Below are 144,179 nucleotides of genomic sequence, written 5' to 3' on the forward strand. Positions count from 1 at the left end.
TTAGATGTAACATTTAGATTTAACGTTTAGATTTAACATTTAGATTTAGCATTTAGATTTAGATTTAACATTTAGATTTAGATTTAGATTTAACATTTAGATTTAGATTTAACATTTAGATTTAGATTTAGCATTTAGATTTAGATTTAACATTTAGATTTAACATTTAGATTTAGATTTAACATTTAGATTTAGATTTAACATTTAGATATAACATTTAGATTTAGATTTAACATTTAGATTTAGATTTAACATTTAGATTTAACAATTAACATTTAGATTTAACATTTAGATTTAACTATTTAAAATATCTCTAAGTTGACAAATATTGTTGTAAATGTGCTAAAAAAGTGACCGGCAAAAATTCATACCAGTTTTTTAAACATTGTTTGAAGCTAAATGTGTCAAAATGTTGCTGTTATTTTCAGCGTGAGCCGCTTTACAAACGGCGCCCCATACTAGACTATGTTATGAACTGAAGATGTGAATAGTACTTTACATGGGGAGTGAGTGATAGGCAACAAATGCATATAGAGTAAAGTGATGTTCTGTAATGCATGTTGGGCGCTTGTTGAATTCAGAATGTTACCTGTGTGTTGCGTGCCTCTTTACAAAGTGTTAGAGTAATGATGAAATTGACTCTTTTATTCCCAATGTGCAACCAGGGATAAGGCCTGATATAAGGAGACCTTACTCCCAATATGTAACCAAGAAAAATGCCAAGTATAAAGAGGCTGGTGTTAACCACACAAATATGTTATGCATGGTTTTATAGTGTTGAAATGATATAGAAAAGGTAGTGGAGGTTTTATGGAGAAACTTTATGTTTGACTTTATAAGAGTCTTATAGAAAATGTAGTGGAGGTTTTATAGAGAACCTTTATGTCTGACTTTATAAGAGCCACAAGTAAGATAGGAATAGCAAAGTGAAATATAGAGTTGTTTATGTGGCCGAGAAACTTTTATAAGAAGTTTTTATTTTCACAAGCTTTTATGTATAAGCTGTTTATAAGGCCGAAAAACCTGAAGGAGGTTTTTCTTATACAACTTTCATAAATGACTTTGTAAGCATGGAAAAACATGACAACATGATATTGTAAAAATGTTTTACTTTGGTTCATAGCAAGAATACAGACACATGGTTTTGTAGAAATGTTTTATTTGGTTTTATAGTAATGACACGGAAGCAAAGACTTTTGTAAAGATGTTTTATTTGGTTTTATAGTAATGACACGGAAGCAAAGACTTTTGTAAAAATGTTTTATTTGGTTTTATAGTAAAGAGACAGAGACAAATACTTTGTAAAAATGTTTTATTGAATAATTGAAATGAACACGCTGAGACATGTTTTAGGTAATCTGTTTTATTAAGAAGATGAAGAAAGACACTGAGCCATATGTACGAAAAATCATTTATTCATGTAAAAGACAAACATATGAAATGTACTTTGTATTAGCATGCATGCATGAAGAAAAGTATTGAACGAAGCAAGTTTTACCTCGAGCTGATGGCTTGCAGACGAGACGAATAAGGAGGTCAAGGATCCAAGCAAAAAGAAGAAGGAGGAGAAAATATTGGGCATTATATACTAAAATGTTGAAGGAATTTGGGGAGTTGACGATGGTCCAAAATCCTGGATTGGATGACCTATGCCTATGTAATTGAATATGTAATGAAGAGGTGTGATGATGAAATGATATATAAGGTATTGATCTCTGTATGGAATTCAGAAGCTGAGACGACATGCTGCTTCTCCATTGCTTGATGATCCGAGCCTGACATCTGCTGGTGACTTCTGTGAACTGCCGCTTTTTGTTACTTAAGACTTTTTCTTTTTATAAACTTTTATTTGGTTGTATGTAAGACTTTTTGTTAATAGAAAAATAAATCTACTTATAATTGATTTATAAAAGAAACCGTTTGCCACGCCTCTGCTTTCTAAACGAGTTGAACTGAACCAGACACGGAGGGGGTCTGTTCTTCTAGAAAGTGAGTATAAATATATATTTATGATCTAGTTAAGGATTCGACCTGCTTTACCTAGCCTGAGGTTGTAAACTAAAAATAGGTAGAAGGTGTGTGGGATCTAGGTAGATTGTACACCGAATAACATGGCGCCCAACTAGCGGGGCACGATTGCTTATTGATTTCTGGCCAAAATCAATAAACAAAGTGCTGACGAAAAACGTGATTATTGTATAGGAAGTACAATAGAAAGAAAGCTTAAAAATAGGATTAAAGAGAAATCCTAAAAAGACGTGTAAAGTCAAATGAAAATATAATTTAGAAACGAATTATATTAAACCTAAAGAAAGGTTGAACTAACAGTAGTTTTGAAATCTCGAGGGATGAGATAAAAGTCTATAAAGGAAGGTATCCTGTAGACGAAAAATAATTCAGGGAAGAATTATTATTATAACCTGGGAATGGGTTATTAAAAAGCCTAAAAATAGGATTAAAAAGAAAAATCCTAAATAGCTTTACGAAGCAAAATGAAAATATAATCCAGAAACGAATTATATTAAACCTAATCAAAGGTTAAACAACAGTAGTGTTGAAATCTCAAAGAGTGAGATTAAAGTCTAAAAGTAAGGAGGGTATCCTGTAGACGAAAAATAATTCAGGGAAGAATTATTATTATAACCTGGGTAGGGTTATTAAGTGCATGCACGACACTACTAGAATCTCTATTATACTGAGTAGGAATGCGGAAGAAACGCTAAGCTCAATAAAAGAAAGCGCGCTCTGTGAAGGAGGTAATACGCCGATATAATAGGAGATTGACTGAAATCTTGAGTGAAAAAAAGATTCAGTGTAGACTGTGTGAACTGTTCAACGACGTGCACATTGTTGAACAAGAATCATAGTGAAAAGAAGATCCATATTAGAGTGAATAATTGAAAATTCAATAAGTAATGATATGGACAGTAAGTTATTTGTGATTTAACTGATTAAAAATAGGGAGTAAATCGCAACACTAACTTTGACTTCCATCCAGAAAACAACCAAGCAGAAGTATATGAAATCAATTAAGAAATTGATAAAGAAAATATCCGAAGAACAAAGAATGGATGAAAGAAGTGATACTCCGGAGAGGCAAGGAGCGGTAAATAGAGATATGGAAGAAGTTAGGGAAGATAATGAGAGAAGTGAACAAAGAAACTTAGTCTCTGAAAACAAAACTCCGATCGGAGGGACAGAAAAAAGAACTACGAGAGAAAACAATTCGAGTTCTGAGGAGAGTCAGAGAAATGATAGTGAAGATGAGGAATTAAATTCCACAAGGATTAGCACAGAGGATGACGTTAGTGAAGAAGAACCAGAGCTCAGGAAAGAGACTAGGCTGAAACACAAGAAAGGTGTGAAAATAACGTTACAAAGAGTGACTAAACAAATAGAGAATGATTGGCCAGAAGTAGAATTTAGGGGAACTAAATACAGAAATCCCAGTGGGAAGAAAAGAGATCAGGAATTATTGAGTAGATGGAATAAGAAAGTAATACCTGAGAGAGACTTAACTTATGGTCAAATGAAAACTGCCAGCATGTCCCCGTCCGCAACACAGATAGCCGAACAGGAGGGATGGTCAAAGGCAGGCAAACAGACTTTTCCAAGAGGGATACGAGTATAATAGAAAGATTGTGAAGGAATTGGACAATGTAATAAAAATACAGAAGAACTACATTAAGAACCTGAAGAGGAACTTAGAAACAACGAGAGGATTTAGGGAAATTGAGAATCTAAACAGAGCAGCAGAAGAAATCTGGGAGGAAGAAAGTGAAGAAGCCTTATATCAAGAAGAGTTAGAGAGACAGGTGACCCCTAGGGTGAGTGAAACTCCAGTGAGGCAGCTGCAGTTCAGCACTCCACGGAGAACCGAGGGGGAGAGAAGTAAGGAGCGAAATATCCAAGAAAAATTACTAGAGTTAAAATTAACTGACGTTGTGAGAAACCAAATAGGTTCAAGGAAATCAAATGAAGATTACTGCAGTTATATGGATAGAATCATCAAAGCGGCAACGCAAGCGGGCCTAGGTTGTGAGGCAACAACAAGATTAGTGCACACTTGCACAGGACATGCCATCACGACAAAGGCCTTAGAAATGGTTAGAGACCTTACGGGAGTCGAAGACAAATACAAACAGTGGAAAGACATGCTAATAAATGCAAGTAAAGAGCAAATGCCCTTACTAAGTGTGTGGGTATCAATAGAGGAGGAAATCCCAATGTCAGATAAAGTGAGACTGCTGCGAGACGTAGGACGTAAAATACCAGGAGGTCAAAAATTAGTAACCATCCTGAATAGCACGACTAAAAAACAAATAGAGGAGAGACTAGCTGAATATGATTTAAATACTCAGTTTGTGAAAAGAAAAGAACCACAAGAAGCGAGGATTCAAAAACAACGAAAAAACCAGGTAATAAATAAACAGAGAGCCTCAGTGGAAAACCCCAAACCATATAACACGAGATTCCAAGCTAGGCAGGGTGAGAGAGGTCAATCTAATAGGCCCAAGACCTGGAATACAAAGAAGCCAGAGTGGCAGAAGAATAATAGCGCCAGAAAACCGTTTAAAGACAGCAGAAATGGTACTTCACAAAAAACAAGTTATGTTCCATCAGGAGAATGGGAGAAGTTAACCCCAGCACAGAGAGATCAAGTGATACAAAAACGCAAAAACACTGATTCCAGTGTGAAAAGATTTGGCAGAAACAAAGTGACTCAAGGTACAGAAGTACAAAAAGCCACTGAAAAAGGACAAGATGTCCGGGATGGAGATAACACAGGAAGTAGTGAACAATGAAACAAAGTTGGCCTGTTGAAGGAGCATATCTGTGACGAGAGAGTTTTGGAGAGAGATGAAGATTTGTTTGTAAATGTAAAAGGTGTAGAATTCCTGTTGGATACAGGAGCTCAGATATCCTCCACAACAGAGCCACTAAATTACACAGGAAAGGTGCTAGTTCAGACATACAATGGAAACATAGAGGAAGAGCAGATGGGAGAAAAGTTTGGTGTAAAAATGATAAAAGGTAATGAGAATTTACTTGCAGGAAGAGATCTTAAAAAGGTGCTGAGATTGAAGGAGGTAGATACGGAACAGGAGTTAACTCGCATCAAAAAGAAGATGATTGGTAGTGAAGAATCAAAGGAAGAATTAATACAAGCATTGAGAGAAACTCCATGTGGAAAATATAAAAACGACACTGGTTTGATTGACCAAAAATATGCACATGAGATTTTGGGCGGAACACATAAACCACAGAGACAATATCCGATAAACAAATTGGGTAAAGATGAATTGGATCAGACAATAAAAGAATTAGTGGAGCAGGGAGTTATTAGGGAAGTAACTTCAGCTATCACAAACAGTCCCGTCCAATTAGTGGCGAAACCTGGAAATCAAGGATTTCGTATGGTGACAAATTTCAGGGCCCTTAACAAACTGACCCGTCCAGACCGTCGATACCTGATTAATGCAAGAGACACAATTGAGAAACTGAAAGATGGCAAATTTCTGACGAAATTGGATCTGATTAATGGATTTTGGGCTGTCCCAATATCAGAGAATAGTCAAGAGAAAACTGCCTTCACTGTTGGAAATAAACATTATCTATACCAGCGTTTGCCACAAGGGTATGTGAACTCATCAGTTGTGTTTCAGGCAGTAATGATGGAAATATTAAAAGATCTGCCCGTGGAAGTGTACATAGATGACATTTTGATTACGAATGAAAACGAAGAAGAACACGTGAAAACCGTGAAAGAAGTGCTGAAAAGAATAGCAGAGGCAGGACTAAAAATCAACATAAAGAAAAGTGAAGTCATGACAGACCTAGTTGAATTTCTAGGATTCTGGGTGTCTGCAGGGAATCGAGGCATTACACAAACGATGAAGGAAAAAATAGCTGAGATAAAGACACCAGAGAATGTCAAAAACGTACAACAAATGATGGGGCTAATGAATTATGTCAGAGACGTGATTCCTAAATTTAGTCAAATGGCAAAACCAATCTACGCAACGATTAAAGGGGACAGATTGAGCTGGACTGAGGAGGCAGAAAATGCACTGTGTGCTTTAAAGGAAGCAATCTTATGTTCAGGACAGTTGGAAGGCAGAGAAGATGACAAAAATCTCGAGATTGATCTGGACATAGATGAGGCAGGCTACCAACTGATAATGCGAAATGAAAAGAGCTGCATACCAATACGCATTATGACAGGAAACTGGGAAAATCCTGAGAAAAAATTTCTGCCAGTTGAAAAGAAATTAGCAGCAATCAGCAAGAGATATGCAGAGATAAAAGGTCTGGCTAGAGGAAGGCAAATACTGATTAATACAGATGAAATGGTAATGGCTCATCTGAACAAAAACAAGATCAAGGATGCTAAGGCCCAAAATACCAGATGGCAGAGATGGCAAAACATAGTGTTGGATCCCAGTATAACTGTAATAAACAAAGAACGCAAGAAGTGTCAAAAGAAAAGCTTGCCATCATTCAAAGGAGTAATGGTGTATACTGACGGATCTAAAACCATGGCAGACAGCGAGGCCCATTGGGCGTACATAATCAAAAAGAAAAAAGGAGATGAAGTGGCGGACAGGGGATCCTGTCCTGGCACAGCTCAAACGGCAGAAGTAATGGCAGTGCTAAAAGCGCTAGAGAGATTGAAAGAGATGCATGCCAAACAAGCTGTCATAGTTACGGACAGTAAATATGTAGAAACGAGTCTAAATGAAAACCTGGAAGTGTGGAAGCAGAACGGTTTCTGTAAATTCAACAAAAAACCAATTGAACACAGACAAATGTGGGAGGAAATAGATTCCTTAGTGAAAGATCTAGACTTGGTCGTAATTCACCAAAAAGGGCATTCGAAAGAGAGAACAGAACTATCCCAAGGGAATGAAGCAGTTGACAAGTTAGCGAGGCTAAGAAGAGTAATCATAGTTGAGGATAAAGGAACAGAGGCCATTCAAAAGCTGCATGATTGTTTGAAACACCCCGGTGTGAACTTAATGGGAAAAATACTGTCAGATAACAACATGAATATTCCTAATTGGAGGAAAAAGTACAGAGATATCAAGTTGAAGTGTGAGGACTGCATGAGAAAAGGTTATCACAGAACGATCAGGAAGGATTATGGGAGGATACTTCCAGAAAAAGCAAATGTGGAATGGGACTTAGACATAGCCGGTCCACTCAATCCTCGCACAAAAAAGGGCAACAGATTTTTTTTAATTGTGGTTGAAGCATATCTAAATAAGATATGGGCCAAGCCATTGAAAGACCCTAGCGCTAAAAACATAATCAAGGCACTTGATGAGTTAATGTCGGCATGGAATAGGCCTGAAAGTATCAGAGTGGATAACGGATCTTACTTTGTCGGAAACGAACTAGAGAATTGGCTAGCAGAAAAACATATAAAATTGATCAAATCTCTCCGTTATAGGCCAGAATCGAACGGCCTGAGTGAACGATCAATTGGCAGCTTAAAAAGCTTTTTTCGAGCCAATTATAACAACACAGAGTGGGATGAACATATGGAAGAGGCTTTGTACTTCGTTAATATGAATACAGGGAGTAGAGAAGCCAAAAAAGAGATCGAACAGCCTGAAGATAAGTGTCAGGTGGGAGATTTTGTGTGGATAAAATTGACGAATAAACATCCAACAAAACCGTTCAAAGATCTAATTACAAAAAGAGACCGAGTTCTGGATATCATAGATAAACACACGGTTCGGCTAGAACAGAATGGCTTATGGAGTAAAAACAATCTGATTTTAATTAAATGATTGTAAATAAGAAGATACCTCCTTGGACAGCAAGGGAGTGTGAAATCAGGGCCGAATAGTGGCTAACCACACGGGACAGAACATAAATCTGTAAGTGGTTTGAAGCGATATATCACTTCAAAGTTGCTCAAAATATGAAAACGAAAGATTTCTGTGAGTGAGCTATTAATTTTCTGGATGGAATGTAAAGTTCGTTGAAAACTAACATGCGGGAATATAGTTAAAGGAAAGCTATATAACCTAAATTAAAAAAGAAAGCTATAAAAGAGACTGTGGATGGAAAAAACCTAAAATGGAAAAATATGATTACTGATATTAGTAATATGCTGCAGAGTGGGCAGCACAGCATGGCTCGGTCATCAAGCAATGTAAGTATGGAAATATTTTTATTAACCTTGCAAAATTGCAATGAAGGGGAATGAATATTGGATATTGAAGGATTTTTAAGAAGGGGAAATAAGCCCAATTGAAGTATTAAAAATCTCTTCAATACCCAATACACAAGCTCGTAAGGGAGACTAGAGTGTATGAATTTGTGAAGCACTTGAGAATTAAAACACCAAGGGAAGTTTGATGTATTACAGGAATGGAGGCAGAGAGCCAGCGTGGGTCTTCTAGGTCAAGAACTCCCAGGAGACAACGAAGGTGGAATCAGCCGTGTGTACAAAGGCCAGTCATGGCAGGAGTGGTAATTACCGTTGCGATAGCCTTAATCATACTATGGACCATGACTAAGCTGAATGATACAGAGAGAGACACAGTATACATTGATCCAGATTATGAGATGGACACTACCTTTCTGATAAACGAAGGACAGAATGAGAAAGGGAGAGAGCTAGAACAGGCGAAGTCGCCTGAGATAAACGGGAAAAGGATGACAAGAATAAAGGACAGAAATATCATAAATGAATGTAAAGAAGAATTCACAGACAAAAAATACACGATGTATGAAACAAGGGAGAAATTAAGTAATCCAATTCCAGGGTTGAAGTGGTATAGCGAAAGTACAAGAATAGCTGAAATAGCTTTGGAACGGAATAAATTCGGAGAAAATGAGGAGAAGCTTTATCAAATAAGCATTAAGACGAATAAATCCTGGGAAGATTGTAGTGATAGTGACTTAAAGAAATGCGCTGAGACAAGCTATAATTGGAAGTTGCACAATATATGGAGAGATAAAGTAATAAGAAAATTGATTGAACAATTCAATGGTAAAGACTGCAAGGAACATGAGATGAGTTGGATCGGATGTACATGCATGCAGAAATGGAAGTGTGAGGCAGACGAAGACGAAGCAGAGGACAGATACAATAACAGGGAACATTGGTTGTTGTTTAATAATGCAAATGGAATTATAAGTCAAGGTGTGAAGTTGATGACCATCTTGGAGCACTCTCAAAGATGGATCGATATGATCACGGAAGATAGTATAATGACAGATCAGATGATACTTCAGTTTAGATTATTTGACATATTGGAAGATGTGGCAACAAGAGAGAATGAAAGAGTAACTCCGATCAAAATAACAAATAGAGAAAACGGAAAAGGAGTAGTTGTTAGTTATGAAAATAACCTATTAGGAAAATATTATCCAGTTCCGATTGTGAGGGTAAGAGCGAAAACAGATAAAGAGGTTGTGATGTGGAGAATTCCCAAAGGGATAACGGAGTACCACAGGAAAGAGGATATCCCTGAACCAGCATATATGATGACATTTGGTGACAGGGGAAAGCTGTCAAAAGAAGAGAAAATGGTTGATTTTAAAAGATTTTGGACCGTGGTGTGGAGTACGGGTAGCTACCGTTGGATGCACACGGGATGGACGTTTGACAATGAGGAGTTAGATGGCAATTGGAGGAGAAATGAGATAAATCAAGGAATATGCAGAATGGTTTCAGAACCAATAGCGACTGAAAAAACAATTTATGCTGACACCCTAGGAACCTTCAGTTCACAAGAGATTGGTAGATGTATGCCACCATTTCCTTTTTATTTTATGTTAGCCAAGAAACAGTTCTTCAACAAACAACTACATAACATAGAGCCCAGAAGAGCAACATTCAAAGAGGGAATTCATAATGTAAATGAGAAGGTGAAAAAGAATTTTTTAAAAATAGCCGGAATCGGAGAGGATACCTATGCCTCAATAAAATGGCTAATGAATAACTTTAAATTGATATTGACTATGATGACAGTAGTATTTGTGTTGATTCTAATCGAGTGCACAGGATTAGGAAAGGTATTACGATCATGTATGGTTGCTGCGTGGAGATTGGGCAAATATATTAAGTGCTGTGAGCAGGACAGACCGAGATCAAACAGTTTGGCTCAAGGGCCCCGGGACTTTCCTCGGGAAATAGTCAAACCTATAAGGAGTGTGAGCAGAGTATAAGACGAATGCATGAGATGCCATGAACTATTGTGGCCGGAGACAGAAGTTATTCTGTGCATGGGTAGCCTGTGCAACAAATGCTTTGCTAAAAACCAATAATGTAATATGGTACAATGAACGAGATGTGATGGAATACTGTGTTGATGTGTTTAAGATGTTAGAGGTGATTAATGTACAAATGATGGAGAAACTGAAATATATGTTCATGGAGCTCCACCCAGTGGAGAAAGAAGTGTATAGCGACCTATTGGCTCATAGACTGTGGAGTAAGGAAGAGCAATTATTTGTGCATAAATTGTATGCAGAAGGAAGGGGCCGTGATTTGAAAGTGATTAAACATAATGGGATATTTTATCTTATAGCTAAAAGAGATGCGGGACCTCCGATTGAGAGAGAGGCCGAACGTCAATCCCCAATTGACCTGTTGGAGCTCCAGGAGAGTGACGACGGCCCGGAGCAAGGTAGTGATACCGGAAGCTTTGATTCCGACATTCAGATGGTGTCAAGACTGTATGAGTAGAGGAAGGGGCCGCGCATTCATCTGTGAAGCTCCTGATGGGCAGTTAATTGGGGCATGTCCACATGAGATGACTAATGGCAAATGGATGCGAAATAGATTTGGTGGATACCTAACGATAATTAAGCAGAGTACAAAAAATTGGCCTTCCACAACCCGAATTAATGGGAAAATAATATACAGCGAACTGATTAGACCAATAAACAAGAGACCATGGGTTAAGGGCTACATGAACATATCTCAAAGAAATGTCTATACTGAAACTGGACAAGTATATGCTCAATTCACTAAATATGATAGAGAGAAGAAGCGTTATGTGAACTACCTCAACTTGGAAATAAAAGACTGAAATTTGCATGAGGGGCATGTTAGAGTAATGATGAAATTGACTCTTTTATTCCCAATGTGCAACCAGGGATAAGGCCTGATATAAGGAGACCTTACTCCCAATATGTAACCAAGAAAAATGCCAAGTATAAAGAGGCTGGTGTTAACCACACAAATATGTTATGCATGGTTTTATAGTGTTGAAATGATATAGAAAAGGTAGTGGAGGTTTTATGGAGAAACTTTATGTTTGACTTTATAAGAGTCTTATAGAAAATGTAGTGGAGGTTTTATAGAGAACCTTTATGTCTGACTTTATAAGAGCCACAAGTAAGATAGGAATAGCAAAGTGAAATATAGAGTTGTTTATGTGGCCGAGAAACTTTTATAAGAAGTTTTTATTTTCACAAGCTTTTATGTATAAGCTGTTTATAAGGCCGAAAAACCTGAAGGAGGTTTTTCTTATACAACTTTCATAAATGACTTTGTAAGCATGGAAAAACATGACAACATGATATTGTAAAAATGTTTTACTTTGGTTCATAGCAAGAATACAGACACATGGTTTTGTAGAAATGTTTTATTTGGTTTTATAGTAATGACACGGAAGCAAAGACTTTTGTAAAGATGTTTTATTTGGTTTTATAGTAATGACACGGAAGCAAAGACTTTTGTAAAAATGTTTTATTTGGTTTTATAGTAAAGAGACAGAGACAAATACTTTGTAAAAATGTTTTATTGAATAATTGAAATGAACACGCTGAGACATGTTTTAGGTAATCTGTTTTATTAAGAAGATGAAGAAAGACACTGAGCCATATGTACGAAAAATCATTTATTCATGTAAAAGACAAACATATGAAATGTACTTTGTATTAGCATGCATGCATGAAGAAAAGTATTGAACGAAGCAAGTTTTACCTCGAGCTGATGGCTTGCAGACGAGACGAATAAGGAGGTCAAGGATCCAAGCAAAAAGAAGAAGGAGGAGAAAATATTGGGCATTATATACTAAAATGTTGAAGGAATTTGGGGAGTTGACGATGGTCCAAAATCCTGGATTGGATGACCTATGCCTATGTAATTGAATATGTAATGAAGAGGTGTGATGATGAAATGATATATAAGGTATTGATCTCTGTATGGAATTCAGAAGCTGAGACGACATGCTGCTTCTCCATTGCTTGATGATCCGAGCCTGACATCTGCTGGTGACTTCTGTGAACTGCCGCTTTTTGTTACTTAAGACTTTTTCTTTTTATAAACTTTTATTTGGTTGTATGTAAGACTTTTTGTTAATAGAAAAATAAATCTACTTATAATTGATTTATAAAAGAAACCGTTTGCCACGCCTCTGCTTTCTAAACGAGTTGAACTGAACCAGACACGGAGGGGGTCTGTTCTTCTAGAAAGTGAGTATAAATATATATTTATGATCTAGTTAAGGATTCGACCTGCTTTACCTAGCCTGAGGTTGTAAACTAAAAATAGGTAGAAGGTGTGTGGGATCTAGGTAGATTGTACACCGAATAACAAAAGACATAACAAGCCCTGAAGCATAAAGTGCCGTCTTCAGTTACAGTTACCCGGATGAGCCTGTATTATCAGTTTTTACCTGCTATTATCAGGGAATGGCGTGACTCACCAATCAGAATCAAGCATTCCACAGAACCGTGTAATAAAGGCGCATTCATCAGATTCTAGCTTGTGAAAAGTGTTCACGTCGCCACGTCGTTCACGTATACTCTCTCTCTCTCTCTCTCTCTCTCTCTCTCTCTCTCTCTCTCTCTCTCTCATGTACAAGCTGGGTAAGATTATTTGATGTAACCAATGTATAACCATGTTCTAGATATTTTAATTGATTGTGGAATTGTTCTCTGATATCTGAAATATTAAATAGTTACATGTGATTATTCTAACTGATTTTGTCATTGTTCATTTAATGGTTAAAAGGAATAGTCAAACATTTGCTCACTTTTAGTGAGGCACAGATATTATTAAAACCTTTCATTAAGGAGTCAGATGAAATAACGAGTAAATACATATGATTAATGTATTGCAAATTTAACCAACTAATACTTTGTATGAGTGAGGACAGAACACGTGATAAACGGCATTGGACCAATATATAGGGCTTTACAGTCCTAAATATAATACACTACAGTAGTTGCTAGAGGTGAATGGACACTAGATGTGATTAATATGGATTCTGTCCTCCATTCATTTGTTAAATAGGGATGTTTGCTAATGCCAGCCATAATGGACAGAATCTGCCTCATGGACAATATTGTATGTCCTTGACAGTGACCTACAGGTTCATATTCACCCTTCCTACAGTGTCCTCACTGTCCTGTCCCATCAGTTTCCCCATCATAGTGGTAGTTATAACTGTTTTTTTTTGTTTGTGCCTGTTCATAAGATGGGATGTTTATATCCCATTTCAATTCAATTCATTATGTCTGATGTGAGACGCCATAAATGTATGAGTATCAGGTCTTGAGTACTTTGGCCTCCTTCTCAAGATGAAATTTGTATTGGTACTCCATTCTACATCCCAATTTAACTCCATGAATCACTGAGACTAATCTCTGATGGGAATGATGATGACTTCAAGCTATGACACGAGCTATCAGCGACAGTAGAGTAGTTTTCACTCCTACTGCCTCTCCACAGCTTTGTGGTGGCCTATCAGTGTTTAGGGCATGTTTCCGTATTGTTAAAGTTAACTAAATTAATTATATTCCTCTGAAAGTCAAGTATAAAGTGACACAGAGATATATTGCTGTTCATGACTTGCAGGCCGTTGTATGCTTTACAGGATGTTATATGCCTAGCTATGCAGGCATAGGTGTTATTTGACTCCAAATGTAGCAGAGTAAACAACCAGGTTGATGGCATTTTCCACAGCCTGGTAAGCTGGGTGATGGGTCCATGGGTGATGATACAATGGTGTGTAGCCTGAATGCAGCCCAATCAATCAATAAAAAAATGAGTATCCAAATCAAGTTAAATCAGAATTAACTTGGAGTTGGAGCTTATCATAGCTTTTAAAGACACATTCTACTTTGCATTTTCTGAAAAAAGAGGGTGTCTGGCAGGTATAGGCCTACTCAATGAGGAGTTGGTCAACTGGTAAATTGAGCAATGTCCAGGGATAAGAGATATGAGGCTGTGAAACATCAGTGGTGGTGGACATCTGGCATAGAGCTTTATTATACTTTTAGACACTGGCTATGATCTTGTTGCCCTGTTTCCAACTCTGAACCTATCACCACACAGCAAAATCCCCAGTGTTAAATTAACACTCCTCAGTGTACATATGTGTCCACACTACAGGGTGTTAAAAGTAACACTTAAGAAGTGTTAAAGTTAATGAGATAATTAAGTGATTAATTAAGTGATGATTGACCATTAGTGATGAGAAACACAAGAACTACAACTGACTTCAGCCACAGCTTTAGATGAAATCAACTGAAGATAAAAGAAGACGTGAAATCTCTGAAGATCTCAGAAGAGGAGGATTAAACAACTCCACAAACAGCATTACCAGCTTCACACATTACTAACCAGACTGACTTTATTGCTGTCAGACAACTACAGAAGCTCTTATTGAGAATTACTTTTTTGTTTATTTAGTGTTGAAACTTTTTTAATGTCACCATCATGATGATCAGTGTTTTCTTTAGTTGGGCAGTTTGATGACATTTTAACATTAGTGTTTCTCTGGCTGCTGTAACTGAGTTTGCAATGGCAAGAAAAGCAAGAGTAAACACAATCAGATGCTGTTGACTGCTCAGTGATAAGAATATGATCATTGTATAGTGATTTACATCACTGATTAACTTTGATTTTACTGTGATTCCAGGAAAGATCCAGATCGGTTTTAATCAATAAAGCTGAATATGTTTTAAAGCAAATTCTTCACTAATCACTAATAACTCCTGCGAGAGTAACTCACACACAGACATAAAGAATCTGCCTATGAATCTCAACAATGGTGACATGCTTCATGCCTCAATGCATTCTGGGAGCCATGGATGAGTTTTGCATGATGCACCCAGAATGCATTGCGGCATGAAGTTTGTCACCATTGTTGAGATTCATAGGCTGAATCTTGATGTCTGTGTGTGAGAAAATCTCGCAGGAGGTAGAAGTGCTTATTGTGTGATGTGTTATTAAACCGAAAAAAAGACTTGTGTACATGTTTTAAACATTGATCAGTTTATCTGATGAAAACGCTGCTGGATCTCCTGCTGTAGAGTCACAAGGCTACTATAATCCATGACTCTCAGGAGATCAGCAAATAAGGCACTATATGATGATAACAACTGTATCATCAACAACAAGCCAACATCATCTGTCATCAACTTGTCATCATCAAGTTTCTCTTGCTGTTCTCACCGTAACAAACAGTTACAGCAGCCAGAGAGAAAAAATACTGACAAGTCAAGGGTCAAGAGTCCAACTAAAGCAACACTGATCACCATAATGGTGGCGTCAAACAAAACTATTATTTTCAATAAATCATCAACATCTAAACCTCAGTAAGAGCTTCTGTAGTCGTCTGACAGAAATAAAGTCAGTCTGGTTAGTAATGTGTGAAGCTGGTAATGCTGTTTATGGAGTTGTTTAATCCTCCTCTGCTGAGATCTTCAGAGATTTAATGTCTTCTTTTATCTTCAGTGGATTGCATCTAAAGCTGTGGCTGAAGTTGTAGTTCTTGTGTTTCTCATCACTAATGGTCAATCATCACTTAATTAATCTCTTAATTATCTCATTAACTTTAACACTTCTTAGGTGTTACTTTTAACACCCTGTAGTGTGGACACATATGTACACTGAGTAGTGTTAATTTAACACTGGGGATTTTGCTGTGCACCCTTACTGAAATGTTCACTTTTTCATATTAATTGAAATACTATCCTGCTTAAATACATTGGTTTTGAATATATGAATAACAGATCCATGGCTTCTTATCAAAGCTCTAACCTGTTAAGTCCATCACAGCGTCTGTTAAATACTGCCAAGTGACAACAGGTCCCATGGACAATAAATTATTTTTGTTGATGTTTTTCACCAGTGCCACTTCAGCATCCTGAAGAGTTTTTAGGAGTTTTTCTGTGACAGTATACTGTAAAATGTGGATTTTCAATGAAGACTACTAGGCACATGTAGTTTATGCACTTCAATTACAATCACAAATAATTCACAACATTTTCAAATTTATTCAAGTTTATTGTAGCCATTTCCACAGTTGATAGAAATCTCTCTTTGTGTGCTCACATGTACCACAACACACATCCAACACACAAGAAAATTCAATAGAGCATAAATGAGCCCCATATTGTCCTTTAAGTGCTGAAGTTGAAGTTGAAAAGGCACAGTCCAGAAAGCATAAAACAGTCCATGTCCAACAGTCCATGCAGAGGGCCAATTCATTCAGTAGATATTGCATTGATATAGTGTACACACTCATGATTGTAGTATATGAAGTTGCGGTGCAAAATAATACTACATTTAACAACACCTAATGTTGATAACTTAAAGGAACCATATGTAAGAAATGTATTTCAATTAATCATAAAATGGCCCTGATATGTCACTAGAGATTAAGAAATCATGTTCATTTCAAATACTTATATCACTGACAACAGTGACCGGCCAGGATAGTCATTTAAAATTTATACACCACTCTACTGTAAATTGAAAGTGATTGCAGTACCAGCTTTGGCCACAATCCTACATACATGACCTTTAATTATCATAGGGTTAGTGCATATTTACGTGTCTGATAGCCTGGGGGTAGGTACTATCCCTGAATCATAATGTTCCTGCTAGTGATGCCTATGTATCTTTTGCCTGATGTGTGAGGAATGAACAAGCAATGTTCTGGGTAGGAGTTGTCAAATCAAATCAAATCAAATCAAATCACTTTATTGTCACTCTACCATATGCACAAGTGCAACAGTAGGTGAAATTCTTAGGTGCAGTTCCGAGCAACATAGCAGTCATGACATGACATGTACAACATTTAAGCAACAACAGATTAAACATCTGATGCGCCCACAATTACTCACAGCACAGTATACACTACAATAAACAATAAATAATTTACACAATGTGAGTGTAGTTCTCACAGCTTTAAACAATATACACATACTCACAATATACATATACTTTAAACAATATACACTAAACAATAACAGTATACATTAAGCTATAGTATAATAATATACAATGTAGAGTATACAATATGTTCACAAATAGAAATCTGATGTACAATAGATGCTATATGATAAATAAATGTGTATATAATGTGTGTGTATCTACGGTGGGTTGTGCTGAGTGATATTCTGTCCAGTGTGTGTTATGATCCTGATGGGTCAAGAGTTAAGGAGTCTGATTGTTTGTGGGAAGAAGCTGTTCTGGAGTCGGCTGGTGCGTGTTCTGATGCTGCGGTACCACCTGCCTGATGGCAGCAGTGAGAGCAGCCCATGGCTCGGGTGGCTAGAGTCTCTGATGATCCTCTGAGCTCTCTTCACACATCGCCTGGCATAAATGTCCTGGAGGGAGGGAAGCTCACCTCCGATGATGCAGCTGGCCGTGCGCACTACCCTTTGCAGGGCTTTGCGGCTGCAGGCGGTACTGTTGCCGTACCAGGTGGTGATGCAGCCAGTCAGCAGGCTCTCTATAGTGCTGGTGTAGAAGCGTGTGAGGATGTGGCGGCTCATTCCAAACCTCCTCAGTCGTCACAGGAAGAAAAGGCGCTGATGAGCCTTCTTCACAATGGCCTCGGTGTGGACGGACCATGAGAGTTCCTCTGTGTGGTGGACACCGAGGAACTTGAAGCTGCTGACTCTCTCCACCGGTGCTCCATCGATGGTGATGGGGCGGTGTTCTCTCTCATTCCTCCTGAAGTCGACCACCAGCTCCACCATCGTGTCAGAGTGTGCACCTCCTCTCTGTAGGCCGTTTCATCATTGTCAGTGATGAGACCTACCACCGTCGTATCGTCAGCAAACTTGATGATGGTGTTGGAGCTGTGGGTTGCCACACAGTCATGTGTGTACAAGGAGTACAGGAGTGGGCTGAGAACACAGCCCTGAGGGGCTCCAGTGTTGAGAGTCAGTGATGAGGAGATGTTACTGCCCATTCTGACCACCTGGCGTCTGTTTGACAGGAAGTCCAGGATCCAGCTGCATAGCAAGCTGTTTAAGCCGAGAGCCGAGTTTCATGTCAAGTATGGAGGGCACAATGGTGTTGAATGCTGAGCTGTAGTCTACAAACAGCATTCTCACATATGTGTTCCTCTTTTCCAGGTGGGAGAGAGCAGTGTGTATGGTGGATGAAATGGCATCATCAGTGGAGCGGTTTATGCGGTATGCAAACTGCAGTGGTTCCAGTGAGGGGGGGAGAACAGAGCAGATATGGTTTCTGACTAGTCTCTCAAAGCATTTGCTGATGATGGGGGTCAGAGCAACAGGACGCCAATCGTTTAAGCAGAGTGTTTTTGATTGCTTCGGTACAGGAACAATGGTGGATGTTTTGAAGCATGTGGGGACCACAGACAGGGAGAGGGACAGGTTCTACATGCGGTTCATGTGGTTATTATTCAGGGAGGGTGAGAGATAATGGAAAGTTGACAGATTTAAAAACAAACAAACAAAAAAAAAAAAACAGAGTGGTCTCCTTCCTAATCTTCTTCTGACTCTGGACAACTAAGGTCATATTCATCATCAGTGTCCGTTCTGCATTCGGTGTCCTGTATCTGGAGGTCATCAACTATAGCACTATACATGCTCACAGCTTGTTGGCATAAACTCTCCAGTGCAGAGGACCTCCGCATGAGGACACTTTTCAAACCAGCTGTAGCATCCTCTGACATGTCACCAAAATCTGTAACATACATAAACATAAGAATTACAAGTATTGTTCTAAGATTATAGCATGTAGAACCACATATGACAGAAAGATGTAACTTTTTTATTTCTTTTATTTGTTGCAAGAAAACGTAAACACGTAATACAATGATATTTTATTGTCATATGCATATAGTTAATAGATGTAAGAAATTCATTGAAATTGCATGTTTGACATCCTATACTTTGCATAAATTGGGGGTATATAGTGCAGTAGGGGAGGGATGGGAGTTTGCAGAAGCTGTGACTGTGTGTGATGGGGGGGGGGGGGGCTATGTTGAGGTGAGGATAGGGCAAACAAAGTGTGAGGGTGGAGCAGAGTGGTATGACTAATATAGAAAAAACAAAACTTGTGCCTCTTTTCCACTGACTGGTACCAGCTCCACTTGACTCTGCAAGCACTTTTGGTTCCACCTCTGTTGAAGTTCCAAAAATGAAGTGTAAATATTGGAGATAGCAGGAGCAGCTCAGTGTTAGTACATGTACATGTTAGTAGATGGCTGATAGAGTAAATATTGCCATCTTCCCAAAAACGTGTCTGTAGTGTGATGAATTCAGAATACTGTTGATTTTATCTGCTGTAGTGATTGCTGTTACCATCTTTTCCACATTGTTGATGCTAGGGTAGTTTAGTTCTGTGTGACCATAACAACCAGTTACATGAAATGGTACTTTTATGCAGTGGAAAATTAAACGTTTGAAACCAAACCGAGTCATGTGAGGTGAGTAGAACTGGTACCAGTCAGTAGAAAAGGGACTACATATATTTTGGTTAGAATTTTTTTTTTTTTTTTCCAAATTTGACTTACAGCCCATTCTGATGTTTTCTTTCAGCTTCTCCACTCCCTTTATCTCCTTTCGGAGAGACGTGATGTGCTGAGACATCTCCTTCACCAGGATGCTCTGCTCCTCCTCAAGGCGTCTAATTAGCATCATTTGGTCAAAAAGAGATCGTTTTAACCTGAAGGAGTGACCTTTAGGTAGAGGGATTTGTTGGAAATATATGAGAGAGAGAGAGAGAGAGAGAGAGAGAGAGAGAGAGAGAGAGAGAGAGAGAGAGAGAGAGAGAGAGAGAGAGAGAGAGAGAGAGAGAGAGAGAGAGAGAGAGAGAGAGAGAGAGAGAGAGAGAGAGAGAGAGAGAGAGAGAGAGAGAGAGAGAGAGAGAGAGAGAGAGAGAGAGAGAGAGAGAGAGAGAGAGAGAGAGAGATTTTCATTGCAATACCGTAGACAGACAGGCATACATTTTAGAGAACATGTCAGGACTACCATACCATCCTCACGTCTCTCCCAAGGCAGTATGTAGTCCTCTGTCAAATTGGAGGCCAACTCCTCGTCAATTGTATCCTCTGCAATAGCATTGTACAGCAGGCTCTTTTGTTTCAGTTTTTTTTTTATTCTCTTATTTTTCTTCTTTTTCTTTCCAACCATGTTGACGATAGAGGTCCTGCTTCTTGCGTAGCAGGGCCACTATGATGCTCTCTATCTCAGCCCTGAGATCATCTGTTGCTCCCTGTTCTGTTGTGCTCCCAGGCTCTAAATAGGTAACACAATTAAGCGATTGTTTCATTTAAAAATGTATGATCACCTTATGTAGTTCATATTTGAACAAAGTAATTAACAGTTATATTTGTGAAAAGTCTGAGCGCTATGCATGATTTACCTGTGACTGCCCACTGCTGAACATCACACACCCACTGCTGTGCAGTTTGTTCAGTGATGTCATTCTTCTGGCGGAAATCACTGAAGCTGGCAGCTTCCAGCTTTGCCCTCTCGGAGATCTTTAAATAACACAAAAATAAAAAAAATATCATGCAAGCTTTCAGCCAATACCGGGATCAAGAAATTCCTTCATCTACAGTTAATAAATCAATGGATGAATGAGCTTATTACAAATGGATGGACTCCAGCTCTGCTGTATGTTGTTAAAATGTATGTTGTGTCAGGCAAGAGGACAAGTGGGTCCAATGTCCTTACTTTGATGTATCTGCGGGCCAAGACTTTGTGAAGGTTCTCCGTCTTTTTTCTGTTCCACCCCATGGCCTGTTGAGTGAGCATATTCTCTCTCCCTGATTAAAAAAATAAATCTGCATGCGTGATTGGATCAATTTACCCACGAAAGACAATTGCAGTTAGACACAACCTAACACAACAATTACTTTAGTGAGAGAACAGGAAAAATTACATTTTAGAAGTCAGAAATACCTCATCATAGCGTATGGTTTGTAATGTGTCATACCAACCTGCCTTTGTCATGTACTTTGTGACAAGAGCTGCCCTGGAGAGAAAGCTGTTTACCTAGATAACAATACAGAAATTAATGTATTCCTATATTACATTAACAAAAAAACAACAACAAATAAATAAAAACTTATGTATGTGAACATGTAGCCATACACAGTAAAATCCCCAGAGTTAAATTAACACTGCTCAGAGAACATTTAGTCCCACTCTACAGAGTGTTAAAGTAACACTGAATCAGTGTTAAAGTTAATGAGATAATTAAGAGATTAATTAAGTGATAATTGACCATTAGTGGTGAACACCTGATGATAATGAGTAGAATCACTGAAGGAAAGAGAAAAAGAAAAACACAAGAACTACGACTGACTATTAAAAAGACATTCAATCTCTGAAGATCTCAGCAGAGGAGGATTAAACAACTCCACAAACAGCATTACCAGCTTCACACATTACTAACCAGACAGACTTTATTTCTATCAGACGACTACAGAAGCTCTTATTGAGGTTTAGATGTTGATGTTTTATTGAAAATTAAAGTTGTTTGAAGTTACCATTATTGTGATTAGTGTTTGCTTTAATTGGGCTCTTGACCCTTGACTTGCTAACATAAGTTTTTCTCTGGCTGCTGTAACTGTTCGTTACGGTGAAAATGGCAAGAAAATCTTGACGCTTGTTGTTTATGATACAGTTGTTATCATCATATAATGGCCTTATTTGCTGATCCCCTGAAAGTCATTGATTATAGGAGCCTTGTGATTCTAGGGCAGAAGATCCAGCAATGTTATCATCAGAGAAACTAAACAATTATCAAAAAAAAAATTACATAAGATTTGTACTGTGGTTTACTAACACATCACACAATAAGCACTTCTAACTCCTGCGAGTTTTACTCACACATAGACATCAAGAATCAGCCTATGAATCTTAACAATGGTGACATGCCACAATGCATTCTGGGTGCATCACGCAAAACTCATCTATGGCTCCCAGAATGCATTGTGGCATGAAGCATGTCACCATTGTTGAGATTCATAGGCAGATTCTTGATCTCTGTGTGTGAGTTCATCTCGCAGGAGTTAGAAGTGATTAGTGTACAATCTTTTTCAAAACTTATTCAGCTTTTCTGATTAAAACAGTGTTGGATCTTCTCTAAAATCACAATAAAAAAAGTCAATAGGATATTGCTCATACTTAGTCGTAAAATCAATGAATTAAATCATTATACAATGATCATATTCTCAACATCGAGCAGCCGACAGCATCTGATTGTGTTTACTCTTGCTTTTCTTGCCATAACAAACTCAGTTACAGCAGCCAGAGAAACACTAACGTTAAAACGTCATCAAACTGCCCAACTAAAGAAAACACTAATCACCATGATGGTCACATTAAAAACTAACAATTTTCACAACAGAATCAAACAAAAAATCAGTTAATTCTCAATAAGAGACGTCTGACAGAAATAAAGTCAGTCTGGTTAGTAATGTGTGAAGCTAGTAATGCTGTTTGTGGAGTTGTTTAATCCTCCTCTGCTGAGATCTTCAGAGATTGAATGTCTTTTTTATAGTCAGTCGTAGTTCTTGTGTTTTTCTTTTTCTCTTTCCTTCAGTGATTCTACTCATTATCATCAGGTGTTCATCACTAATGGCCAATCATCACTTAATTAATCTCTCAATTATCTCATTAACTTTAACACTGATTCAGTGTTACTTTAACACTCTGTAGAGTGGGACCAAATGTTCTCTGAGCAGTGTTAATTTAACTCTGGGGATTTTACTGTGTACTTATTGCTTAACTAATATCTTCTTGTCAACTAGCTATACACCTTAGAATGCCATGGAAACTAAAACAACCACACCCTTTCAGCCATAGCCATAGACAAATTTGGAAAGATCGAGCCCAATTTTTCAAAGTTGGGAGCAACGCTGGATCTTGCCAATTGGGTCTACATTTTAAAGCCTCACTATGGCATGCCAGAGCTGTGACATCCTGCATTTTCATAGAATCTTGATGAATCATTGAAACTTGATGATTGGGCACTGTCACCAGGCTGGTGTGTCAAATGGGGTCCTACTGGTGGGTTGGAAAGTCAACCATGGCCTACTGGTTAGGGCCTTGGGCATGTTACTTTTTCGAATGCCGACCAGGAGGAGTGGTTGTGTGGAAAGTGAAAGTGGGTGGGGAAAGTTGTTGAACATTGCTGTCCCTTCCACATCCACGGCTAAGGTACCCTTGAGCAAGGCACCAAACCCTTCACTGCTCCTCGGGCGCCGCAGCAGCTGATTGCCCACTGCTCTGAGTTAGTGTGTGTCACCTCACTGTGTGCTGTGTGTGTACCTCTCTAATTCACAGATAGGTTAAATGCAGAGATTGAATTTCCAGAAGAGATCATGCTCTGATGGTCATTCGAGCAAGCATAGATCTTTGTTTTATACCCTGATGTACTTCATCCTTCACACTCTGCTTGTCTCTCACATAAATGTATCAGTGAAGTCTCTTATATCTACATAGTTACAATAATGTCGGTAATAACATACTTGCTCGACTTCCTCCCCAACAGTGTTCCCTGCTCCATCCTGATTCCTGCCGCCCCATCTCACCTGCAACATAGTGTTGGATTAATTTCATACCATAACTTTAAAAATCTAATGTTATGCAATCACACTAAGCGGTGCTGTATAAAAAAAAAATGACTGAAAAAAATCAGGCACTATATGACAGAAAAATTACCTGCAAACAACATCCATGCAGAAGAAAGTGACATTGGCCCTCTCTAACAATTCCCATTGGGACATTGGGTAGGCGAAGACCTCGCCACGGTAGTGGTTCAGTCCTCGCAGCAATATTCCGTGTCTGATACATAAGAGGACAATATGGTTAATGATCAAATTACACAAGAAGACCTGTGGAAAACAAAGCTAATCAAAACCCTCTTTTCAAAGCTTAACACACACACACACACACACACACACACACACACACACACACACACACACACACACACACACACACACTCTCTCTCCCCCCCACACACACACATTTCCACATCAATCTGTACATATGTGACTGAGCTTTAAAACAATCTTCTTGGGAAAAAAATCTGTTAAGGGAATTTACTTCCCATAAGGAAATTAAACATGACTCTGATACATTTATCCAAAAATGAGTTTCCATAGCGTGTGACAAGTGGTATCTGAACAATTGCACACTTCTGATCTATCCACATACCTGCAGACTGCCACTTGTATCCCCTCTTCATCTATTTTGGACGATGATTATTTTGACGTTTCCTTACTCGCCCTGAACCTTGAAACGCCACATGTTCCACTGTTATCTGCCTGTAAAGTCAGATATCACTCGTCTTAACAAATAGAAAAAACAAAAGACACACAAACATAAGCAGTAGATATACTGTCTTAATATTCAATATTAGACATACTCTTGTCGTGCTGCTGCCTCTGACATTGTTAAGAAAGGCTGATACCTCCTCATCTTTGGCAAGAAATAACCCCTTGTACAAAGAGGGTTCCTCATTCCTGTCCATTAAAATTGATCACAAAAAATGCACTTTTAACTGACCAAACATTTATTACTCTACATGCAACTATTTCTATGACAATGCTGTGGTTTTGATATTGACATTAATGCCTGTGTAATATTAACATACCCCCCTGATTTTTTGAAGCAATAATGTTTGCGATTGCCATCACAACACACTGCCAACATGTCTGGGTGACATGCTGGACAATAAAAATCATTTACTTCACACATCACCTCTTCTGTGTGCTTGCAAAAACAATATTCGAAAAAGCTTTTCTGGAACGTGTCTGCACAGACATTCCCCGGCTATGACATAAAAATAATTATTAGGGTTTACAGAAAATAAATATTACAGATACAGTAATATGATTATGTGTTACAATGATTCAAGCAGATTTACCCTTCCAGCCTGAACAGAACGGTGCTCCAGTAGCTTTAAAAAGGCATGCCTTGACATCGAAGGAGCCGATACTTTAATGTGAGCATAAGCTTCGAAGACATCAAAACTATATAGTGTCTGGCAGTTTGTTGTGCTTGGCCAGTAACGGTACCTAAGGAGCTCTTTCACCCCTGGGGTCCATTCCACAAGACAGGTACACTCTAAAAAGAGATGTGTGTCTGTGTGTGAGTTAATCTCGCAGGAGTTCAAAGTGCTTAGTGTTCAATCTGATTTAAAACTTCTTCAGCTCTTCTGATTAAAACCATACTGGCTTCTTTTTACTAGAATCACAATAAAACAAGTTAATAGTATCCTATAGCTCTTGCTAAACTCATGAGATCAGTGAAATAAGCTTCTTCATGATGATTATATTCTTATTATCAAGCAGCCGACAGCATCTGATTGTGTTTTCTCTTGCTTTTCTTGCCATAGCAAACTCAGTCACAGCAGCCAGAGGATCACTAACATTAAAAAGTCGTCAAACGGCCCAACTAAAGAAAACACTGATGGTGACATCGAACCAACTCTTATTTTCAATACAACTTCAATATCTAAACCTCTGTTAATTATCAATAAGAACTAAGATGACAGAAAGTCAATCTAATAGGTAAAAAGGGAAGCTGATAATGCTTTTGTGAAGTTGTGTTGTAATATTCAGTCATTACTCTATTAATGACTTAATTATCTCATTAACTCCAACACTGATTCAGTTACATTTAACAGCCTGTAGTGTGCACACTGAGCAGTGTTCAGTTCATCTGGGCTAGCCCATGTGGGGCCTACATGGAAACTGAGGACAAAACTGGCTGGGCCCCAGTTAGACAGCCCAGGTGACGCCCATATGGGCCCCACATGACTGTGCTGGCTTGGCTTTTACTGTAAGCCATTCTACATTTTTGGTTGATTGTGGAATGTGTGTGTAGCACCCGTGCGACCCACAGTCTGTGAATGTGTATCACACGTGACCTACATAAATTTGCATAAATTACTTTCTAATATCTTGGACCAGATCAGATTATGCACGCTCTTGAGCCAGTGTTGCACCAGGACAAGGGAAATGACGACAGAAGATGATTAAAAGTAGGGCTGTGCAATTAATAGCAATCGCAAAACAATCATTTTTCTAAACCGCACAAGGCTGCGATTTTATTTATTTATTTATATTTTAATTCAGAGTACTACAAAGGTCTTGTGCGCATGTTTAAGATGTGGCAGCGCACCGCAGTTCTCTCACTGCAGCAGACACAGCATGAGATATGGTGGTGAGTGAATTGATAATTAATGAATGGGATGCACCATGCGTTTGGAGCTTTTATAAGTGCTAAGTTCCTGTACGAACTGAAAAGACAGATCATCAGCGCAACATGGCTGAAGCCCGATTTAATAGTGGCGCGCGAATCAACGTCATACTCTGTGCACGTTCACCAGCGCGTTCCAAAAGGGTGATGAGATTTGCGTGAGCCGTTCCTATCGTGCTAAAGTAAAAAAAAAAAATGTTAAGTAAAGTTAGTTTGACTTAAGCACCAGTACATGAAGAGTTAATTCACACAAATTTTAAAATATTCTGAAATAACTGCTTATTTACATTTTACTGCTGAAATATGGGGCGCCGTTTGTAAAGCGGCTCACGCTGAAAATAACAGCAACATTTTGACACATTTAGCTTCAAACAATGTTTAAAAAACTGGTATGAACTTTTGGCGGTCACTTTTTTAGCACATTTACAACAATATTTGTCAACTTAGAGATATTTTAAATAGTTAAATCTAAATGTTAAATGTTAAATCTAAATGTTAATTGTTAAATCTAAATGTTAAATCTAAATCTAAATGTTAAATCTAAATCTAAATGTTATATCTAAATGTTAAATCTAAATCTAAATGTTAAATCTAAATCTAAATGTTAAATCTAAATCTAAATGTTAAATCTAAATGTTAAATCTAAATCTAAATGTTAAATCTAAATCTAAATGTTAAATCTAAATCTAAATGCTAAATCTAAATGTTAAATCTAAACGTTAAATCTAAATGTTACATCTAAATCTAAATGCAAAATCTAAATGTTAAATCTAAATGTTAAAACCGGTTATCTGCATTCTGAATTTGCATATTAGTTAAATATTTAGTTTCACCCGAAACATTTAGATTCAACATTTATATTTAGATTTAACATTTAGATTTAACATTTAGATTTAGATTTTGTATTTAGATTTAACATTTAGATTTAACATTTAGATTTAGATGTAACATTTATATTTAACGTTTAGATTTAACATTTAGATTTAGCATTTAGATTTAGATTCAACATTTACATTTAGATTTAGATGTAACATTTAGATTTAACGTTTAGATTTAACATTTAGATTTAGCATTTAGATTTAGATTCAACATTTACATTTAGATTTAGATTTAACATTTAGATTTAGATTTAGCATTTAGATTTAGATTTAACATTTAGATTTAACATTTAGATTTAGATTTAACATTTAGATTTAGATTTAACATTTAGATTTAACTATTTAAAATATCTCTAAGTTGATAAATATTGTTGTAAATGTGCTAAAAAAGTGACCGCCAAAAATTCATACCAGTTTTTTAAACATTGTTTGAAGCTAAATGTGTCAAAATGTTGCTGTTATTTTCAGCGTGAGTCGTTTTACAAACGGCGCCCCATACTGAAAGCGCTGCCATTTTTCTCTGCTTCTGTGTGAGGTGCAGCGGTCACGTGGTACAAGGCATAACTCTCAGAAAATTCCCCTTCAAGCAGTAATTACGAGCTTTACGAGGAAGTGAACACTTTTCACAAGTTAGAATCTGATGAATGCGCCTTTATTACACGGTTCTGTGGAATGCTTGATTCTGATTGGTGAGTCACGCCATTCCCTGATAATAGCAGGTAAAAACTGATAATACAGGCTCATCCGGGTAACTGTAACTGAAGACGGCACTTTATGCTTCAGGGCTTGTTATGTCTTTGTAAAGAGGCACGCAACACACAGGTAACATTCTGAATTCAACAAGCGCCCAACATGCATTACAGAACATCACTTTACTCTATATGCATTTGTTGCCTTATCACTCACTCCCCATGTAAAGTACTATTCACATCTTCAGTTCATAACATAGTCTAGAGCCCATACTGGTCTGCACCGGGTGTATGAATGGGCCCAATGCATGCTGGGAATTAATTTTAAACTATTGTAGGTCTCAGCATTGCAGCATGAAGCACGTCACCATCGTTGAGATTCATACGCTACTTGATATGGAAACATGACGAGCCTTGGCATTAAAAGAATCTTAGATTTTGACTTGGCAACAGAAAATTGAGTATGCATTCTTTACATTGATTCTAATGATGCATTTCTATAGCCTGGACGCCAGCCGAATTTGGCTCTGCCCACAACATTTTTACACAGGCAGTTTGGTCTGGACTTGCTCAATAGAGAAGTAATTATGCCCGAATGAACTAATGAAATTGTCAGGGTGGGCTTTAGATGATGATGGACATATGATCAACAGTAACGTAATCATCCACGTCATCAAAGGCGCTTGGGTTGAGTTTGTTCTAATCCTAAACGGAGAACTTGTTCGTATATGCTTTCACCTTTACTATTTCTCTCAGAAATGATGATCGTGTTGGTAAGTAGGCCTACTCTGTGTATCTTTAAATTCTTTTTTTTTTACAACAACGACACAGATCGTTTACACTCATCTTTTTCTTCTAACGTTAGGCTACTTATTCCAGCGTGCAGACAGGGTTGCCAACTTTTTACAACAAAACCCACCCAATTGCTAACGTTCCTCAAAACTAGCCCAAAACAAGCCCAATAGCTTTCCAGGGGGGGGGGGGGGGGTTCTCCGGGAAAAAAAGGCATTTGGGGGATAAAATATTTGTTATTTTGGCAGGGCTGGCAGCTAAAAATCGCATTCATGGGTCTGTATATCACATAATTGGGGTCGCTTCAACCCGCGGACATGGCAACACAGTGCAGTTGAGTTCTGTTGACATTTGACAACTAACGTTATGCGTCGCTCCGTTGCTCTGATTGGTTGTAGGTCTATCCAATTGAGGTCTTTCCTGGTTCGGTTGAAACACGCCCCATAACCACAGCCCAATGGAGCAGAATCAGACTCATATTCTGACTAGAATTGAGTATGACGACGTCAGGCTAGCATTTCTACAGTGCATGGAATAAATCAATCAAATAACAAAGAAGAGAAATCCAGCAAGACTTTGTAGAGATGGCAAAGTGAAGCTTTCAGCACAATTATATCAGAAAAAGGTTCATTACTCGAAGCTTTTCAAATCAGAGCTCGGCGAGGACCTCTGCTGGTGAGAATGAGGGAAAGCACAGTGTCGCAAAATGTTTTGGCAACCATTATCTTGAAGCAAAAATGAATTAATGGATAGATGAATAAATTAATGAATCAATCAATATATTAAATACATGACAACAATCTGTTCCATTGCATACTCCTAGTAACTCAAACCGATAAAGATAACATTTTGTATTGTGAATGTGGACATTTTTCCTGTTTGTAAACAAATAAAACTTATGAATAAAGGAAGTAGACTAAATAAATGCAGGTGCACACAACGACACACACACACACACACACACACACACACACACACACACACACACACACACACACACACACACACACACACACACACACACACACACACACACACACACACACACACACACACACACACACACACACACACACACACACACACACACACACACACACACACACACACACACACACACACACACACACACACACACACACACACACACACACACACACACACACACACACACACACACACACACACACACACACACACACACACACACAAAAAAAAACATTAAAAACAATTACAAGTGCTTTGGTGTGGCTGTGTACGGATCTTTGTCTGCTTATCACAAAGCTGGGACACAAATGCAGGTAAATATGAAATACTTAGGGTCAAAGCAGACTTTTGGAACATCACAAGGAATAGCTATATTCATGATCCCAGAAGATCCCAGAAGCCCTTTGCATGGCTGACTAAACAGGCGTGTTTGACTTGGCTGGCTGGCTAAGTGGGTGGGACATTTTTCGTTGGGCAAAAGTGATGTTGCTGAATTTGCATGGGCTTTTGCCCAACAAGTCTCACTCACTTAGCCAGCCAGCCAGCCAAGTCGAACAAGCCCTGCCCGATCTTCTGGGATCTTAAATGCAGCTAGTATATTGACAAACCACAATGACAGAGCAGTGGACAGGAAACCTAGGACTCTACAAGAACAAGAGCAGTTGACAAAACCAGGAAGAACACAAGGGGCATGACCAAGAGAAAATTAGCTTGATCGGCAAACTACCGTTAGGTATGACTTTTTTGTTGTTGAAATAGTATTATTGACCCACAGAATGCTTTGCTTTAAGCCAGACAGACAGCTAGTCAGCCATCCATCTGAAACAAGCCTAAAATAAACACAAGCGAGAAAACTACCAGACAAGAACAAAAGACAAAAAGAGTATGTACATGCATGTGTCATGTTCATCCTGCATAAACGTGTAAGTAGCAATGTTGCAAGGTTAGTAGTGGCCAAGTTCAGTTCATGTGTCAAATAGCTCACAAAATGCGATGTCAACCGAGCGCCTGGTGCTTACATACTGGTGTTTGTTGTGCACAGGGGAAAGTCAACTGTTCTTCATATGAAGCACTGTGAAACATCTTACAGTACTGCAGGCTATGAGCTAAGTGATCCCGAGAGTCTTTGGTCTGTTTGCAACGTTTTTCAATGACAGTAGAGTACAGTTAAGATGCTAAAACTGTTGAACAAATAGCTTCCATAAAGATGTTAATGCATTATCTTGTCTCAGTCAAAATCAGAAAGTCCCCCCAAGTACCCCAAAATAACTGGACTATGGTGACATAGAACAACAAAAGTTACTTACCAAAATGATGGCATCATCCCACAAATGTGAGGTCACCTGATTTTTTTTTGTGTTGGCAACCCATGTCTTTTTTTTTTTGCTCAAATTTTTCAATCTTTTTGTTTAGGCGCACATTTTTAGGCTGTGGGGCCTTGCACATAGGGCAGTTCTTGAAGCCTTTAAAAAAAATGTTTTGCACGCTGGGCAGGTCTTCTTGAGCCCTCCACCTTTTGACATGTTTTGATGCTGTAAACCAGACAAAAGGCATAATGTCTGTTACCATTGTAGAAACCTACACATTCCTTTATTGCTAAGACATTTTAACTACACAACAATGGTGCCAATCTTTTAACAGTTATTTTGCAGTTATGCAAAGTATATTTGTGACCAATTCACAGAATCCAGTATAATCGTTGTGATTTGCTGTGTCTACGTTAAAAACATGTTAGTAGTAAGGCTACTCCCCTAATGCTACAAAAAGATATGTACTGCAGATATTTGCTGACAAACCAAAGGGCTTATAACACTGCTGCATTTTGAACCTTTTGAAGATTGAAATTGGGTTTGTACAGTGTAGAAAATATTTTTTATCCATAGATACTTACTGTATGAAAATGTAAAAAAGCAGGGGGGGGGGGGGGTACATAAATTAAAAAGGTACAAGACATTGTTTGTCTTGCAATTAATCAGATACTCACAATATTAGAATTGATATGATATGATAAAATTATGATAGGCTAGTATATAATTACAGCTATGCCAACACTGCATGATCTTTAGTTGCAATATCAACAAGCCTGTCTATTAATATGCTTTAGTTGAACTTGTCAGTAAGTGTTATGCTTATATCTAATCACCTTATCTGGTATATACCAGTGCCCCAAACATGTCTTTGTCCTGGTTCAGTTATAATACAGTTTTAAGACACTGGATTTACTCCAAACATCTGAATATCAGACTAACTTATGGTTATGTTTGATGGACACTTTTTTAGTAAGTAACAATAAAAAACACAAAACAAAAACTACAAATTATAAAATACTACACTACTCCAATGTACATTAAATGTCTAGAACATCATACCTCAACGGCAACTACAACAAACAAACAATATGTAATACCAATAGTAATTTTCATAGACATGGTTGTAAAGTTATCAAAATTTCTCACCCTGGCCTCGCTGGGATCTCTTGAGTGGTTTTCCGACATGGTGCACAGACACAATACAAAAATACAGACAATAATAGACACACAATACAGATATGAAGATGTATGTGTGTGTGTGTGTGTGAGAGAGGGGGGGGGGGGGGGGGGGGGTTGAGAAAGAGAGAGAGATAACTAGAGAAAAACAGAGTGAGAGAGACAGAGAGAGAGAGAGAGAGAGAGAGAGAGAGAGAGAGAGAGAGAGAGAGAGAGAGAGAGAGAGAGAGAGAGAGATTGAAAGAGTGGCTCTTAAAATTGCCTTTGTTTTCTATGTATAAATATATATAGAGATATGGAGATATGTAGAGCAGCAAATAATCTGTAGAACAGACAAGAAAGCATCATTAGAGAAATAATATAATGTCTACATTAATGCGAGACACTGCAGGTGAATAGGGTAAAATTTTAAAATAATAGATATCACCATGAAACTTCCTCAGTTGATTACTTACACAAGTATATAAAAACAATGTATTACAAGTTTTAGAAATTTGTATGTTTAATTATGCAAAGTAGGCATTATCTCATTAAATATGCGCAATTTTGCATATAATTTCAGTAACATAAATCTGAACATATGATAAAGCCAGGTGCAAAAATTATTTTTTTCATTTTGTTTACACACAAGATAAAAAAGTAATTTCAGATGGGTTTCAGGATAGGGCCTATATGCTTTCATTACTTAGGAAATTCAAAAATATACTGAAAAAAAAAAAAAACGCAATATTTTTTTGATTAAAATGTCACATAAATCCGTCATGATTTACAAATCCCTTTGAAAATATCTTCAGAATACTGCTAGGTGTTAACCAGAAAGTTTGGTGTAACTACATAGGTGCTAGGCTGAGAGAATGACAAAAAAAACTCATTTTGAGAAAACGTCTTTTAAAATTTTGTAAAGTAAAAATTCATACTTTTTTTAAGAGGAAAACAACTATTTACAGACACAATATCTTGTCAAATATTTAGCAATAAACAATACCAACCATTTTAAACGCATCAAAACCTATAACTCAACATTTATAGATAGTAAATACGCAGGTCTGAGATACATACCGATTTGTAGAGGGGATCCAAGCAATGACTGGAAAAACCGCCAAATTCTCAGATGCGCGCAAGGAAGTGTGTCGCAGTCATGACAACAGACTGTCCGATTTAACATTAATTTATTATTAGTCTTTATCGTTTTTTGTTTTTGTTGTATATGACTATCTGTCAATTCAGTAAAAATAAAAAAATACTAAATTAGTCCAAATATTATTTACACTAAAATGATGGATGGGGAGTTTGATTGATCAAGTCTGCCTCTAGTGATCCGGTTATCCGTGGTCCCGTCACGGAATAATCCGTGGTGCCATCACAGAATTTGTCAATAGGCAAAAGGCTATACAAACTGATCAGGGGAGATAAGATGTTCACAGTTTAATGAGGCTAATGCATCGCAAACACAGAGAACTTGAATTGCCTACTGAAAGTGTAGCAATATCGTCCAGTGAATGTGAAACAATCTGTGGCGACCGTTGAATATTCCGTGGTCTCGTCACGGAAATCAGGGTGACCAGAAGTTATCCTAGCGATCAAACGACGACAGAACAATGCAATATCAAGCTAAAATCACTTTAAAGCTAAATATTTAAAGTAGCCTAGTTAAAGTAAAATATTTAAAGCGATAACTTTCCAAATTATAAAACGACGTCAATTGGGGGAGCGCAGGTGTTGTAACAGCCCGTGTGTGGACCACGGATGCTGCTGTCATTGACTTACATAGGCATCACTTCCGTGGGCACATCACGGAATTTTCGGCGATTCCGTGAAACTGCCACAGATTTTGAGTTAAGGGGCCGTGTTCATTTCACGGAATTCTGTGAGACCAGGTTGGTTCAGAAGAACAAAGAAATGTATTCAGGTTTAGAACAACATGAGCAACATTATTCTAAAGTTTTGCCATGTATTTTTCATAAATTATATTTCATCTGTCAAAATCATCCAAAAATTGTCCAGGACTGCTTAAATTCCAGAAAATAAAATTATATTCTGTCAATCCTGGACAAACACAGTTTTGGATTATTTTAGTATAACGTTAATATAATTTATGAAAAAATGGCTAGTTACAGCTAAAAAGAAGTGGAAAAACTAAATCATTTTGTGATTCAGTTAAACAGACCTGACTAAAACAAGAAAAACATTGAATTATCAGTAATATGTGGAGAAACAAAGAGGACTAACGTTACTTACCGTTGTATGAGTTCCAGTGTCGCACAGCACAGGCAGGCTCCTGGTATTCTTATCTAAAATGTAAAATAAATCATGTCAATCCAAATGTAAAATTTGATAAAGAAACAAAAAAGACCTTGTTTTTTCTCCAGTGACCAACGTTAACTACACGCTGACAGATAATATCTCATTAGCCAAGTTACTTGACTTAATGTTAATGTAATCATTGCTTGTTAACAACGTTATTTTCGCAACTAAGTTAGCGGCCAATGTTAATTTACTAACTAACTTCGTCCTAATTTAAGCTTAATTTAGCCAGGTGCTGGAGGAGATCCAGCACCTGGCCACATGGTGCGCTGATAATAACCTGCTCCTCAACACCACCAAAACGAAGGAGCTCATCGTGGACTTCAGGAAGGAGTCAAGAGGCACACACGACACCACACAGTAAAATCCCCAGAGTTAAATTAACACTGCTCAGAGAACATATGGTCCCACTCTACAGAGTGTTAAAGTAACACTGAATCAGTGTTAAAGTTAATGAGATAATTAAGAGATTAATTAAGTGATAATTGACCATTAGTGGTGAACACCTGATGATAATGAGTAGAATCACTGAAGGAAAGAGAAAAAGAAAAACACAAGAACTACGACTGACTATTAAAAAGACATTCAATCTCTGAAGATCTCAGCAGAGGAGGATTAAACAACTCCACAAACAGCATTACCAGCTTCACACATTACTAACCAGACAGACTTTATTTCTATCAGACGACTACAGAAGCTCTTATTGAGGTTTAGATGTTGATGTTTTATTGAAAATTAAAGTTGTTTGAAGTTACCATTATTGTGATTAGTGTTTGCTTTAATTGGCCTCTTGACCCTTGACTTACTAACATAAGATTTTCTCTGGCTGCTGTAACTGTTCGTTACGGTGAAAATGGCAAGAAAATCTTGACGCTTGTTGTTTATGATACAGTTGTTATCATCATATAGTGCCTTATTTGCTGATCCCCTGAAAGTCATTGATTATAGGAGACTTGTGATTCTAGGGCAGAAGATCCAGCAATGTTATCATCAGAGAAACTAAACAATTATCAAAACATTTTTACATAAGATTTGTACTGCGGTTTACTAACACATCACACAATAAGCACTTCTAACTCCTGCGAGTTTTACTCACACATAGACATCAAGAATCAGCCTATGAATCTTAACAATGGTGACATGCCACAATGCATTCTGGGTGCATCACGCAAAACTCATCTATGGCTCCCAGAATGCATTGTGGCATGAAGCATGTCACCATTGTTGAGATTCATAGGCAGATTCTTGATGTCTGTGTGTGAGTTCATCTCGAAGGAGTTAGAAGTGATTAGTGTACAATCGATTTCAAAACTTATTCAGCTTTTCTGATTAAAACAGTGTTGGATCTTCTCTAAAATCACGATAAAAAAAGTTAATAGGATATTGCTCAGACTCAGTCGTAAAATCAATGAATTAAATCATTATACAATGATCATATTCTCGACATCGAGCAGCCGACAGCATCTGATTGTGTTTACTCTTGCTTTTCTTGCCATAACAAACTCAGTTACAGCAGCCAGAGAAACACCAACGTTAAAACGTCATCAAACTGCCCAACTAAAGAAAACACTGATCACCATGATGGTCACATTAAAAACTAACAATTTTCACAACAGAATCAAACAAAAAAATCTGTTAATTCTCAATAAGAGACGTCTGACAGAAATAAAGTCAGTCTGGTTAGTAATGTGTGAAGCTTGTAAAGCTGTTTGTGGAGTTGTTTAATCCTCCTCTGCTGAGATCTTCAGAGATTTAATGTCTTTTTTATAGTCAGTCGTAGTTCTTGTGTTTTTCTTTTTCTCTTTCCTTCAGTGATTCTACTCATTATCATCAGGTGTTCATCACTAATGGCCAATCATCACTTAATTAATCTCTCAATTATCTCATTAACTTTAACACTGATTCAGTGTTACTTTAACACTCTGTAGAGTGGGACCAAATGTTCTCTGAGCAGTGTTAATTTAACTCTGGGGATTTTACTGTGCATCCACATCAACGGAATGGCTGTTGAGCGTGTCTCCAGTTTCAAGTTCCTGGGGACCCACATCTCAGCGGACATGTCGTGGACGACCAACACCTCCAGCCTGGTCAAGAAGGCTCACCAGCGCCTCTTCTTCCTGAGGACACTGAGGAAGAATCAGCTCTCCTCGGCTATCCTGGTGAACTTCTATCGCTGCGCAATAGAAAGCATCCTGACCAACTGTGTGGCAGTATGGTATGGGAGCTGCTCTGTTGCGGAGCGCAAGGCACTGCAGCGGGTGGTAAAAACTGCCCAGCGCATCACAGGAACTCCACTACCTGCCATCGAGCACATCCAGAGGAAACGCTGTCTGCATCGAGCTTGCAGCATCCTCAAGGACTCCTCTCACCCAGCCCACAGACTGTTTTCTCTCCTGCCCTCCGGCAGGCGTTTCAGGATCCTCCGGACCAGGACCAGCAGACTTAAGAACAGTTTTTTCCCCAGAGCTGTCTCTTTACTGAACTCAAACCCCCGTTGATCCACTTCCCTCATAAACTGCGAACTCTCCTACCTCACATCTGCCTTCACTTTGTTATTTGCACTACCGACTGTTTATTACAGTAACAACTGTTTACTTATGCATTTTGCACCACCATACCGTAACTGGATTATGCTCATCTGCACTGCCGACTGTATTTACAGTAACAATGTTTACATTTGCATTTTGCACCGTACTTCTAACTGTAATATGCAACCACTTTCCACTGCACTTTTACACTTTCTTTCGGATAGCTCTGTCCATAATTTATTGTACTAACTTAATCCACTGCTATATTCCTCATATTAGCCTAACATATTATTGTATACCTCTAACTGTAAAATTCTGTTCAAAGTAATAGCCGTCTGTATATTTATTCATAGTACATAGTCACCTGTAAATTCTGTTTATAGTAATAGCCATCTGTATATTATATTCTAGTACATATTCACCTGTAAATTCTGTTTATAGTAATAGCCATCTGTATATTTATTCACTGTATATATTCTCCATAAACTCCATTAGACCATTAGATTTCAATAAATCACAGCACTTATATAAGAATACATTCATAAATAACACTAAATTATTATAATACTATAAATTGTATCTTGTAATGCAAAACTTTCTATGAAGTCCATGATTAATTTATTAAATAATAATTAAATTAATTAAATTAAAGAAACATATTTGTCACAATAAAACAATGCAAATGGTTGATCATTCACTGTTTTGTTCATTATTATTGTTGGCATTCATCAGTGGTTATTTATAACATTATTTTTTATATTTTTACATTTATATTTTTATATACCGTTTTAATTTAATTTTTATTATAATAAAAAGATCACTGATGCAAATTAAATTTCTGAAATGGCAACAAAAAAAAGTTAACATATAAGTAATACGCTAGTTGGCGTCATCACGTGATCAATTCTAACCAATGAGACTGCTGGAACTGCACCGCTAATGAGCTCAGCTGTCATTCCGGATTCGACTGGTACCGCCAAACTCTGCTCCAAACAGGTAAGCTTTTTAAGTTTCCATATTAATAATATGTGAGTTTCATATTTTAATCAGAGAAACAGGCCAAAGTGGTAACGAATTAATTGATATTAAACTAACTTACACTCTCTCATTTTAGTGGTTTATCTGATTAATGTTATAACTTACTCTCCTGCTGTTTAAAGTTTAAACGACTAACGGTTATAACGGTCAACTAGGCCATTTTCTGTTAATCTCTGAGGTAATATATACTTTAAAACTGCTTGAATTCATTACCTTGAATTGTTTTACGTCCATTTTGGTGTTAATTTGATTTATTGTTGTTTTCAGTTGCTATTTTAGACTAAAGTTAACTTTAGTCATATGGCCAGGGGGCTGAGTCAGTCATGGTTGTGTTTTAAAGATTTAAAAAGCGACGTAAATGAGGATTCATGCAGCGTAAATACAATACACAAGTTACACACTCTTATTAAACCTCATTACATATGATTATGCCATAATTGATAGACAAACACTGCGCGCAGTTCAGACGGCAAACCATATAACGTTAAGTTAACTTATTTACATAGCCTAACGTTACATGTGATTTGTATTTTTATAAAGTTACGGTCATATTGCTATCATGTTAACGTGACCTAAAAATAACAGATTGTACAATTATTACTTTGTACGCGTTGTGTCTCACACGCACACACACACACACACACACACACACACACACACACACACACACACACACACACACACACACACACAGACAAGCTGGGTCCCATAGTGTGGGGCCCACATGTGCCCCGCATTTCACGCCGGTATCTGGGCCCACAGTGGGCTGCCCGCAAGGGCCCCGTACGGGCCCCAAAGGAGCATGTTTGCTGGATCTCTCCTCGGCTCGGGCAAAACTTACGACGCTGCACTGGTTCCTAATCTAATTCAATAAACTCCTTTTTTTAAATAAAACATTAGGTTTACCTCAGTTTTTAGCACCAAAGCTTAAGCAAATGATAACCTAACGTTATCTAAAGTATGTTGTCCGTGCCGTGCCCGTGAGCTCTCTCCTCGGGCAAAACTTACGACGCTGCACTGGTTCCTAATCTAATTCAATAAACTCATTTTTAAAAAATTAAACATTAGGTTTAAGTTACCTCAGTTTTAGCACCAATGCTGACAAGCTAAAATTGGGGTGCAGACAACCGCGGCTAGTTCAAATCACACTTACCTTGCTTGTTTGCCGTTCTCAAGGGGATGACAAAATCTTCGCAGGCTGTCCGGACACCGCTCATATGTTCTCTGGAACCGTGAGCTCTCTTCTCTCGGGTGAAACTTTCAACGCTGCACTGATGGTTCCTAATTTAAATCTAAAACAAATCCTGTCGATCCCAATTGTGCCAAAGAGGCCGTTGTGGTAAATACAGTATTATACTTTATTTTTTTTAAATACAGGAAATCACTGTATTTGGTGTCTAACGTCACAGAAAATTCCCATGATGCAACGGGAATTACAGTTATTTACTGTAAAGAGAATTTACAGTATTATACTGGGTGATATATAGTAAATAACTGTACAAATTACAGAAATGTCTAACAGTGCAGTGGGACGTACCGCAACATTGGCACCAGATGTTGGCGGGACGGGCAGATGAAGTCCTGTGTCGGTTCAGCCCCATTCGGCAGTGGATTATCTGTGAATCCCAGTTGTCTCCGATGAACGTTTGTAAAACTATCCGGTGTGAAACGATCACTGGCGGAAGGCAGGTGTTGGTGGTGATCAAGGTAGCTGTTCACAAAATTAATCCACCTCTTCTTGATATCGGCGATTTTGTTTTATAAGCTTTTTATACTGTATGTTTTACAATTAGGTAATATGCATTTACGTGATGAAGGCATAATTAGCTAGCTAACTGTAGGCTGTTGTAACTAGTGGTAGTGACAGCAACGGGCAACCTGATGCGAATGACGTTAGTTGTTATAATGTTAGGGGAGGTTTGTGGAAAAACTTTAGGAATTATAGTTAAAGGTCCCATGGCATGACATTTTCATTTTATGAGGTTTTTCAACATTCATATGAGTTCCCCTAGCCTGTATATTGTCCCCAAGTGGATAGAAATGTTGATCGGTGTTAACCCGAGTTCTGACTGTCTTTCTCTGCCTTTGAGAAAATGACAGGCCAGACGAGCCAATCCTGAAGTCTCCTGGTTTGACGTCCAAGCAGGAACGGTTTCCTCCCTTTCCTCCGCCCAGAGAATCTGGCACGCCCATGCAAACGCGAGAGATCATTAACGTTACGTGTGAACCAGTGAACGCTGGCAGTTTCTCAGTGTTTTGATGTACAAATGAAAACAGAAGTCTTTCTTCAGTTCCTTCTGATCTGTGATCATTGATCTCTTATGTGTAGCTAATTATTTATTATTCGTGCACACGCTGCGGCTTCTCTCTCTCCCGACAGAGCGGTGTTTTCGTGTTTTCTATCTTGTGAGTCAGTGTTTTTGTACGTCCTCGTCACGTCTATCTGTTCTTAAATGTGCATACAGTCGTTTCTGCTCAACATCAGCAAGAGTAACATCTTTAGAGATAAACCTCACGCACGCCGAAGCTCGGCCTTCAACATCCCCGACCCCCAGTACTGCATCTGGCCCACAGCGGAGGCGCCATACGCGGCGTGAGATTAAGCAGAAGGGGGGTAAGCGTGAGGGTATCCGGTTAGGCTAGCCAGCTTTCCCCACAATAAACTGGATTACATTCTATTACTGCTGTTGTGTCTTTGTTTGCGCTGTGTACTCAATGCGCATCACTGACGCTTTTCATATAATTGGAACATATCTAGAAATACTGCTTTAATCAACACTTACTAACTCGTTCATCTCGACAGCTGTAATGGTACATTGCATGTGTTACAAAGTTGGTAGAATAATGATGAAGACGGACTCGGCGTGACTGGGACTCGTGTTTATTCAGAACTCTCAGATACAAACATAATAAACTCGCGCTGACAGACAGCACTCTCACAAATCAGTAGTTACTATAAATAACTCTGTTAGCAATCGCTGAGCTCTGTCTCTGGTACATTAGTGATGTCCGGTTCGCGAACGAATCATTCTTTTGAATCGGTTCTTTTTACACAGTAAAATCCCCAGTGTTAAATCAACACTGCTCAGAGTGTATTTGGTCCCACTCTAGATAGTGTTAAAGTAACACTGAATCAGTGTTAAAGTTAATGAGATAATTTAGAGATTAATTAAGTGATGATTGAGCATTAGTGATGACACCTGATGATAATGAGCAAAATCACTGAAGAAAAGAGAAAAAAGAAAAACACAAGAACTTTTTACTGACTATAAAGAAGACATGAAATCTCTGAAGATCTCAGCAGAGGAGGATTAAACAATTCCACCAACAGCATTACCAGCTTCACACATTACTAACCAGACTGACTTTATTTCTGTCAGACGTCTACAGAAGCTCTTATTGATAATCAACAGATTTTTTGTTTGATTTTGTTTTGAAAAGTGTTAGTTTTTAATGTGACCATCATGGTGATCAGTGTTTTCTTTAGTTGGGCAGTTTGATGACGTTTTAACATTAGTGTTTCTCTGGCTGCTGTAACTGAGTTTGTTATGGCAAGAAAAGCAAGAGTAAACACAATCAGATGCTCTCTGATGATAAGAATATGATCATTGTGTAGTGACTTCAGTCATCGAGTGTGAGTAATATACTATTAACTTTTTTTATTGTGATTCTAGAAGAGATCCAGCATTGATTTAATCAGAAAAGCTGAAATAGTTTTGAAAAAGATTTTACACTAATCGTTTCCAATTCCTGCGAGATTAACTCACACACAGACATCAAGAATCTGCCTATGAATCTCAACCATGGTGACATGCTTCATGCCTCAATGCATTCTGGGAGCCATAGATGAGTTTTGCGTGATGCACCCAGAATGCATTGCAGCATGTCACCATTGTTGAGATTCATAGGCTGATTCTTGATACGTATGTGTGAGTTAAACTCGTAGGAGATAGAAATACTTGTTGTGTGATGTGTTATTAAACCGGAGTACAAAATTTATGTACAAATTTTTTGATAATCGTTTAATTTGTCTGACTTAAACACTTCTAGATCTTCTACTGTAGAGTCGCAAGGCTACTATAATCAATGACTCTCAGGAGATCAGCAAATAAGGCACTATATGATTATAACAACTGTATCATATGCATCAAGTATCAATTTTCTCTTGCTGTTCAATCTGTACCAAGCAGTTACAGCAGCCAGAGAAAAATAATGTTTTCAAGTCAAGGGTCAAGATCCCAACTAAAGCAAACACTAATCACCATAATGGTGACACCATTTATTTTCATTAAAACTTCAACATCTAAACCTCAATAAGAGCTTCTGTAGACGTCTGACAGAAATAAAGTCTGTCTGGTTAGTAATGTGTGAAACTGGTAATGCTGTTTGTGGAGTTGTTTAATCCTCCTCTTCTGAGATCTTCAGAGATTTCATTCGGTCTTCTTTATAGTCAGTCATAGTTCTTGTGTTTTTCTCTTTTCTTCAGTGATTTTGCTCATTATCATCAGGTGTCATCACTAATGGTCAATCATCACTTAATTAATCTCTTAATTGTCTCATTAACTTTAACACTGATTCAGTGTTATTTTAACTCTCTGTAGAGTGGGACCAAATACACTCTGAGCAGTGTTGATTTAACACTGGGGATTTTGCTGTGTGGTGCCCCAATAAATCTTGTGATTACAGGAATTACGAGGTGGCGTGAACACACCTTTATTACACGGCTCTGTGGAATGCTTGATTCTGACTGATCAGTCACTTGATAATACAGGCTCATCGGTTAACTGTCACTGAAGACGGCACTTTATGCTTCAGGGCTTGTTATGTCTTTGTAAAGACGCACGCAACACACAGGTAACATTCTCCTCTGAATTCAACAAGCGCCCAACATGCATTACAGAACATCACTTTACTGTAATATGCATTTGTTACCTTATCACTCACTCCATCATGTAAAGTACTATTCACATGGAATCAATTAACCATCTTCAGTTCATAACATAGTCTCGAGCCCATACTGGTGCTCGCCTGACTCTAACCTGCCTTTCAGGCTGAGTCACTAAGAGAAAGGCGTGAGATGAGACACATTCCAAATACGTCCATCAGACAGTTTGTACGTGTAAAGACAAGTTTTCCAGTACTTTCAATGGTTTGGAAAATGCAGATTGCATCTTAGGAAGGGTCCCATATAGCAAGCAACTACGAAACAATGTTAAATCATTGTTAATGTATCAACGTTAACTGCATTAGCCGCGTTTCCACCGCAGGAACTTTCCCCAGGAACTAGGAACTTTGGAGTGGTACTCTGTGTGTTTTGACCGCAGGAACCAGGGTCTAAATGAAGTTCTGGGTAAATATTTCCCCCTCCAAACGGCATAGTACATTTTCAAAGTTCGGGAACTTTCGGGAGTGGGACTTGGGCGCTGAACATGCTGATTGGTTGAACTCACGCAGCATTTTATTTCAACCAGCAGTTTTAAAAGTCTTTTGCGAGGTTTGTTCGTTCTGCGTTCAGTAAATATCAGTCTTGCTCTTTTCTGTCTGATGGTGCGTGTTCGTCTCAGCAATTGCACGGTCAATGTCCGTAATAGCTGATAATAACATTAGGGCTGTCAAAAGATTAATCGCGATTAATCGCATCCAAAATAAAAGTTTGTGTTTACATAATATATGTCTGTGTACTCTGTTAATTATTATTTATATATAAATACACACACAAGCATGTATATATTTAAGTTTTTTTTTTTTATATATATAAAACATTTATATTTATATATATATTATAGATTATATAAATGTATATAAATGGCTTTCCTGTAGCTCAAACAGTAGAGCATGGCGCTAGCAACGCCAAGGTCATGGGTTCGATTCCCAGGGAAAGCAAGAACTGAAGAACTGACAAAATGTAAAATGTGTACCTTGAATGCAATGTAAGTTGCTTTGGATAAAAGCGTCTGCCAAATGCATAAATGTAAATGTAAATATAAATGTATATACATTCAAATATTTCTTAAATATTGTCACATGCCTGTCCTGTCTCGTGTAGCACATGCGGTGTTTTGTATTCTCGTGTCTGATCCCTCCCCCTTGTTATCTGATTAGTGTTTGATTTTTCCCACCTGTTCCCTCCTGATTTCTTCCCCTTTATATGGTTCCCATGTGTTAACAGTCTTTGTTGGTACGTTGTATTGTCTACGTCTCCTGTTTCCCCGTGATTCCTGTTTTCTCCGTATTTGGTATGTTTTGAGTTTGTGTTTTCGGATTATGTGTTTTGCCACATTGTGGGTTTTGTTTTGTGTTTATGTTTTATTTTGTTAAATAAATATTCATTTATCCGCACTTGAGTCCTCGCACCAGTTTCCTTGTTTGAGATGTGACAGAACGTACCGACCAACATGAGGACTCAGCGGAGGAAGAAGTCAGGGCAAACTCGAGGTTTTGGCCTCTCTCCGACAGACGGGGACAGGTATTAGAGAGTTTGAGGTGAGCCCTGAGGTTCAGTAGTAGGGGTGTAATGATTCGTTTTAACAACGATTCGATTCGTATCACGATTTGAGGTTGTCGATACGATTTGAGGACGATGTTGGTTCATTTAGAACGATACGATCCGAAACGATTCAGTGACTTGAAATCGATTCAGTAACTTTTTAGCCAAAAATTGTGTGACTGAAATAAATATCTGGATACTGGTCAGTGCAGGTGAAGTTTCCAAGATTCCTGTTGTTTCTTGTAAGGGAATCCGGTATAAATTAATTATGGATATAAACAAACAAGTAAACAACAATTAATGGCAAATGCATTCAAATTTTATTTGAATAAAGTGCAACCAACAGTTTAGGTTGAATTAACAGGAAGTTAACCTTTTCTGCTCTCATTTTCAATATTCAATACATTTTCAATAAAAGCACAGTAAGTGCAACCAACATTTTAACAGTAGGTTAACCTGCTACTTCTGCTTTTGTTTTCCAACATAATAATATTACAATATTAATATCAAAAATAAAGTGCAACTAACTTCTCTTCAGGTTTAATTAATATTAGGTGTACCTGTTACTTTTGCTGTTGTTTTTCAACATTAAAATAATACAAATACAATATTAATATCAAAAATAAAGTTCAACCAACATTTCTTCAGGTTGAATAAACTGGCAGAACCTGCTACTACTCTCAGTTTAATAAACAAACAATATTTAACAAAAGATAAAATGTAACCAACTACTCTTCAATGACTCTACAGATTTCTTTTTCAAAAATATCAACATGATCTGGCTTCAGAACACTTCTCTGTGCGTTCACTATATCGCCAGCAGTACTAAAAACTCGCTCTGCTGGAACACTGGTGCCAGGAATGCACAGGTAACATTTAGCAAGGGTTGAAAGTACAGGTAGCTCTTTCTCCTGGTGGCTTGATAATTTCTCTCTCGTTGGCTTCTCCTCTGCCATCCGCCTATGTTTTGTTTTCTTAGCGCTGCTGCTGGTGCGTGGCGATGATGTCACAGATTGGCAGACTGAATCGAGTAAAGTTTAACGCCGTTATCATTAAAAGTGCTAAGTAAAAACATCCATATAAAGTCTGACGTGCTTAAATCCAATGCGTTATTTCCTATGATCGATACAATCGATTGATTACCTTTTAAAACGATGTTAGATCGATATATGTCGTCCGGAAGGCCAACTTGCAGAGCACAGATCGATGTAGTTAGATCATAGGAAAATAAATCGATACATCGATGTAGTAGATGAATCGTTACACCCCTATTCAGTAGCGCTGCAGAAGGGTTGGAGCTTAGCCAAGCGGCTCAAAAGGATCTTTTAAACTATGCCCTTGACGAGCCTGTGGAATGGGTGGTCATGAGGGCATGCGACGAGCTGATATTTGAGGCTATGGTGGAGTTTCTTGCTCACCAGCAGGAGAAGGCAGTGTGTGTTTGTCCAGAAATCATGAAAATAAAAGAAACTTAGCTCACACCTTTAGACACTTTAGACAACTTATCATCTGTAATTCACACCTCTTTGGATTGTGAGAGAATCGTGGGATTCAATCCAGGATCTTCTTGCTGTGAGGAGACAGTGTTTCCCACTGAGACACTGGTGCTGCCCTTAATCACAGACATAAGACACACTTTGACTATTTCTGTCAGACGTCTACAGAAGCTCTAACTGAGAATTAACAGAGGTTTAGATGTTGATATTTATGGTTAATTTGAGTCACCATTGTGGTGGGAAGCGTTTGCTTTAGTTGGGCTCTTGGTCCCTGTACTTGAATTAGCTTTTCTTTGGATGTTATAACTGTGTGTGTGAAACACAATACTTACGGCTGAGAAAGCAAAGATAAAGCGATTTCAGGTGTTGTCAGCTCCTTGTTGATGACTAAATCATCAGAAGTCAAGAATTTGATGTTGTGCTTTTGAATTTTATGTTTGGCAAATAATAATTTTTTTATATACTATAACCTTGTGAATCCACTGTATTGGGACTAAGAGCAATAAACAAATCACTCATCCTGAAAGATGAAAAAACAGCAGGTGCACATTGTTTTGAGAAATTATTTCTCATAGTCACACACAGAAATCAAGATTTTGCATATGATTCACAACAACGGTGACAATCAAGCATGAGTTTTGTACTTTGAAGCTACCCATCATGCATTGCAGCATGAAGTTTTTTTGTTATGATTGTCACTGTTGTTGTGAATCATATGCAAAATCTTGATGTCTGCGTGTGACTATGTACAATATTTTCTCAAAACAATATGCACATGCTGTTTTATCATCTTTCAGCACTGTAATTTATTTTTTTTAGTTGTACAAACTGTGTGGTTAGTAAGGTATGAAAGAAAAAAAAAAACACTGAACAAAAGAGAATTATAGAAATGTTAAATGTTGAAGAAAAACGCCTAATGCAATCAGATTTTTAAACGAAATGTAACTATATGAGAGGCAAAAGGCACAAAAGAAAATATCCTGCTCTGCCACTGGTTGATGTGAGAATGTGTTGCTCAATGTGTTGTGTATAAATATGACCAAATGACTGACGTCTGTTCAAGAGTGAATCTTCATCTACAGCAGAAGCATCTCAGACACTTGGGATTTTTTTTCTACTATTGACCATGCACCTACACTGGCTAATATTTGTTCTTGTATCAATGGGTAAGTATTGTTTAATGATAACACTTTACAATAAGGTTCAATTTTGTTAACATTATTTAATGAATTAGGCTTCATGAACAACAACAAATAACAACAGTTTAACAACACTTAGTTAATATTGTTAATGCACCTCTGTTAATAATATGACCAATGTTTTCTTTGTCAATTTGAAATGGTAAAAATGTATAATTAGTGTATATATATATATATATATATATATATATATATATATATATATAAATGAACAGTAGCCAAGTTAATAAATGCTGCAGAAGCACTGTCTAGCAAGGAGCCATTGAAATGTTAATGCATCAACGTTAACTGCATTGAATCAACATCACTGTTGCACCCACAATTAATGCTGAAATAATTTAGAATTTTCATCAAAAATCAATGGTAATGGTAAATGTGATGTTGATGAGAACACAAAGATGCAAATAAAAGACATAAAATATCTGAAGATCTCAGCAGAGAACATCTTCACTCATTACAAACTTGACTTTATTTCATACATCTACACTCTAAAAAGAGATGTGTTAAAAAACAACACACTGAGTGTGTTGATGGTATTTTGACACATGTTGTGTAGATATAACACACAATGTGTGTTAAATGTTACTCTGGATGAACAGCAGTGGGTGTTTTGGCAGCCAATAACATCATGCCTCTTTTTCAATGTCTTTTTCAAATGTTTTCTCTGCTTTTCACTTGTTATCACTGACCAGACTGACTTTATTTCTGTCAGACAGAAGCTCTTATTGAGATGAAACGGATTTGGTGTTGATGATTCAGTGAATGTTTCATCTGAAGTCACCAGAATCGTGATTAGTGGCTCCTTTATTTGAGCTCTTGACCCTTGACTCTTTCACATCAGTTTTTCTGTTTGCTGTGAATGAATGTTTATTAAACACATTTGAAGCAGCAGAACTGACCATGAGAAAACAATGATCAGATGATAATGTTATCATCGCATACATTAGCTGAGTTCAGGAAAGAATTTGATAACTGGAACTTTACTGTAAAATTATTTTGTGCTGTTAATAATTATTTTATGATATTGATGTCATCATCTGCACATTTGATTTTAGATACACAGTGCACATAAGATGTTCTAGTCTATGGTATCACACAGGCACACACACATATCAAGAATCAGCTCATGAATCTCAATAATGGTGACAAGCCAAAAGCTTCATCCCGCAATGCATTCTGGGAGTCACCATAGTACAAAACTCATCCATGACTCCCAGCATGCACTGCAGGATGAAGCGTTTGTCACCATTGTTGTGATTCATGATCTGATTCTTGATGTGTGTGTTTGACGAGTATCTGCTGCGGCTCTAAACTTTCTGAAAACATTGAATTTATAGTTTTTTAAGAATTTATTCTGCACTGCTGGACATCATGGACTAACTTCACAAAACTTTTATAGCTAACAGCACACAAATAAAGTAAATGTATACCATCCATTTAATCATAAACTGGATCAGATCTTGAGATTATGACTTGATCAAGAAACTTCTGATCGTGTTTTCTTTCATGCCATAACAAACATATTTGATTAAAATGCAGTTACAGCAGAAAGAGAAGAATTAAAAGACAAGTAAAGGGTCAAGAGCTCAAATAAAGGAGCCACTGATCACGATTCTGGTGACTTCAGATGAAACATTCAATGAACCATCAACATCTAAACCTCTGTTCATCTCAATAAGAGCTGGTGTGTATAGATTCATGATGTCTAAAACATCCAGGTAATACAATAAACAGTCAAACACACTTTATTAAACGTCAATGGACTAAACACAAGTTAACAATACGTGTCAGTGTTCATCCAAACACGAAGTAACTCTGGCAAATACACACATACAGTCACATGTTGTGTAACTATAACACATTATTGTGTAAAAGGTTTCAACACACTTCTGTGTAAGAGGAATAACACATTAGTAGAGTTACAGGTAACACGGAGATGTGTTAAAGAAAACGACACAGGTTGTGTGTTAAATTATACGCAACATGTGTTGTCCCTGAGCACACACACTACATGTGTTAACATCTACACAACATGTGTTGTCCCTGAGCACACACACTACATGTGTTAAAATCTACACAACATGTGTTAAAATCTACACAACATGTGTTGTCCCTGAGCACACACACTACATGTGTTAAAATCTACACAACATGTGTTGTCCCTGAGCACACACACTACATGTGTTAAAATCTACACAACATGTGTTAAAATCTACACAACATGTGTTGTCCCTGAGCACACACACTACATGTGTTAAAATCTACACAACATGTGTTGTCCCTGAGCACACACACTACATGTGTTAAAACTGACACAACATGTGTCAATTTTTAACACATCTGGTTGTGTTGTTCTCAACACATCATGTTATAAAGCGCGACACACACCATCATTGTGCATTGTATGCAGTGTTTATGTTCTCAAACAAACAGGCCTGAGTAAATAAAAGTTATTTATATAGAATGTTTTATCAGTTGCTACAATTTAATTTAATTCAAAGCGCAAACTCTGTCAACTGTTATCTCTTCATGATTTTTTCTCAAAAGCGGCATCGATGTGGTGTTGAAGTGTGAATAATTGAGTTTATAGAGTCATAGAGTTTGAAACATTGTCTTGTACTTTGTGTGCACATGCGTTCTGTACTCGACTATTGATTAAATGCTTAATAATTTAGTTTCACTTTATTTTTAAAATTACATCTGAGTATGTGATTACCTGACACAATTAGTGTGTTAAAATGACTTACACATTAATCGTGTTAAATTTGACACAACATGTGTTGTCCCTGAGCACACTCACTACATGTGTTAAAACTAACACAACATGTGTCATTTTTAACACATCTCTTTTTAGAGTGTACAGAAGCTCATATTGAGAGTGAACAGAGGTTTAACACTAAATCATAATGATGTTTAATGAAATGTAAGTTTGTTTTAAGTTTTGTTTGAGAGTTCCCTTTCAAACCTTACTCTCGATGCTGCATAATCTCATGTATAGATTCATGAATAGATAAATTCATAAGCTGATTCTTAAAGCTACAATGTGTGATATTTTCTCCCATCTAGTGGTAAAAAGGTATATGACCATCCAGATAATTTTTGTTTCTGTTCCTCAATTCCGATTTCGTTTTAACTCCTACGGTGGCCGATTTAGTCCAAGATTAACATGGCTTCCAGTTCGACCTGGTCCACATTCGACACGGTGCCATCGAGTGTTAAAAAGCGAAAGGCGAAGCTTGAATTTACGGGTATGTCCCTCTTTGGCTAATGTACTTTCAAGATGAAGGGGCAACATGGCGACCCGCATTCAAACCCCTCACCCGTATGTATTTTCAATGGCATATTATAAACTTACGAGAATACTTTATTACTTGAAAGAAGTAAATATACATTAATGTGCATATATTTTTGAAAGAACTAAGTGTTTTTAGCTAGGAATATACTAAAAAAGTTACACAGTGTAGCTTTAATGTCTTCGTACGTCACTATCTACGTTAGCTGGATTTGATTGTTGACTACTCTGAGATGGGAAACTCTGAGTTTTGGGTTTTAGAACAGCTGAATTGAGGTAGTTCAATCAACTCTGAGTAGACTGATTCTGAGTTAAGCACATGCACCCCAACTATGAAAAAGCCACGATCAATGGAGCTCCGAAATTATGATTCACCATGGCAACAGCATCCAACAAAAAGATGTTTGTATACTTCCAGGTCAATCTATAAGTTTAATTCTTAATTACCCACTGAGCAAAGTTATGTCCAAAAGACGTCTTTTCAATGTCTTTGCCCCTAGAGTCTGACAGAAATAGTCAAAGTGTGTCTTATGTCTGTGATTAAGGGCAGCACCAGTGTCTCAGTGGGAAACACTGTCTCCTCACAGCAAGAAGATCCTGGATTGAATCCCACGATTCTCTCACGATCCAAAGATGTGTGAATTACAGATGCTAAGTTGTCTAAAGTGTCTAAAGGTGTGAGCTAAGTTTCTTTTATTTTCATGATTTCTGGACAAACACACACTGTCTGTGAGTTGCTTTGCAATTACAAATGGAAAATATGTCCACAATGAGCACATTTTAACTAGTTTTTAACCTTGAGGTTCCATGAACGTCTATATCGGATGTGCAGAACACGTCAAAAACAGACGTCATAAAAACTTTCATTCTGGCTCCTCAGTGGACGTCTTTTCAACATACGGCAAAGACATTGAAAAGACGTCTTTTGGACATAACTTTGCTCAGTGGGTGCTGCTTTTGAGAAAAGATCATGAAGAGATAACAGTTAATAGAGTTTGCGCTTTGAATTCAATAAAAATGAAGCAACTGATAAAACATTCTATATAAATAACTTTTATTTACACAGGCCTTTTTGTTTGTTTGACAACATAAACACTGCATACAAATACACAATGATGGTGAGTGTCGGCGCTTTATAACATGATGTTTTGAGAACAATGTTGTGTAGATTTTTACACATATTTAATGCATTACTTTTGTAACGCGTTACTCCCATGTTTAAACGATTCTCTTTCACTGGAGAATATATTCTGCTGATACCGAATGTCTTCTATGCACAGGGTGGGTGTCTGATGCATATAAATGCAATGATACAGAAACAGCTGGAGCTAAAAAAAAACTTTATAATCTGCTCCTCTCGAACGAGAAGGACATAAAGTGGCCCTTGATATTCAACAAGTATGCTCACAACATTAGGTTCAAAATTTATGTGGACATGTATGTGACCTCCATCACAAATGTGGTATGTGTCCAGTATGATTTATCTTCTCATTCAGTTCATTATGGGATGTCAAGCAGTTGTATTATCATCTCTCAACAAATCTTTTTATCTACAGAATGAAAAAGCCCAGAGTCTCACGACACAGGTCAGAATGATAACTGTAAGTTTTTTTAAAACTTATTTCATTCTTATTTCACAAAGGTTTATTCAATATATAGAATTCCCTTACAGAAAGAAAATATATTTCCCTATATATGAATAATCAATATATTAAATTATATAATGGTATATTTGAAATTACAGAATAATATATTCACAGTAAAAAAAAATTCAGGTCTCCAATTTAATATTTTCTAGTGACTGGTCACATCTAAATATTTTAGTTGGCCTGAAGAGAGAGGCCTGAAATTGTTTACAGCGTTGTCATAATATATGTAATTTTATATTCAGTAATACATTTTATAATATATATGTGATCAGATATGTTATATATTGCAGATATATAAACACACATACATGGAGAAATGTATAATGTAATGTATTTGCTTACTTTATAAAGGGTTCATATTTTGACTAGCACAAGCACACATGCATGTATTAAAGTATTTACCAAAGAGACTATCACTGTGCTGAAGAGACACAACTGTTGATTTATTAACATATTTTTAATGAGATTCGGCCAATCATCAGCCTTCTTCACAGTGTTGGGAAAGATAATTTCAAAATATATTTTGTTACAGAATACATGCCCAAAAATGTAATTTGTTACGAATTCCGTTACTCAACTTGAGTAACATATTCTGAATACTTTATCTTTATCATCAAGAATCAGACATCAAGACGTCAAGATGCTTTTGGCTTGTCATCATTGTTGAGATTCATGAGCTGATTCTTGTTGTATGTTTGTGTCTGTGTGAAACTACAGGCGATAACATGTAGTATACACTGTGTATCTAAAAGTAAATGTGCAAATAATGACAACAATGTTATACAAATAATAATAATAAAAAAAGACTTGTTAAACTTTCAGATATCACATACTTGTTGAACTCATCATATTTATGTGATGATAACATTATCTTCTGGTAACATTTTTCACATGTTATTTCTGCTGCTTCAAATGTGCAAAATAAGCATACAGTCACAGCAAACAGAGAAAAAATTATGTGAAAGAGTCAAGGGTCAAGAACTCAAATAAAGAAGCCACGAATCACGATTCTGGTGACTTGAAATTAAACATTCAATGAATCATCAACACCAAATCCTGTTCATCTAGTCAGAGCTTCTGTCTGACAGAAATAAAGTCAGTCAGGTTAGTGGTAACAAGTGAAAAGCGGTGAAATCATTTGAAAAAGACATTGAAAAAGAGGCATGATGTGATTTGGCTGCCAAAACACAGTACTGTTCTATCCAGAGTAGCATTTAAACACACATTGTGTGTTGAATCTACACAACACGTGTCAAAATACCATCAACACAACATTTACTCTCCATTAACAGTCAGAAGCAAAGCATGCTGGGAACTAGAAATCTGCTGTAACTCATTCTGTGAATGTGTGTATATATGTGTGTACAATATGGGAACATGTTTGTGCAATATATGTGCACAATAAAGGATAAAACTTTATGTTGGCTGGTAAAGTGGATAAAGCTTTATAAATATTACAAGTAATGGTATGTTTGTCTTCATTTCTAAATATGTTATTTGTATCAATATATATAGCCTTACATGGTCAATGCATATAATGCAGTATATTGAAAAAATATAAGCACTGAGGTTTTATTTGATTTTCAAGTATACAGTATCTGTCTTATAATCACTCTAACCTTTATATAACTTTCTAGGCATGGCCAAATGGGAATATGATCTGGAAACCTGATGATTATTGTGGAATTGACACATTTGTCGCCCCCAAAAATTTGTTTTGGACTCCAGACATTGTTATAAATGAAAGGTATACAAATTACTTTTGTCAGAACCTTTTACACTGCCCGGCCAAAAAAAAGTTTGGATTGAAAGTGTATTGGTTTATTGGTCAATTGGTTTAAATTGGCAAATGCTTAAGAGTCTGATTGGATCATTATTGCAGTGATTTTTATGTCTCTAGCATGTTATATGTTTGGCAACAGTTTTTCTTGATAAATTGTGTAGCTTTTCATTTCTTAAACAACCATGTAGGAAGACGCAGTGGTCACAATGTGAGGTCACAGCGAGCTACAAGTGTAAACTCAAAGTGTAACGTTAACTGAAAACGAAGAAGCTCTTACAGTTACATTTTGTGTCAAATATACGACTGGCACAGAAAGTAACGTTATTTAAGCAACATATACACATTCATCATCAGATAAACGGAATCAGCGGTATGAGTCCGAGCTCATTATTATCATGAGAAGCAATCAGAGCCGTCCAATCAGGTTTAATCATTTGTGGTTTGAATTTAAACACAAGTAAAAACAGGGATTTTTATTAAAGATTTATGATTTATTATCACGGTTCTCTATAAAGATCAGTGTTTATGATGCATTTCAAATAATATGATGTTGAAATCCTTATGGGAATTTCAGTAGTAGCCTATTACAAACGGATCATGAAATGGACAACAGCCAAAGTGAACAACATATTAATAAGTATGCATATTGCAATGCTAAATAATTGTTGTAAATGTTTATAATACATTATAATTTGGTACATTTTAAATGTAAAATGTTTTTTTAAATATCTTTTGAAAATTTTAAAAAGATAAATGCATAAATATTTATTATATATTGCATTATATATGTATTATATATTGCATATATAAATATACTAAATATATGTTTCTTAAAAGTATAATTAAGCATATATTTATTACCAAAGTATTTCTAGTATACTTTTTAGAAATATATTAAAAGGATGCTTGTGTTTAGCATATTTCTTAAAAGTTTAATTTAGTAGGCTATATATTTATTACCAACGTACTTATACCCACTGAGCTAAGTTATGTCCAAAAGACGTCTTTTCAATGTCTTTGCCCCTAGAGGCGTACGTTGAAAAGACGTCCACTGAGGAGCCAGAATGAAAGTTTTTATGACGTCTGTTTTTGACGTGTTCTGCACATCCGATATAGACGTTCATGGAACCTCAAGGTTAAAAACTAGTTCAAATGTGCTCATTGTGGACATATTTTCCATTTGTAATTGCAAAGCAACTCACAGACAGTGTGTGTTTGTCCAGAAATCATGAAAATAAAAGAAACTTAGCTCACACCTTTAGACACTTTAGACAACTTAGCATCTGTAATTCACACATCTTTGGATCGTGAGAGAATCGTGGGATTCAATCCAGGATCTTCTTGCTGTGAGGAGACAGTGTTTCCCACTGAGACACTGGTGCTGCCCTTAATCACAGACATAAGACACACTTTGACTATTTCTGTCAGACGTCTACAGAAGCTCTTACTGAGAATTAACAGAGGTTTAGATGTTGATATTTATGTTTCACTTGAAGTCACCATTGTGGTGGGAAGCGTTTGCTTTAGTTGGGCTCTTAGTTGGGTCCCCGTATTTGTGTTAGCTTTTCTTTGGCTTCTGTAACTGTGTGTGAGAAACACAATAGTTATGGCTGAGAAAGCAAAGATAAAGTGACTTCAGTTGTTGTGAGCTTCTTGTTGATGACTAAATCATCAGAATTATAGAATCTTCTGTTGTGCTTTTGAGTTTTATGTTCTTGTTTGGCAATAGCAATAAAATAATCACTTATCCTGAAGGATGATAAAACAGCATGTGCACATTGTTTTGAGAAAATATTTCAAATAGTCACACGTAGACATCAAGATTTTGCATATGATTCACAACAACGGTGACAATCATAACAAAAAAAAACTTCATGCTGCAATGCATGATGGGTTGCTTCAAAGTACAAAACTCATGCTTGATTGTCACCGTTGTTGTGAATCATATGCAAAATCTTGATGTCTGTGTGTGACTATGAGAAATATTTGCTCAAAACAATGTGCACCTGCTGTTTTTTCATCTTTCAGGATGAGTGATTTGTTTATTGCTATTGGTGTCAATACAGCAGATTCACAAGGTTATAGTATATAAACAAAGTATTAATTGCCGAGCAAGAACATAAAACTCAAAAGCACAACATCAGATACTAGAATTCTGATGATTTAGTCATCAACAAGGAGCTGACAACACCTGAAGTCACTTTATCTTTGCTTTCTCAGCCATAAGTATTGTGTTTCACACACACAGTTACAGCAGCCAAAGAAAATCGATTACTATTACGGGGACCAAGAGCCCAACTAAAGCAAACGCTTCCCGCCACAATGGTGACTTCAAATTAACCATAAGTATCAACATCGAAAGCTCTGTTAATTCTCAGTAATAGCTTCTGTAGACGTCTGACAGAAATAGTCAAAGTGTGTCTTATGTCTGTGATTAAGGGCAGCACCAGTGTCTCAGTGGGAAACACTGTCTCCTCACAGCAAGAAGATCCTGGATTGAATCCCACGATTCTCTCACGATCCAAAGATGTGTGAATTACAGATGATACGTTTTCTAAAGTGTCTAAAGGTGTGAGCTAAGTTTCTTTTATTTTCATGATTTCTGGACAAACACACACTGTCTGTGAGTTGCTTTGCAATTACAAATGGAAAATATGTCCACAATGAGCACATTTGAACTAGTTTTTAACCTTGAGGTTCCATGAACGTCTATATCGGATGTGCAGAACACTTCAAAAACAGACGTCATAAAAACTTTCATCTCCTCAGTGGACGTCTTTTCAACGTACGGCAAAAACATTGAAAAAACGTCTTGTGGACATAACTTTGCTCAGTGGGGTATTTTTTGTCTAAACTTTTGACTTCGATGAAGATAAATTGACATTTCAATTCATCAAATTATACAGAAAACCAACTAATTCCAAAGTGACTACTATGAAATAATATTTCATGCAACTGTATATTAGCAAATAACTCAAGACGTTCATTTGTTGTGAATTCTGACGTGACTATTTAATTTGTCCCGGCTTGTCGGTATAAAAATACCGCCAACACAAAAAGGGCAGTGGAAATTTCTGCAACAAGTTGTGCATGGAATCGTGTGGAATCGGTATATAGTTCTATGAAATAAAATGCATTCAAAACAATACTCATAGTCAGAAAATGTAAACAAATGCAGTAAAATACAATGTCAATAACAAATTCAAATCACAAACAATGAAAATGTAACCTAACAAAGTGATACAATCCAATTGTAAATAACAAATTAAGGGATCAAGTGTTACAATGGCCATTTAAAAATACTTTTTTAATCGAACAATGATTGATTAAATGCACAACACAAAGGCAACTATTTACCGTTTTCTTCTTCCGCCATGATGACTCAGTTTTCATTAACTTTTGTCCGTGCAACCTTCATTCAATACTCGCCCTGATTAACTTCTTTCATACTTTATGTGGCGTGGCGCTGTTGTCCTCAGACTGTTGAGAGTGACGTATATGGTTCTGCGGTTCTGCAGTTGGTTAATATTGGAGTAGTCTGCAAGTTACTTTTGCAATAACATTTAATTTGAATAATTGCTGTTTCCAATCATCATGTTTTTAATCATTGTTAATTTATATTTTATCCATTTAGCATCAAGAGAGAGTTTGGAACAGAGGCGTCTCCAAATGTGCAGTTGCTCTCTGACGGCTATACATTCTCATCTGACGTTTCAGCTCTGACCACGGCCTGTAAGATGGATCTCTACAGGTTTCCCTTCGACACCCAAAATTGCTATATAACATTTCAGTCTTCAGCATATTCAAGTAAATTTGAAACACATAAATCAGTTTTGACAAACAAACACTAGATAACATGGTTTATTCTTATAAACTATTTGATTTCAATATAAAATGATACAATTTTAATGTCTTTTCCCACAGATCAGGAGATTACAATGGACAAATTATCGAGTCTAAGTTCTATAAACTATGAGTCGAAGACGACCTTTAAATCCCAGGGAGAATGGGAGCTCCTTGATATAAATTGCACTAAAGCTTTCATCAAAAGTTGGCATTATTATGTGGATCAGCTGATTTATCAGGTACAGCCAATATTAAATACATAAATAAAAGGATAAAAACAGAAACAAAAGAACAACTAGTTGATGTGCGAAAAATATGTGCCGAAATTTAATTCAATTATTAAATGTTCATTTTACCCCTTAAAAAAGCAGGGGCATCAAATACCTTATGATTGTATTTTCCAAAACATTAGGACAATTAAATTTGTATTTATTAAAAATATGTTTTTTTTTTTACTTTATACAAAAAATGTTGTATAGTAGCCTATAGTATAGTATACAGTATTTTATCTGTCATTTTACTATTTCATTTTAAAAGTCAACATGTAAATTCTATGTAGGCGTTGCTATAGATACTTTAATCTTACTTTAATCTTACTGCGTTGCTTTACTTATACTTTAATAATGTGGTTCTCACACCAAAAGGTGCACAGATGTTGCATGGAAGCCGTCAATATATGAAGGGAGATGTGTGTCTATTGGCATAATATTATTTATTAATAGACCCTGAATATTTGATCAGCGTTCAGTTAAATTTGTTTAGAAAAAAACATTGATATCGATAAAAAAAAATTTAAGGACTCAAAACTAGTGCTGGGGAAAAATGAATTGTGATTAATCGCATCCAAAATAAAAGTTTGTGTTTAAATAATATATGTGTGTGTACTGTGTATAATTATTATGCATATATAAATACACACACATGCATGTATATATTTAAGAAATATTTGCATGTATATAGTATATATATATATAATTTATCTTATATATAAATATAATTTTTATAATATAACATTTTTCTTAAATATATACATGCAGCAACAACAAATTGTAAACACATTAGCGAGTCAAAAAAAAAAAAAAAAGCCAGAAAATAGTCATACAAGTCATACAAGTCATATAAATCAGAAAATGTTGGTATATTTTGCAAATGGAATGCTTACAGCTGATTGGATGAGACCAGGATCCAGGATCTTCTTGCTGTGAGGAGACAGTGTTTCCCACTGAGACACTGGTGCTGCCCTTAATCACAGACATAAGACACACTTTGACTATTTCTGTCAGACGTCTACAGAAGCTCTTACTGAGAATTAACAGAGGTTTAGATGTTGATGTTTATGGTTAATTTGAAGTCACCATTGTGGTGGGAAGCGTTTGCTTTAGTTGGGCTCTTGGTCCCCGTAGTTATGTTAGTCTTTATTTGGCTGCTGTAACTGTGAGAGTGAAACACAATAGTTGTGGCTGAGAAAGCAATGATAAAGTGACATCAGGTTTGGTCAGCTCCTTGTTGATGACTAAATCATCAGAAAGCAAGCAGCTGATGTTGTGTTTTTAGTTTTGTGTGCTTGTTTGGAACAACAATCATTTGTTTAAAGCCACTATGACCTTGTGAATGTACTGTATTGGCACCAATAGCATTAAAATGATAATTCATTCTGAAGGATGATAAAACAGTATATGCACAGACTTCCATCTCACAGGCCGTGGTCAGAGGTGATATGTCAGATGAGAATGTATAGCCGTCATAGAGCAACTGCACATTTGGAGACGCCTCTGTTCCAAACTCTGTCTTGATGCTAAATGGATAAAATATAAATTAACAAAGATTAAAAACATGATGACATCAAGATTATGCCTATGCTTCACAACAACGGTGACAATCAAGTTTGAGTTTATTAATATGAAGCTACCCAGCATGCATTGCAGCATGAAACTTTTTTGTTTTGATTGTCACCGTTGTTGTGAATCATATGCAAAATCTTTATGTGTGTGTGTGACTATGTTAAATATTCTTTCAAAACATTGTACACAGTCTGTTTTATCATCTTTCAGGGTAAGTGATTATTCCAATACTGCTGGTCCCAATACAGTGGATTCACAAGGTTATTGAGGCTATAAACAAATTATTATTTGCCAAACAAGAAAACAAAACTACAACATCAGATTCTAGACTTCCGATGAATGATTTAGTCATCAACAAGGAGCTGACAACACCTGAAGTCACTTTATCTTTGCTTTCTCAGTCATAGCTATTGAGTTTCTCACACATACTCACACAGTTATAACATCCAAAGAAAATCTAACACAAATATGGGGACCAAGAGCACAACTAAAGCAAACGCTTCCCACCACAATGGTGACTTCAAAAGAAACATAAATATCAACATCTAAACCTCTGTTAATTCTCAGTAAGAGCTTCTGTAGACGTCTGACAGAAATAGTCAAAGTGTGTCTTATGTCTGTGATTAAGGGCAGCACCAGTGTCTCAGTGGGAAACACTGTCTCCTCACAGCAAGAAGATCCTGGATTGAATCCCACGATTCTCTCACGATCCAAAGATGTGTGAATTACAGATGATAAGTTGTCTAAAGTGTCTAAAGGTGTGAACTAAGTTTCTTTTGTTTTCATGATTTCTGGACAAACACACACTGTCTGTGAGTTGCTTTGCAATTACAAATGGAAAATATGTCCACAATGAGCACATTTTAACTAGTTTTTAACCTTGAGGTTCCATGAGCATCTATATCGGATGTGCAGAACACGTCAAAAACAGACGTCATAAAAACGTTCATTCTGGCTCCTCAGTGGACGTCTTTTCAACATACGCCTCTAGGGGCAAAGACATTGAAAAGACGTCTTTTGGACATAACTTTGCTCAGTGGGTAAAGTCCCAAAAAAGTGGAGTGTTCCTTTAAAGCTGCAGTGCTATTGGAAACTAGGGGTGCACCGATCCGACTTTTTCAGTCCCGATACCGATACTGATGCCTGGGCTTTGTGTATCTGTCGATACCCGATACCGATCCGATACTATTGTTGAATTAATAATAAACTGTATATCTTCAACCTTATACCTTCCTTGAAGAGACTACCCACTGAGCAAAGTTATGTCCAAAAGACGTCTTTTCAACGTCTTTGCCACTAGAGGCGTACGTTGAAAAGACGTCCACTGAGGAGCCAGAATGAAAGTTTTTATGACGTCTGTTTTTGACGTCTTCTGCACGTCCGATATAGACGTTCATGGAACCTCAAGGTTAAAAACTAGTAATGTGCTCATTGTGGACATATTTCCCATTTGTAATTGCAAAGCAACTCACAGACAGTGTGTGTTTGTCCAGAAATCATGAAAATAAAAGAAACTTCGCTCACACCTTTGGACACTTTAGACAATTTAGCATCTGTAATTCACACATCTTTGGATCGTGAGAGAATTGTGGGATTCAATCCAGGATCTTCTTGCTGTGAGGAGACAGTGTTTCCCACTGAGACACTGGTGCTGCCCTTAATCACAGACATAAGACACACTTTGACTATTTCTGTCAGACGTCTACAGAAGCTCTTACTGAGAATTAACAGAGGTTTAGATGTTGATATTTGTTTCATTTGAAGTCACCATTGTGGTGGGAAGCGTTTGCTTTAGTTGGGCTCTTGGTCCCTGTACTTAAGTTAGCTTTCCTTTGGCTGCTGTAACTGTGTGTGAGAAACACAATAGTTGTGGCTGAGAAAGTTGATGACTAAATCATCAGATAGCAAGCATCTGATGTTGTACCTGTGAGTTTTGCGTGTGTTGTTTCTTTTTAATATTTTATTATTTCCACTATAAGCTTGCGAAAACAGTACTGGCACTAATAGCATCAAAATTATCACTTGTCTTGAAGGATGATAAAACAGTATGTGCACACAATGTTTTGAGCAAATATTTCACATAGTCACACACAGACATCAAGATTTTGCCTATGCTTCACAACAACGGTGACAATCAAAACAAAAAAGCTTCATGCTGCAATGCATGATGGGTAGCTTCATAGTACAAAACTCATGCTTGATTGTCACCGTTTTTGTGAATCATATGCAAAATCTTGATGTCTGTGTGTGACCATATGAGCTATTTGCTCAAAACATTGTGTGCACATACCGTTTTATCATCCCTCAGGACAAGTGATCATTTTGATGCTATTGGTGCCAGTACGTTACATTCACAAGTTAGTTTGCCAAACAAACACACAAAACTTAAAAAAAAAAACATCAAATGATCACTTTCCAAAAGTTTAGTCATCAACAAGGAGCTGACAACACCTGATGTCGCTTTGTCTTTGCTTTCTCAGCCACAACTATTGTGTTTCACACACACAGTTACAGCAGACAAAGAAAAGCTATCTCAAGCACAGGGACCAAGAGCCCAACTAAAGCAAACGCTTCCCACCACAATGGTGACTTCAAATGAAACAAACATCAACATCTAAACCTCTGTTAATTCTCAGTAAGAGCTTCTGTAGACGTCTGACAGAAATAGTCAAAGTGTGTCTTATGTCTGTGATTAAGGGCAGCTCCAGTGTCTCAGTGGGAAACACTGTCTCCTCACAGCAAGAAGATCCTGGATTGAATCCCACGATTCTCTCACGATCCAAAGATGTGTGAATTACAGATGCTAAGTTGTCTAAAGTGTCTAAAGGTGTGAGCTAAGTTTCTTTTATTTTCATGATTTCTGGACAAACACACACTGTCTGTGAGTTGCTTTGCAATTACAAATGGGAAATATGTCCACAATGAGCACATTACTAGTTTTTAACCTTGAGGTTCCATGAACGTCTATATCGGACGTGCAGAACACGTCAAAAACAGACGTCATAAAAACTTTCATTCTGGCTCCTCAGTGGACGTCTTTTCAACGTACGCCTCTAGTGGCAAAGACGTTGAAAAGACGTCTTTTGGACATAACTTGGCTCAGTGGGTAAAGGCACCAGACTTTACTAACTAAACATAACTAAGACAAAATAACAGATGTATGTAAAGTGTTGAATTCTTATTTATTTAAAAAACAATTGTGCATTCAAATCTAAAATAGAATGTAATCAAACTTCTTTAAATAAATGTGTATTGGTCAAACATACAATAGTAATCTGACAGTTACCAAACATTTTTTACACTACAGATAATTGTTTTGGCATATAATCATATCAATATTAAAATGTAGCATTCAAAATTAACAAATAGCCTAATTTTCGGCCATATGCAATTTAATAAAAATTATCAGCTAGCTAATAACAATTTTGTTCTGGTTTCAACTCACTCCAGTCTAAATGATTGTAGGCTAGGCCTATTTATTTTACTACACATTGTCAACAGAAATAAGCTGAAATACTGTTGATAATTAAAAAATCATTCTTACTACCCACTCTTGCTAAATTGGGTAAGCACACTTGTGTTCTCATTTCAGATGCATTCTGAGTAAATTAATAAACTGATTTGTGAGTTCAGTGTTGGACAGTTCAGTTGTTCTAACCCAGGGGTGTCCAAAGTCCGGCCCGCGGGCCAAATGCGGCCCGGGGATGAATTTCAAACGGCCCGCAGCGCGTCTATTAAATTATATTATATGTGGCCCGCCACGGATCATTTACAAATCATGCAGTTTCACGATGTCACCACAAGGTGGCAGTAACAGACTTTAGGCCAGGGAAACAGCGCCAAAAGCGGAACGAAACAGCGCTGCTTGTGCTCTGCGCAACTCGCGAGCTCCGACTCTGAACCTGAACAAATGTGTGTACCTGCTGAGTATTTCGATCACGCGCCCACTAAACAGCCTTCCGAAGCGCGTGAGAAGCGTTCGAGTTCAGCGCTGAGGTCTCCGGTACTGAATCTCTCTGTGATTTGATTTAATTTAAATCCAGTTCAACAGCGCTGACTTAATCAACAACACTAACGTGCAAATCAGCTGAGCCGATTCAAAATACTTTTCAAACGCATTTCGCATTTCGAATTTATCATGGATTTACTGTGGTAACACCTGTAACCGTGGTAATTTGTCAGAAATGTAGGTTAATATCTAATTTGATTTAATTTGTAATGTAGACATGTATTAAATGAGTAGTAAAGGCCAAATTGCAAACTATTTTTGTCATAAACTTGCAGTTTTGTGCATTTGTATTTATTTGTCTAGAGACTAAATACCATTATATATATATATATATATATATATATATATATATATATATATATATATATATATATATATATATATATATATATATATATATATATATATATATGTATTACTTTTTGCCTTGTGTGCACTGCAAAAAATGCTGTCATTTAGTATTTTTGTCTTGTTTCTAGTCTAAATATATCTAAAATTCTTAAATCAAGATGTTACGAGATAAGTTAAATGACATTAGATATTTTCTCTTGTTTTCTGGGAAATAAAATAAAATTGAAGTGAGTTTTTGTTTAAAACAAGCAAATATATCTGCCAATGGGGTAAGAAAAATTATGTTTCTGTTTGGAATCTTTAAGGAAGATTTTGGAAGATTATTTTTCTAATCCATTGGCAGATAATTTTGTTTGTTTCAAGCAAAAACTCAATTCATTTAGATTTTTTTCCCCAGGAATCAAGAAAAAAATATGTAATTTTCCTTAGTAAAAGCATCTTGATTTAAGAATTTTTAGATATTTGGACTGGAAAAAAGACAGAAATACCAAGTCAGAAAAGCACATTTTGTAGTGTGGTTTTACCTGTGGTGATCTAAATAGAGCACTTATTAAATTTAAATAATAATAGAGTTCTAACTCCGTAATAATATTAAAATTTCACCCATTAAAACTTTTTGGTTGATGAAAGTTTTACAGATATTGCTAAATATCTATACATTTCCTATGTCCTATCTCAAGCTACTCTACTGTCAGCTCAAGCTTTTGTCAAATCTGTCATGTTTTGTCAAAACATGTCATTATATATATATAAAATAGAAAAGGGACCGGCCCCCGGGTATGTCCACAAAATCGAATCCGGCCCCCTTTAAAAAAAGTTTGGACACCCCTGTTCTAACCAGTTGTTAAAATGATTCGGTTCAAAGGAGTCATATAGGTCACGAATCGGACATTAGCAGATGCGTTGTGTGCGAATCCCGTCTGTTAGAACATCACGAAAGTTATCAACACACAGAAAACACTTCATAACTGAATATAATTTGTTTCCCGTTTATTGAAAGTATGCTTTATGTCAGCTGGTCAGAGAAATAAGACCCAGAGAGTGTGCGCGGGGGAGGAGCTCTCTGTCACTCAGTCACAAGCGCAGCATCTATTCTATTCATCACTCAAATTAGGCTTTGGCGGGACAAAAATTTGTTCCCATTCAGTTGGTCAACTCGGTACAACACATGACTATGGGATATCGCTCTCTAGCCCCATCTGCTGAAGACACCTTTATTCATGCCTGAAAGGCCAATGACTCATGACGACGTGGGCGGGGTCACGTGCCCACAGCATATAAATGCAGTCGTATGCGTCCTTTCCCTTGTTCTTCAGCTCTTCACCGTGCTGCTTGAACACCATCACGCCACATTTTCGCAAGAATAAAAGCCCACGGTGGTGGTTCTTGTCGAAATTAAGGCAGAAAGTGAAAGCTTATTTAGCAACAAGTTTAGCTTTGCTAACGAAAGGCTAATACGTTTTTCTCAAACAAAATTTTCAAACTTATGCCACATTCACAAGATAATCCACAGTGATGACTCTTGTTAATGGAAAAGACATAAAAGAGAAGTTTTTGGATTGAGTTTAGTACAAATAACAAATGGCTAATAAACTTTGTCGTGATAAATATCTGAACAGGCTCTCGCCCTTGTCCTATGGCATGTGGGTGTTCATGGTATAATCATGAGTAGGGTGTTTGGAATGTCCGTGCTAGGCTGGACCAGATCTCTCCAAACCCAGTGCGTGTACGCTGTGCACTACCGGCAGCTCTACCGTTCCGCTTGGCGGGACAGTGGTCGAACACGGCCCGCTCCGGTCTTCAGGTGCCGATCCAGATACGGCGATCGCCGGTTTTGGAGGCCATGGAGAGTTGGGACGATCGGGTATAGACCGAGGAGTGTCGGTATAGCGTTCACGGGGTGATTCGGTCTCGCTAGAAGCGGGCGAGGAATGCTCTGATGATATATATCTTCAAACCGGGCAGATCGCGTCTCCCCGAGGTGGGTGGAAGTGAAATGATGGCCCTTGCATTGATCTGTATTGGAGAGCGGCAACAAAGTTTGTCGATAGTCCTGCCGTGATACAGAAGCTTGCGGGTTCTGTTTGATTCCTGTAAAATCAGCGATGCAAACTCGGCTGCCGATCTATCCAGATTGGGCAGTAACCCAGCAAAATAGCGGGTTCAGTTTAAGTATGTTGTCAATAAAATGTGTGTTGAGCATACAAGACCTCATGTGTTGATTTGTTAAAACAATCAGATTGCACTGGAATCTCTAACCTCACAGTCTGGCCGTGTGCCGACAGATGAGGATAATGCAGTGTTATGCAATTTACAGCGATGTTTGCAGAAGGACGCTGGATTCCACAGGTGATGCCTGGGAATCCTCGCTGTCTGCCTTGAACAGTGGCGCGTGCACGCACTAACAAAACCGTGGCTTCTTCGCATGATTCCAGTAGGGCTGTCGGCTGCGGTTTCTCTCGCGCCCCCTCTGGTTCAGTGGAGTAATTGCAACTTCATTGTTCGAGAGGGGAAATCCGTGCTCTCCTCAGCAAAATGGCAATTCAAGTTTTGCCACAAGGGAAGATGGAAAAAGAGGTTTTTCAGCGTTAATTCCTCCTCTTCCTCCTCCTCCTCCTCCTCCTCCTTCAAAAAAAAAAGACTTGCACCAGTTGAACAAACACTTTAGAGCGGTTAATGTGTCAAGTTCAAAAAAGCTTGCAATATGTTACCTGTTCTGCCCTCTGCATCCTCGGGATCGGGTTACATCTGTGTTTTTTTTGCCCGATGCATCTTGCCACAATCCACCCGGAGCACAGAAAACATTTCTAAGGTCTCCATCGATAGGATTGCCTGTAGATCCCAATGGCACCGCGCATATCTGAAAGATATGCAGAAGCGGTGTTGGTTCTGCTGTGCCATCAGAGCACAATATTGTTCTCCTAGTTGGATGTAGTGCTCCTGGCTGCAGACAGCAGGGAACAAGCAGTGTTGTAAAACACATGCGCTTGTTTTTCCATTTACAAGCTCTGGGATTTTCAGATAATCTCAAAAGGGGCTGTTATATCTCGGTCTGGGGATAGATTCAGAACCGAACGGAGGGCAGAGGACTTTTGCAGTACTGAGACTGCTGGGGCTCATGGCCTTGATAGCAGTAGTACGGCTGGATTCTCCTCTTTGTGTATGCAGTTCCGGCGTTGGGCGTTCGGTTACTTACTATATGCCATGTGACATTTAAGCATGGTTCAGTAGCGCTGTTGGGCATTCAGACCATGGTCCCCTGGGAGTCCTAGATCTGTTTACAGAAGGAATTCCCCTGGGCAGGGTTACGGCATGTTCATTAGTGATGACAAACATCACAACATGGACAAGAAACTCTGTAAGAGGAGAGTGGTTGACAGCGCTGTAAGAGCTTCACATACATTTATGTGGAATAGTTCTCCTGGTGCTGAAACACTTGACCCAGCAGGGCAAGCGTTATTCAGAATGGAAAATATGACAATGGTCGTATATATGTAGGCAAGGAGGTATTCCCTCTCTGCTGCAATTGGCATGGATGCTCTTGATACGGGGCAGACCTGCGGTGGCTTATGCACTCTTGAATAGTGGTGCAGATCGGGTGCAGAAATGTGGATCTTTTTGCATCTGCAGAAAACCAGCTCCGCCCGCTGTTTTCTTGATTATGGACAGGAGTGCCCCGTACGGGGTGGATGTCCCAACACATGTATAGCCCAGGATTCTGCTGTATGCAGAAGGCTCCATTTTGGTGTCAGCTTGCTGGCCAGAGAAAAAGAAATGGCACACAAGCATCATGGCATTGCTGTTAAGGACATACACCATGGTGTCTTCCCTTATGCAGGGACCTGGTCTCTAGGGGCCTACATGTGAAGAAAGGGAGAATCTGATTGTAGCTACAAAACAGGGCGCTTGCATTCTGAAGCACACCGTGTTGTGTTGAAGTAGCGTATGTTTGAAGTTTGGTGTAGGTGAAAATCTGTATCACCGTGTCAGTGCCTGATTGATACTGTTTTCTTCTCCGAAGAAAAGTCACTCCCATTCCATGCTGGAAGTTTATTGGGCGACTGTTTTGGCTTTCATGAGGGCATTAATGGTGCTGCGCTAAAGCGCGCATTTTCCGGTTCCTTAAGAGGGTCCTGGCATACTTCAATTTTTGCTCTGTTTCGAGCGCAGTCGAGAGCGTGAGTTTTTCAAAGTATAGCCTACTCCATTGGCCACATCAGTGGAAAGGTGCTTTTGGCGCATGTGCACTATATACACTCAAAAAAATAGCACATTGGTTGAACATGATTTAATCGTGGACAGTGGTTCCACGTGATTACACCACATTATCTTAACAACAATGGATGATGTTCAAGCAGCTTGAAATATTTGTGTTAATTTAACATGAACAGATAACATTCACTAAACATGGTTTAAATACTTATTTTTAACTTGAATTAATGTTTTTTATTGAACTTCAATTAATCATGCTATCTTAAATTTAATCCTTGATGTTAAGCCGATATGTTTACATCACTTCCAATGAATCCTATTTATTCAAGTTACTACTATGTTATTAATTAATGAATATCACCCGTTTTCCCCATAATTCAATGATGACTACGGAGGCAGCAAATACACTAAAAAAAATTACTCTTTGAATGATCACAACAAAATAATGGTAAGTATTTCCACATGATTAACTTGCTTTATATTATTAAATCATCTTTAATAGATTTAGCAGGTCCTCAGTCCAAGCACACGCTCTACACTTCACCACAATGGTAACCTCCAAAAACACTAACATAACAAAAAATTAAGCATTAAAAAGTCTCTCCATTTTCTCATCTTGTTAAAAATGCATCAAATTGCACTTTATTTAAACATTTACTCTCCAAATTCAGCCCCTTTGCAAAGCATGATGGGTAGTGAAAGTCTTATTTCTTTGGGTTACTTGATTGAAACATGTTATTTCAAAATGAAAACTTGATGTTTAACAAACGAGTGACAGTTTTAAGCCAGTTTAACATGACACAATCATGTTGAAATAAAAAATAGCCAAAATGGCATTAATTCAACATGAATTGTTCAGGTAAAGTGAACAAAACTGAAAAATCTTTTTTTTGAGTGTAGTGCATTTTGGTTTTCGAGTGCTTTGGTTTTCAAGTGCTCTCTCTCCTCTCCACCTATAGTTGGTGTGTGGTGAGCGCGCTGGTGCCATTGTACTGTGGCTGCCCTTGCATCATCCAAGTGGATGCTGAACACAGCTGGTGGTTGAGGAGAGACCCCTGACATGAGTGTAAAGCGCTTTGAGTGTACAGTAGTACATAGGAAACGTGCTCTATGATTCATGTCACTCGCACATGTGCTGTTGTATGTGCACCGTCCATGGTCCCAAAAATTGGGCTGCACACGGACAGTGTGCGTGGCCATCCGCAGACTTTCCTGATGGTGATAGTTACGTCACACGGACAGTTCACGGACTGTTGGGAGAACTCTCACGTTCTGCTCCATCTGTTGAGAGTGTGAGCTTTTCAAGGTATACTCCTTTGGCCAGGAAGGCCCGGGTATAGTTAATTCTCCGCATCCAGATGTGTCACACACGCAGTCGAATGAGCGCGGATGACCGAGTTCAATACACAGCAAATTCCCCGGTGTTGAATTAACACCGCTCGGTGTTCATATAGGAACCACTAGCAGGGTGTTAAAGTAACACTGAAGCAGTGTTAGAGTTAATAAGATACTTAAGTGATTAATTGAGTGATGATTGTTTGATTATTGAAGACACCTGATGATAATGAGCAGAATCACTGAAGGAAAGAGAAACACAACTACAGCCACAGCTTAAGATGACATCATCTGAAAATATATTAAATCTCCCTTATTATAAACCAGACTGACTTTATTTCTGTCATTTGTCTACAGTTCTTTTTGAGAATTAACAGAGGTTTAGAGGTTGATGTTTTATGGAAAATGTTCACCGTTATGGAGATCAGTGTTTATTTTAGTTGGGCAGTTTGACTTGGTGTTTTATGTCAGGTTGTGGTCTTACTAACACCATTTACTAGAACACATACTTTGTTGCAAAGAATTCCATAAACATAAGTTATCAGGTGAAATAGTTATCATCATAAAGATTTTTTTTTTAACCAAACTAATCTTTGAGAAAAGTGGACAATAATATGTTTTTCCTGCACATGCGCTGTTGTATGTGCACCTTCCATGCATTCTCAAAAAATTGGGCTGCATGCTGACGGGATACTTTGGGCTTAAGTGCAGATGTGTTCGGAATGCGTGCTTCTGAGTGAACTTTGTCCGCAAGCGGTCAAGTCACTCATACGCTGTGGCATGCACACCGAAGACCCTCCTGTTGACGAGAATTTACGTCACACGAATGGTGCGCAGAACGCAGACATCCAAAGTATACCTGGAGCTTTAAGGTCTGCGTTTTAGGCTCGTTACAAACTGTAATGGTGCCGTCATGACCTGATGGTTGATCTGGAGGCTACACAGTAAATTCCCCGATGTTGAATTAACACCGCTCGGTGTTCATATGGGAACCACCAGCAGGGTGTTAAAGTAACACTGAAGCAGTGTTATGCTGCGTTCACACCAAACGCGAATTGAGCGTCAGACGGGAGTGATTTCAATGTTAAGTCAATGGAAAGGCGCGTTGACGCGCGTCTGGAGGTCCCGCGGTGCGCAAGGCGCGTTACGAATTGAGCGTCTTGCGCGATACGCGCGTTACACGCGAATGGGGCTTTTGTGCATTCACGCGTTTGAAGCGAATTCGCGTCTGACGCCCGAGTTGAAAAATTTGAACTTTGGCGTCAATTCGCGCCGCGTTAACCAATCAGGAGCCTGCTCGCTGCTGTCACGTGGTAAAGTGACGTGTATGAGAAACCCTGCATAAATTAAAAACAGTACTATTGTGTCACAAAATGTAGTTTTAAGACGTTTTCAGGTGGGAATGTAGTTGTTTAAAGCTCAAATCTGTGGTTCATTTATAAAGAGAGCGCCTATTTAAAAAAATAATCTTGTGTTTTTGGAGTTGTGAGATCCAGGCGATCACCGGGCAATCACTGCTCATAACCCCAGCGAAGGCAGCCTTTCCTCGGCCAGTCCTTCTGGCGTCTGCCGCTGGCTCTGATGTCCTGTAGTGGTTCGTTTTGTGTAGATCTAACGGCCGAGCTTTGCTCTCATGAATCTATCATTTGTTGTCTGCCAAATCGTTTTGACTGAGGGCAAAGAGAAGTTTAATAACTTTATATTTTAAGGATATTTAAATATACATGTACTGAAGATGATGTAGGAGTTGCCTGGACCACATTTGTGTGGCTATTAATGCTTAATATATATGTTTAATGAAAATGAAAAGAGGCAGAGTGGTGTTTTATGACATATTTCTCCTGGAGTGCCTTGAACGCGCGTCGATTTCGCTTCAAACGCTCGATTTCTACGCGCGTCCAATTCTCTGCGGACGCGCGAATGCATTCAAAATGTTCGCGCGTGAAACTAGGCGCGGTAGACGCGATTTTGACGCTCAATTCGCGTTTGGTGTGAACGCAGCATTAGAGTTAATAAGATACTTAAGTGATTCATTGAGTGATGATTGTTTGATTATTGAAGACACCTGATGATAATGAGAAGACTCACTGAAGGAAAGAGAAACACAAGAACTACAACTGACTTCAGCCACAGCCTTAGATGAAATCCACTGAAGACATTAAATCTATCTTAGTACAAACCAGATTGACTTTATTTCTGACATCTACAGAAGTTCTTATTGAGAATTAACAGAGGTTTATAGGTTGATGTTGTATTGAAAATATATGGTCACCATTATGGTGATTAGTGTTCCCTTTAGTTGGGCAGTTTGACTCTTAAATATTGATGTTAGTTTGTGGTCTTTGTAACACTGTTAACTCAAACACTTAATTTGTTGCGAAACAAGCCGTAAACATAGATGGTCATATGATATATCTTTCAACATCATAAAGGATAGATAATCGACACATAAAAAATACAATTGTCAAATTGTTATTTGGTAGTGATATTACGTTTGTGATCGAATTGTTCTTTTTGAACAAATCTTTTAGGTGAACAAATCTTTTAGGTGAACGAATCGTTCACTGAAATTACTCCCTCCACAGCAACGTGGCGCTATTCGTAGTGAGGAGTGTGCGCATGTGCAGCTCTGTGGACTGTTTCATCCTGTCAATGACAAAACTTCGAGCCAATAGCGTTCGAGTATAAGATGTGATGGAGCATGTGATTTGTTGAGTTCAGTGAACGAATACGCCTTTTACTGACCGAGATGCTTTTGAGTCTGACTCTGACTCTGAACCAAAGACTGATCTCCTTCTCGACTTGATCGTGAACAAACTGTATTTCGTTCGTGAACGAAATGAACCAGCTATTGAACGATACTGATAGCGAACATGTAGAGCTGATGTATTGTGTTTGTATTATTTATTTTCATTGTTGTTGTTTTATATAATTAATACAAATTACTTCATTACGTTTGAGTCATGTCATGCAATTCTCCAAAAACTGTAAAACAAATAAAAAATGCGATATTATTGGAGGTAACGAACACGTCCATCACTGACCTGACCATCACTGAGTTGCTTTTTTGTGTCTGAACGAGAGATCTCGTTCGTGAACGAATCGAACGAACTGGTACATCTAGTTCATGAACGAATTGAACCACCAACGATACTGAACGAACACGGCCATCACTGAACGAGAGAGAGAGAGATCTCGTTGGTACGTTGGTACTGGTGGTACATCTCGTTCGTGAACGAACTGGTGGTACATCTCGTTCGTGAACGAACTGGTGGTACATCTCGTTCGTGGAAATGGATGTCGGTCATTTAGCATGTGAATCAGTCTCGTTCAGCAATAAGCAGAGAGCGGATGGCTGCAAAGCGCAGTTTTAGGCTACGGTTGTTTATAACGCCACGTTCGTTTACCATAATCCCAGATATATGAATGTGTAAATGTCTGACCAAACAATTAAATGTTAATCATGCAAGAAAACCTTTGTGCTTTGGTCTTCTGAACCACTTATTTAAACTTATTTTATTTAATGATAGATTATGCACACATTTTAATATTGATATTATAAATATTAATATTTAATATTTTTTTGTAAGTAAATACGTTTGTTGACTTAAGAAATAATGCATAAGACACTCTTTTTGCCACCTGCTGGGATATTTATGGAATATTAAAAAAATGGTCATTGAATGAATCAGTGAACAAATCTGAACAAATCATTTTGATGAACGAACTGAAAATGAACAAATCTCTTGAAAGAATCAAAATTTCCATCACTATTATTAGTAGATTTTCCCCAGCAATCCTTTCTTGCCAGATATCAAATATTCAGAATTGTATTATTTAATAAATACATTGTGTAAAAAACAACTTTAGGCACACCCACACAAACATCAAGAATCAGCATATTAATCTCAATGACGGTGACATGCTTCATACTGCAATGCATGCTGGGATATATAATCATCATAGTATAACACTCATGACTCCCAGCATGCATTGCAGCATGTCACCATTGTTGAGAATCATATGCTGATTCTTGATGTCTGTGTGCGCAGACATGTCCCCCCCCCCCCCTAAATGTATCTAAAAATCAAAATTTAGGATGACTGATCTGTGGCAGTAAAGCCTTTATGGTGAAAATCTATTAAAACAACTTTTATTAACATTTCTATTATCCACTTTTCTCAAAGATTAGTTTGGTCAAAAAAATAAAAAATCTTTATGATGATAACTATTTCACCTGATAATTTATGTTTATGGAATTCTTTGCAACAAAGTATGCTTTCTAGTAAATTTTGTTACTAAGACCACAACCTGACATAAAACACCAAGTCAAACTGCCCAACTAAAATAAACACTGATCTCCATAACAGTGACCATAATACTGTGTAGGTGTGAAACTCCGTTTGAGCCTTTAGAATCCTTGAATATAAGGATGATGCCTTGTCATGGATACTGGCACCAGCAAAGCATGTTGGTTATCTTCATGCGCTATTGGTGCATCCCCTTTGCAGTTTGCACCCAAGCTGCACTTGGTGGTGCTGCATCCAAATGTGGCGTATATGCCTAAAGTCAGGTTGGAAGTATGCTCTCGTTCGAGCTGTCTGCCCTGTGAAATCTCTGACTCAGAGAAAAACAGGGTACTTGCTTTGTGCTTTGCGCCATTTGCGATTCGTACACAGGTGCATTCGGCAGTTGCAGGCTATGCACTTGCCTGACCAGCCTTTTGTCATGTTTTCCAACTCAGCCAGTGGGAAGCCACTATCTGAGCGATGTCTTTCACATTGGACTGTACAAGGCTACACAGTAAAATCCCCAGAGTTAAATTAACACTGCTCAGAGAACATTTGGTCCCACTCTACAGAGTGTTAAAGTAACACTGAATCAGTGTTAAAGTTAATGAGATAATTGAGAGATTAATTAAGTGATGATTGGCCATTAGTGATGAACACCTGATGATAATGAGTAGAATCACTGAAGGAAAGAGAAAAAGAAAAACACAAGAACTACGACTGACTATAAAAAAGACATTAAATCTCTGAAGATCTCAGCAGAGGAGGATTAAACAACTCCACAAACAGCATTACCAGCTTCACACATTACTAACCAGACTGACTTTATTTCTGTCAGACGTCTCTTATTGAGAATTAACAGATTTTTTTGTTTGATTCTGTTGTGAAAATTGTTAGTTTTTAATGTGACCATCATGGTGATCAGTGTTTTCTTTAGTTGGGCAGTTTGATGACATTTTAACGTTAGTGTTTCTCTGGCTGCTGTAACTTAGTTTGTTATGGCAAGAAAAGCAAGAGTAAACACAATCAGATGCTGTCGGCTGCTCGATGTCGAGAATATGATCATTGTATAATGATTTAATTCATTGATTTTACGACTGAGTATGAGCAATATCCTATTAACTTTTTTTTATTGTGATTTTAGAGAAGATCCAACACGGTTTTAATCAGAAAAGCTGAATAAGTTTTGAAATCGATTGTACACTAATCACTTCTACCTCCTGCGAGATGAACTCACACACAGACATCAAGAATCTGCCTATGAATCTCAACAATGGTGACATGCTTCATGCCACAATGCATTCTGGGAGCCATAGATGAGTTTTGCGTGATGCACCCAGAATGCATTGTGGCATGTCACCATTGTTAAGATTCATAGGCTGATTCTTGATGTCTATGTGTGAGTAAAACTCGCAGGAGTTAGAAGTGCTTATTGTGTGATGTGTTAGTAAACCACAGTACAAATATTATGTAAAAATGTTTTGATAATTGTTTAGTTTCTCTGATGATAACATTGCTGGATCTTCTGCGAATTTCTTACGACGAATCACAAGTCTCTTATAATCAATGACTTTCAGGGGATCAGCAAATAAGGCACTATATGATGATAACAACAGTATCATAAACAACAAGCGTCAAGATTTTCTTGCCATTTTCACCGTAACGAACAGTTACAGCAGCCAGATAAAATCTTATGTTAGCAAGTCAAGGGTCAAGAGCCCAATTAAAGCAAACACTAATCACAATGATGGTAACTTCAAACAACTTTAATTTTCAATAAAACATCAACATCTAAACCTCAATAAGAGCTTCTGTAGTCGTCTGATAGAAATAAAGTCTGTCTGGTTAGTAATGTGTGAAGCTGGTAATGCTGTTTGTGGAGTTGTTTAATCCTCCTCTGCTGAGATCTTCAGAGATTGAATGTCTTTTTAATAGTCAGTCGTAGTTCTTGTGTTTTTCTTTTTCTCTTTCCTTCAGTGATTCTACTCATTATCATCAGGTGTTCACCACTAATGGTCAATTATCACTTAATTAATCTCTTAATTATCTCATTAACTTTAACACTGATTCAGTGTTACTTTAACACTCTGTAGAGTGGGACCATATGTTCTCTGAGCAGTGTTAATTTAACTCTGGGGATTTTACTGTGTATTTCTATAGCATGGAAGGAGTTGGTTCTGCCTGGTGAGGTGTGTGAGCACTCTACAAGGGCATGGAGATGTCAGGGGCTTGGTTTAAGATTCTCGTGGGATGCCAGCTGGGCATCACTGTGCACGTTTGTCCGGTGTACCCGCTAGTTGCCACTACGGCAACAGTAACTCAGGCTGTGCAACCACAGGGGTTTTTATAGGGGCCATGCATCTTTCCCTCGGAAAAGGGTTATGTGGCGGTGCTGGTCTATTACGTTTAGTTCAGCATGAATATATGTCCCATAGTCATGTGTTGTACCGAGTTGACCAACTGAATGGGAACGTTGAGTTATGCATATAACTACTGTTCCCAGAAGGAGGGAAACGAGGTACAACACCTCTGGGCCCCGCACAGTCGGGGCTCAGTGAAGAGCTGGACTGAACAAGGGAAATGATGCATACGACTGCATTTATATGCTGTGGGCACGTGACCCCGCCCACGTCGTCATGCGTCATTGGCCTTTCAGGCGTGAATAAAGTTGTCTTCAGCAGATGGCTCTAGAGTGCGGTATCCCATAGTCATGTGTTGTACCTTGTTTCCCTCCTTCTGGGAACAGTAGTTATATGCATAACTCAACATTTTGGCGGCCGCCAAAAAATGTTCAATGCAGGAAAAACCCTGACTTTGCAGTAATACCACCTCCCCTCGAGACATTTAAGTTACTTTGCAGACATTGCAAACAGCCAACAAACTAGTTGGCGTGGCAAGCGTGAAATATCTCCTCCACACAGCCGACTCTCTGGCTCACTCCAAGTTGCTTCTAGCATGCGACACACGTGAAGCTGACGAATGACGTAGGTTCTGCTGCGACAAAAAAAAAACACCTGGATCGGCTTGTGGATCTGTTAATTTTTCCGATCCCCGATCCAGCTATTTTGTCAATATCGCGGCCGATATCCGAATCCTAATATCGGATCGGTGCACCCCTAAATTATACCATGAAATGTAACTCTTTTCATTTGAAAAACTGATTGCTTCAAACAGTTCTCATTTTAAAACTAGTATTTATACGATGTTTGTACTGTAAACTTATTTCAGTGCACTGAAAAGGAACATTTCTTAATATAACCTGCAAACGCGTGATATGTAGAAGTGAAATAATTACCCACATAGCAACATTGTGTCGGCCCAGATCCGGCCCAAATCTGGCACTTGTGGCATACTGATCTGGCCCACATGCTGGATTGAATGACGGCCCTTGAGTGGACCACTCCTGTTTGCCAGATCTGGGCCACAAGCAGGCCAGAGCAATGCCACATGTCAGCCAAGAGCAAAGAAATAAACCAGAACTGGACCTTATCTGAGCCACAAAATCTGTGTATAATAAATATGGAGTCATCTCAGCTTTAATAAACCTGTTAACAAGCAGAATCACTGAAGGAGAGAAGAGAACAGAGAAAATAGATGAGCAGAAACACAAGAACTACAACTGACTTCAGCCATAGATGAAATCAACTGAAGATAAAAGAAGACATTAAATCTCTGAAGATCTCAGCAGAGGAGGATTAAATAACTCCACAAACAGCATTACCAGCTTCACACATTACTAACCAGACAGACTTTATTTCTGTTAGACGTACAGAAGCTCTTATTGAGAACTAACAGAAGTTTAACTCTGTTTCATTTGAAATCACCATAAAGGTGATCAGTGTTTCCATTAGTTGGGCTCTAATTGTGAGTCTGCCTCTTTTGACTTCTGTGAATGTGTGTTGGTAAAACACAATTGAAGTAGCAAAGGATGTTATAGAAAAGTGACATCAGGTGAATATGGTTTCCTGGTGATGGTTTTGTAATCATCATGAAGTTGACTGGTGTTATTTGAGTCTAACAAGTGTGTTGTATTAATAATACAATTGCACTACAAACACTGTGTTACTAAAGCATGAGAACCTGCAGTATTCTATTAATCAGTTAGAAGATTTTTAATAGAGCATAAAAAGTTAATTTATGACATTAATCAGATACACACAGATATCAAGAATCTGCATATGAATCTCATCAATGGTGACAAACAAAATAATAGGAAAATTCAGCTCCATAATATATTTATGCTGCAATGCATGCTGGGAGTTCTGTACTATTCAGGTACCCAGCATGCATTGCAGCATGGCATTTTTGATTGTCACCATTGTTGAGAATCATGTGCTGATTGTTGATGTCTGTGTGTGTCGGCATGGAATCATAGGTTATTTATTTTTTATGCTCATTTTTGTTAAAATCTTCTAACTGATTGTTAAAACACTGCAGGATATGGAGCTTCAGTAACACAGGGTTTGTAATGAAAATGCATTAATAAAAACAATGTAAAAACCAAATGACATCATTGAATTCATGATGATTTTAAAACCATCACCAGGTAATCACAACCACCTGATGTCACTTCTCTTTAACTTCTTTTGCTACTTCAAATGTGTTTAACAAACACACATTCACAGAAGACAAAAGAGGCAGACACATATTTAGAGTTAAGAGCCCAACTAATGGAAACACTGATCACTGTCATGGTGACTTCAGATGAAACACATTAGAGTTAAACCTCTGTTAATTCTCAGTAAGAGCTTTTGTAGACGTATAACAGAAATAAAGTAAATCTGCTTAGTAATGTGTGAAGCTGGTTATGTTGTTTGTGGAGTTGTTTAATCCTCCTCTGCTGAGATCTTCAGAGATTTAATGTCTTCTTTTATCTTCAGTTGATTTCATCTAAAGCTGTGGCCCAGATCTGGCAAACAGGAGTGGTCCACTCAAGAGCCGTCATTCAATGCAGCATGTGGGCCAGATCAGTATGCCACAAGTGCTAGATTTGGGCCAGATCTGGGCCGACACAATGTTGCTATGTGGGTAAGAACATGACTTTAACTTCAATCTTTGCAGTTCATTGCTAGCAATAGCACACATGTATGAGACAAATTACTCAACAAACAGCTCATAACTGCATCAGCAAACACAGTCACTGACTTTAAATAAAGCATCAGGCAGCATTTCATCAGTGCTTCTTTGCTCATCCTGGACTGAAGCACAGGCTCTACTCTTCAGCACAATGGTGACCCACAAAACTAATTAATTAAAAAGATCTGTTCTATATCATCTTGTGCAACAACACATAAAAACAGTTCATTTGAATATTTACTCTCCTTATCAGTTACTGACTTCGCACAACTTTTTTCTATTAACTTTCACTAGTATTTCAGTGCAAATATCTTGATTAATCTGGTAAATCTGACTGTTACGTTTTACAGTATATTACTGTTTTTCCTTGATTTTACGGTAATCTACTGGCAGCTCTGGTTGCCAGTAAATTGCCGTTTTTTACAGTACTTTTCCGTAAATGAATTTACAGTTGCTTACCGTTAATTTACATTTCACTCTGGGGTTTTTTCATTTAATCCCTTTAACCCTTTAAACCCCACAGCAAAATCTTCAGTTTTAAATGAACACTATGTGCCCACACTACAGAGTGTTAGAGCAATTGAAGCGTTGTTGAAGTTAATGAGATAATTAAGAGATTAATTAAGTGATAATTGAGAATCAGAGATAATCGTATAATACGCCATAAAGTGCGTATCATATGCACACGAAAAACTGCATACCATGTGCACGGCAAAACTAATTTTGCCGTATACATTCCACAAGATTGCACACTCGTATTATTTATACGCATTTTCGTGAGATCGGGCTCGAAGGAAACAACGCGAGATCACACGTGCATCAGACTGGAGTTCTCGCGCAATACTGGAATTTTTATTAAAAATATAGACTGCTGTGTAGAAACTTCCAAATTGTCTGTGCACTGATTTGCAGCAAAAGGGAGAAAAATAAAAAAGATTATGGTGGAGGAAATGGTTGGGGAGACACAGGGAGCAAGGATTGTGTTCGACAAAGAGAGTTTGAGGTAAATAAATAATATTGCAATGTGCTGCTGTTGCGGCTGATCAAGCAAATGTTTGTGCTTTGTTTGTTTGATATAACTGTACATATATCTATTAAAATACTAATATTATAGGTATATAACTCCTCCCCGAACCTCCCGCTGTCCTGTATCTTGCTCTCTCATTGGCTGTCAGTCATCGCCAATGTATTTTTCAGTCAGAACACAGCAGGAGTGCCAAAAATCACACAGGCGTCGGCGACTCATCGTATTATATAGTGTTATAAGTAACACTGAATCAGTGTTGAAGTTAATGAGACAATTAAGAGATTAATTGAGGGATGATTGAGCATTAATGATGAACACCTGATGATAATGAGAAGAATCGCTGAAGTAACATGAAACACAAGAACTACAACTGACTTCAGCCACAGCTTTAGATGAAATCAACTGCAAAGTTAATAGTATAGTGCTCATACTCAGTCATAAGATAGGTGAAATAACTTATAAGACAATCAGATTCTTATCATCAAGCAAAACAACAGCATCAGATTGTGTTTGTCTTGCCATACCAAACTCAGTTACATCAGCCAGGGAAACACTCACATAAAAAATTTGACAAACTGCCCAACTAAAGAAAACACACATCACCATGATGGTGACATAAAAAACAAAACATTTTCAACACAAAATCAACAAAAAAAAACTTTTAATTCTCAATAAGAGCTTCTGTAGACGCATAACAGACATAAAGTCAGTGTGGTTAGTAATGTGTGAAGCTGGTAATGCTGTTTGTGGAGTTGTTTAATCATCCTCTGCTGAGATCTTCAGAGATTTAATGTCTTCTTTTATCTTCAGTTTATTTCATCTAAGGCTGTGGCTGAAGTCAGCTGTAGTTCTTGGGTTTCTCTTTTCTTCAGTGATTCTGAAGATTTCAGGTGTTCATCATTAATGTGCAATCATCATTCATTTAATATCTTAATTATCTCATTAACTTAAACACTGATTCAGAGTTACTTATAACACTCTGGGTGTGGATTATATAAACACTGAGCAGTGTTGGGGCTGTAGTGATTGTTGTCACAGATGAAGCAGTCTGCTGAGCAGTAACCCTCAAACTCTTTAGTTGAGTAAAATGCTGACAGCGTTCCTTTTCTTCCATCTCCAATAAAGCCTGGAGAGATGTCTTTAAACAAGTCCCTACAACAAAGGCAGCTGGTCAGTTTATATGGCACTCGATAAATCTTCTTGTAGTCACTGGAGTATGCACTCCAGTTAACAACACCTATTTCGAGAAAGAGATTTAGAATAATAAAAAGTTCTGAGCAAAGCTTAAAATTAAATAACTTACTGTCTAGCCAGGCAAAATGAGCATCTTTTCTGAATGCCTCCTCACAAGCAACATCATGGAAACACCAGCATGTCAGAGACAGTCTGAATAAAGCCACATCTCCATCTCCTTTGACCACATTCATGAGGATGTTTCTCAGGATCTCAGGTGGCATCAGCGGAAAAAAAATGTTTAATTTTTTTCAATATAAAATACTAGTCAAATAATAGCATACATTTAACATGTTAAAAATAAAAACATTTGGAATAGGGAATGCAGGAGTGGAGATTGAGCTTCCTGGCCAGGAAGAGCCAACTTTTGTTTACATTTTTGAAGATGAGTAATTAACTGCACTTTTCTTATTACTGTAGCAGGACAGTAACAGCAGTGAAAATGTGCATTTTCTCTAGTGTAAATTGTACTTAACAATCACAAAATCTGGGGGAAAAAGTTACAAACATGCATTACTCTGATCAAATTTTATAAACCAAAATAATATTAATAGAGGTGAAATTATACTCACCATCATGATGTACTGCCAATTTTAGATGATTCTCTATGGTTATCAATTGACAGACGTAATGTCGTTTTGTACGTCTCACAAAAAGGGCAGTGATACTCAGTACAGCACTGTGTGCACCTTGAAATTACTGGGCAACTGCCCTTTTTAAAGACATTCATCTAGAACAACGCAATAGCAAATAAGTATTGATTAGCCGAGCAAAATAAGGTTAATTTTACATTAGCCCTGCGGTCTGTCCACATGCTTTTATGTCCTTAAGTATAAGATTAAAATGATAATCGCTGTAAGCATCTTAAAAGTCATGTCAGCTAAACACGTTTATACCGATGTTGAAACAAAAAAAATAGTATATAAAGTTTTCAAATATTAATTACCTTTCGATATACAATCACTGTTGTTAATCTATTGTTTTTCAACAGATTCCTCTTGGAAAACCAAAGCATGTTCGATTGTTCACCAAACTCTCTTCTGCACATGCGTGTATAACGTCACCAAAGCACACCACCGCGTATGCGCATAACAGCGTCCAGTACGTATTGGATCTGATCCAGCTACGTCATCGTGTCTACCGCATCTAGTTGGACGCGTAAACATTTTGCATCCATTCGCAGTGAATTGAATGCGTGCATAAGTTGAGCATTTGAAGCGAAATAGACGCGCTTTCAAGCAGCTCCAGGAGAAATATGTCATAAAACACCACTCTGCCTCTTTTCATTTTCATTAAAAATATATATTAAGCATTAATAGCCACACAAATTTGGCCCAGACAACTCCTACATTATCTTCACTGCCTGTTAAATATCCTTAAAAATTAAGTTAAAAATTAAGTTATGAAACTTCTCTTTGCCCTCAGTCAAAATGATTTGGCAGACAACAAATTATAGATTCATGAGAGCAAAGATCGCCCGTTAGATCTACACAAGACGAACCACTGCAGGACATCAGAGCCAGCGGCAAACGTCATGAGACATCATTCCAACTTTTTTAAAGCTGGTCTGATCTTCTGTCCTTGTCTAAATAAATAAATGATTAAATAATTATCACTTATTTAATCACTTAACAATACAATTATTATCCAATTATCATGCTGGGAACTAGACATTTTCATTCAGTTTGAGTTCTGTTTCATCATTGTGTCCACACAACATTCAGTAATATTTGAGTGCAGTGAACTCATTTGTATTTAGTACATACAACTGTTAGGTTTTAAAGTGTGTGTCGCACCATAGGGCACATTTAATCTCTCTTACAAACCAAATTTACTTTATTTCTGTCATTTGTCTACAGTTCTTTTTTGAGAATTAACAGAGGTTTAGATGTTGATGTTTTATTGAAAATGTTTGGTCACCATTATGGTAAATAGTTTGGGCAGTAGCCTACACTGTTGACTATTACAAATGTATTACTCATTGCTTGTTCATGATAATTAATACATGACCTAATGTTAACAAGTTAAGCTTTATTGTAAAGTGTTGCCATAATATGGAAACTTTAGTTCTAATCTAATGTAAAAATAAGGTAAATCTTTATTGTGATGCTGATGTTATTTTCTTTCTACATAACAGGTCATCATAAAAAGGAGACCTCTACTGTATGTCATCAACGTTATAATACCAGTATTTCTCTTCCTTGTCCTGGATGTGATCTCCTTCTTGATTGACACAAATAGAGAAGACAAGCTGAGCTTTAAAGTGACTTTGCTCCTGTCTATTTCTGTGATGCTGCTGCTTGTTAATGACACACTGCCCTCTACAGCTGATAAAATCCCATTGATTGGTGAGTCTAACACTGAGACTATGTCTACATTAATCCGGATACATTTGAAAACTGCATTTTCATTTTAAAATGCTCTCCAACCACATTAGAGTTATCAAGTGTTTTCCAAAAGTTTCTTGTACACACTGAAACATTGGTAAACGCTAAATTCACCTTACTGTGCATGCATTAAACCTCATAAAAGCTAACAGAGATGACAGACAGAAACAAATTAGACATTATCAAATGATCACACTATTCTTCTGGCAGGATAATTTTATTAAGCAAAATATCTCACCTTTCACTGATGCATCCTGGTCGCTCTCACTCACCATTATATGTTTGGTCTAAAACGCAACTGATGTCATGTTTGATGTCCACCTTGACGTTTGACGTTTGATGTCCACAGGACAGCAATTGCGAGTACATCTAGTCATCTTTGCAGGACTGTGATATGAAGAGTGCGCGAAGTTACATATTTTATACAGAGCACATAACAGGCACAATATGATGGTATAAACATGAATACCTATTGGTGCAATATGCGTCACGTGACTAAACATGCGTCATTGTTTTCAAATACCTCCGTCTTCACAGTCCACACTACAACATGAAGACAGCATTTTCAGATGTATCCACTTTGTGATAGCATTTTCAAAAAGCTAAATTTTCGTTGACTTCAAACGGCGTCTCAGTGTGGACTAAAGGCCAAAACAGAGAGAAAAATATACGTTTTCAAATGAAAACGTATTAGTGTGGACATGGCCTGACATGATTATTTAATATTACTTATTTTTTAAAGATTGCAATCCTATAATTGAATCTCAAATTAAGTCACAACAAGCAAACAATATGCATTGATATATTCTCTTAAATTAAATATAGTTGAGAATTTAAGGATTTAAGGCAGAACAGTCGCGAATCAAATCAAATCGTCCTTGAATCAAATCAAGGTTGACGCCTCCTGGCACACCATGACCTGTCCAGCAGAGGGAAACCACTCACAAGATCAACCTCTACCTGACTTCCTGTTCTTTATTTAATTATTAGTTCAAGTGAGTTCTTTCAACATAAAGACAGTTTCACATTTGACGTGGAAATCCCAACTCTAAGACTGGGTAAACCCAGTCCAATCTCCTCTACATTTTTCTATCCTGCTTCCATTACAAATTTGCGGGGACCAATCACAAACCGGCTTATCCACGTGCTATTGGCGGGTTTTAAAAGCAACTATTTACAGAAATGCAAAGTGTAAAAAACTAATTTAGTTGATAAGAAGTGTCAGTCACAGAGTCTGCGCACTCCATTGCGTGTGTGTGCTAAACTCATAGACAGTAAAAGAAATGGACACAGCGACCCCATAGGCTTCAACGGGGAAAAGTGAAGTCAATTAGAAGCACTCACTTCCTGATGGCTGAGCGTACTGCGCAGCCTCAGACTGAGCTTGACGACGTAGATGTGACGTGAGCAACCAGTCTGACAGTTGTACGTCTTCTAGTAGTTGTGCAAAGTAAAATCTGAATCACGTTGTTTAAATATTTTGTCCCATTGCTTTTGGCTCTCTATGGACTTCTCCCCCTTTATCGGACTTTATGCCTCCACATCCCCCCGATTGCCTCATAGACAGCAAAAGATTGCCTGCGAGCTTCTCCTCCTGTCTATACGGTAATTTCTCTACTATGCGAGTCACGTGGTTATGACGTGGTTATGTCGTGTTTCTTTATAAATAAACAATGGTCAAATGGAGTCTTTAAACGCCTCAGATTTAAAGTTATTCGCTGTCAAAGTGACGCCAAAATGAATGGGATGGCTTGGTTAGCAATGGCTGCCCCTATGGAAGGTACGCTTTCCGGGTGCTGGATTACCCCCTTGGCTAAACTGCCTGGCAGATGCGCTGGTGTGGCTGGTGTCATGAAAGCCTAAGCACGAGTAGTATTCACCAATACTGCTTACATAAACTGTGCAAAATAATGCCTTTTGATTGGTTACTACGTCCATCAATCAAACCTTTGTTGGCAAGGCATTGGCTAGGCATTCACTGACATTATCCAACAAAAACCATGGGCGCAATGATTTACAGCTCACCAAGCCTGTAATACACTTCCTCGATATGATGATTCCTCAGAAAGGCTGTGATTGAAGCAGAGAGACCTGGGAGGGTTTATATTATGCGGAAGAGACTACTCTTGCAGGGGAGTTTGCCAGAAACGGATTAGAATCGATATTTAATTGAAAATTGACATGATTGATTACTCTACGCAATACGCCCTTGCAAACAACGGAGGATTATTATTTTTTTTCTTATTGTTTCGTTGTTTTGGATTAAAAAGTGGGATGCATTTTGAAGAAAGGACTCTTACACGGACATGTATGCTGTTGTTTGTTGGATTCGTCCGATCTGATCTGAACGACTGGAGATGAAAGATGAGTACTGCGTTTGTTATGCTAATGTTTAAATGGCCGGTCCTTCAGCATTTCATTTAACCCTTTCCTCTCTGGTGTATTTATTGCAAAAATAAGTTCAGAACATGAAACTTGAGTGTTTTAGCTTTCAAATGATGCATAGTTTGTGAGAGTTGATTGAATATTTTGTATAAAACAAAAGTAAATAAAAGTACAGACACGCCCACTTCCGTCAACCCCCACCCCCCCAATTCAATTTGCTCAATTTGTTACGTAATTTAACAGCTGATCCCACTGAGCAAAGTTATGTCCAAAAGACGTCTTTTCAATGTCTTTGCCCCTAGAGGCGTACGTTGAAAAGACGTCCACTGAGGAGCCAGAATGAAAGTTTTTATGACATCTGTTTTTGACGTGTTCTGCACGTCCGATATAGACGTTCATGGACTAGTTAAAATTGTGGACATATTTTCCATTTGTAATTGCAAAGCAACTCACAGACAGTGTGTGTTTGTCCAGAAATCATAAAAATAAAAGAAACTTTGCTCACACCTTTAGACACTTTAGACAACTTAGCATCTGTAATTCACACATCTTTGGATCGTGAGAGAATCGTGGGATTCAATCCAGGATCTTCTTGCTGTGAGGAGACAGTGTTTCCCACTGAGACACTGGTGCTGCCCTTAATCACAGACATAAGACACACTTTGACTATTTCTGTCAGACGTCTACAGAAGCTCTTACTGAGAATTAACAGAGGTTTAGATGTTGATGTTTATGTTTCATTTGAAGTTACCATTGTGGCGGGAAGCGTTTGCTTTAGTTGGGCTCTTGGTCTCTGTACTTGAGTTTACTTTTCTTTGGCAGCTGTAACTGTGTGTGTGAAACACAATAGTTGTATGAGAAAGCAAAGACAAAGCAACATTAGATGTTGTCAACTCCTTGTTGATGAGTAAATCATCAGAACGCGAGCATCTGATGTTGTATTTTAAGTTTTGTGTTCTTTTTTGGCAAGTAGTAGCCAGGGAAAACCCAGACAACTTCCGGCAAATTTAGATTTGCTCTGCAAGTAGTCTGGCAAAGAGCCCATTCAAACCCATTTCTAAGCCCCAGAAATCTAGGCACCAATCAGAAACGTTGAGGCGGGCTTTACACGATGACGACAGCGCAGCGACAGTGAAGCAGATTCTGTACACTGACTACAAAGATGGATGCAGCAGTGGAACATCACTATCAGCTATCGCGGCTGTTTTAAGCGATTTAAACTTTTCCATTCCGTTAAAACCAGAGCAAAGAACAACACAAGAAGCCTTCATATATAAAAAAGATGTTATCGCTGTCTTACCGACTGGATTCGGCAAAAGTCTGATATACCAGCTTGCTTGTCTTCGCGAGAGCCCTCTGGTAGTGTTAATGTTTCACAAAATATAGTTTTAAGTCCTTTTCAGGCGAGAATGTAGTTGTTTTTAAAGCCAAAATCTGTGGTTTATTTATAAAGAGAGCGCCTTTTTGAAAATTTGATCTGCCGTTTTTGGAGTTGTGAGCTCCAGTGGACCAGCGGCGCTCAATTGCTCAACCCCACCGAGAGGCGCCTTTCCTCGGCCAGTCCTTCTGCCGTCTGCCGCTGGCTCTGATGTGAAGATATGATTCGTCTTGTGTAGATCTAACGGCTGATCTTTGCTCTCATTAATCTATAATTTGTTCCCTGACTGATCGTTTTGTCTGAGGGCAAAGTGAAGTTTCAAAACTTTATATTTGTAAGCTATTAAACTTTACCGTTGTAGTCTCCAAGCGCTGACTTTCTTTGACTGAATTGCTTTATGTATTGTATAGCTTCTTATACCTTTTACTTATACTTTTAAAATGGATATTGATCACGCATGAAACTAACATTTAACAAAAAGAGACTGGGTTTTGTTTTATGTCATATCTCATTGTATTACAGTGATAATCATAGGCTATATTATGCACACATGATATTACATGTTTTTATTTTTTAATGTAAACGAAAAGAGGCCGGGTTTTTTAAATATTTCGTTTTGTTATATACATGCATTGAAGATAATATGCATTGCCTTCACTACATTTGTGTGGCTATAATATGTTTAATATTAACTATTACCGTCATCGGGAGTTCATTCTCCGGATTCAAACTTGGTAAGTCACGGACGCAAGTTAGAAGTTTGCGTACAAAAAATGTCATAAAACACCACTGCCTCATTTCATAAAAAAAAAAAAACACTTAAACATATTAGCCACACACATGTGGTTCAGGCAACGCGTAGTTAGGCCTACATTCATTATCTTATATATTTATAATAAAACGAAGTATAAAACACCCTGCCTCTTTTCGTTTACATTTTAAAAATAATTGAACATTAATATGTGGTTTAGGTAAGGTGACCAGATTTCTGAAATGGAAACCGGGGACATTTCCTATTTGAGAACACAAGTACAGACAAGTACGCATATTAAGAAACGGCCAGAGTCTCAGATGTTTCTCCGTCGCTCTGCATACGTCATCTCCCTCATCGCTCTGATTGGTTTGAGGTCTATCCAATTGCGCCGAGAGGCATTTGAGCGACGCCCGTTGGTGACGCCCCTTTGGAAATGATTTGTCTATGAAGCTTTGCCAGACCATAACTCAGTTACTACTGAGAATGGTCTAGTTTTAACCAGGCTAGGCAAGTAGTCATTTATTATATACACTATAAGAATGCGTATATACTGTATTGGCCACAGTTAAAATAATCCTTTGTACTGAAAGAATGGTAAATTAAAGTAAATAAATTAAAATCAATTTGCAGTATGTGCACACAACGTTCTGATCAAATATTTCACATAGTCACACACAGACATCAAGATTTTGCATATGATTCACAACAACGGTGACAATCAAAACAAAAAAAAGCTTCATGCTGCAATGCATGATGGGTAGCTTCATAGTACAAAACTCATGCTTGATTGTCACCGTTGTTGTGAATCATATGCAAAATCTTGATGTCTGTGTGTGACTATGTGAAATGTTTTCTCAAAACATTGTGTGCACATACGGTTTTATTTATCCCTTCAGGATAAATGGCAATTTTGATGCCATTTGTGCTAATACAGGTTCTCAAGCTTATAGTGGTTATAGTAAATGACTATTTGCTGAACAAGCACACAAAACTTTAAAAAAACCATCAGATGCTTACTTTCCACAAGTTTAGTCAACAACAAGCTGACAACACCTGATGTCACTTTATCTTTACTTTCTCAGCCACAATTATTGTGTTTCAAACACACAGTTACAGAAGGCAAAGAAAAGCTACCATAAAAACAGGGACCAAGAGCCCAACTAAAGCAAACGCTTCCCACCACAATGGTGACTTCAAATGAAACATAAATATCAACATCTAAACCTCTGTTAATTCTCAGTAAGAGCTTCTGTAGACGTCTGACAGAAATAGTCAAAGTGTGTCTTATGTCTGTGATTAAGGGCAGCACCAGTGTCTCAGTGGGAAACACTGTCTCCTCACAGCAAGAAGATCCTGGATTGAATCCCACGATTCTCTCACGATCCAAAGATTTGTGAATTACAGATGCTAAGTTGTCTAAAGTGTCTAAAGGTGTGAGCTAAGTTTCTTTTATTTTCATGATTTCTGGACAAACACACACTGTCTGCGAGTTGCTTTGCAATTACAAAAATTGGATTATATGTCCAAAATGAGCACATTTGAACTCGTTTTTAACCTTGAGGTTCCATGAATGTCTATATCGGACGTGCAGAACACGTCAAAAACAGACGTCATATAAACTTTCATTCTGGCTCCTCAGTGGACGTCTTTTCAACGTACGCCTCTAGGGGCAAAGACATTGAAAAGACGTCTTTTGGACATAACTTTTGTCAGTGGGAAGTAGCCCTTAGATGGGGTCGCTATTTTATGGGTAAATCGATCAATGAGATGATTTAACATAAAGTAGAAATCATCTGCAACAATCATATATTTGGATCTTAAATCATAAAAGTCAGCGAATGTCAAATAAGGTGCCATTTATAATAACAAAACAGCCTCTGTCATCTATCATATTCAGTGGGATGTCTTTTCTGATCAGGGGTCCGTTCTTTGTATGTCGCTAACTCAGTTAGCTGGATTTGATTGTTGACGATTTGGCATGATCTGGGATTGTTTGGTTCTTTGACGCTCATCCTGGACTTGCTGTCATAGCAACAGGTCCGTGAGCTTAAAGGAGAACTCCGTTGAATTTTTAAGTTAATCTTGATCGTTATACCTTTGTGAGTACTGTCTATAGAAAAAAAAAAACAACCGGATTGGTGCTTGCAACACGGAGCTGTTACAGTTAATGCCCAGAGCTCCCACTCAGCTAACACGGCAGCTATGGGGGCATATACATAAATAGTGTCTTTGTGCCTCTTAACAGACACAAAATGCAATTAAAATGTCTGTCCAACATGAACAGGGCCCTTACATGACAACGAGATGCGTTTAGCAACCTAGCCATTGTTTAAACTCACCGAAATAGTGTTTTAGACGGCTAGAAGTAGTCTCGCGCAGTCGCGTTGAAGTCCCGTGAGAACTCAATTGTAGCCGGTAAAAATGTAAATAGTCCAGGTCATGGTTATTCTCCTAGTGCAGGTAAGTACTGCACATGCCACACAAGCGATATGTTTTTCTCAGTATTGTACAGAAAGGATACACCGTTGTGTTTCACCAAAGAGTGCAGATCGCTTGCGATTTGAGCAGGATGTCCGGGCTGGCTAGCTCGCTATTCCGCTGCAGGCTCGCCAATTCACGGTGAAAGGTGGTGTAGTTCGAGTTTATCAGCGAGGACCGCATGCTGTACAGTTTACCTGAGCCGTGCATTCATTTGTGTGATGATGGATATTATGGGAGTGGCTTGGTGCAGCGCAGGAGAAGCAGATAATTTGATCTTGAACTGTAATAGTCACGTAAAAAAAAATCTGCTTCAAATTGACTTGAAAATTAAATGAATTGCTAATTACAACATTGAAATAAAAAATGTAAAGGGTGTACAAATACTATAAAATCGTGAATATAAATAATTGGTAATCATGTTTTTTTTTTTTTTTTTACATTTATCATTTATCTATTATAACTTTTATGTTGGTTTGGTCATTTGGCTGTTTCCTTATAAAGGTCCAGAAATTCGTGGGGCTTTTTTGTGTAATTTGTCAAGTTTTTTGCCAGTTGGCTTTTTTAATTAGGCATGATGTCATTACGTTGCTGTCTTGCCGCCAGCCAATCACTGCATTGCTGATCGTGTTTTCGAGTATCGATGCATCTCTTCAGGGAACACAAGAACGTGCAGTAATCTTAGATAATTTAATCGAGATATTTTAATCCAATCCGCAAATTCGTTTGCAGAACAAAATTTGCAAGAGATCAGTCATCACAATTAGAAGATCTGGGATCTGTCAAATCATCTTAGATGTATTAAGTGAGGTACGAAGAACGGACCCCAGAACAAAAGGGTTGTAAATATTTGCAACAAAAACACCTGGTTCCGGGGGAGAGGATACGATATCTTTGAAGAGACCACTCAAAAAGGAGAACAGAATTCTCATACGTTTCAATCGTTCTCATCCTACCATTGACTGCAGATAAATTGAGACCACTTTACCAATCGCACTGAGACCTTTGAAAAGATATCAAACATGAAAGGGAAAACAATAGATTCACAAGATACATAATATGCGGTATATCTGCATTCTGTGACTTAAATCAGGGGGAAGGGAGTCGGGCAAGGGAGAGGGGGAGAAGGTTTAGGCAGGGCGATGTCCCACACTCTTTCTGTGAGATCTTCTCTCCAGATTACTGAGTTTTATTGTTCTATTGTGGGGGTTGGATCTCAGCTTTTTGTCTTAGCAGTAAAACCAATCCTTAAACCTTAGATGAAATCAATTGAAGATAAAAGAAGATATTAAATATCTGAAGATCTCAGCAGAGGAGGATTAAACAACTCCACAAACAGCATTACCAGCTTCACACGTTGCTAACCAGACTGACTTTATAACTGATATACAGAAGTTCTTATTGAGAATTAACAGAGGTTTAGATGTTGATGATTTATTGAAAGTAAAGTTTAGTTTATTTGTCATCATAATGGTGAACAGAGTTTCCTTTAGATGATCAACTGAGAATGGCTGAATGATGATGAAAACAAACTCATCATGTTGTGGCTTAAGTTGTTGATATAATATCTGATTCATTGTAGGTATGTTTGTTACTAATATTAGTTTTGATTTTTGTTGTGTTTCTTTAGTCAGACACTCAGTTTAATCAAAAAGCTAAGGTTTGGCTGAAGTCACGCACAGACATCAAGAATTAGCCTATGAATATCAACAATGGTGACATATTTCATAACGCAGTGCATTCTGGGTGCCATGGATGAGTTTAGTATGATACACCCAAAATGCATTGCAGCATTAAGTACGCCACCGTTGTTGAGTTTCATTGGTTGATTCTTGATGTCTGTGTTGGTCTAATATATTAGTCAGTAGAAGTTTTTACTTGTGTTCTTCTGTAAAATATATATTTTGCTTGTTATCATCAGGTATTTTCAATAATTCACTTAATTATCTCATTAACTGTAACATTAAGTCAGTGTAACATTAAACAGCTTGTAGTGTGCACACTGAGCAGTGTAAATTTCATCTGGACCACACTGGGTCCCGATGGTTCACAGAATTAAATACTGCTAAGTCATTGTTGAAATACAAATGAAAGGGGGGGAGTTAAGAACACATTACATACCTTTAAGTTTTGTGCAATATAATTTTTAATGTGTTTAAAGGTTTGTTTCTTGTGCGTTATTATTTTAAATGCGCTTTTCATTTTTTTGATTCTCGCTTATAATAATTTGATGAGAAGGGCCCGGTTCAAGACGCGGAGGTCCAAGAATGGTCGTAACCCACCGCCTTTCTTGGGCACGATGGAGTATGGGCTGTAAAACCCTGGCTTCATGTCGGCTGGAGGGACTGGCTCTATCGTGTTTTCGCTAATAGGACAGTGATCTCAGCACGCAGGACAGGAGCATCCATATCTGCCACTATGGTAAACCGGATGCTGCTGAACCTGGGGGGACACCGGTGAACTGAAATGCATAGTCGAGTCTGATCGTCCAAATGACTCAGTGAGACAGGCTGGTAAGCGCTAGCAAGGCTTCCAGACACAATGGCAATGCAAGGGGGACCAGTGGGATAACAGACATGCCCACAGTGGGGCCCGCCTCGGAAGGCACAGCGGGGGGGCCGTGAGTGTGGTTGCACACTTACCGGCTCCACGGTTCCCATGAGGGACATGCTGGAGACGTGCAAGATGGCATTGCATCTTTGAACCACATACTCCCACCAGAAATCGCCATGATTAGCCATCTTTTGTCTGGGACAGCCCAAATTCATACAACATTAGATGAAATCAACTGAAGATAAAAGACACACAATCTCTCAAGATCTCAGCAACGGAGGATTAAACAATTCCACAGACAGCATTACCAGCTTCAGGCATTACTAACAGATTGGCTTTATTTCTGTCACTTCTGTTTTATTGAAAATAATCGTTTGGTTTGAAGTACCATTATAGTGATCAGTGTTTGCGTTAGTTGGGCTCTCGACCCTTTACATATTTTTTTTACTTTGGTTGCTGTAACTGAATGGTTTGAAAAACATTTGTTATGGTCAAAAAGCCAAGAGGAAATGTAATCATGACTGATCTCAAGTATCAGTGTATGAATATCTACAATGATTATAGTTTGCTGTTTTTCACAGGGATTTACTGCTGTTCGATTTTTTGTCTAATGTGCATCAGCATTGTGGAGACAATCTTTGTGAGTTATCTGATGGCAAGAGGAGCTCAGAAGAGATCAGTGGAAACAACAGCTACTGTTAATGGCCAAGATGGTAAGAGTTGGTACAGCGTTTGATTATGAGGACATTTTCCTGTATTTCATACATTTACTTCACAAATTAAGGTGTATTAGTGAAATTAAGTTTAAGATTTGTTTGCTTTGTCATTTTGGTAATGCAAATAAAAATAATCTTTTGAGTAGACTCCATAGAAAAATCGAGCATCCAGAATTCTTGTACCCCTAATATAGGGCAAACGGTTTGGAAAATGGATGGATGGATGGATGGATGGATGGATGGATGGATGGATGGATGGATGAAAAGGGCATTTGAAGTCTGAAATTAGCAATTATGTAATTGTGTATGAAACAAACCACTCTAAAGCCACATATGATTTTTTCTATAATAGAGTATCAGCAAAGATTCTCCATCAAAAAATCGTATGTATTAATTTATGCAGACAAAACAGTGTTTATCCAGAGCCGTGCTTTGCTTTTTTCCTCTCACAGGCGGTTTAAGAGGCCAGCAGAACCCTCCAGACTCAGTTAAAGATCAGAATGAAGAGCAGTCTCGTATACTCGAAGTTCTGAATCAGATCCTCACTGAGTATCGGGCTGCAACTCAACGAAACCAACGAGAGACACCTCAGACCTGGACCAGAGTGGCAAGAATCATAGATAAGACCTTCCTGGTTCTTTACATAATCACCATTACTGTGCTTCTGTCTGTGATTGGGAGCAAGTGGTTTCCATAGCGATGTCTTATGATATAGCACACATTATTATCTTTTATTCAGAGTTTATATACAGTTTATATAGAGTTTAACACAAGAATACACTGACAAAACACAAAGATGCAGACAGAAGACACTCACTGGCAGACTCACCTGAAATCCCAACAGATGATAAAAAACTACACTAAATACACAGAAAAACACAATCCTTAAAAATACTTAGAAATGTATATTTAATAGTCTATTTTATAATGTCCGCCCTCTTTTTTTTGCAGCCTTGATATATAACTCCCCAAAACATTCAAGGGGCTGATATATTTACTATTTTTCACAAAAATTGCCAAAAGTTCAGCTATTAAAATAAACACAGACTTATCGGAACCCCTAATACCTCTGTTTACACTTCCATCTCAAAAAGAACCGAATGAGAAATTCAACGAACCATCAAAGTTTGCAGGGGATTACAGTTTCTGTTTTACTTTTGAACTGTGAAGGTACTAGGACTTAAGTTAGTCTTTTAATTTTAATGTTTTGTTTAAAATTAGATGAAATCAACTGAAGATAAAAGACATGCAATCTCTCAAGATCTCAGCAAAGGAGGATTAAACAACTCCACAAACAACATTACCAGCTTCACGCATTACTAACCAGACTGACTTTATTTCTGTCAGACAACTACTGAAGCTCTTATTGAGAATTAACAGAGGTTTTTTGTTTTGAGAATAGTTTTTTATGTCACCATCATGGTGATCAGTGTTTACAATTTGCACTTTCAATCAGTGCAATTTTACATATTTTTAATGTTAGAGTGTCTCTGACTGCTATAACTTGTTTTCACACAGTCATCAAGAATCAGTCTATGAATCTCAACAGTGTTGGCATACTAGTGATGCAAAGGCCAATTTATTTCCGCGATTCGCTTCTTTTAGGACAGCTTGGCTCAATGTATTGGCTCCAAAAGCAGATTGATGGGTTTCTGATTTTGTCATGCAATGATGCCACTGTGCATTTCTCAGTGTCAAGTTATATCAAGGAAACATTCAAATAATGTAATCTGGGTCAATGCATATTGAAACAATCGAATAAAGTTATTTGCGTGTGTGCATTTTGCTGTTTATTGCCTTTCATTCACTTAAGTTAATGGTGTTTGTGTTCACAGTTAATTCATTTATTTCCTCACGTCGGATTCGAATGAAAATTGCGCAACTACAGCATACATTACAGGCACTGATCAACAAAAGCGGATGTGTTATTTATGTCTAAAGTATAGAACGAGTAAACCAAACTTATCAACTCCTTGTTTATTTTCCTTATAAACTCCTTGTTTTAAAATATAATCTGCACATGCAAAACCATAGTAAAAAGAAAATGTATGTTACTGACCAATATTGAGTAGTCCACATCTTGGATAAGATTCCTAAAATTTACAGACACATTACAGACTTGCATAAGTTACATGTCTAAAGTAGCCTATATAGAAAGAATAAACCAGTCTTATAAACGTATACATTTCACTTAACAATTTAAAATATAATCTGCATGCACAATAAACTACAGTAAAATACAATTTCTCGACAGAAATGTTTTTGCAAATGTTTTGCAGAAATACAATTTTATTTAATAACAGTAGTCATAATACGCATATTTCCAGTAGTCTACGTGCCTCATGCTGCGTTCACACCAAACGCGAATTGAGCGTCAGGCGCGAGTGATTTCAATGTTAAGTCAATGGAAAGGCGCGTTGACGCGCGTCTGGAGGTCCCGCGGCGCGGGAGGCGCGTTACGCACGGCGCGAAGGACGCGAATCCGCCTCATTCGCGCGTCCAGTTCGCGCGAATGGCGCGAATTGGACGCGAATTGAGCGTCTTGCGCGATACGCGCGTTACACGCGAATGGTGCTTTTGTGCATTCACGCGTTTGAAGCGAATTCGCGTCTGACGCCCGAGTTGAAAAATTTGAACTTTGGCGTCAATTCGCGCCGCGTTAACCAATCAGGAGCCTGCTCGCTGCTGTCACGTGGTAAAGTGACGTGTATGAGAAACCCTGCATAAATTAAAAACAGTACTATTGTGTCACAAAATGTAGTTTTAAGACGTTTTCAGGTGCGAATGTAGTTGTTTAAAGCTCAAATCTGTGGTTTATTTATAAAGAGAGCGCCTATTTAAAAAAAATAATCTTGTGTTTTTGGAGTTGTGAGATCCAGGCTATCACCGGGCAATCACTGCTCATAACCCCAGCGAAGGCAGCCTTTCCTCGGCCAGTCCTTCTGCTGCTGCCGCTGGCTCTGATGTCCTGTAGTGGTGCATCTTGTGTGGATCTAACGGGCGATCTTTGCTCTCATGAATATATAATTTGTTGTCTGCCAAATCGTTTTGACTGAGGGCAAAGAGAAGTTTTATAACTTTATATTTTAAGGATATTTAAACATACATGCAGTGAAGATAATGTAGGAGTTGCCTGGACCACATTTGTGTGGCTATTAATGCTTAATATATATGTTTAATGAAAATGAAAAGAGGCAGAGTGGTGTTTTATGACATATTTCTCCTGGAGTGCCTTGAACGCGCGTCAATTTCGCTTCCAGCGCTCGATTTCTACGCGCGTCCAATTCTCTGCTGACGCGCGAATGCATTCAAAATGTACGCGCGTGAAACTAGACGCGGTAGACGCGATTTTGACGCTCAATTCGCGTTTGGTGTGAACGCAGCATCAGACTTGCGTCGCCAACTCAATCATCAGAATCCTCTGTAATCCTCTGCAAACTGCGACAGCTGGTTGAACGGCTCTCGTTCTTTTTTAGTCTGACGTGCTACTTCGGCTTTTGCGTCTTGCATCATAAACCCGGAATTAAAGTTCGATTAATGAACTGGCTCAACCGGTTACTTGCTGAGAACCGGCTCAAAAGAACGATTCATTCAAGAACCGAACATCACTACTTCATGCCGCAATGCATTCTGGGAGCCATGGATGAGTTTCGCATGATGCTCCCAGAATGCATTGTGGCATGAAGCGTGTCACCATTGATGAGATTCATAGGATGATTCTTGATGTGTGTGTGTGTGAGTAAAAATTTGGAAGTGCTTGTTGTGCAATGTGTTAAACTGGAGGACTAAACTTATGTACACGTTTTAAAAATCATTCAGTTTATCTGATTTAAACACTGTTGAATCTACTGCTGTAGAGTCACAAGGCTACTATAATCAATGACTCTTAGGATATTAGTAAATAAGGCCTCTAAATGATGATATCAAGTAAACTTTGAAATAACTGCACATTAGATAAGTACTAGTAAATAGATAATTCGTCATGTATAAAGAGCATTAATAGAATAAGGAGTTTATAAATACAGTTAGACATGCTTTAATATTGATTTGTAAGCATATCTATAATGTGTTTAATAATTGTACTCTCATACTTTATTAATGATACATATATCATTTCTAAATTAATTTAGCTAGTTTATCATTTACTTGTTTCACTTTTCACTTTCACACTTTATTTACTCATTTATTTAATATTTAGGCTACTTCATTTTATTATCACAGGAAATGTGAACCGTTGTCCATCATTTGAATATTGGTGATAAAGAAAAATGCCCCATTCCATGAGGTCCCAATGTGAGGTCACAGCGAGCTAAAAGTTGAAGCTGAAATTTTATTGGATGTGGACTTCAACGTAACTCAGACATCAAATTTTGAAAATGAAAATTGGGTTGACATTTTTAAAAATATTTGACGTCAGGATCCACTTAATCAGTCCTTAGGCTCCAGCTGACCCCACTGGACTTTTCCTTAATTTTTAGTGTTCCCTTCATCTCAGGGGCATGAGACTCTGTGACTTTTCCTAAATAATCTATCTAAACATGCACAAAAAATCTAGGCTTGATTTGGTTGTTCTAAAGGTGTTCTAAAGGTCCTTGGGGTCCCACATTGAAAATTAATGGGAAAATGTAACTAAATATTATTATTATTATTATTATTATTATTATTATTATTATTATTATTATTATTCATTTTGTTTGTCAAAAAAAAAAATCCAGTATAAATCTGAAAATGTCTACATTTAAATCAAGGTCTAGTCTTAGAGCATAACCACATAGTGGAAAGAACTTTCTATCTACACACACACACACACACACACACACACACACACACAAAGGTGTCTGGGGCATTTTTTATATTTTGGCAAATAAAATCAGACATAAATGAACAACAGTGTGAAGGGGTAGACATAAAACCACACACAGACAGACACGCACAAGCACACACACAAACACGCACACACACACCGAAAGAGAGGGAAAAGGGCAGATAAAAGAAAGAGAGTCAGCTAACCTTTTGCACTCTGAGAAAGTTTACTGTTTGATGTATTATTGGTGCTGTTGTTTTGTTTTGTTTTGTGTTGGTTTTATTTACTTTTTAAAATTAATCTCTTGTTCAAAAAAAAATTGTGGTAAATAATTTTCTAAAATAAATAGTGTGTGATTTCAGTCATGTCTTTTAGTGGTATGTATGTATAATAAAATGTATGTATAATAATTTGCAAACAATTTAAAATATATCAGACAACAACAAAAATAAATACAAAAATACAGATTTTGAATGTATTTTAGAATGTTTAAATATATATTCACAAAATATATATCATGAAGTTGTGAGGAGAACTTGAAGCATCAAGGAAAATTAAGTGAAAATGAAATGAGTCCCTATGGACTTCTACTGGATATATGTGGTCATTGCACTTTCTTTCTTTAAAGGTCCCATGGCATGGCATTTTTCTATTATTTTATAGTGTTTCCTGAGGTGTACTTATGTTGTTAGTATGATTTTTACATCATAAAATGTCATAATTTAGAAATAAAAGGCATTTTTTCTATACTGCTGTTTGCCCTGTGGCTGAATGCCCTGTTTCAAGAGGAGTGTCTGCTGTGAGACTTCAGTAAAAATGCCCACTGTTGTGATTGGCTGACATCTTTGCATTTTAAATGAGCGGAGGGGGCGTGGTTTAACGAGGTCTACGAGGCACGAGCTGCTGCCAGAGAGACGGATGGACAGGAGTTCACTTCACATCAGTTGATCAGCATGTCTCAGTTCAGTTAACTGTTTTAGTTACAGCATGTACTTCAGGTTATTAGTTTATTTCTAGTCGGAGGGGCTGTCACTCATGTCAGAAAGTTAGTAACTTTAGTAAATTATGGATCAGCGCTGACTCGAGATGCGAACCGTTTAGAACGATTCAGTCCGATTTGGTGAACTGGTTTGGTTCACTAAAAAGAACCGATTCAAAAGAATGATTCGTTCGCGAACCGGACATCACTAATGTACCAGAGACTGAGCTCAGCGATTGCTAACAGAGTTATTTATAGTAACTACTGAGTTATGAGAGCGCTGTCTGTCAGCGCGAGTTTATTATGTTTGTATCTGAGAGTTCTGAATAAACACGAGTCCCAGTCACGCCGAGTCCGTCTTCATCATTATTCTACCAACTTTGTAACACATGCAATGTACCATTACAGCTGTCGAGATGAATGAGTTAGTAAGTGTTGATTAAAGCAGTATTTCTAGATATGTTCCAATTATATGAAAAGCGTCAGTCCCAGCCAGCACAGTCATGTGGGGCCCATATGGGCGTCACCTGGGCTGTCTAACTGGGGCCCAGCCAGTTTTGTCCTCAGTTTCCATGTAGGCCCCACATGGGCTAGCCCAGATGAACTGAACACTGCTCAGTGTGCACACTACAGGCTGTTAAATGTAACTGAATCAGTGTTGGAGTTAATGAGATAATTAAGTGATTAATAGAGTAATGAATGAATATTACTGATGACTCCTGATGATAACAAGCAGAATCACTGAAGGACAGAGAAACACAACAGACTTCAGACACAACTTCACAAAAGCATTATCAGCTTCCCTTTTTACCTATTAGATTGACTTTCTGTTATCTTAGTTTGTATTGATAATTCCCACTGAGCAAAGGCGTACGTTGAAAAGACGTCCACTGAGGAGCCAGAATGAAAGTTTGTATGACGTCTGTTTTTGACGTGTTCTGCACGTCCGATATAGACGTTCATGGAACCTCAGGGTTAAAAACTAGTTCAAATTGTGGACATATTTTCCATTTGTAATTCCAAAGCAACTCACAGACAGTGTGTGTTTGTCCAGAAATCATGAAAATAAAAGAAACTTAGCTCACACCTTTAGACACTTTAGAAAACGTATCATCTGTAATTCACACATCTTTGGATTGTGAGAGAATCATGGGATTCAATCCAGGATCTTCTTGCTGTGAGGAGACAGTGTTTCCCACTGAGACACTGGTGCTGCCCTTAATCACAGACATAAGACACACTTTGACTATTTCTGTCAGACGTCTACAGAAGCTCTTACTGAGAATTAACAGAGGTTTAGATGTTGATATTTATGTTTCTTTTGAAGTCACCATTGTGGTGGGAAGCGTTTGCTTTAGTTGGGCTCTTGGTCCCCGTATTTGTGATTGCTTTTCTTTGGCTGCTGTAACTGTGTGTGTGAAACACAATAGTTATGGCTGAGAAAGCAAAGATAACGTGACTTCAGGTGTTGTCAGCTCGTTGTTGATGACTAAATCATCAGAAGTCTAGAATCTGATGTTGTGCTTTTGAGTTTTGTGTTCTTGTTTGGCAAATAATCATTTGTTTATATACTATAACCTTGTGAATCCACTGTATCGGAACTAATAGCAATAAAATAATCACTTATCCTGAAAGATGCTAAAACAGCATGTGCACATTGTTTTGAGAAAATTATTAATAAACAAATCACTCATCCTGAAAGATGAAAAAACAGCAGGTGCACATTGTTTTGAGAAAACATTTCACATAGTCACACACAGACATCAAGATTTTGCATATGATTCACAACAACGGTGACAATCAAGCATGAGTTTTGTACTTTGAAGCTACCCATCATGCATTGCAGCATGAAGCTTTTTTGTTATGATTGTCACCGTTGTTGTGAATCATATGCAAAATCTTGATGTCTGTGTGTGACTATATGAAATATTTTCTCAAAACAATGTGCACATGCTATTTTAGCATCTTTCTGGATAAGTGATTATTTTATTGCTATTAGTTCCGATACAGTGAATTCACAAGGTTAGAATATATAAACAAATGATTATTTGCCAAACAAGAACACAAAACTCAAAAGCACAACATCAGATTCTAGACTTCTGATGATTTAGTCATCAACAAGGAGCTGACAACACCTGAAGTCACGTTATCTTTGCTTTCTCAGCCATAACTATTGTGTTTCACACACACAGTTACAGCAGCCAAAGAAAAGCAATCACAAATACGGGGACCAAGAGCCCAACTAAAGCAAACGCTTCCCACCACAATGGTGACTTCAAAAGAAACATAAATATCAACATCTAAAGCTCTGTTAATTCTCAGTAAGAGCTTCTGTAGACGTCTGACAGAAATAGTCAAAGTGTGTCTTATGTCTGGGATTAAGGGCAGCACCAGTGTCTCAGTGGGAAACACTGTCTCCTCACAGCAAGAAGATCCTGGATTGAATCCCATGATTCTCTCACGATCCAAAGATGTGTGAATTACAGATGCTAAGTTGTCTAAAGTGTCTAAAGGTGTGAGCTAAGTTTCTTTTATTTTCATGATTTCTGGACAAACACACACTGTCTGTGAGTTGCTTTGCAATTACAAATGGAAAATATGTCCACAATTTGAACTAGTTTTTAACCTTGAGGTTCCATGAACGTCTATATCGGACGTGCAGAACACGTCAAAAACAGACGTCATACAAACTTTCATTCTGGCTCCTCAGTGGACGTCTTTTCAACGTACACCTTTGCTCAGTGGGAATTATCAATACAAACTAAGATAACAGAAAGTCAATCTAATAGGTAAAAAGGGAAGCTGATAATGCTTTTGTGAAGTTGTGTCTGAAGTCTGTTGTGTTTCTCTGTCCTTCAGTGATTCTGATTGTTATCATCAGGAGTCTTCAGTAATATTCAGTCATTACTCTATTAATCACTTAATTATCTCATTAACTCCAACACTGATTCAGTTACATTTAACAGCCTGTAGTGTGCACACTGAGCAGTGTTCAGTTCATCTGGGCTAGCCCATGTGGGGCCTACATGGAAACTGAGGACAAAACTGTCTGGGCCCCAGTTGGACAGCCCAGGTGACGCCCATATGGGCCCCACATGACTGTGCTGGCTGGGCAGTGACGCGCATTGAGTACACAGCGCAAACAAAGACACAACAGCAGTAATAGAATGTAATCCAGTTTATTGTGGGGATAGCTGGCTAGCCTAACCGGATACCCTCACGCTTACCCCCCTTCTGCTTAATCTCGCCCCGCGTATGGCGCCTCCGCTGTGGGCCAGATGCAGTACTGGGGGTCGGGGATGTTGAAGGCCGAGCTTCGGCGTGCATGAGGTTTATCTCTAAAGATGTTACTCTTGCTGATGTTGAGCAGAAACAACTGTATGCACATTTAAGAACAGATAGACGTGACGAGGACGTACAAAAACACTGACTCACAAGATAGAAAACACGAAAACACCGCTCTGTCGGGAGAGAGAGAAGCCGCAGCGTGTGCACGAATAATAAATAATTAGCTACACATAAGAAATCAATGATCACAGATCAGAAGGAACTGAAGAAAGACTTCTGTTTTCATTTGTACATCCAAACACTGAGAAACTGCCAGCGTTCACTGGTTCACACGTAACGTTAATGATCTCTCGCGTTTGCATGGGCGTGCCAGATTCTCTGGGCGGAGGAAAGGGAGGTAACCGTTCCTGCTTGGACGTCAAACCAGGAGACTTCAGGATTGGCTCGTCTGGCCTGTCATTTTCTCAAAGGCAGAGAAAGACAGCCAGAACTCAGGTTAACACCAATCAACATTTCTATCCACTTGGGGACAATATACAGGCTAGGGGAACTCATATGAATGTTGAAAAACCTCATAAAATGAAAATTTCATGCCATGGGACCTTTAACTATAATTCCTAAAGTTTTTCCACAAACCTCCCCTAACATTAGGGCTGGGCGATATATATCGTGAGATTGTTATGCGCATCTCATCAGTAAAGCCGGTTAATTGATTAGTAGTAAATCGCCTTCACCTGCTTTCAGATGGAGCGGCATTTACTACAAAGAGCCGTAGTTAACTGACAAGCTGAGCCATATCGCATTAACATCGCGGACGTATCGCCAGCGATAATTAATGCGATATGGCTCAGCTTGTCAGTTAACTACGGCTCTTTGTACACAGCAAAAACTCCAGTGTTAAATTAACACTCCTGGGAGTGTATATGAGTCCACTCAAGAGTGTTGAAGGTAATGAGATAATTAAGTGATTAATTTAGTGATGATTGATCATTATTGAAGACACCTGATGATAACAAGCAGAATCTCTGAAGGAGAAAATCTCAAATTGTAAGCCACCGTTATGGGGATGGGTGTTTGCTTTAGTTGGGCTCTTGACCCTTATTTTATTAACTTTAGATTTTGTCTGGCTGCTGTATCTGAGTTATAACTGCCAGAAGAACAAAGATAAAAAGTGATCTGTTGGTTATATTATGACAATCATCATTTGAACTATGTTTTTGATTTATGTTGTTGTTTACAGCATAACTTTGATTCTGCATAAATATACAAAATTTTAGATATAATATAAAGGATTTCTTAAAAGCTGTTTTTTAAAAGAAGAATTTTTTTTAGGCACACACAGAGGTCAAGATTCAGTCTATGCATCTCAACAATGGTGACGAGCAGAATATTCAATTAGGAAAAGAAAATTACATAGACAATTCAGATCATAATTTATTCATACCGCAATGCATGATGGGATCCATTAATGAGTTGTGATTGGTGGTAGCCACTGCAACATGCTTTATTATTGTCACCATTGTTGAGACTCACATGCTGATTATTGATATCTGTGTTTCTAAATTAATTGATTTGAAAGTCTTTTGATCAGAACAATGTTTATTAAATATTTTGGATTATAAGAAAAAATAATAATCACTTGCTGTAAAATCACAACGCTGGTGTTAACAATGTAAAACCAAACTATTTCAAAAATCATTTTTCATTTTTTAAATTTCATTTTTCTGATCACAGCAGACAAACAAAATTTAAAGTTAAGAATATAAGGGTCAAGAGCCCAACCAATGCACACACCCATCCCCATAACGGTGGCTTACAATTTATGATTTTCTCCTTCAGTGATTCTGCTTGTTAACATCAGGTGTCTTCAATAATGCTCAATCATCACTAAATTAATCACTTAATTATCTCATTACCTTCTCTAACTTCTTTCTTAATTTAACACTGGAGTTTTAGATTTGTAGTCATCTGAAAGCAGGTGAAGGCGATTTACTACTAATCAAGGAACCGGCTTTACTGATGAGATGCGCATAACAATCTCACGATATATATCATCCAGCCCTACCTAACATTATAACAACTAACGTCATTCGCATCAGGTTGCCCCCCAGCCAGCACAGTCATGTGGGGCCCATATGGGCGTCACCTGGGCTGTCTAATGCCTGGCTCACACTACAGGAGTTTTAGGCCGATTTATGGCCGATTTTCCCCTCCCGAGATTCTGAGAAAAAATCTTGTCCACGACCTCGATCGGTTCCGATGTTCGGCGCAGATTATCTGGTAATGTGAGACGTTCACAGATAAAATCTTGCCCCTCCCGATCTGCTCTCACACAAATCGGGCTCGCCCCGATCATATCAAACATGTTTGATATTTATCGGGATGAGCAAGATTGTAATAACGTCAGTACTGTCACAATAGCCAATAGGAAACAAGTCTACGACTATGTATGTGCGCGCGCTGTGTGTGTCTATGTGCGCGCGCGCGCGCGCTGTGTGTGAGAGAGAGAAAGCTGCAAACCATTGTTTCTTATAAGTAGACACATTTCATAATACATAGCCTACTATACTAGCACCAATTGTATTTTCATATTACAGCACAAATCTACACTGTAAAAGGTGACACTGTCGCTTTTGAACTAGGCAGGCAATATTATAACGGTAAACATTCTAGCACACTATAGCCCTATTCGCACGGGTTTAGTAGGCTATTATCTGGGGACATCTGGTGATTTGTATTAATTGCAGAGAATGTCTGTGATCTTAATCCCGTCCGAATCGGCCATGTCTGTAATATGTAAAGTAAATATTCCCCCGCAAATGACCATATTTCGCCAAACACAGAGGCCCTGTGATAATATTAGTCCCGTGCGAATCGGCATCTCTGTGATTTGGCCGGGTTTAGGCAGATCGTATATCATTTTTGCAAGGTTTTTGTTTCCTGTGTGCATTTTTATCTTTATCTTTAACGAAGAATGGCACTAGGCTGCATAAAATGCGCACCGTTATGAATTCCCGTGCGGCCGCGCGGATTATAGGCCTACTTTCACTTTAGAATGAGCATCAATTTGGGAGTAAATTGCTTGAATGGTGTGTTTAATATTCTTAATGAAAAACACAAAAACAGAAAATGACAATGACAAACTCGCTTAAATGGGCGCTTTTACATTTAGGTTTGAAACTGAATCTTCCGCCGTATATATTATATTGCTCAGTTCAGTTTTTAATTGTAGCGTCTGTTCTCTAACTTAACTAAATTATTATTTTTATTACTATAAAACAATCAAAATGATATTGATACGACTGTTTATAATTTCATACAGCTATATCTATAACGAAAAAAACATTAAGTCTTGACATGATATCCGGGAGATAAGTCAGTAAATTCGAGTAAAATCACAGGCTTTGCTTATCCCGTGCGAATGCGCCACGCAAAATTCAGATGTGGGGAGTAATTTCTAAATCACACGAGGTCCCCAGATAATACTAATCCCGTGCGAATACTAGGGCTTATGATAGTAATATAAGATATATTTTACCTCCATTTCTCGCTGAAGAACTGACAGTCCATGTTGATCCCGTCTCCCCAACCATTTTCTCATCCACACTCGTTTATTCTTACGCTTTTGTTTTTTTTTTCACAACAAGCGATCATTATTGATAGAGCAAGTTTTCGGTTTACAGTATCCATTTTCCCCGATTCCGATCTGCTGCGTAGATCCCGTGACGCGCTTCCTCTGGCACGATAATCTTAATAACATTTTGTAGTGTGTGATGCTTCACGAATTTCAAATCTTGTAGTGTGAGCATGTTTAAGATTTGAGGGAAGAAAATCTGCAAAGATTCTCCTGAAGTGTGTGCTGCAACCAGATTTTACAATCGGATAGGATTTTAAAACTCCTGTAGTGTGAGCCAGGCATAACTGGGGCCCAGCCAGTTTTGTCCTCAGTTTCCATGTAGGCCCCACATGGGCTAGCCCAGATGAACTGAACACTGCTCAGTGTGCACACTACAGGCTGATAAATGTAACTGAATCAGTGTTGGAGTTAATGAGATAATTAAGTGATTAATAGAGTAATGACTGAATATTACTGAAGACTCCTGATGATAACAAGCAGAATCACTGAAGGACAGAGAAACACAACAGACTTCAGACACAACTTCACAAAAGCATTATCAGCTTCCCTTTTTACCTATTAGATTGACTTTCTGTTATCTTAGTTTTTATTGATAATTCCCACTGAGCAAAGGCGTACGTTGAAAAGACGTCCACTTAGGAGCCAGAATGAGTTTTTATGACGTCTGTTTTTGACGTGTTCTGCACGTCCGATATAGACGTTCATGGAACCTCAGGGTTAAAAACTAGTTCAAATGTGCTCATTGTGGACATATTTCCCATTTGTAATTGCAAAGCAACTCACAGACAGTGTGTGTTTGTCCAGAAATCATGAAAATAAAAGAAACTTAGCTCACACCTTTAGACACTTTAGACAACTTAGCATCTGTAATTCACACATCTTTGGATCGTGAGAGAATCGTGGGATTCAATCCAGAATCTTCTTGCTGTGAGGAGACAGTGTTTCCCACTGAGACACTGGTGCTGCCCTTAATCACAGACATAAGACACACTTTGAATATTTCTGTCAGACGACTACAGAAGCTCTTACTGAGAATTAACAGAGCTTTAGATGTTGATGTTTGTTTCATTTGAAGTCACCATTGTGGTGGGAAGCGTTTGCTTTAGTTGGGCTCTTGGTCCCCGTATTTGTGTTAGCTTTTCTTTGGCAGCTGTAACTGTGTGTGAGAAACACAATAGTTATGGCTTATGCTGCGTTCACACCAAACGCGAATTGAGCGTCAAAATCGCGTCTACCGCGTCTAGTTTCACGCGCGTACATTTTGAATGCATTCGCGCGTCAGCAGAGAATTGGACGCGCGTAGAAATCGAGCGTTTGAAGCGAAATTGACGCGCGTTCAAGGCACTCCAGGAGAAATATGTCATAAAACACCACTCTGCCTCTTTTCATTTTCATTAAACATATATATTAAGCATTAATAGCCACACAAATGTGGTCCAGGCAACTCCTACATCATCTTCAGTACATTTATATTTAAATATCCTTAAAACATAAAGTTATTAAACTTCTCTTTGCCCTCAGTCAAAACGATTTGGCAGACAACAAATTATAGATTCATGAGAGCAAAGCTCGGCCGTTAGATCTACACAAAACGAACCACTACAGGACATCAGAGCCAGCGGCAGACGCCAGAAGGACTGGCCGAGGAAAGGCTGCCTTCGCCGGGGTTATGAGCAGTGATTGCCCGGTGATCGCCTGGATCTCACAACTCCAAAAACACAAGATTATTTTTTTTAAATAGGCGCTCTCTTTATAAATAAACCACAGATTTGAGCTTTAAACAGCTACATTCCCACCTGAAAACGTCTTAAAACTACATTTTGTGACACAATAGTACTGTTTTTAATTTATGCAGGGTTTCTCATACACGTCACTTTACCACGTGACAGCAGCGAGCAGGCTCCTGGTTGGTTAACGCGGCGCGAATTGACGCCAAAGTTCAAAATTTTCAACTCGGGCGTCAGACGCGAATTCGCTTCAAACGCGTGAATGCACAAAAGCACCATTCGCGTGTAACGCGCGTATCGCGCAAGACGCTCAATTCGCGTCCAATTCGCGCCATTCGCGCGAACTGGACGCGCGAATGAAGCGGATTCGCGTCCTTCGCGCCGCGCGTAACGCGCCTTCCGCGCCGCGGGACCTCCAGACGCGCGTCAACGCGCCTTTCCATTGACTTAACATTGAAATCACTCGCGCCTGACGCTCAATTCGCGTCCGGTGTGAACGCACCATGAGAAAGCAAAGATAAAGTGACTTCAGGTGTTGTCAGCTCCTTGTTGATGACTAAATCATCAGAAGTCTAGAATCTGATGTTATGCTTTTGAGTTTTATGTTCTTGTTTGGCAAATAATAATTTGTTTATATACTATAACCTTGTGAATCCACTGTATCGGGACTTATAGCAATAAAATAATCACTTATCCTGAAAGATGATAAAACAGCATGTGCACATTGTTTTGAGAAAATATTTCACATAGTCACACGCAGACATCAAGATTTTGCATATGATTCACAACAACGGTGACAAAACTCAAAAGCACAACATCAGATTCTAGACTTCTGATGATTTAGTCATCAACAAGGAGCTGACAACACCTGAAGTCACTTTATCTTTGCTTTCTCAGCCACAACCATTGTGTTTCACACACACAGCAGTCAAAGAGAAGCTAACTCAAGTACAGGGACCAAGAGCCCAACTAAAGCAAACGCTTCCCACCACAATGGTGACTTCAAATTAACCATAAACATCAACATCTAAAGCTCTGTTAATTCTCAGTAAGAGCTTCTGTAGACGTCTGACAGAAATAGTCAAAGTGTGTCTTATGTCTGTGATTAAGGGCAGCACCAGTGTCTCAGTGGGAAACACTGTCTCTTCACAGCAAGAAGATCCTGGATTGAATCCCACGATTCTCTCACGATCCAAAGATGTGTGAATTACAGATGCTAAGTTGTCTAAAGTGTCTAAAGGTGTGAGCTAAGTTTCTTTTATTTTCATGATTTCTGGACAAACACACACTGTCTGTGAGTTGCTTTGCAATTACAAATGGAAAATATGTCCACAATGAGCACATTTGAACTAGTTTTTAACCCTGAGGTTCCATGAACGTCTATATCAGACGTGCAGAACACATCAAAAACAGACGTCATAAAAACTCATTCTGGCTCCTCAGTGGACGTCTTTTCAACGTACACCTTTGCTCAGTGGGAATTATCAATAAAAACTAAGATAACAGAAAGTCAATCTAATAGGTAAAAAGGGAAGCTGATAATGCTTTTGTGAAGTTGTGTCTGAAGTCTGTTGTGTTTCTCTGTCCTTCAGTGATTCTGCTTGTTATCATCAGGAGTCTTCAGTAATATTCAGTCATTACTCTATTAATCACTTAATTATCTCATTAACTCCAACACTGATTCAGTTACATTTAACAGCCTGTAGTGTGCACACTGAGCAGTGTTCAGTTCATCTGGGCTAGCCCATGTGGGGCCTACATGGAAACTGAGGACAAAACTGGCTGGGCCCCAGTTAGACAGCCCAGGTGACGCCCATATGGGCCCCACATGACTGTGCTGGCTGGGCCTTTGCTGTCACTACCACTAGTTACAACAGCCTACAGTTAGCTAGCTAATTATGCCTTCATCACGTAAATGCATATTACCTAATTGTAAAACATATAAAAAGCTTATAAAACAAAATCGCCGATATCAAGAAGAGGTGGATTAATTTTGTGAACAGCTACCTTGATCACCACCAACACCTGCCTTCCGCCAGTGATCGTTTCACACCAGATAGTTTTACAAACGTTCATCGGAGACAACCGGGATTCACAGATAATCCACTGACGAATGGGGCTGAACCGACACAGGACTTCATCTGCCCGTCCCGCCAACATCTGGTGCCAATGTTGCGGTACGTCCCACTGCCCAGTTGTTTTGTGTGCTTTGTTTTTATTTGGCACACATTTAATAACACATTTTTCTGTGGTGTGACAAACTCAGAACAAATATTTAACTTTAACTTTACAGGGACTTTAAATATAAATTAATGTTAAAACAATACATTTTAATTTCATCTTTGAGTAAAGTTTTTTATATTTAAGTACAGCACAGTTTTAATTTAACTTTACAGCACATTTTAATTTAATCATTATTTAATCATTTTATATTTTAGTGTTAATGTACAAAGTACAAACTGTGTATTTATTGACACTGTTAAAGTGGCTGACAACAATAAATATTCCTATTAGGAATAAACTGCCTCGTTTTTGAACTGTGCAGAGATGTAGCTGAATAGTTAGGCCTACTACGCTACTTTATTTTAATGTTGGTCATTATGGTGTGTCGTGGCAAAATTTTTACTATCGCCGCATTACTGAATAAGAGACAAAACCTTGCCAAATTGTCTTTATAAAGATTTCATTTCTTGCAAGAATTGAGTCACAGTCATACAGCCATCTTCAATGTCTGCAGAGTGCACTAACTAGACATAACAGCACTCAGCTTTTTATCAGTTTCCCAAACAAAGTCACTCCTCCTGTAAATTTCCACACATGACAAGAAAAGCAGCACTTGCTCAAATCCCAAGTGTCCTGTTCATTTGAACTCTGATCCCCACGTTTAGGCCATCCTGACCCCTGTGTGTAGAACGTGTTCTCTATATTCTGTATATGACCTTTTACCCAGGAAGCTGGTTCTGTATGAATATATGCAAATCAATAAACATTTCATGCGCAATGTTTAATGTATAGCTATGATTAAATTTTCCCATAACAATCCCCTCTTTTTATCACATCATTGATAAACCATAATGAAAAATTTTATCTTTGTATATATATTATATATGACTGCAACCTCGAAAATAAGTAAACATAATAGTAAGGTTAAAAAGGGGTAAATATGAAAATGAATACATTTAATAATAAAGTTTTAAATGATTAAAAAAAAAATCTAAACTGAATGAAAAATAATAATAATAATAATAATTAAATTCAATAATCTATTCTCATTACACTCTTGAATTTGTGAAGGAAGAAAGAAAATATGCATAGGCTATTTTTGTGGGTAAAGCCCCCCACTCACTGCAAACAAAAAAACACGTTATAATATTTAGATATCTGAGGCCTCTAAAGGCCGTCCAGATTTAAACCAACGAAAACATAATCCCCTAATTTGTTTCATTCTTCACTTTGCTAGTCACTATCTCCTATCACTTAATTTGTTCATCCACTTGTCGTACCCATCATAAATGTCTAATTTGACCATCTGTTGTGATACACTGGGCTTCACTACTCATTGAACTATCCTGGAAATGTGTTGAAAAATACATTGTGAACACATACAAATCAGCACAATAATTGAAAAAACCCTGCAATACAGTAAAACATAACCAGTATCCCCATACCTTCAGATTTGTCATCCAACAAAACCATGAGTCATCAGCTTTTTCCCCCTCTCTCTCAGGTTTTCTTACAGCCTGCCTCATGTAGGCTACTCAATTATATTGGTTACATTGTCACTATAATCTGCAATATGAAATCAACATGATACCCCAAGCATTTTCCAAACTCCCCCTCTCTCATCTGTTATCATGTCTAAAACTAGTCTGTTTTTGGATATCTTCATCTCGGATTTGCTTCATTTCCTCATCTACCATTGTTAAAGTGTGTTCCATGCTATTAGCTAGTTAGTACAGTCCATGCTAACCCATTTATCTTGTTTATCGATCCTGCTGTACCCACCCCCAGGAAAATAGACCAACCCACATTTGCTCTATCTGGTAAAGTCCCTATCACAGAATTAACTGTATCTTCTGTCTATCCTTTTTCTTGTTTTCATTACCTGGTAAATACATACATGTCCCCACATTCATCAAAGCTGGTTAACATCATCCTGCCAACACTCCCCTCTCAATAAAATGATACGCTTAACCATAAAACCAAACTGTCGCAGTTGAAGTGTCATTCGGTCTTCTAACCTGGCAGGTAAAATTAGTTGTAATACCACCCACTACCATGTCAATTCTGACTCAGACTCTGACTTCAGTCCTCTCGCAGTCAGATGTTGGATGTTTTGTTGGGATTTTCCCGTGCTCAATGTCCTTCGCAGCTCTCACTATCTCAGTCATTTGCTGCGGGATCAAGCAGTCAGTTTCATTCAGTGTTACAACAGTCAGTGGTACTGCTTTGCAGGCATGGGACATTTGCAGACAAAGCCAGCAGCTCGTCTTTATCTCTAGCTGTTGTTTCTGCAGCCGTGCCAAAGTACAGGCTTTGTTCCCCCTGGCACTTCGTCATGGCTTTCTTCACTTCCGATTTCGCTCCTCCCCTTCCTGCTGGTGGAAAACTTTCTGCAGTGGCTTGCGTGTACCCACGTCTCCCTCTCAGCCACTTTTACGGTGGTAAGCGTTTGTTAGGAGGATTTGGTAAGGCCCCAGCCACCTTTTCGCCTTCCAGCTCCTCCTCCCGTTGCCCGCTATCAACACGAAATCACCTGGTTTGATGTCATGTAAAAGAGTCCCAGCTGGTTTCCCCAAATTTTACCTGCACACAGACCTTAGACAACAGAAAAGACATCTCTATGCAATAATTCACAATTCTATTGATGTAAGCTATTGTTTACCCCCTTCCATTCCCATGAATGATGGTCTTCCAAAACGGTCTCAGATTTAATCGAGGCCTTTTCTCGTTTTCGTGTATACACAGCAAAATCCCCAGTGTTAAATTAACACTCCTCAGTGTACATATGTGTCCACACTACAGGGTGTTAAAAGTAACACTTAAGAAGTGTTAAAGTTAATGAGATAATTAAGTGATTAATTAAGTGATGATTGACCATTAGTGATGAGAAACACAAGAACTACAACTGACTTCAGCCACAGCTTTAGATGAAATCAACTGAAGATAAAGAAGACATTAAATCTCTGAAGATCTCAGCAGAGGAGGATTAAACAACTCCACAAACAGCATTACCAGCTTCACACATTACTAACCAGACTGACCTTATTTCTGTCAGACGACTACAGAAGCGAGAATTACATTTTTGTTGATTTTGTGTTGAAACTTTTTTTAATGTCACCATCAAAGTGATCAGTGTTTTCTTTAGTTGGCAGTTTGATGACATTTTAAAGTTAGTGATTCTCTAGCTGCTGTTACTGAATTTGCAATGGTAAGAAAAGCAAGAGAAAACAAAATCAAATGCTGTCAGCTGCTCAGTGATACGAATTTGATCATAGTAGAGATTTTAGTGATTGTTTTTATAGAAGATTAACTCACACACAGACATCAAGAATTTGCCTATGAATCTCAACAATGGTGACATGCTTCATGCCTCAATGCATTCTGGGAGCCATGGATGAGTTTTGCATAATGCACCCAGATTGCATTGCAGCATTAAGCATGTCACCATTGTTGAGATTCATAGGCAGATTCTTGATGTCTGTGTGTGAGAAAAGCTTGCAAGAGCTAGAAGTGTTTATTGGATGATGTGTTATTAAACCGGAAAACAAGACTGAACACATACTAAATGTTGATCATTTTATCTGATAAAAACACTGCTGGATCTCCTGCTGTAGAGTCACAAGGCTATTATAATCAATGACTGTCAGGAGATCAGCAGACAAGGCACTATATAATGATAACAACTGTATCACCAACGCCAAGCCAACATTATCTGCCATCAACTTGTCATCATCAATTTTCTCTTGCTGTTCTCACTGTAACAAACAGCTACAGAGAGAAAATACTGATAAGTCAAGGGTCAAGAGCCCAACTAAAGCAACACTGATCACCATAATGGTGGCGTCAAACTAAACTATTATTTTCAATAAATCATCAACATCTAAACCTCAATAAGAGCTTCTGTAGTCGTCTGACAGAAATAAGGTCAGTGTGGTTAGTAATGTGTGAAGCTGGTAATGCTGTTTGTGGAGTTGTTTAATTCTCCTCTGCTGAGATCTTCAGAGATTTAATGTCTTCTTTTATCTTCAGTTGATTTCATCTAAAGCTGTGGCTGAAGTTGTAGTTCTTGTGTTTCTCATCACTAATTCTCACACTTAATTAATCACTTAATTATCTCATTAACTTTAACACTTTTTAAGTGTTACTTTTAACACCCTGTAGTGTGGACACATATGCACACTGAGGAGTGTTAATTTAACACTGGGGATTTTGCTGTGTATCAATTAGGGCTGGGCGATATATATCGTGAGATTGTTATGCGCATCTCATCAGTAAAGCCGGTTAATTGATTAGTAGTAAATCGCCTTCACCTGCTTTCAGATGGAGCGGCATTTACTACAAAGAGCCGTAGTTAACTGACAAGCTGAGCCATATCGCATTAATATCGCGGACGTATCGCCAGCGATAATTAATGTGATATGGCTCAGCTTGTCAGTTAACTACGGCTCTTTGTACACAGCAAAAACTAAATTAAATTAACACTCCTGGGAGTGTATATGAGTCCACTCAAGAGTGTTGAAGGTAATGAGATAATTAAGGGATTAATTTAGTGATGATTGATCATTATTGAAGACACCTGATGATAACAAGCAGAATCTCTGAAGGAGAAAATCTCAAATTGTAAGCCACCGTTATGGGGATGGGTGTTTGCTTTAGTTGGGCTCTTGACCCTTATGTTATTAACTTTAGATTTTGTCTGGCTGCTGTATCTGAGTTATAACTGCCAGAAGAACAAAGATAAAAAGTGATCTGTTGGTTATATTATGACAATCATCATTTGAACTATATTTTTGATTTATGTTGCGGTTTACAGCATAACTGTGATTCTGTATACAAAGTTTTAGATATAATATAAAGGAATCCTTAAAAGTTATTTAAAAAAAAAAAAGTTTTTCTTTTAGCCACACACAGAGGTCAAGATTCAGTCTATGCATCTCAACAATGGTGACGAGCAGAATATTCAATTAGGAAAAGAAAATTACATAGACAATTCAGATCATAATTTATTCATACCGCAATGCATGATGGGAGCCATTAATGAGTTGTGATTGGTGGTAGCCACTGCAATATGCTTTATTATTGTCACCATTGTTGAGACTCACATGCTGATTATTGATGTCTGTGTTTCTAAATAAATTAATTTGAAAGTCTTTTGATCAAAACAATGTTTATTAAATATTTTGGATTTCAAGAAAAAATGATAATCACATACTGTAAAATCACAAAGCTGCTGTTAACAAGTTAAACCAAACTATCTCAAAATGTTTCATTTTTCTGATCATAGCATGATTATGTCAAAACATATCCAACACTATCAGATCACACTTTACTTTATTAATTTGCCTGCTATAAATCAATAACAGCAGACAAACAAAATCTTAAGTTAAGAATATAAGGGTCAAGAGCCCAAATAATGCACACACCCATCCCCATATCGGTGGCATACAATTTATGATTTTCTCCTTCAGTGATTCTGCTTGTTAACATCAGGTGTCTTCAATAATGCTCAATCATCACTAAATTAATCACTTAATTATCTCATTAACTTCTCTAACTTCTTTCTTAATTTAACACTGGAGTTTTAGCTTTGTAGTAAATGCCGCTCCATCTGAAAGCAGGTGAAGGCGATTTACTACTAATCAATTAACTGGCTTTACTGATGAGAAGCGCATAACAATCTCACGATATATATCGCCCAGCCCTAGTATCAATACGCATCATGATGCGAAACATTTTCAGCAAATATTGTAACCTCCTCATAAACTTGTGTATTTGAGTATCATTCCCCCTTTGGCTGCGTGATCACCCATGCAGCCATTAATCATAATCATCGAAAATATTTTTGGGGTAAACAAGGCTTGCCATCACTACTCGTCCAGGCGCCATTTTGCACAGTGCAGTCGCACTGTTCCCATCGCTGCTTTTCTCTGGCCCTGAGTTGAAAGACTGCATAGTCTATAAGGAAGGCAAAACATTTGTGGTTATTTCAGATAATAAAAACATTCTGGTTGTGTCGTCTGTTGCCCTTCCATGGCCTTCGCAACTGTGTCTGCTCTCACAGTTTCCTGTTGAAATAAACTCTTTGTTGTTAGTTTTGCTGCGCATTCTACAGATAGCAACCTAGCCAGGCAAGAAAATTGTGTCTAGCAGATTAGACACAAAAGAAGCATTCATAATTGTGCGCCCATCAGACTTTAAAATTTTCTTGCGTTTCCACAGCGCCCCAAAATCATGCTCAACTCCGAAGGCATAACGCTAGTCTGTGTACATCGTTACACTCTTACCCTCCATCAGCTTGCATGCTCCTGTCAAGCTACGAATGGCAGTCTTGACCAGAAGGTTTTCCCCAAAACATATTGAAAATATCCTATAAAATGAAAGACAAATCCAGATTTCATCTCTGGAAGCCGGGCTAAGTGAGTACTCACTGTTACTGCACTCCCGACATGTTAGGGGTGTGTGATACCTACAAAATCCAAACACACGACACCTTGTTGCTATCAAGCGTTTAGTAACACATCACACATCCCTAGGCCAAACCCACAGTCACTCCTCAGAGACCCAATACAAACTTTAGAAAACCCATATGAAGAAACAAACAATCAGTTGTTCTCTTAATTAATCAAAATCAACTCAAACTAGGGCTGGGCGATATATATCGTGAGATTGTTATGCGCTTCTCATCAGTAAAGCCGGTTAATTGATTAGTAGTAAATCGCCTTCACCTGCTTTCAGATGGAGCGGCATTTACTACAAAGCTAAAACTCCAGTGTTAAATTAAGAAAGAAGTTAGAGAAGTTAATGAGACAATTAAGTGATTAATTTAGTGATGATTGAGCATTATTGAAGACACCTGATGTTAACAAGCAGAATCACTGAAGGAGAAAATCATAAATTGTAAGCCACCGTTATGGGGATGGGTGTGTGCATTAGTTGGCGTCTTGACCCTTAAATTATTAACTTTAGATTTTGTTTGTCTGCTGTTATTGATTTATAACAGTCAAATTAACAAAGAAAAGTGTGATCTGATAGTGTTGGCTATGTTTTGACAAAATCATGCTGTGATCAGAAAAATGAAACTTTTTGAGATAGTTTGGTTTAACTTATTAGCAGCAGCTTTGTGATTTTACAGCATGTAGTTATCCTTTTTTCTTTTAAGCCAAAATATTTAATTAACATTGTTCTGATCAAATGACTTTCAAATTAATTTATTTAGAAACACAGACATCAATAATCAGCCTGTGAGTCTCAACAATGGTGACAATAATAAAGCATGTTGCAGTGGCTACCACCAATCACAACTCATTAATGGCTCCCATCATGCATTGCGGTATGAATAAATTATGATCTGAATTGTCTATGTAATTTTCTTTTCCTAATTTAATATTCTGCTCGTCACCATTGTTGAGATGCATAGACTGAATCTTGACATCTGTGTGTGCCTAAAAGAAAGACTTTTTTTTTTAAACAACTTTTAAGAAATCCTTTATGTTATATCTAATACTTTGAATATTTATGCAGAATCACAGATATGCTGTAAATCGACAACATAAATCAAAAACATAGTGCAAATGATGATTGTTATAATATAACCAACAGATCACTTTTTGTCTTTGTTCTTCTGGTAATTATAACTCAGATACAGCAGCCAGACAAAATCTAAAGTTAATAACATAAGGATCAAGAGCCCAACTAAAGCAAACACCCATCCCCATAACGGTGGCTTACAATTTGAGATTTTCTCCTTCAGAGATTCTGCTTGTTATCATCAGGTGTCTTCAATAATGATCAATCATCACTAAATTAATCACTTAATTATCTCATTACCTTCAACACTCTTGAGTGGACTCATATACACTCCCAGGAGTGTTAATTTAACACTGGAGTTTTTGCTGTGTACAAAGAGCCGTAGTTAACTGACAAGCTGAGCCATATCGCATTAATTATCGCTGGCGATACGTCCACGATATTAATGCGATATGGCTCAGCTTGTCAGTTAACTACGGCTCTTTGTAGTAAATGCCGCTCCATCTGAAAGCAGGTGAAGCCGATTTACTACTAATCAATTAACCGGCTTTACTGATGAGATGCGCATAACAATCTCACGATATATATCGCCCAGCCCTAACTCAAACTAAACAATAAAAATAAGTAAGATAGATAATAATCCATCTTAGCACTTTAAGTCTCTACATAAAACATCCTTCAATTTACATTTTGTGCTTTGCTCACAGTTCAGAGGACACCTCTGCCCATGCAGGGCATAGTTCCAAAGCACAAATGTCTGTCATGCACCGATTCTCTTTTGTGCGTCTGTCAATGGGGTCACTTCGCTCTCTCCCACTGAGCAAAGGCGTACGTTGAAAAGACGTCCACTGAGGAGCCAGAATGAAAGTTTTTATGACGTCTGTTTTTGACGTGTTCTGCACGTCCGGTATAGACGTTCATGGAACCTCAAGGTTAAAAACTAGTTCAAATGTGCTCATTGTGGACATATTTCCCATTTGTAATTGCAAAGCAACTCACAGACAGTGTGTGTTTGACCAGAAATCATGAAAATAAAAGAAACTTAGCTCACACCTTTAGACACTTTAGACAACTTAGCATCTGTAATTCACACATCTTTGGATCGTGAGAGAATCGTGGGATTCAATCCAGGATCTTCTTGCTGTGAGGAGACAGTGTTTCCCACTGAGACACTGGTGCTGCCCTTAATCACAGACATAAGACACACTTTGACTATTTCTGTCAGACGTCTACAGAAGCTCTTACTGAGAATTAACAGAGGTTTAGATGTTGATGTTTCATTTGAAGTAACCATTGTGGCGGGAAGCGTTTGCCTTAGTTGGGCTCTTGGTCCCCGTATTTGTGTTAGCTTTTCTTTGGCAGCTGTAACTGTGTGTGTGAAACACAATAGCTATGGCTGAGAAAGCAAAGATAAAATGACTTCAGGTGTTGTCAGCTCCTAGTTGATGACTAATTCATCAGAAGTCTAGAATCTGATGTTGTGCTTTTGAGTTTTGTGTTTTTGTTTGGCAAATAATCATTTGTTTATATACTATATCCTTGCGAATCCACTGTATCGAGAATTCAAGATTTTGCATATGATTCACAACAACGGTGACAATCATAACAAAAAAAACTTCATGCTGCAATGCATGATGGGTAGCTTCAAAGTAGAAAACTCATGCTTGATTGTCACCGTTGTTGTGAATCATATGCAAAATCTTGATGTCTGTGTGTGACTATGAGAAATATTTTCTCAAAACAATGTGCACATGCTGTTTTTTCATCTTTCAGGATGAGTGATTTGTTTATTGCTATTGGTGTCAATACAGCAGATTCACAAGGTTATAGTATATAAACTAGGGATGGGCATTTTTGTCAATTTCTCATTTCTATCATCGATAGGTCTCAAAAACGAGTACTCGAGTAATTGGGGGCGGGGCATGTCCGTCATTGAAATAATGAAAATACTGTTATGAAAATGGTTGTTGACAAATACAAACGTGACATGAAAACGGGTATATGAAAACATGAACATATAAAACAAAAAATAACTGCCAGATTATGATGCATAAATGTCTTTGAAAAAGAAACATCTTTATAAAATGACCGTCTCAAATAACCAAGTCAGTAATATCGAGCATTGCCTTTGAGCTGAAACTGTGAAATAACACCACCCTGCAGAGCTTGCTAGCTGGTTAATAAACTCAACCAAACGCACCATATATCAATATTAATATGAAGATTATTATGAACCTATTACGACATAAATCAACACAAAAGGACGTGAATGCGCACGTGAACTTCAGCGTGCTAGATTTTACAGGCGAAGGGTTTGAAACGGAACATTTTGAATGCGCTCTTCCCTTAACAACGCTCATACACGGACAACGAAAGCACACAGAAACAACATTTTATTAAAATCCTGTTCTCATTATAATGCTTTGACAGATTGACTCTGCACATCATGTTACTTAATTTTATTATTCATGATCGAAGCGTTTACAGACATCACTGCGCGTTTTCGAACTCATAGCGAAAAACCAACTTTAAATAAACTAGGTCTACTGTTAAAAAATTCGAGAACAGTATAGCACTGCTGCATTACTAATATCAATGATTCTGAGAAACAAATAGCCTATCTGAAAAGAATATGACCGTCTCTAAACCATCATGTCGAGCATGAAATATGCGTTTGAGCTGAAACTGAAGAGAATGAACAACAGCCGGTATAACGGCAGCGCTTTTCTAGCTTATTAAGCTCAACCAAACGCTTCTTATATTAGATTAATCAGATATAGACAACATAAAAGTAATCTTACAACGTGCATCTGCAGAAAAGGACGCGGATGCTCACATGAACTTCACGCTCTAGTCTGAGTGTTCTCGCTAGTTTCTCTGTGGATCAGCTGATACACGGGGAACTATTCATTTCAGATCAGATCATTTACAGCATTCTATTTCCATCGTGTTTTCATTATAATGCTACACAGCAAAATCCCCAGTGTTAAATTAACACTCCTCAGTGTACATATGTGTCCACACTACAGGGTGTTAAAAGTAACACTTAAGAAGTGTTAAAGTTAATGAGATAATTAAGTGATTAATTAAGTGATGATTGACCATTAGTGATGAGAAACACAAGAACTACAACTGACTTCAGCCACAGCTTTAGATGAAATCAACTGAAGATAAAAGAAGACATGAAATCTCTGAAGATCTCAGCAGAGGAGGATTAAACAACTCCACAAACAGCATTACCAGCTTCACACATTACTAACCAGACAGACTTTATTTCTGTCAGACAACTACAGAAGCTCTTACTGAGGTTTAGATGTTGATGATTTATTGAAAATAATAGTTTTGTTTGACGCCACCATTATGGTGATCAGTGTTGCTTTAGTTGGGGTCTTGACCCTTGACTTGTCACCATTTTTTCCTCTCTGGCTGCTGTAACTGTTTGTTACAGTGAGAACAGCAAGAGAAAATTGATGATGACAAGTTGATGACAGATGATGTTGGCTTGTTGTTGGTGATACAGTTGTTATTATCATATAGTGCCTTATTTGCTGATCTCCTGAGAGTCATTGATTATAGTAGCCTTGTGACTCTACAGCAGGAGATCGAGCAGTGTTTTCGTCAGATAAACTGATCAATGTTTAAAATGTGTACAGTCTTGTTTTCCGGTTTAATAACACATCACACAATAAGCACTCAAACTCCTGCGAGTTGTTCTCACACACACACATCAAGAATCAGCCTATGAATCTCAACAATGGTGACATGCTTTATGCCGCAATGCATTCTGGGTGCATCATGCAAAACTCATCAATGGCTCCTAGAATGCATTGTGGCATGAAGCATGTCACCATTGTTGAGATTCATAGGCAGATTCTTGATGTCTGTGTGTGAGTTAATCTCGCAGGAGTTAGAAGTGATTAGTGTAGAATCTGCTTTAAAACCTATTCAGCTTTACTGATTAAAACTTGGAAAATATGGACCTTTCCTGGAATCACAGTAAAAACAAAGGTTAATAGTATATTGTTCAGACTCAGCCATAAGATCAGTGATTTAAATCACTATACAATGATCATATTCTTATCACTGATCAGTCAACAGCATCTGATTGTGTTTACTCTTGCTTTTCTTGCCATAGCAAACTCAGTTACAGCAGCCAGAGAAACACTTACATTAAAATGTCATCAAACTGGCCAACTAAAGAAAACACTAATCACCATGATGGTGACATTAAAAAAAGTTTCAACACAAATTCAACAAAAATGTAATTCTCAATAAGAGCTTCTGTAGTCGTCTGACAGAAATAAAGTCAGTCTGGTTAGTAATGTGTGAAGCTGGTAATGCTGTTTGTGGAGTTGTTTAATCCTCCTCTGCTGAGATCTTCAGAGATTTCATGTCTTCTTTTATCTTCAGTTGATTTCATCTAAAGCTGTGGCTGAAGTCAGTTGTAGTTCTTGTGTTTCTCATCACTAATGGTCAATCATCACTTAATTAATCACTTAATTATCTCATTAACTTTAACACTTCTTAAGTGTTACTTTTAACACCCTGTAGTGTGGACACATATGTACACTGAGGAGTGTTAATTTAACACTGGGGATTTTGCTGTGTATGTAGTCTATGACAGATTGGCGCTGCACATCTTGCACTAACCATTTAATGATCTCATGATTCCAGACATCACTGCAGTGCACGCCTTTATTTCGCCGCGGTGGAGGCGTGCTGTAAAACGCTAACCAATCAGACCTCCGCAAAACGATGCAATAACCAATAAAAAGACAAATATATTTTTTTTCAGGGCAATCATCGTTCTCATGATCGATGATCGCTGTCACGTTCGAGTACTCGATTACTCGACCACTGTTGCCCATCCCTAATATAAACAAAGTATTATTTGCCGAACAAGAACATAAAACTCAAAAGCACAACATCAGATTCTAGACTTCTGATGATTTAGTCATCAACTAGAAGCTGACAACACCTGAAGTCACTTTATCTTTGCTTTCTCAGCCATAACTATTGTGTTTCTCACACACACAGTTACAGCTGCCAAAGAAAAGCTAACACAAATACGGGGACCAAGAGCCCAACTAAAGCAAACGCATGAAACATAAACAGCAACATCTAAACCTCTGTTAATTCTCAGTAAGAGCTTCTGTAGACGTCTGACAGAAATAGTCAAAGTGTGTCTTATGTCTGTGATTAAGGGCAGCACCAGTGTCTCAGTGGGAAACACTGTCTCCTCACAGCAAGAAGATCCTGGATTGAATCCCACGATTCTCTCACGATCCAAAGATGTGTGAATTACAGATGCTAAGTTGTCTAAAGTGTCTAAAGGTGTGAGCTAAGTTTCTTTTGTTTTCCTGATTTCTGGAAAAACACACACTGTCTGTGAGTTGCTTTGCAATTACAAATGGAAAATATGTCCACAATGAGCACATTTGAACTAGTTTTTAACCTTGAGGTTCCATGAACGTCTATATCGGACGTGCAGAACACGTCAAAAACAGACGTCATAAAAACTTTCATTCTGGCTCCTCAGTGGACGTCTTTTCAACGTACGGCAAAGACATTGAAAAGACGTCTTTTGGACATAACTTTGCTCAGTGGGCTACCTCGATTTCATGCTACATTCTTATTTAAATGCCCCAGTTTCTCACTGTGCTTCACAATCAACCTTCCTCTAGTCAGTTGTTTCAACACCATTCTTCACAAACCACCCTGTTTTTGTTAAACATACTATTTCCAACAGACCCATTCTAACTCATCATAGCCCACACCATATTTAACAACTAATGAACATAAATCTAAATTTGTTAATGTTAAATACACTTCATCAAAATGCCATAGTTATCAATTCGTATTACATTCAATCAGCTTGTTCACTCATCTTTATCTTGTGACATCATACTTAATCATAATCAATATCCAATTTTTATTAAAGTCTTTTCAGTTCCTGTTATCAGTAAACCATCCAAAATCAATTCATCAGGGCTTTCTTTTAAAGTACCCTTTTCTCCATGCCCTGTCCATTAAATCTCTTTAGACGTATGCTCCAATTGGCCCAAAATCTTAAACCTCTTAATTCATGTAATTTAGCAGCGGTACTTATCATCAAATCCTCACCTTGCCACTTAAATCCAAAATTGTTATAACTTTACCAAGAACTTGCACATTTTCATAATCTCCCATATCACTGTATAAAGTATTCAAATTTGTACTATAAGTCACCATCAATTTCTTTAAAGCTGTTTCAAAATGATTTTTCAACTCCATATATGTATATTAACTCCATTTAACTTTACAGGTGTTCATAAATTGTTCATAATTCTGTCCGAAAATTAATTTTCCACCAAAAAATAAATCTTTTTGGGCTATTTCTCTTCTGTTTTAACTTGTCACATTATTCCTCTATCAAAGAGCTCGTCTGCAGATGCACCATGTGATCATTATTGTTTCTTATCTCTACTGCTCTGCAGAAACCAAAATATTATATTCCTCTTATCTCAATCCCAGTCACACAGAAAGACTTCTCTGCCTGCTCCTTCAGCCCTTAATACACAAATAGAAGCTCTCTTAGACATCTAATGTCATGCCTCCGTTCAGAGGAAACATAAAATAAAACTCTTTCTTTTTTATAAGTTTTCCCTTTGCTCGCCCTCTGGCCTTTCATAAATATTAGGGAGTCTCTGGATAATTTAGATAGTGTGACTTTAGTTAATTTGTCTCCTTGTCTCTGCCGTCCAGTCTATAAAATGTACATTTGCCTTTCTTAATCAATTGACATTATTTAACCTCCGACCCTCTGTTGAATTTATACAAGGGTGTTAAACCCATGATGGGCGGCAATCTTTAAAGGTCCCGTTCTTCGTGTTTTTTTGAAGCTTTGATTGTGTTTACAGTGTGCAATATAACATGTGTTCATGTTTCGCGTGTAAAAAAACACAGTATTTTTCACACTATTTACTTATCTGTATACCGCTGTTTCCACTGTCCTAAAAACGGCTGGTGATTTCCTTGTTCTATAAAGTCCCTCCTTCAGAAACACGTAACGAGTTCTGATTGTGCAAGCGGTTCCTGTGCTGTGATTCGACCACAGCTTAGCGCATGTGAAAGCGGTTCCTGTGTTGTGATTCGACAGCAGCTTAGCGCACGTTGGAAAGGTCACGCCTCTTAACGGAGAGATGTATGCGTTCAATAATCTCTACAGCGTCCCTGGGAAAGCCAAACAAAGGTGATTTGACTCCTGGATGAAAATAACAGCGTCTCGATGACATGGCGATAAACACACTCAACGCAACAGTTCCTTTTCTCCACGCGACCGTCCGCTTCTCCAAGTGGGGCAGCAACAAGACCGCGCCCCCTTTTTCGCGTTTCTTTGTGGGCGGAGGTTAGTCTGTTCTACTGCTCTACTGACGTAATTAAAGCAGGAAGTACCAGGATGTAGTCCAAGCCAGCCGTTCGCTGTATTGAAAGGTAACTTCTGTTAAATAAAATATCTCGCTTGGCATTGAACTTTGAGCTTTATAATTTTACAGGTATTATTTATGCTCTAACAGCAACATTACACACTAACTAAAGTTTGAACAATGGAATCGCGAAGAAGGGGACCTTTAACTATTCCGCTTTAACATATGCACTAATCCATAGATTAATTCAAAAACAACATCATAAATGACAAAGTACACTCTAAAAAGAGATGTGTTAAAAATGACACATGTTGTGTTAGTTTTAACACATGTAGTGAGTGTGCTCAGGGACAACACATGTTGTGTCAAATTTAACACGATAAATGTGTAAGTCATTTTAACACACTAATTGTGTCAGGTAATCACATACTCAGATGTAATTTTAGAAATAAAGTGAAACTAAATCATTAAGCATTTAATCAATAGTCGAGTACAGAACGCATGTGCACACAAAGTACAAGACAATGTTTCAAACTCTATGACTCTATAAACTCAATTATTCACACTTCAACACCACATCGATGCCGCTTTTGAGAAAAGATCATGAAGAGATAACAGTTGACAGAGTTTGCGCTTTGAATTAAATTAAATTGTAGTAACTGATAAAACATTCTATATAAATAACTTTTATTTACTCAGGCCTGTTTGTTTGAGAACATAAACACTGCATACAATGCACAATGATGGTGTGTGTCGGTGCTTTATAACATGATGTGTTGAGAACAACACAACCAGATATGTTAAAAATTGACACATGTTGTGTCAGTTTTAACACATGTAGTGTGTGTGCTCAGGGACAACACATATTGTGTAGATTTTAACACATGTAGTGTGTGTGCTCAGGGACAACACATGTTGTGTAGATTTTAACACATGTTGTGTAGATTTGAACACATGTAGTGTGTGTGCTCAGGGACAACACATGTTGTGTAGATGTTAACACATGTAGTGTGTGTGCTCAGGGACAACACATGTTGCGTAAAATTTAACACACAACCTGTGTCGTTTTCTTTAACACATCTCCGTGTTACCTGTAACTCAACTAATGTGTTATTCCTCTTACACAGAAGTGTGTTGAAACCTTTTACACAATAATGTGTTATAGTTACACAACGTGTGTCAGATGTGTGTTACATGTGACTTCGTGTTTGGATGAACACTGACACGTATTGTTAACTTGTGTTTAGTCCATTGACATTTAATAAAGAGTGTTTGACTGTTTATTGTATTACCTGGATGTTTTAGACATCATGAATCTACACACACCAGCTCTTATTGAGATGAACAGAGGTTTAGATGTTGATGGTTCATTGAACGTTTCATCTGAAGTCACCAGAATCGTGATCAGTGGCTCCTTTATTTGAGCTCTTGACCCTTTACTTGTCTTTTAATTCTCCTCTTTTTGCTATAACTGCATTTAAATCAAATATGTTTGTTATGGCAGGAAAACACGATCAGAAGTTTCTTGATCAAGTCATAATCTCAAGATCTGATCCAGTTTATGATTAAATAGATGGTATACAATTACTTTATTTGTGTGCTGTTAGCTATAAAAGTTTTGTGAAATTAGTCAATGAGGTCCAGCAGTGCAGAATGAATTCTTAAAAAAAATATAAATTCAATGTTTTCAGACAGTTTAGAGCTGCAGCAGATACTCGTCAAACACACACATCAAGAATCAGCTCATGAATCACAACAATGGTGACAAACGCTTCATCCTGCAGTGGATGCTGGGAGTCATGGATGAGTTTTGTACTATGGTGACTCCCAGAATGCATTGCGTGATGAAGCTTTTGGTTTGTCACCATTATTGAGATTCATGAGCTGATTCTTGATATGTGTGTGTGCTTGTGTGACACCATAGACTTGAAACATCCTATGTGCACTGTGTATCTAAAATCAAATGTGCAGATGATGACATTAATATTATAAAATAATTATTAACAGCACAAAATAATTTTTACAGTAAAGTTTCAGATATCAAAAACTTGCCTGAGCTCAGCAAATATATACGATGATAACATTATTATCTGATAATCGCTTTCTCACAGTAATTTCTGCTGCTTCAAATGTGTTTAATAAACATAGAGTCACAGCAAACAGAGAAAAACTGATGTGAAAGAGTCAAGGGTCAAGAGCTCAAATAAAGGAGCCACTAATCACGATTCTGGTGACTTCAGATGAAACATTCACTGAATCATCAACACCAAATCCTGTTCGTCTCAATAAGAGCTTCTGTCTGACAGAAATAAAGTCAGTCTGGTCAGTGATAACAGGTGAAAGCATTTGAAAAAGACATTGAAAAAGAGGCATGATGTGATTGGCTGCCAAAACACCCACTGCTGTTCATCCAGAGTAACATTTAACACACATTGTGTGTTATATCTACACAACATGTGTCAAAATACCATCAACACACTCAGTGTGTTGTTTTTTAACACATCTCTTTTTAGAGTGTAGTCATAATTACCATTAACAGACTGAGCTGGATACCAATTCATTTAAAGCTCGTCCATGTTCTGGATCATCTTTTCACCAGATTTCGCTCAGAATAATCAGCTTCCTTAGCGTTTGTCGTCTCACTTAACTAACCCATCTGTAATGATAAAAACACTCATTCCAGAGGTTAATGGCACACTACACTCAAGCAGGACACATAAATATGAACTGCTCATTCTCAAAATGTGCTTTTACATGGTTTCTTAACCCGTTTCAAATCTGTTCATTACTAATCTACTTATAGAAAAGTCTGATCGGTTGTTTTGTTCTGATATCATTGTTTTTGTTTTGTCTCAGATCGCAGACAGAGTACAATCCCTTGTTCCACTGAAGCAGTCTCTCTCTCCTTCTCAAACCCACATTTATCTTTTCAACAGTCTTCTAAGACTTTTACTATAATGTTAAATTCACTAACCCTTAATTCATTAATCCTTCACAAAGTTTAGAAATTTAACTGTTTAACTTTCAAATTGGAACATCTCCAATAAGTTATACTGTGAAATTGTTTCAAGTTATCTTTAGTTTAGATACCTCTGTTATCCAGAACTTCTCTTTAAACTTCAAAAGCCGTCCTCTTAAAGCCATCACCATGTCTCCAAATTATCCTCTGCCATCCTAATGACCTGCAGGATTAAGACTATGATAGAGACATATTATACAGTTTTACTGATACAAATAAATGTTGTTCTGTTCCACAAAGTTTTCAATCACAATCACAGCTGGTCTCAGCTGGCTCTTAAATGCCAATCTTGGCTCTTTTCTTCAGGGTGTTTCCTGGCTCTCAATTTATGCGGTATTTGGTGAGCGGTATAGAGGGGCCAATATTAGGGCAGGGGCTGCTGTGTCCAGTCTTGACCTTGGCCCCTACGAAACACAGCTTCTCCTCCCAACACTGCTGGCCTCACATACATCTGCCATCTGGTTCCGAGATGACTTATCGTGATTTCCCTGGCTTGGGTTGCCCCCCGTCAGGCCATACAAAGTAAAATCCCCAGAGTTAAATTAACACTGCTCAGAGAACATATGGTCCCACTCTACAGAGTGTTAAAGTAACACTGAATCAGTGTTAAAGTTAATGAGATAATTAAGAGATTAATTAAGTGATAATTGACCATTAGTGGTGAACACCTGATGATAATGAGTAGAATCACTGAAGGAAAGAGAAAAAGAAAAACACAAGAACTACGACTGACTATTAAAAAGACATTCAATCTCTGAAGATCTCAGCAGAGGAGGATTAAACAACTCCACAAACAGCATTACCAGCTTCACACATTACTAACCAGACAGACTTTATTTCTATCAGACGACTACAGAAGCTCTTATTGAGGTTTAGATGTTGATGTTTTATTGAAAATTAAAGTTGTTTGAAGTTACCATCATTGTGATTAGTGTTTGCTTTAATTGGGCTCTTGACCCTTGACTTGCTAACATAAGATTTTCTCTGGATGCTGTAACTGTTCGTTACGGTGAAAATGGCAAGAAAATCTTGACGCTTGTTGTTTATGATACTGTTGCTATCATCATAGAGTGCCTTATTTGCTGATCCCCTGAAAGTCATTGATTATAGGAGACTTGTGATTCGTTGTAAGAAATTCGAAGAAGATCCAGCAATGTTATCATCAGAGAAACTAAACAATTATCAAAACATTTTTACATAATATTTGTACTGCGGTTTACTAACACATCACACAATAAGCACTTCTAACTCCTGCGAGTTTTACTCACACATAGACATCAAGAATCAGCCTATGAATCTTAACAATGGTGACATGCCACAATGCATTCTGGGTGCATCACGCAAAACTCATCTATGGCTCCCAGAATGCATTGTGGCATGAAGCATGTCACCATTGTTGAGATTCATAGGCAGATTCTTGATGTCTGTGTGTGAGTTCATCTCGCAGGAGGTAGAAGTGATTAGTGTACAATCGATTTCAAAACTTATTCAGCTTTTCTGATTAAAACAGTGTTGGATCTTCTCTAAAATCACAATAAAAAAAGTTAAGAATATTGCTCATACTCAGTCGTAAAATCAATGAATTAAATCATTATACAATGATCATATTCTCGACATCGAGCAGCCGTCAGCATCTGATTGTGTTTACTCTTGCTTTTCTTGCCATAACAAACTCAGTTACAGCAGCCAGAGAAACACTAACGTTAAAACGTCATCAAACTGCCCAACTAAAGAAAACACTGATCACCATGATGGTCACATTAAAAACAAATACAATAACAATTTTCACAACAGAATCAAACAAAAAAATCTGTTAATTCTCAATAAGAGACGTCTGACAGAAATAAAGTCAGTCTGGTTAGTAATGTGTGAAGCTGGTAAAGCTGTTTGTGGAGTTGTTTAATCCTCCTCTGCTGAGATCTTCAGAGATTTAATGTCTTTTTTATAGTCAGTCGTAGTTCTTGTGTTTTTCTTTTTCTCTTTCCTTCAGTGATTCTACTCATTATCATCAGGTGTTCATCACTAATGGCCAATCATCACTTAATTAATCTCTCAATTATCTCATTAACTTTAACACTGATTCAGTGTTACTTTAACACTCTGTAGAGTGGGACCAAATGTTCTCTGAGCAGTGTTAATTTAACTCTGGGGATTTTACTGTGCATGTACCATGTTTTTTCATAAATTATATTATACTAAAATAATCCAAAACTGTGTTTGTCCAGGATTGACAGAATATAATTTTATTTTCTGGAATTTAAGCTGTCCTGGAAAATTTTTGGATGATTTTGGCAGATGAAATATAATTTATGAAAAAAACATGGCAAAACTTTAGAATAATGTTGTTCAAGTGCAAACCTGAATACATTTCTGAACACAAAAGAAAATGAAGAATGTTTGTAACCTACACTCTAAAAAGAGATGTGTTAAAAATGACACATGTTGTGTTAGTTTTAACACATGTAGTGAGTGTGCTCAGGGACAACACATGTTGTGTCAAATTTAACACGATAAATGTGTAAGTCATTTTAACACACTAATTGTGTCAGGTAATCACATACTCAGATGTAATTTTAAAAATAAAGTGAAACTAAATCATTAAGCATTTAATCAATAGTCGAGTACAGAACGCATGTGCACACAAAGTACAAGACAATGTTTCAAACTCTATGACTCTATAAACTCAATTATTCACACTTCAACACCACATCGATGCCGCTTTTGAGAAAAGATCATGAAGAGATAACAGTTGACAGAGTTTGCGCTTTGAATTAAATTAAATTGTAGCAACTGATAAAACATTCTATATAAATAACTTTTATTTACTCAGGCCTGTTTGTTTGAGAACATAAACACTGCATACAATGCACAATGATGGTGTGTGTCGGTGCTTTATAACATGATGTGTTGAGAACAACACAACCAGATGTGTTAAAAATTGACACATGTTGTGTCAGTTTTAACACAAGTAGTGTGTGTGCTCAGGGACAACACATTTCGTGTAGATTTTAACACATGTAGTGTGTGTGCTCAGGGACAACACAAGTTGTGTAGATTTTAACACATATTGTGTGTATGTGTTCTCAGGGACAACACATGTGTAGATTTTAACACGTGTAGTGTGTGTGCTCAGGGACAACACCCCAGCCAGCAGAGTCATGTGGGGCCCATATGGGTGTCACCTGGGCTGTCTAACTGGGGCCCAGCCAGTTTTGTCCTCAGTTTCCATGTAGGCCCCACATGGGCTAGCCCAGATGAACTGAACACTGCTCAGTGTGCACACTACAGGCTGTTAAATGTAACTGAATCAGTGTTGGAGTTAATGAGATAATTAAGTGATTAATAGAGTAAAGACTGAATATTACTGAAGACTCCTGATGATAACAAGCAGAATCACTGAAGGACAGAGAAACACAAAAGACTTCAGACACAACTTCACAAAAGCATTATCAGCTTCCCTTTTTACCTATTAGATTGACTTTCTGTTATCTTAGTTTTTATTGATAATTCCCACTGAGCAAAGGCGTACGTTGAAAAGACGTCCACTGAGGAGCCAGAATGAAAGTTTTTATGACGTCTGTTTTTGACGTGTTCTGCACGTCCGATATAGACGTTCATGGAACCTCAAGGTTAAAAACTAGTTCAAATCTGCTCATTGTGGACATATTTTCCATTTGTAATTGCAAAGCAACTCACAGACAGTGTGTGTTTGTCCAGAAATCATGAAAATAAAAGAAACTTAGCTCACACCTTTAGACATTTTAGACAACTTAGCATCTGTAAATCACACATCTTTGGATCGTGAGAGAATCGTGGGATTCAATCCAGGATCTTCTTGCTGTGAGGAGACAGTGTTTCCCACTGAGACACTGGAGCTGCCCTTAATCACAGACATAAGACACACTTTGACTATTTCTGTCAGACGTCTACAGAAGCTCTAACTGAGAATTAACAGAGCTTTAGATGTTGATGTTTATGGTGAATTTGAAGCCACCATTGTGGTGGGAAGCGTTTGCTTTAGTTGGGCTCTTGGTCCCTGTACTTGAGTTAGCTTTTCTTTGGCTGCTGTAACTGTGTGTGTGAAACACAATAGTTATGGCTGAGAAAGCAAAGATAAAGTGACTTAAGGTGTTGTCAGCTTCTTGTTGATGACTAAATCATCAGAAGTCTAGAATCTGATGTTGTGCTTTTGAGTTTTTGGTTCTTGTTCGGCAAATAATAATTTGTTTATATAGCCTACTATAACCTTGTGAATCCACTGTATTGACACCAATAGCAATAAACAAATCACTCATTCTGAAAGATGATTAAACAGCAGCTGCACATTGTTTTGAGAAAATATGTCACATAGTCACACGCAGACATCAAGATTTTGCATATGATTCACAACAATGGTGACTATCAAGCATGAGTTTTGTACTTTGAAGCTACCCATCATGCATTGCAGCATGAAGTTTTTTTTTTATGATTGTCACCGTTGTTGTGAATCATATGCAAAATCTTGATGTCTACGTGTGACTATGTGAAATATTTTCTCAAAACAATGTGCACATGCAGTTTTATCATCTTTCAGGATAAGTGATTATTTTATTGCTATTAGTCCCGATACAGTGGATTCACAAGTTATAGTATATAAACAAATTATTATTTGCCAAACATGAACACAAAACTCAAAAGCATAACATAAGATTCTAGACTTCTGATGATTTAGTCATCAACAAGGAGCTGACAACACCTGAAGTTACTTTATCTTTGCTTTCTCAGCCATAACTATTGTGTTTCTCACACACAGTTACAGCAGCCAAAGAAAAGCTAACACAAATACGGGGACCAAGAGCCCAACTAAAGCAAACGCTTCCCACCACAATGGTGACTTCAAATGAAACATAAATATCAACATCTAAAGCTCTGTTAATTCTCAGTAAGAGCTTCTGTAGACGTCTGACAGAAATAGTCAAAGTGTGTCTTATGTCTGTGATTAAGGGCAGCACCAGTGTCTCAGTGGGAAACACTGTCTCCTCACAGCAAGAAGATCCTGGATTGAATCCCACGATTCTCTCACGATCCAAAGATGTGTGATTTACAGATGCTAAGTTGTCTAAAGTGTCTAAAGGTGTGAGCTAAGTTTCTTTTATTTTCATGATTTCTGGACAAACACACACTGTCTGTGAGTTGCTTTGCAATTACAAATGGAAAATATTTCCACAATTTGAACTAGTTTTTAACCCCGAGGTTCCATGAATGTCTATATTGGACGTGCAGAACACGTCAAAAACAGACGTCATAAAAACTTTCATTCTGGCTCCTCAGTGGACGTCTTTTCAACGTACGCCTTTGCTCAGTGGGAATTATAAAAACTAAGATAACAGAAAGTCAATCTAATAGGTAAAAAGGGAATCTGATAATGCTTTTGTGAAGTTGTGTCTGAAGTCTGTTGTGTTTCTCTGTCCTTCAGTGATTCTGCTTGTTATCATCAGGAGTCTTCAGTAATATTCAGTCATTACTCTATTAATCACTTAATTATCTCATTAACTCCAACACTGATTCAGTTACATTTAACAGCCTGTAGTGTGCACACTGAGCAGTGTTCAGTTCATCTGGGCTAGCCCATGTGGGGCCTACATGGAAACTGAGGACAAAACTGGCTGGGCCCCAGTTAGACAGCCCAGGTGACACCCATATGGGCCCCACATGACTCTGCTGGCTGGGACATGTTGCGTAAAATTTAACACACAACCTGTGTCGTTTTCTTTAACACATCTCCGTGTTACCTGTAACTCAACTAATGTGTTATTCCTCTTACACAGAAGTGTGTTGAAACTTTTTACACAATAATGTGTTATAGTTACACAACGTGTGTCAGATGTGTGTTACATGTTACTTCGTGTTTGGATGAACACTGACACGTATTGTTAACTTGTGTTTAATCCATTGACGTTTAATAAAGAGTGTTTGACTGTTTATTGTATTACCTGGATGTTTTAGACATCATGAATCTACACACACCAGCTCTTATTGAGATGAACAGAGGTTTAGATGTTGATGGTTCATTGAATGTTTCATCTGAAGTCACCAGAATCGTGATCAGTGGCTCCTTTATTTGAGGTCTTGACCCTTTACTTGTCTTTTAATTCTCCTCTTTCTGCTGTAACTGCCTTTTAATCAAATATGTTTGTTATGGCATGAAAGAAAACACGATCAGAAGTTTCTTGATCAAGTCATAATCTCAAGATCTGATCCAGTTTATGATTAAATGGATGGTATACATTTACTTTATTTATGTGCTGTTAGCTATAAAAGTTTTGTGAAGTTAGTCCACGATGTCCAGCAGTGCAGAATGAAATCTTTAAAAAAAACAAATTCAATGTTTTCAGTAAGTTAAGAGCTGCAGCAGATACTCGTCAAACACACACATCAAGAATCAGCTCATGAATCGCAACAATGGTGACAAACACTTCATCCTGCAGTGCATGCTGGGAGTCATGGATGAGTTTTGTACTATGGTGACTCCCAGAATGCATTGCGGGATGAAGCTTTTGGTTTGTTACCATTATTGAGATTCATGAGCTGATTCTTGATATGTGTGTGTGCCTGTGTGAAACCATAGACTAGAACATCCTATGTGCACAGTGTATGGAAAAACAAATGTGCAGATATTGACAACAATATTGTAAAATAATTATTAACTGTGCAAAATGTTTTTTACTGTAAAGTTTCAGATATCAAACACTTGCCTGAGCTCAGCAAATATATGCGATGATAACATTATCTTCTGATCATCGTTTTCTCATGGTTAGTTCTGCTGCTTCAAGTGTGCATAATAAACACACAGTCTCAGCAAACAGAGAAAAACTGATGTGACAGAGTCAAGGGTCAAGACCTCAAATAAAGGAGCCACTAATCATGATTCTGGTGACTTCAGATGAAACATTCACTGACTCATCAACACAAATCCTGTTCATCTCAATAAGAGCTTCTGTCTGACAGAAATAAAGTCAGTCTGGTCAGTGATAACAAGTGAAAAGCGGTGAAAGCATTTGAAAAAGACATTGAAAAAGAGGCATGATGTGATTGGCTGCCAAAACACCCACTGCTGTTCATCCAGAGTAACATTTAACACACATTGTGTGTTATATCTACACAACATGTGTCAAAATACCATCAACACACTCAGTGTGTTGTTTTTTAACACATCTCTTTTTAGAGTGTAACAGATTGAGGCACCATTCACTGCTATAGTAATTTTTTCCTACTATGGAAGTGAATGGTGCCTCAAAATTGTCTCGTTACAAACATTCTTTAAAAGGTTTAGAACAACTGGGCGAGTAAATGACAGAATTTACTCTTTTTTTTTTGGTGAACTATCCGTTTAATGACGGACCATTATTCTAAAGTGTTACCAAAAACATTTGAAGCAAAGGCACTATGTGTGATGAAATTTAAAATATCTTTATTCTCTTAATTTTCTCTTGCTTTAAGTTTTTTTCGTGAGGAAAAACCCAGAGGAGGGAACAAGATGCACCACCAAAACCAGAGTGAGTCGGAAGACCAGGGAAGTTGTGAACAGGAAGACAACTATAATCAACAACAGAGTGTCATCCTTCCTTCGCCACCTAATGGAGTTTGAATGGAAAAACTTGGACTAGGTGAGACACTTTTTTATTAGGATATGTAATGTACACAGACACTTACGCTGCATTCACACAGGGCGTAATGCTTAGAGATTTTGCTTAGAGGTTAGAAATTTTGTCTGACTTGAGGAAGCGCCGACTCCACGTTACAGTGACGTATGGCATCAAAGCACCTCGAGAGCGATTCGAGAGCAGTCGGCTAATACAGCCGGTGCAGTTTCTCCAAAGCGACTGCACAGACTTTGATGATGACACAGCTGTTCCACGATTGGCCAGATTCTCCTCATGACATCGATCACATGTGTTTCGTGTTTATTCTAAAACCTTCAGTTCCTCTTATGCGCACAAATCTGTTTTTTATAACAGTTAAACCTCTTTTCATGTAGTTGCGATGTTATAATGTCATGTTTATCAAAATAAAACAGATGAAAAATGTAGACCCTACTTCATTGATAGTTTAGGCTTGTATGTTAACTTTATTCTTGTACAAACACACGCTGTATTAAGCAGTGCATAAAGTATTACATGACAAAAAATGTCTCTGAAACATCTGTGTATTGACAAATATTGCATTTATTTCACTTCAGCTGTGATAAAGTGTGCAAACACAGTGCAAGCATCACTGCGGGAAGCAGAAAGTGTCCGACTTCACATCTCCGTTTGCAGCTCCTCCCTGCCTGCACGTGGCTACTCTCGCCGATTGGTTGCATCCGGCCACAGCTGATGTCCAACACACCTTTCAACTTCTGCCGCTTGCAACTTGAGTGAAGCGACGCGATGGAACCCACAATTCAGTTCAGCAACGCATGACGTCACCCATTCAAAGTAAATGAGAAGCGTTAATGCCGGTGCCCCGTGTGAATGTAGCATTAAGTTTGAGGATACCTTACTAAAGCTAATGCAGTATACATGTAATCCATCCTGCAATAAAAGGTTACATTGTTGTTTTTGATTAAATAGTTTGTGAAATCATGTTGAGGTGATTCAGTAATATTACTTTTTTGGAGCATGTAGTTTGTGCTGCTGCTACTATTATGTACTGACAGTTTTCTTTAGTTTTTTACTCAATATCAATTTTGTTAAGCTAAATTACAGAGACACCTCTAATATGCAATCAGGTTCAGCATCACTACAAAGTACATTCTTCAAAATATTAATAACATTGAATCACCAGTTAAAACAAAAACTGAACATTTCATTTCACATCTTCATGAAGGCATTGCAGGACTGGATTAGACTAGACAGCATACGTTTAGTTAGGTGTACCTCAAAGTGTCAACTGTCTATAAAATACTATTTTACCATTATGATGAATTGTAATGGGATTATTATTTTTTATTAAATTCCAACAGTGTAAAAAGTTTGTGTATAGGCCTACTCAAATTGTATGACTAACTTCATATCATTCTTATCTAGAGGGACTTCTTGCCATAATGGAGCAGAATCCTGGTTCCTGTTTGAAATCATCCAATGTGGAAGATGGCACAGATCGGTACAGACATGAAACTTGTGTTTGTGTTGTGATAACTTGTTTCAGAATTAATTTGCTCTTTGTTTATATTTTATTCATGTATATGTGTATTTTGCACCAAAGTTACAGTATTCTTCAACCAACTATTTACAGTATTCCACCAACTATTTTCTGCAGAGTTTTTAAAATTGTAGCTCAAACAATAGTGTGGGGCGCTAGCAAGGTCATGGGTTCAATTCCCAGGGAAAGCAAGAACTGACAAAATGTAAAATGTGTATCTTGAATGAAATGCAAGTCGCTTTGGATAAAAGCGTCTGCCAAATGTGTAAATGTAAATAAAATGTAAAATAAGTGATATTGAATGCACTCTGATTACTTTTATACATGATTTTCTGAAAATAAGATGTGATTCGAGGATGTTTTAAAGTGAACTTTTTCCACACATTTACATGTTTAAGTTAAAGCACTTAAAATGTTTTAAATAAAGAATTTTATATTTCATAATAATTGTGTCTGTTTGGATTACTTCTGTAGGATAGATTAATGTAAGAATTAATGTAATTCAGTAAATATTAATGATTGAATAGGATTAGGATTAATGCACTGTTAACCAAGGTTTACAGTAACGGTACTGTATTACAAAATTACAGTAACATGTACTTACTGTAAACTGAAATGCGGTTATTGTACTGAAAATCTCAAATACAGTAACTTACTGGCAACAGTGTTGCCAGTAAGTTACTGTAAAATCTCTTATAAATGTCTAACAGTGTAGGGCTTCAGAGCGGAGCTGCTTACAGCGTTTGCTCTTGTTCATCTCAAAATCTTTATTCCGACTAATCAAATTACCGATCATATCCCTAAAAATTTTAGCCAGAATTTAGTCAATGTTCATAATCACCGGCGATCTTTAAACAGCTGTGACTTCTGCGTGGTAAGACATTTTCCTTTCTCTCTTATCGCCCTCTTTCACCCAACATTTCACTGTTTGTTCGCATTTCTCACATTCATTTCCCACAACAGCCCTTCAGTTTATCTCCCCTCTTCAACTGACTCATTCACCACTTTCAGTCTGGTGTTCCCTTGTTTGGGAAATCATGATATTTAATTAGCTTCTCTGCCTTGCATGCATTTTCCCCATATAATTTTCTGTTTGTTCGCATTTCTCACATACATTTCCCACAAAGGCCTTCAGTTTATCTCCCCTCTTCAACTGACTCATTCACCACTTTCAGTCTGGTGTTCCCTTATTTGGGAAATCATGATACTCATTCACCACTTTCAGTCTGGTGTTCCCTTATTTGGGAAATCATGATACTCATTCACCACTTTCAGTCTGGTGTTCCCTTGTTTGGGAAATCAAGATATTTAATTAGCTTCTCTGCCTTGCATGCATTTTCCCATATCATTTTCTCATTTGACAAAATACCGGTGTATTCAGCTAGCTTGCTTTGGGACTTCCCCATACTGGCTGTCTGTCTGTCTCTGTGGCTTTTTCCCCTCTAGCGTACGCTAATGAATCTGTCGGACGTCTCCGTTCAGATCTGATCTCTTCACCCAAGACCAGACGGGCGGACACTCCCAATAGTGTCCTCTCTTATTGGCTCCCAATAGCCCAAAACCGGCTCACAGCATGGTCTCCTCGCCCACGTGATATCTCAAAATTCTCAAAATTTTAATCACGTTGCATTCTCATTTTATTCGCCCACATGGTTTCAGTTTCTATCCCATAAACAAATCAACCACGTTGCATTCGCCACAGAGTCAGACCCCACTATGGTTTATCCACCCCAATTAAAATTTTCAACTTAACTCAATTTTCAATTTAAACAAATTCTATTCATCAAAATTCTTCCCCGAATTTTAAGTTTGTCTCTTACCAGAAGCGTCCCGTTGCCACCTCGGGTTCGTTTGTTCCAGTGGTCGGACCCTCCGGACCCCCTGAGCGGTTGGCCTCTCTCCCTCAATATGTCAGGGTAGAGCTGTGACTCTAAAGTCCAGGATGATCAGTCACCATCCGCTCCCGGGGTCCAGAAGGCACATCCATGGAATCTCCGTTTCTGACACCAACTGTCGTGGCAAAATTTTTACTATCGCCGCATTACTGAATAAGAGACAAAACCTTGCCAAATTGTCTTTATAAAGATTTAATTTCTTGCAAGAATTGAGTCACAGTCATACAGCCATCTTCAATGTCTGCAGAGTGCACTAACTAGACATAACAGCACTCAGCTTTTTATCAGTTTCCCAAACAAAGTCACTCCTCCTGTAAATTTCCACACATGACAAGAAAAGCAGCACTTGCTCAAATCCCAAGTGTCCTGTTCATTTTAACTCTGATCCCCACGTTTAGGCCATCCTGACCCCTGTGTGTAGAACGTGTTCTCTATATTCTGTATATGACCTTTTACCCAGGAAGCTGGTTCTGAATATATGCAAATCAATAAACATTTCATGCGCAATGTTTAATGTATAGCTATGATTAAATTTTCCCATAACAGGTGGTACTTGGAGAGCCAAATATTTTGTGGTACTTGGTATAAAAAGTTTGAGAACCACTGATATAGAGCAATGTCCAAAAACAATTTAGATTAAATTAAGATCATCATTTAAGTGATTTTTTGGGGTCTATCTGACCCCAAGGTCAGAATACCGTAAACCCTACTTGAGGAGTGTTTAAGGGTTAAACAACTCTACAAACAGCATGACCAAAACCACTTATTACAAACCAGATTGACTTGATATACACTGACAAAAGACATGGTGCAGGTACCACACTTTCAAAACAGGTGAGTGTGAAACAACCTGTGCATGTGAGGAAGGGAGTTTCCAAGTTCTCACCACCCCTGAACATTGAACAACAAATCAAAAGAGTACCTTCATGCTGAGTGACAAGAAGTAATGAAATGCTTCCAAACTAACTCACTCTACAGGCCCTGTTACTACTCGGAATGAGAACTTGCAGGCACAAATGACATTTAATCCTAGGAGGAGTATAGAGTGTGTAAATCGTCAGTGTGGCTGAAGGAAAATGAGTTGCAGTGGAAAAAATAATTGTACATGCATGGAAAAAATGTATCTTGCCTTGGTTATGCTGTGAATTATGTGACAGTTAGAACACTATTGCCTAAATACTTGAAACCGTGCATTAGCAGTGATGCAATGTCAGCACAGTGTTTAAGTCTGTTGTAAGGTTGGTACACAGTAATGGTTCATTCATTTATTTTGTATTTAAAAAAATTTCAGAACAGTAATCCGTAATATGAAGAAGTCTTTCAAGTAAGAAGGGAATTGTGGTGTTTCATAGTTTAACCACAAGGTGGCAGTGTAATGCTTAAGTATTGAGGTGGTGTGAGTAATCTTAAAAATAGAAGAAATGGGTGTTCCATCTGGAGGTGTGTAGCAGTTGTTGAAAAAAAAGTGTAGCAGGTGTTGAATAAAGAGCCTGAAAGAATACTCGACTTGTGTTCAGTACTACAAAACTCAAAAATCTTATCGCTAAACATGTTTAGAATGTTTTTAGAGAATGTTATCCTACCTTCTGGTAACAAAAATAAAAATAGCTACTGAAAACATTACAAGAACATAACATAACATAATGTTCTCAGAACATTCTTAGAACAATAACATTTCTAGCTGCGGTTATTCTCAATAATTCTCTTATTAAGAATTAACAGAGGTTTAGATGTTGATGTTTTATTGAAAGTGTTTCCTTTAGTTGGGCAGTTTCACTTTTTATCTGAGTTCATGGTTTTTGATACAGTATTAACAATACACATAATCTGTTAAAACCAAAAGAAGCCATGAACAAAAATCGTGAATAAAAATGTTTGACTACATTCATCACTGATTTAAAATATGAATAAATAATATTCATCAACAAGACAAAGATCAAAGAGTAGAAGTCCTGCCATCTTTTTGTTCCACTCATAAACTCAGTCAGCTGATTTCACTAATTCATTCTGGCTGAAAAGCTGTGCTACTTAGCAAATCCAGGTGTTTGGAACAAAATACAGAGCAGAACATTTTATTTTCTGAACCTGGACTTTCCACCGCTGACATTTAGTCAGTTTGGTTGAGAAAAATAAAATTGTCAGATACGTACATTGAGCAGTCCCTCCTGCTCTGGCCACCCAGCCAGCACAGCCATGTGGGGCTAGATAGGTTTGACCTGGGCTGTCTAACAGCCAGTTTGGTCCTCAGTTTCCATGGAGGTCTCACATGGGTTAGCCCAGATGAAAGGAACACTGCTCAGTGCACACTACAGGCTGTTAAATGTAACACTGCATCAGTTTATGTTAATGGGTTTAATGAGATCATTAAGTGATTAATTAAGTGATGACTGAGCTTTATTGAAGATAGCTGACAACTGACTTCAGCCACAGCCTTAGATGAAATCAACTGAAGATAAAATAAGACATTAAATCTCTGAAGATCTCAGAAGAGGAGGATTTAACAACTCCTCAAACAGCATTACCAGCTTCACTCACCATTAACCAGATTGACTTTATTTATCTAGATGTTGTTTTATTGAAAATAATAACCATTATGGTGATCAGTGTTTGCTTTAGTTGGGCTCTTGACCCTTAATTCGTTAATGATAGATTTTTGCTGGGCTGTTTGTTATGAAGTGAACAGCAAGAGAAAGTGAGATCAATTGTTGTTGGCTCTTTGATGATAAGAAAATGAATCATCAGGTTATGACTCACTCACTGATCTTATGTATGATTTTTATATGACATTTGTTATTACTTAATATTTGAATAAGTTGTGATTTTACAGCAAGAGACTCAGTTTAATCAGAAATTATCAGAATGCTAATAATTATCTCCCGGGAGATAAAGAATCAGCCAATGAATCTCAACAATGGTAACATGTTTCAATTCCGCAATGCATTCTATGATGCCCCATAATGCATTGCGGCATGAAGTATTGTCACTGGTCCGTGTGTGTTTTGATAGTTTGATTTCCTATTTGAAATGAAATAAGCAGAAATGAGAAAACTGCTCCTTTATTAGTTTTTTTTTTATTTTGTTTAAAAAAAAAAAGATTTTTTCCGTTTTCACAGATAAAAAACAGATAAATTACTTCAAAATTCGTTTTCCACATGTGGGCGGTCATGAGACGCCCCTTTCCGCCAATTGGTCAAGCAAATCTGACCATGTGACATCATCAGCCCTTCCCCAGGTCTGTGTAACACAAGTGTGTTCGACATCGGCTGCGGCTGGATGCAACCGATCGGCAAGAGTAGCCGCGTGCAGACAGGGAGGAGCTGCAAACGGAGACGTGAAGTCGGACACTTTCTGCTTCCCGAAGTGATGCTGCATTTACGTCAGTCATGGCAGATCACGTGGCGTTTGCTTGCTTTATCACAAACGAGTTGGAAGCGATATAAATTCCATTATTTTTGCATGAAATTGACCTGAAGTCATTTTATCTTTGCTTTCTCAGCCATAACTATTGTGTTTCACACACACAGTTACAGCAGCCAAAGAAAAGCGATCACAAACACGGGGACCAAGAGCCCAACTAAAGCAAATGCTTCCCACCACAATGGTGACTTCAAATGAAACATAAACATCAACATCTAAAGCTCTGTTAATTCTCAGTAAGAGCTTCTGTAGACGTCTGACAGAAATAGTCAAAGTGTGTCTTATGTCTGTGATTAAGGGCAGCTCCAGTGTCTCAGTGGGAAACACTGTCTCCTCACAGCAAGAAGATCCTGGATTGAATCCCACGATTCTCTCACAATCCAAAGATGTGTGAATTACAGATGCTAAGTTGTCTAAAGTGTCTAAAGGTGTGAGCTAAGTTTCTTTTATTTTCATGATTTCTGGACAAACACACACTGTCTGTGAGTTGCTTTGCAATTACAAATGGAAAATATGTCCACAATGAGCACATTTGAACTAGTTTTTAACCTTGAGGTTCCATGAACGTCTATATCGGACATGCAGAACACGTCAAAAACAGACGTCATAAAAACTTTCATTCTAGCTCCTCAGTGGACGTCTTTTCAACGTACGCCTTTGCTCAGTGGGCCAGTTCAACATAAAACATTGAACATTACATTTTAACTACATTTGTCTTCCGTTACATGTATATAGTGAGCAGTTTTCTTTCTGTTATATACAGAATGGTACCAAAAATCGTGAATTTTTTGGAGGATGTTGTCCCTCTCTACAGTCCCTCAGAATTTAGAGGGCATTTCAGGCTTTCCAAAGAACAAGTGGAGGTGTGTACAATATAAAATTAATTTAACGATTACAAGTGTTAGCATGTTGTCTTGATAACCTATTTTCTACTTGTACAGGATGTCATTACCACCCCTTGGTCCTGTTTATATGAATTTACAACAGACCAAACTGCCACTCACAAACAGTGTTCTTGCCTGCCTTTGGACATTGGCCAATCAAGAGTCATATTGTGGGATGGCAGATAGATTTAATATCTCAAAATCCACTCTTGCCAAGCATCTCCATGAGTTTTGTTCTTATGATACATACATGGCCCACCACAT

At 37.8% G+C, this 144,179-nt stretch overlaps 1 protein-coding gene across 1 annotated transcript; it reads left to right on the forward strand.

Moving 5' to 3' along the window:
• The first annotated feature begins 47,220 nt into the window (after positions 1–47,220).
• On the forward strand, positions 47,221–95,727 carry LOC307127357 (5-hydroxytryptamine receptor 3A-like). The gene is made up of 9 exons (XM_079818521.1): positions 47,221–47,320; positions 51,926–52,107; positions 52,202–52,246; positions 53,932–54,041; positions 57,712–57,884; positions 58,002–58,162; positions 83,434–83,644; positions 93,813–93,944; positions 94,400–95,727. The coding sequence occupies exons 1-9, from the start codon at positions 47,281–47,283 to the stop codon at positions 94,642–94,644; spliced, it is 1,299 nt and encodes a 432-aa protein (XP_079674647.1). The 5' UTR covers positions 47,221–47,280; the 3' UTR covers positions 94,645–95,727.
• The last annotated feature ends 48,452 nt before the right edge of the window (positions 95,728–144,179 follow it).

Source organism: Gobio gobio (genome assembly GCF_949357685.1).
Source record: "Gobio gobio genome assembly, chromosome: 1".
Classification (NCBI taxonomy): domain Eukaryota; kingdom Metazoa; phylum Chordata; class Actinopteri; order Cypriniformes; family Gobionidae; genus Gobio; species Gobio gobio.

Coding starts and splice junctions, on each gene's coding strand:
- LOC307127357 (XM_079818521.1), top strand. CDS start 47,281: ATGCACCTACACTGGCTAATATTTGTTCTTGTATCAATGG. Junction 83,645..93,812: donor TGATAAAATCCCATTGATTG/GTGAGTCTAACA, acceptor TGTTTTTCACAG/GGATTTACTGCTGTTCGATT. Junction 93,945..94,399: donor TACTGTTAATGGCCAAGATG/GTAAGAGTTGGT, acceptor TTCCTCTCACAG/GCGGTTTAAGAGGCCAGCAG.